Source organism: Cyprinus carpio, chromosome B13 (genome assembly GCF_018340385.1).
Source record: "Cyprinus carpio isolate SPL01 chromosome B13, ASM1834038v1, whole genome shotgun sequence".
Lineage (NCBI taxonomy): Eukaryota > Metazoa > Chordata > Actinopteri > Cypriniformes > Cyprinidae > Cyprinus > Cyprinus carpio.
In genome coordinates this window covers 8286701-8430879 of record NC_056609.1, presented here as the reverse complement: position 1 = coordinate 8430879, position 144179 = coordinate 8286701, and the positions used below count along the sequence as shown (strand labels likewise).

The 144179-nt window shown below is 37.2% G+C and overlaps 2 protein-coding genes across 7 annotated transcripts in view; one reads left to right on the top strand and one right to left on the bottom strand.

Annotated features, from left to right (window-relative positions):
• LOC109100593 (zinc finger protein 135-like) overlaps window positions 1-4288 on the top strand; it is a 4635-nt gene extending 347 nt beyond the window's left edge. Inside the window, exons 1-2 of one of the 3 annotated variants that reach the window (XM_019114032.2) lie at window positions 1-360; window positions 1373-4288. The exon at window positions 1-360 is cut by the window's left edge and continues 89 nt beyond it. In XM_019114032.2, coding sequence (XP_018969577.1) covers window positions 1457-2842 — 1386 coding nt within the window. In that variant the 5' untranslated portion in view covers window positions 1-360; window positions 1373-1456 and the 3' untranslated portion in view covers window positions 2843-4288. Of the gene's footprint in view, window positions 361-411; window positions 549-1372 lie in introns of those variants that run through there. The other 2 variants (XM_019114033.2, XM_019114031.2) reach the window with 2 other exon arrangements.
• An 18742-nt stretch (window positions 4289-23030) lies between these two features.
• On the bottom strand, window positions 23031-121881 carry qkib (QKI, KH domain containing, RNA binding b). 4 transcript variants are annotated; one of them, XM_042736339.1, is made up of 8 exons: window positions 121132-121881; window positions 93590-93732; window positions 73004-73120; window positions 62504-62647; window positions 35103-35190; window positions 34330-34629; window positions 28564-28641; window positions 23031-23144 (listed from the first exon to the last, which is right to left on the bottom strand). In XM_042736339.1, the coding sequence occupies exons 1-8, from the start codon at window positions 121271-121273 to the stop codon at window positions 23128-23130; spliced, it is 1029 nt and encodes a 342-aa protein (XP_042592273.1). In that variant the 5' UTR covers window positions 121274-121881; the 3' UTR covers window positions 23031-23127. The 4 variants fall into 4 exon arrangements, with proteins under 4 accessions (XP_042592273.1, XP_042592276.1, XP_042592272.1 ...); XM_042736342.1 differs by lacking the exon at window positions 23031-23144 and having other exon boundaries at window positions 25042-28641; window positions 34330-34605; XM_042736338.1 differs by lacking the exons at window positions 23031-23144; window positions 28564-28641 and adding an exon at window positions 29777-31033 and having other exon boundaries at window positions 121132-121880.
• Window positions 121882-144179: the final 22298 nt, after the last annotated feature.

The following is a 144179-nucleotide window of genomic DNA, read 5'->3' as shown; positions in this document are numbered from 1 at the left end:
GTGCAGTTTTATGGCGGGTCGATAGAATCCTGTCCATTATAACGTGTGTACAGTAAGGCTCCGCCGAGCGCAGTGCCTTTACAAGCTCTGAGTGCTTTCACAGGTTAGCATTGAGACCTGAAAACCTTCTTGACGTGGATATCTTGAACACGCGATAAACTAAACGTTTTATTAAAGGGCAATGTACAGTTGGACACAATCGGCTGCAGCCCCATTTAATCCTTTCCCATAATGCACCGTGCCTGCACAGTTGTGTTTCCTGTTTACCGCCGTGACGCTTTTGTTTGGCTGTTTTTCCTTTATTGTCGAGGTTTCGAGTAGATTGCTTTGGGTTTCTCTTGCCGCGTTTGATCGGAGAAGGTGAGTTTATGAATAAATAATCCTAACGCAAACACGCGAAGACGCGAGATGGGCGACACTTCGCGGCATCCCGCGGAGGAGGAAATACCCTGGCGCGAGCGTCCGCTTTCATTTCACACTTCGACATATCATCGCGTTCCGACGGCTTTGACAGATTCCGGACGAACTGCAGAACGACTCTTCTGCAGGTCTCTATAAATCAGAGCGATTCTTCTGAACGGTCTCCGAATGTCGGAATGATTCTTCAGAACGTTCTTTAAACGTCAGAATGCGTCCTCAGGGTGTTCTCCAGATATCAGAGGGATTCCTTTAAACGTTTTTAAATGTCAGAATGATTCTTCGGAATGTTCTCTAATGACAGAATGATTCTTCCGAACCTTGTTTGAAATGTCAGAGTGATTCTTCACAGTGAATGGCAGAATGATTCTTCAGAATACGCTGTGCTTAAATGTCAGAAATGTCTGTGCAGAACCTTATCTGAATGCAAGACCGATTCTTCAGAACGTTCTTGTTTGGATCTCATAAATGTCAATCGTGGAAAAGTCTGCTTGATATATGCAGGGTTCATTATGCTGTAGTCAAGCATGCAAGCCTAAAAACCTTAAAAAAAAAAAAAAAAACAAATTCCATGCAAGAGGAAGTAAAATATCTTGCATCACAGATCATAAATCTCCAGCATAAATTGTTATTTTTTTTTTTCAATTGCCTAAGATTAATGCAATGCTGGCGAGCATACGTGTAGTAATATTATCCCATGACCTTAAATATAAATATAATAAATATTTTACTTGATATTTACTCAAAATAAACTACTTTTATTAACAGGGATAGCTAAAAAAAATAAAATAAAATTGTTCGAATTGACACTAGGAGTGGATACACTTAATTTGTCGAGCAGACTAATTATCAGACAATAACCTAAAAAAAAGAAAAGAAAAATGTTTGACAGATGTATGTCATTATTGCTGGTACTGTTTAATCAAACTCAAGGTTTTTTTTTGTTTCCTACTAGGATTTGCTGAGGTGTAAATTAAGCCTGTAATAGTCGCAGCTCCCCAGAGAGAAAACAACAGAAGGGCCGTGAAGATCAGCCCTGATGGAAGAGACAGAAACAGAGCTGACCTGCTCCGAGCAGGACGCTTTAGGAGCAGACTTCATCACGGTGGAACTTGACACCCAGCCCATCGAATATGTGGTCAAGTGGGCCGAGGTGGGCTCGAAATTCACTTTAGCCTGTGTGAAAAAGGATTTGGACGAGGCTGCCTGCTTCACCTCCGATCAGATGGTCAAAGTGGAACCGGACGAGACGTTCTTTGTCCCTTACGAAGCGGTGTACCCAGAATGTGACGATGCAGATCCAGATTGGATTGCGACGCATGAGGAGGAGGTGGGCAGCGAGTCAGACTTCAACGACAACACAGAAGCGGGGAATAGCCAGTTGTGCGAGGAAGTGGACGTTTCGGATGTTTGCTGGGAGAAGGAGGTGTCTCAAGCTCGAGCGTATAACTGCCGCTTCTGTGGCAAGAGCTACAGCCATTCCTCCAGTCTTGCTCGGCATCTGCACGTACACTCGGATGGATCGTCCCTATCCTCCTCTAAAGGTTTCAGCAAGATGTGCGACAGCAAAAAGTCTCTCCAGTGCAATCTATGCGGGGTGCGCTGCAACGGCAAGCGGCTTTTGGCGATACACAAGAAATGCCACAAAACCAAGAGACTGCACACGTGCAACACATGCGGAAAATCGTTCAATCACAGCTCGAGTCTGTCGCGGCATCGCTTGATCCACAAAAAAGGCCTGGATGAGAACGTCAGAGCCTTATACCCGACTCCAACCCCAGCTCCGATCGTAACCCAGAACAGTTTCCCATCCGGCCACGGCACGAGTAAAAGAACGGTCGAGAAGCAGTACCAATGCGCGCAATGCGACAGAGTCTTTAGCCACTCCGCGGGACTCTCCAAGCACCAGGTGGCGCATGTGAGACAGCTGCTCAACTCGTACACACACAGCAAAGACTCCCTCGAAGAGTCCTCGGACCTCAAGATCCGCTTGAAGCTCTGCTCCCGCGACAAGCCCAACTACTACACCCTGTGCAAGAAGAACAAGCACGGTAAAGGGGGCAAGAAGAGGTTGTGGCTGCCCAACGAGGAGCGGCCGTACCCCTGCCGGATTTGCAACAAACGCTTCAGCCACACCGCCAGCCTCACGCGGCACGAGCACACACACGCCAAGTGCTACGCCTGCAACGTCTGCAAGAAGACCTTCATGCGGCTCTCCAACCTCAAGCAGCACCAGCAAACGCACGCTACGGGAAAACTCTACAAGTGCCCACAGTGCGGGAAAACTTTCGTTCACTCCTCCAGCTTCTCGCGCCACAAGAAGGTCCACGCGGCGATGAGCCTGTCTGTGAAACAGGAAGACGTTATGTGCGAAGAGGAACTGGTCATCGATGAGGTGGCCCCGCTGGAATATGAGTCCGAGTGAGAAAGACCGAGGCTCTGGAACTGGCACGGCTTTTATTTTTTGGTTTGTTTTTGTTTAGCCATCATTCTTATTTTGCGATATCGTAATTTGGGTGTGGCATCACTGGCTGTGTGGTTTCAGTTTAATATTATTGTAATAATTATAACCCTTTTCAGCCACTTTTTGGGGATATAGTAGCCTCCTTTGTTGATATAAAAATTGTTCTAGATTTTTTTGGTTGACATTCCCTTTTGTTTTGTTCATTTGGTTTATTTGCAAGCCAAATTGTGTAATTTATGAAAATCAACAGAGAAAAGCGGATGGCATTGGCAATGCAGGTGTTATTTATTTTTCTTTTGTTGTGCTTGCACTGAATCTGTGAAACCAAAATAAAGTACTTATTGGAGTAGAGGGGGTGAAGGGAAAAGGTAATATTAAATTCAAGTTTGTTAGTAGGAAACCAGAGTTTTGTATGCAAGAAGTACATTTAAATGCAATTTACTTGAACGTTGTTTCATTAACTGTGCGGTTTTAATCAGTTATTTCTCATGTAATTATATTTAGTGACCCTTATTTCTTAGACCAACAAGTTCAAGGCTTTTCTCACCTGAAGTCTGGAGACTGTTTTGCTGTTTGGTTTTATGGGATATTAAAAAAAAGAAGTGTATACAGTTCCAGTGTAAACCGTTGGACGAGTGCAAATGGAGGAGCTGTACTCCAGACTAATAAGTGTTTTGATTGTTCTGGATTCGACTAGTTTCCTCAACATGTTGTCTTTGGTACTTACTTCCTCTTTGATGTTCTTTTGTCAAAATATCAAATCCATTGTGTCCATGGAGGGTATTTATAAAAAAAAAAAAAAGATGCTTATTGGACATGGACATGTACAGCTGCACTTAAAATATTGTTCCTATAAATTTGTGTGTGTGTGTGCACTTGAATGAATATGAGAAAAGAATATACCTGCAAAATGTGTGCTTTTTACTTCTGCTGTATATGTGTAAAAAGTTGCAGTTGCAAAAAGAAGTTCTATCTGATTTATTTTTCTGTATCTGCATAAGTTAAGGATTAGCCAAGGGATTTCAAATTTTAACAAGCATTGCACTATTGTATTTATAGACAGAAGCACTACATATTTAGGAAATAAGAACCCGGCTTTGGATCTCCCGGTCAAAACCTCAAACGAATGAGGTGTGGATATATCTTACACGCATTTTGAAGATTTGATCAAGTGCCCTCAGCGACTTTGTGTAAGACCAAAGCTCTTCGATGCAGCACGGAAGACCTGCAGTTCAGCTCATCAAAGGTGTTTAATCAGCCTCATGTTCGATGTTCATATGCGTCGGGACTTTTGCTCACTATTTGCTATCTGAATGGAAATTGAATTGCAAATACGAACCTATTTATGGTGTTTGAAAATGAGATGTTGAGGAGTGTTGGGTTGCTTGTACAAAACACAAGACACTCTTACACACACAAAAATATTATAAAAAAAAAAAAAAAGCTCCTCTTACTACCCACAATATGTTTTTTTGAGTTCCTGGTTGTTTTTAAATATTCCCATTGTTCTTAAAGCATAAGTCATATCCCCCAGTCTTAAGGAAATTTTATTTCCATTGTTTTTAATTCTTTCAAATAATATAAGGTTTATCGCTCTCCTGTCCACACTTCTCTTGTTTTAAATTAAATTTGTCATTTTCTTTTTCAATTGCTGTAGCTATTTCATCTCTCAATGCAGCAGACCTACATCTTACATAAAGATGTATGTTTTTGTATTGTGTTTGCCATTAGATAACAGTTTAAGAGTTGTGTGTTGCATTTTTGTAATAAACAATTGGTTCATGAATCAGTGGTCTATCTGAGTCTGTTTGCTTAAGCTTTATAGTATGAGTACGGTTCAGTAATTTAAATTACAGCCATTTAAATGAAAAAGCCCAGATATAAGACACCAGTCCAGTTGTGACAGATAATCAATTCACAAGTCTCATTTACTGAGAGATAGATAACTAATAATAATAATTCATTGTATTACAGTTTAATTGCATATTATATTTTATCGCCAAGTTATTCCCCTATTAATTGACTCCAGGTCCTACCTGTTAAAGAAGTGCTTGCTGAAAATGCCCCCTGTAGCTGTCGCCTGTAGTTCTGTCATCGGCCAAGAGATGTCAGCAAAAGACAATTTATGGAAGAGTAACGCAAACACTTCAGCAAACATCCTAAGGCTTTGTATTCCTACAGAACAACACAAACCTGCTAAAATAACTAGGCCAGTTATTTTATGTTTTTAAACCTAATATTCTATATCTGACCTTTGCATGATTTGAATTTTTTTTTTGTACTTATTAAAAAAAAAAAAAAAAAAAAAAAATATATATATATATATATATATATATATATATATATATATATATATATATATATATATATATATATATATAAAAGACATAGCATGAAATAACTCATTAGTTACTTTTGGAGAATGATAAACAAACAAACAAAAAAAAAAAAACAATGTTAAACATAAGACCTAAAGGACCATTTACCAATTAATTAATATCTCTATTCAGTAATAGGCCTACTGACATTAGACCAATTCATAAAATCTGAGGAAAGAGAAGTATAATATAATTACTAAATGAACTGGAGGTAATATCTAGCTAAATGTTTCATTAGAATCATAGATAGACTATGAAAAAAAAAACAGTTAATTACCATAATGATTATCTACTAAAAGTTTGGTATTTACTGATCTTTGGCAGCAAACAAAAGCACAAAAACAAAGAAATGTATCTGCTATTTATAATCATAAGCTGCAACTAGATAATGAAGGGAAAATTTGTTGAATACCCCTCAAAATATACTGTGACAGAACCATGGTGATCTTATCAGATGGTAGTGATAATATTAGACTTATGCTAGCATGTTTCTAACATGATTACAAATTACTAACATGTTGCTATCATGGTTAACATGTTACTAGCATGTTGTTAACATGATTCTAGCATGATTAGCATGTTAATAGCATGTTGCTAGCATGATTCTAGCATAATTAGTAAGTCTCTAGCATGTTACTACATGTTACAATGCATTGTTAACATGTTAATACTATGTTACTAGCATGTTAAGCATGTTGCTAGCATGTTTCTAGCATAATTAGCATGTTACTAGCATGTTGTTAGCATGATTAGAAAGTTACTAGCATGTTGCTAGCATGTTTCTAACATGATAAACATGTTACTAGCATGTTTGCTAGCTTGTTTCTAGCATGATTAGCCTTTTACTAGCATGTTGTTATCATGATTAGCAAATTACTAGCATGTTGTTTGCATGTTTCTATGCTAATACAGTTAAAACCATCTAAAACCAGTAGAATTTAGTAAAAAAACAAACAAACAAACAAACAAACAAAAACTTTCTTTCACAAGCAAACTTTATAAATACCTACTAGTATCTATTTAATAGGTAAGGGTATCTAATAAATAAGTACTAGTATCTAATAATAGATACAAGTATCTAAAAATAAGTACTAGTACCTAATGAATAACTACTAGTACAATGATGTACTAGTCACAACTGGAATACATACTAGACAAAACTGAACAGTTGATATCTCATTGACAGATCCCCATAGAAGTCAATGGCAAAAAATTTAAAGAATTGTTACTAGTCACTATTGAAATAAGTACTAGTATCTATTCAATAAATAATAGTATCTACTGAATAAGCACTTGTGTCTAAGTTCCAGTATCTAATGAATAAGTAGTATCTATAAAGTAGTAGTATCTAATGAAAAAGTACTAGTATCTAATAAATAAGTACTAGTGACTATTTAATAGGGACTAGTATCTAATGAATGAGTACTAGTATCTAATAAATAAGATCTAGTATCTAATGAATAAGTACAAGTATCTTTTAAAAAGGTACTAATACCTAAAGAATAAGCACTATAGCTAATGAATAAGTATTAGTACTTAATGGAAAAGTTACTAGTACATAAAAAATAAGTACTAGTAGCATCAGAGGCGTGTCTACGTGGTGGCCAGGGGTGGCACCGGCCCCCCCTGAAATTTGGATGGCCACCCCAGGTGCCCCCCCACCAGATGTCTTGCGATAGACTTGTTTTTCGTAAATTTCTAACTGCATCTGACAGTGGCGGATCCTGGCATGTGTAGCTGCCTAGGCCGCTTTCTTCTCCTCTTTATACTTAATTTTAGGCAGTTTCTATAGCGTGATATTTGACATATCGAGAGCGCATAATGTTACGTGGTCCATGTAATGCGCGAGCACGAATCTCCACTCGCAAGTGGATTTCCTTCACACAAAACTGGATGTTTGCTTTTAAATATACATTGTTCTTTTATGAATTGGCTCTGCTTTTGCTCAGAGATTACGTGTATGCTCAAATGTTCTTGCATCACTGAAGACTAGAAGCGCTTTCTTTCTAATTCAGATGAGGAGTAGGCTTATCATTAAATGGAAGCAAGCTGATTATAGTCAGCCTTCACTAGTTATTTATTTTATTAATAGCCTACTTATTTTAGTTAAGTGCTTAACTTATAAATATGCATTCATTCAATTGATTTATTAAGTGCATTTGTATTTTGTTGTTTTTGTATATAGTTTTGCGATAAAAGCGTATTAACCAGGTTCCAGAAATAATCACTGAGGGTCCTTCTAAAATTAGCGAGGGTGCTCTACCCAACAAACATGAGACGTCTATACGACGTGAAGATCAAGTCTAAATTGCGTCGGTCATCTGGACCATATCTGGACGTCTACTCGACGTGCAAATCCGGTACATATCTGGACGTTAAACTACCATAACGATATGAGGTTCAAAATTTGACCGTTGGGCTAAGGATTTTCTTGGACGTCTCTACAACGTGCAGAACAGGTTCAGGAAATCGACATAACTTTTTAATATATATATACACACATATAAACACAACAAAGCAATCCTTTGATTTCTGATTTAAATATCACATGTACCCTATACTCTTCTGAAACATTTAGGTGTTAAAATGATGTAATATATAAATGTTTAAAAACATTAAACATTTATATATATAATTACATAATGTGACCATATAAAGTCTTACATGGATTTATTTATGGTATGGTATTTTTCACTGGAGCATTGTCAGAAACAGCAGTGTACGTCTGTATTAGATCTATAAATTAAATATAGTTAATTACAGTTATAGTCTTTATGCCCATTTTCACCCCCCCCACCCCCCCGGACACCCTCTTTTAAGCCAGTGCCCCAGACTGGCCACCCCATTTAAAATGCTCTAGACACGCCCCTGAGTAGCATGAAAATAGATACTAGAATGGCTTATAGATTAAATGTTAAAACGGCTTTCCATACCTAGCAGGATACAGCTAATCAAACAGGTTCGCAAAATGATTCTTGATAGATTAAATCGAACCAAACTGTATAAAAACTCAAAATATTTACACTCGAGAAAAATCTTTTTTTCCAATAACTTGAATTTGAACTTTGTGACTATACACCTGTGACTTCCACATTAAATGCCTGAAGAGAAAGACAAAACAGTTTGCTCGATTTAATGTGTTATTAACAGATACAGCAATAACAGCATAGCATATATTCTAGAGTACCTGCACTGAGACATTATCAGGACAAAACATCTTTCTCCAGTAGGCTATTGACCCTGTCAGCTGCTGTTGACGGCACAGCTCAGGTTAGTGAATGTGCTCTTGATGATGTGGCAGAAACATATAAGTTTTCACGTGTGACTGTTTCATGGTAAACATTGTCAAAGACCTACATTTTGCTCTCAAAAGCTATGCCATGTGACATCCTCACAGGAAGAAACATATCATTACTCAAACTGTGCTAAACCAGGGTGTCCAAACCTGCTTCAGGAGGGCCAGTGTCCTGCAGAGTTTAGCTCCATCCATAATTAAACACACCTGAAGCAGCGAATCAAGCTCTTCAGACTCGTTCGGAAACTTCCAGGCAAGTGTGCAGCTAAACTCTGCAGGATATTGGCTCTCCAGAAACAGGTCTGAATAACACCCCTGTATTAAACGCTTTACTGTACATTTTGAATACATTGTGCTTTGCGCAGTTAGATGTTGTTGTTTTTTTTTACTTTTAAGTTAAACTACTGTAAATGTTAAGTGTAGAGCAGAGGTTCAAGTCCAAATTTGAAGATGATATTTCTGTTGTAATAAATACAAATATAATCCCAATTTGATTGTGTTTTTAACATTTTAATTAAGATAATGCTAATATAACAAAAAGTTTTAAGACTTAATTCTTAAACATCTGACGTTTTATATTTCTTTGATCAGTGAGAGGTTGTTTACAGATTAATTTTAAATATAATTCTGCTGTAATTGAAAAAATTTGAGTGTTGGAATATGGCAACCCTGTACTGCAGTAATGCATGCTCTTATTTTTAAATAAATAAACATATTTATTATTGTTATTATTATGATTATTGATAATAATAATGACTATATTTCTAATATTATATCTTTATTATTATTGGCAAAAACATGCAGTTAATGGTAATAATATATATATATATATATATTTTTTTACGCATGTAACAATTAGATTAATTGGCAACAAACTGCAAGCAACACATTAAATTAAACATGAAATTTTGAAGTAGGAATAACATCTTGTATAACATACTCAATAATCTTATTTTTTTACAGTGTAGGTGTAAATGCAACTACATTTTTCTCAGACCTTGTACTCTAAAACCTATTGGTGGCACTCTAACACCAGACGCAGAGCCGCTGTGCACAATGAGAGCGTCTCCTCACTGTCCCTCACTGAAATATGTCAGGGTCGGTCAGGCAGCCATGGGATCTCATCAGATGAAGAGATGAAGAAATAAATGTGTGTGGACACAGAGGCGGGGCGGCGAGAGAAAGAAACATACAGAAAAGAGAAAACAAGTTCCCATTTGGATTCTGGTGCTCCAGCTGGGAGTTCTTGGGACATCGAAGTGAGGCAATCAAGTTTGCCATTGTTGCCAACCTTTGGGGCTCAGGCTTCCTGGTAACCCTAAAGTGAATTAGCTGAGCTTTTCTGCAAGCTTAGAAACAGCTCCTCTGTTCCTCAACAACAAAAAGCCCATTGAGATGAAGGGAGCGCTGGCCTCCCCAGGCTCTTGGAAAGCCAACCCCGGGCCGATGAATGGAAGCTCCAGCTCCCATTAAGACACTGGCCACTGTGGGAAATGCTGGTGATGTCATTATCAATGCATTTCTAACTGTTTTTGTTGCTTTTTCACAGCTTCGGCCCGCAGCCTCCCCCTTATCCGCTAGTGTTCCCTTCCTGTTCCCTTTAGACCCCCATTATGAGATGCCTCCCCATGCAAAACTAAAAAGGGGCGAAAACAGTGCGAAGCTCGGTTGTTATGGAAATGTGGAAACAGAACAGCGAATGGGAGGGGAGGAGGTGTTCCTCTTTGAAATCGGTCAGTGTGAGAGGGAGTGACAGCACAGAGAATGAGAGAGAGAGAGACCCGCAAGGATTACAACACCTCAGAAACAAATCTGCAATTCTTCATGGTCCAGCCGTGCACCCAGACAAAGAGTCTGAGCGTTCAATTGAGTTTTGGGATCTCACAGTGTCCTGCGTCCAGAATCCCCAGACCGCATTGACTGAACTTCATCAGCTGAATGAAGTCAAAGTGAAAAAGAGTAGAGAAGTCATCATTCAAGAGTCATTTCTTTAATTATACTAGTTTTATGTCTATACTATGGACCTCGGTGAAATCTTTAGGGTATTTCAATTCAAAAATCAAAAGAAAATAAGGGTGTTTTGCAAAAAGAAAATGAAACAAAAGTAAATCATCCAGACAGATTACAGTAAAGAGAATGAACCCTTTGCTAAGCCCTGTCTTAAAAAGTTACTAACCATCAACTGCTGCTTTCTGACATATTTTCTAGACAATCTTTACTCTTTTATAATTTATATCAGCGAAAGCCCTGTGTGTTTCAGTGTTGTTACTGGTAACAAAAAACGACTAAAACCTGTTTTAAGTAATGGAAATAAAGCTCAAGAAGGACTAAAACATAACAAAACAAAATAAAAACAAAAAATCCTGGCAAATCAAATGAACAAAAAACAAAACAAGACAACACAAAACAAAACAAAACAAAACAAAACACTAAAACAAAACAAACAAGCAAACAAACAAACAAACAAAACAAAACAATTTAATCCAAACAGAAATTATAAAAAAAAACAAGAACGAATAAGAATTAATAATAACAAAAGCACATAATAAATTAAAACAAAAACTAAAAATATAAAAATAAATAATTCAAAACATTAATAGTGTATTATAGAATAATGTGTGATGAGAATGTTTTTAATAAAATGTTACAAAAACTTTGGTAAATTGTTTACACATACAGACAGGATACACATGGTGTTTGTTGTTGAAATCTTAAAATAAGTCTTTGATAGTGCATATGATTCTCCTTCACCCTTACAGCTTCAAAGAATAGAAGGAAACATGAAAAACAACGCCAAAAAACAGAAGCAGATTACATCTTTTTTTACATCAGGTTTATTTTCCTTCATCACTCGACAATGTGAAAAATGACAATTAAGCTGACTTTGACAAGTAGCGAAAGTACAGAGTGTCTTTAATACATTTAGATTCATGCATTTAGCGTACGCTTTTCAAGGTGACTTGGTGAAAAGACAAGCGATACATCACATGGAGTCCCGCAATCCCATTCAAGAAGGATGCTAAAACTAAAAACAACAGACATGCATGTAAATATTGATTAATTGATACATTTTTGCATGCATGTAAATATTGATTAAATAATCAATTTGGAAAAAACAAAAATTAAACACTTTGAAAGAAGCAGGTCATGTTACGCCAAATATCAATGCAGTGGAATCATAACCTTTTTAAATTTGTCAAAGACTTCTGCCAAGGCTGTTATTTACAAAAGGTTCTTCTGTTGTAATAAGAATAAACACAACAATTATTTCAGTTTATGTTGTACCTCTTTATTTATAGTGTTTAAGCATTTTAATTTAGATTATGTTAATATAACTAATCTTTTTAAGGCTTATTAGCGTATGCCAACATAAATAACTTTAATTGAATAACCAAATTATGAAAATACATTTAGTTATAACATTAATACAAATCTACATTTGGTCCAAGATAAATATTAATAATGTCAATTCAAGTTCATATTGATTCATGTCATTGTAAAGGCATTAGTAAGAGTGAAAGCAGCCCAGTTCAGTATGCTGTAGAGTTTTTTAAACATGCAACTGCATAATTATCACTTTATTTTTTAATAATACAATTGGAAGTGTGTGCAAAGTATAACTGTGTTGACATTCAGTAAAGAGAAAAAATAATAAAAAAGGTTATGGTATTATGGTATGTCAGTTTGGGGCGGTGCTTAATGCTCATGAAAATAATGTCATAATGCAAAATGGTTTATGCTTTATTTATGCAAAATACATTCTTATAGATTTTGGTGAAATGTGACCCAGACATGTTTTGGTGAGATTCGGCCATTAGCAGGGATTGGAGGGAATCAGTTTTGCAAAAATCTCTTTCTTTGGAACAAACTGGTCTCCAGTGAGTGGAAACGTGCTTAAGTCTTTGAGGGGGTAAAAACTATTGTGAGCTCTGAGAAGTTCTCACGATGTTTTGTAAAGACTCTTCTCTCGCTCGTTTGGCTACCTGCCTGGGTCACTTCAGGCTAACTTTCCATGTCACCATGGGGCTTTTCTGTTGGACGCTAAATGGTGAAAATAAGCATTTAGTAGCCGACTCATTCACTGTGTTCTCACAGGGAGAATTAGCATATGAAACAAACATAGGCCTACTCGGAAACATTCTTTCCCGGGAAACGAGCGAGGGAATAAATGTCTTCATTTCGGGTCCCTGCTGCAATCCTACACCCACTGAGGGATTTAGCGGTGTCTCTGCAGCATACAGTGGAAGTGATTTGTAGTGGGAACTATTTGCATAAATCGAACTAAGTGAGGATGCGTTCCGACTCGACGATCCCCGATTTCATCACAATTACATGCGAATCAGAAAGCCTCTATATTATCTTCTGAAAACTAAAAGCGAGTGTGACATCCACTCAAACGTCTCTCATTATTGCTTGACATTGACTTCGGGCAAATAGAGAATTATTATCACATCTAGAATAAAATCTATGGCGTGCCATTCAATGCCAGTCGTCTGTGGATTCATCGCGGCTTTATGGAAACCGAAAGCTTCTTTTATTTGTTGATTTTTATTTATTTATTTTCGTTTTCTTCTCTAATCTCTCCCTCTGGCCTCTTCACATCATGGGGTCTTGTCGATTGGGGAGGGTGCAGAAACATTACACAGATGTTTCAAAACTCGTCAGAAATGGGTATTATGTCAGCAGCTGATAAGACTGGAGTTTAATGGGGGTGAAATTCAACTAGTGCCAAAGGGCAGAATAAGCAGATAAGCAGAAGCTAATTTCTCCACTCTTACAATAGCGTGGAGCTGCTGTTCATTTGGTGATGTTTATAATGCACAAACCTCGCCTCAGGCCCACTAACTGAAACAAGAAGTGCCAACAAATATTGCAGCGGAACGTGTGAAACTTTGCTGTACACCACTGCTGTTTCATGATAACACTGCTCATTATACAAAATATTCATTGTAGGAACATCAGGTGAAAACAATGTGAAGTGCTGTGAGGGCAATGGAAAAACATTAGCGTAACTAAGGATATTTATGTAATTATTATTATTATTAATTTTTTTTGGTATTATTATTTAGAATAACTTGTGACTCATACATAATAACTCCAGGAAATTTAAAGTGATATTCTGGGTTCAGTAGAAGTTAATCTCAGAAGACAGCATTTGTGGCATAATGCTGACAAATAAATTTCAATTTGTGGATTGCTTTCTTTATAAACAACAAAACACTTATGGAAATGATTGGGGACAATTTTTAGAGGTTTTAAAAGAGGAAATGTGAAGCTTATAGCCTACTTGAGAGAATTTTGGTACGCTTTTGAAACCAGTTTTTTGAGTAGATTTATCAGATCACTTGCGTTCACATAGACTCTTGGTTATATTGTAGTTTGTGTTAAGTGTTGTTTTGGTATGTCTGGTATGTTGCATACAGTCTAACAAAACTGATTTGCACATTTTATAACTGTATAAAAAGCACTTGAATCCTTTTGTTAAATCGTATGCATTATTTCAGCTGTAATGTTCTTGTCATTTATCTTGTGAAAAAGATGTGCACTTAATAATACTGAATGTGCATTTATATACTTCAAATCTTAAAAGTATAGATATATTTTTTTACATGTACTTTCAGATTACATATTATTAATAAAATCACTGTTTTAATCATCTTTTGTTGTTTTAAAGATGTTTTGTTGTGTTGACTAACACACTAAAGCACATGTAAAGCACTTGATTGTACTTTTAACTGTAGTGTGTTTTTGATATTACAATTAAATGTTTTACTTGTACTAACTTCATCATAGCAAATAGCCTACTGTATATTTAAATTTTAATAGAACTGATATTAAAGTATATTTTAGTTTATGATAAGTGCATGTCCTTACATAATAAACATATTTCAAGGACAATAAAATTATGAAATGACATATAAAGATGTACTTAAGAACCTACTTAAGGCTACTAACACACTCTAAAGTTCAGCTAATTACATTAAGTATAAATTTAAACTATAATTAATGTTCATTTAATTGCAAAGAACAATTGCAATTAAGTGCAATTAAAATGCAATTATGTGTCTGAAAACATCATAAATACATGCTTAAGTCTACTTCTTTATATGGGTTTGTCATGGCGACAAAGTTAAAAAATTTGAGATACCATTACACAGATTTACAAACATTTAATATTTTTTAATTACTTTTAATCAGCTGGTGTTTTGTTGATTTTCTGTTCTTTTCAAGTGCACACACCCATCCTAGAACAATAATTACAGGTGTAGAGAATCATAATAATAATATGAACATTATCCAGTAAGATCTGACATCTGTTGTCATTTCAATCTTTCTGCCAGATGTTGTGCGTGAAAAGTCTTCTTGTGTTTCTTTAATGTAAATGCCACTCTCATTTTGATACATAATGCAATGGCATTCACACCTATACTTTTCACTGCTGCTGTCCCTCTGCATCCTCACTTTGGATACCTTTCTTGTGAGAAGTATTTTGACCGGCTGGAGTCAGCAGGGCCTGACCGCGTGTCCCGTTCTGCAGTGAAGCATGCCTCGCTGTCACCAGAATGCTGAAGGTCAGCGGTGCTCTCGGCTCAGCTAAGACGATCCTTCCTGCTCCTGTTAAACACCCCCTCAGGGCTCTTTCTCTCACCCAGGACAGCTCGGTTTTCCCTCCTCTGGCCTATCACAATGCTCTTTCAGCTCTCACTGGCACAATTAGTGCCTCATTAGCCTCCCCCCACCACCGCATCACCATCTCCTGGGCTCATTGCGTTGTGTTACACTCCACATTAGGGGGGCGTCCTGGCTCCTAAGTGTATGGAATGAGCTTTGCCGAATCAGTGGGAATGTGATACCACCCTCACATGCTAATGCAGGCAGCAAAGAGACCTGCTCTTTCCTACTCTCTCCTTCTCTCACTCTAATTCACTTGAATTCAGTGTATAATTTGCAGTCTTGTGTAGTTAACATTTAAGCATTATGATTATGCTTGTTGTCTAATGCAGCTTTTTTTGTACATTGTGTCTGCATTTTTATTCTATTAATATAATGTTTATAATTTATTTTTGGATACTTTTTCAGGTTTCTCAAATTTTTGACAAGTTGATGAAGTTGTATGCTTGTATGGATGTGTTTATATAGGCCTCTATGAATGAGTAACAGCTTTGATTAAAACAACCAATATGAGTGCAGTTCTCTCAGCTCTGGTAAATTAAATTGGATGGTTATTTTATTGCATTTACATGCTTTAATATACATAAAATATTAAAATGAGCATTCTCTTCCATGTAGAAGAGACCAAATATTGATGACTGATAATCCTAGACTTCAGATTTTTGCAATTTCATGAGAGTATAAGAATGGTTTCCGTTAATTGAAATAAAGCTGATATAAAATTTAAAAAGTTAAAGATAAACTTAAAAACATAAATGCTTAATAAATAAATAAATAAATAAAGAGAAAATATGAAATGCTGCCTTGGAAACTAACTGGAATAAACTAAGTTTGTGTTAAGAGCTAAAACTACTAAAACTAAAATTACTAAAACTAAAATTAAAGTTATAATTTAGAATATTAATCCTACAATTCATTGCCCACCACTAGAAGGCATGGATATACAGTATTTCTATGCATATTCACAATGCATTTTGTTTAGACTTGTTTTGTCAATGAAAACCAATGTTAATAATAATTTAAATGATGCATGTACTTGACCTCAGGTTGTTCCAGTGGGACTCTCACTGTAATTATACTATAGATTGCTACGAATAAAAGCATCTGCAAAATGATAGCTTGCTGTTTGCTTTTGTAATAAATAGAATTCTGAACATGAATAGGAGATTTGACATTACATGTAATAATTACATATAGACACTAGTAAATATTTGTAAAAAGTAATGATTTTAACTTACATATGTAATTTAGAGTTATGAATATGACTGTAATATATATTATTAAAACATAAAAATGTAATGAGAAGTAGTGCACATAATTAGTTCACATCATAAATTTAAATCTGGGCCTTATGAGAAAAATTGCTTTTTTATTTTATTTTATTTTATTTTATTTTATTTTATTTTATTTTATTTTATTTTTTGTAATTTGTTTTATTTAGTGGATGGTAAAGGGAGGACAGGATGGGGATGATTTCAAACTGATTTTCACACAGTCATACATTTCATTTTAAAAGAGAAAACTGTTTTTTAAAATTGCTTTTACTGTATTTTTGATTTAATAAATACCTTGGTGAACATTAAAGTATAACAGTACGGAAATCACTTCTGAACTATGAAAAAGGATCGTCAAGATGAGGAGCAACGTCAATTTCTAAATGTTTTCTTTAACATTTGATGGCCTTTTTTATTTAAAGTGATCATCCCTGGTTAATATTCATCATAATGGAATTGCTGTTTTTTCAAAAAGTTGAGGAAAGTTTTGTCATGTCTCATGAATCAACTGTTTTTATGGTCTCAATATTAGAACAGCTTCTTTTGTAAACTAATAATGAGAGCAAGCAGTGTTTTAATTATCAGTTGGTGGGTTTATGTTGCATACCGCGGTGTGGAAATGAAAAATCGGCCCCCTCCACCGGCTTCCTTCAATGCAGCATGGATGGTTTAATTACCAGATGAAGTAGCTCGTTCTACTCCTCATCCTCCCATCTCAGCTCTGTGGGATGCAGTGCCGTCTTCGCTGAATATCCTTTCCTTCAACCACATGATAATTGACACCCCCTCTGCCTTCAAGCTGAGAGAGAAACCAGAGAGAGAGAACGAGAGCACAGAAAAAAGTGGGAAAATCTGGAGTGTCCCGCAGCCCAATCGTGGGATCCACGAGCAGAGCATCTTTCTCTCCTCGCACAAACAAACACTTTCATGGTTCAAAACCCGACGGCAACTCAAGATGCGATTTCTACGAGCAGACAGTCAGCGGGGCCCCTGGCGTGTCTTATCAGCTCAGAGCAGAGGGCCGCAGAGGCCCAGGCAATTTGAGTCCCTGATAGACATGGCCCTGGATTGCTCTGAGAAGATGGGGAGGAAGAGAATGAAGGGTGAAGGAGAGGAGCGAGTGGGGGTGTGTTTACTAGTAACCTTACTTGTTTTAAGCAAAGATAGAAATTTATAATGAAAAGGAAACTTTGTGTTGTTTTGCAGCAGGAGTATTTTTGAGGAGCTGATTTCTGAAGTTTTTGTGTTCTGCTTTAAGAGTTATGAAAGAGAGATCCAGATAAAGTCACTAGGCCATCCGTTGTTGTGATTTTACCATGGTTAATGGGAGTTGCTAGGAGAAGGAGTGCTTTAAACCAGTGTTATTTTAGTATTATGTATTATTTTAGCACTTATTACTCCTTTGAATTTACTTTATTTTTACATTTTAAGATTTATTATGAAATTTTCATTTTCATTTTAGTTTAAGCTTGAGTGATTTTTGTATTTTATATATATATATATATATATATATATATATATATATATATAATATATATATATATATATATATCTATATATAATTTATTTTTATTTCAGTCTTAGCTTTTTAACTTTTTAACTAGTCCTTTTTTAGTTGCAAAGTCTTTTTTCATTTACTTTTATCCAAAGCAGCTTACAAAAGATGAACAGAAGTAATGCATCAGTCATTTTAAGTTTCTGTTTTAATTTTTTTTAAATCTAATATTTATATTTTATTTCAGATTTAATTATTTCTTTATTTATTTAATTTTTAATTTAATTTTTTTTTTTTTTAATTTTTGCATTAACCAAATGTGCTGCTTTCTAATAACTGTCAAAAATTAATTCTGATTATTTTATTGTACTGTTTATTTTTTTTAGATTAAGGAAAAAATCTGCATCAAATTTTGATGGACAGATAGAGACAGACAGACAGACAGACAGACAGACAGACAGACAGACAGAGGGGCAGACAGACAAACAGACAGACAGACAGACACAGATAGTGACAGACAGACAGACAGACAGACAGACAGACAGATAGACACAGATAGTGACAGACAGATACAGACAGACAGACAGACAGACAGAGACAGAGACAGAGACAGAAAGACAGACAAACAGACAGACAGACAGACAGAGAGACAGACAGACAGATAGACAGACAGACAGACAGACAGACAGACAAACAGATAGATAGACAGACAGAGACAGAGACAGAGAGACAGACAGACAGACAGACAGACAGACAGACAGACAGATAGACACAGATAGAGACAGACAGACAGACGGACGGACAGAGACAGACAGAGACAGACAGACAGACAGACACAGACAGACAGACAGACAGACAGATAGACAGAGACAAAAAGACAGACAGAGGGACAGACAGACAGAGAGACAGACAGATAGACAGACAGACAGAGACAAAAAGACAGACAGAGGGACAGACAGACAGAGAGACAGACAGATAGATAGATAGATAGATAGATATATTCTTTTCCAGATTATATTTTACCATTTTGCTTTAGAATTATGACAATATAGAAGTCAAACAACAAATTATGTAATTCTCACACAGTATAAATGTGTTTTTATGCATAAACATATACAGCTGCCTTTAGGAATTTTAACAAGGTGATCATTAGATTTGATGAGGCTTTTCATTTAAAAAACCCTGCACAATGTTTACCACAACAATATGATAAAAGACACCATTAATCATTAAATAGTTATATTTATTTTCAGCAATAATCACAATAAACAATTCTTCCACTTTCTGGAAAACTAGATTCTGATTGGCCGGTCACATCAGTGGAGGATTTTGTTATAATGACTTGCAATTTTTTTTATTTATTTTTTTTAATGCAGCTCATCTGCATTTCATTGTTACTTTGACTTTCATCTAATTACAGTTTACAAATGGAATTAAATGCACTAAAAGGTATTACCATAATGTGATTTCTATAGCTATATGTTGCAGTTCCAGCACATTTAATCAGTAAAAGTGCTCATCTGGCAATACTGACCATGGCAAAACCCAATAATGTGGTATTGAGTTGAGGTGCTATTGATGCTGTATTGATTTTCCTGGTGAAGGTCATGAGCAAAGAGAAACATCTCTTCTGAGTACACTTCACTGATTGATTGTCTATTAGGAAAGAGCATTAAATATCCCCTGCATTATGTAGCTCTGAAGCTAATGACAAAGGCAGCTAGCACATGACTTATTAAGGCCAAGATGAAATAGAGCTCCACCAATTGTGAAAGTGCTTTCTTGGCACAGATGCACAGCACACGCGTCTCCAGCCACAGAAACTTCACCAAGGACCTTGTTTAGTCACATCAGCAAATAACCACGATGAAAAATCGCTTCTGGATAATGATATGCAATATTACTTTCTTATGATAAAACACCCTGATGTGCCATTGGCTTCTAATGAGCAAAACGCAAAATTATTCTTATGAAACTGTCAGGAAATACCTCTTTTCATCTATTCAGGATACAGAGACAAGGCATTTAATGTTGTTTATTACATACATATAAAATAAGATAGAAAAATACATTATAAACTTGTAACAATGGCTGTTAAAACAGACATGTCTTCTCATAGGCAATACTTGGGCAGGGAACACACACGTTTGGGGCTAAAAGACGGCATGTCGTACACACATATCCACATGATAAAAGACATTCACATGATCAAACTTGATTCTCAAAGCTGAAGTGTGTAATTTTTTTTGTTCAAATCTTTTTATCCCAGTTTAATGTACAGAAACAACTACTGACTTCTCTCAAAACACGGGTTGATATGTTGTCATTTGGTTTAACTAATGGTGCGAATAGGGGGGCGGGACTTGTTGGACTGACCAATGGCAGGTGGGGAAATGGTTTAGAAGACCTGCTTTTTCACTTTTCTTTTTTGGTGTCAGATACTACACACTGCACCTTTAAACTTAAAAACTCAATCGCAAAACCAGGAAAAATCAAACTAATATATTTTTTCATTTCTATTGAGTGTGAGACATCATGCTTTATCAATTACTGTACTCACCTCTCATATTTAAGTATTTTTTTTTAATTAATCAAATTTCTGTATTCTTACTAATCAAAATCTGCTTTTAATATGTAAAGAATTCACATTTCGTATTTCAAAGCATTTTCAAACACATCACGCATTGATATACCTTCTTTGATATTCTACTGTGATGGCACTGCAGAATTGTAAGTAGAAATGAAAGCAAATGCAGACACAACAGGAAGACATGTTTGATGTCACAGAGACTCCCCTCAAGACTTCAGAGGCCATTCTGTTGCATAGTAAAGAAAGAGTTTGGAGGGGGACGCACATTACAGTGATGCGGTGCAGGCCAGCGCAGACAGTACACACAGCTTATCCACCATCACCGCCTACATACAGTTTCATATCCACAAAATATCACTTTTAATCACAATTTATGTTTTCAAAAATTATTTAAAGTGAGAAGCAAAATCATGTATTAAAATGTCTTGTCAGATAATATATATTTTCTCAAAACCAGATAATTATTTACAGTAGATACACTGTTATAATAATTATATCTATATATAAATAAATAAAAAATAAAAATAATCAATTTAAAATAAATATATTTTAAAATATCAAAAAATACTATAAAACAAAACTTAATTTTCAGTGTCACATGATCCTTCAGAAATCATTCTAATATGCTGATTTGCTGCGATCCTGCTCAAGAAAACATCATTTAATATTTTTAAAGGATAGAAATGCTGCATTTAGAAAACATTTTTTATATTTTTTAGTGGCAGTGCCGCTCGCATCAAATTCAAGGTACATGCTTTTTTACCTTCAAAGTTCAATCTTATGCTTTTGCGCTCTGCAAGTGAACGACGCCTTGTGTTGCCATCCCAAATTTTCAAAACTCTCACGGACTTTTTCCTGGACTGCTCCCAGCTGGTGGATTTGAAATTCGAACAGCTGAGTCTTTACTCATTTTCAAAAAACATCTAAAGACTCATCTTTTTCGCCTGCACTTAACTAACTAATATTAGTACTTATATCATATGCCAAAAAAAAAAAAAAAAAAAAAAAAAAAAAAAAAAAACCCTGGCTACATGTTCTGTACTAGACTAACTAGACTATAGCACTTGTATACCGTTGTTGTTTTCTCGTTGATACTGTTCTCATTTGTAAGTCGCTTTGGATAAAAGCGTCTGCTAAATGATTAAATGTAAATGTAAATATAAGATATATATTAAAATATTTAGATATATTTTACTGTAAAACAAGACAAACATACTGATTTTTTTTTTTGGCATTGAATACTGTATATCCTATATATCATCTGTAATACAATACTGATATTACAATGCACTAAATGTCAACATAAAGTGCAAATTAATTCAAGTACTGTGAGCAAAATAGCCACAATTCTGAAGGATGAGTCAAGACTGAAGGCAACAAATAGAGCTTGACTCCTGGTTTGACAGTAATCATGTGATGTGCAAGGCATTGATTTGATCGCTGTGTAATACTGGGAGCGTTGGAAAGCAGATTTAGGCTGGTGATACGTCACTTATGTGGTTCCTGAAGGGAAAGCTGTGTGTACTGACCTGGACTACATTTCCCAAATCCATCATAAGCCTATGCAGATCTACGTAGACTTATGATGCTTTTGGGAAATGTAGTCCTGGTCTGCTCATTCGCCACTCATGATGACATTCATATTGAACGTGAGAACTACGACAAGGCAAAGGCACTTGAATGATATTTCCCTCTCAACCCCATCGGCTCTATGAAAGGGTTGTTTTGGTCATCCACGTCTACATCCAATTACAGAAAACTGGATTGTTTTCACTTCATAAAGGGTTCGGTATTGTGTTTTTTTTTTTTCTCTCGGTTTTCTTCACAATATTCAACAACATAAAATAGCGAGTTGTAAAAATATACGTTCTCTGGAGGATTATAAAAATGTTGTTCCTGTACATGTTTTCTTTCATCACTCTTTGAACATTTATCTACAAATTTCATACATTTGTACAGCAGATAGGCAAGCATGGCTTATACATCCTCAGAGAGGCTTGTTCACTGAAAAGTGTCGGATTGTTCCGGAAGGGAAATACTCTTCTTTTTAATGTATTTTCAGCTGAAATGCTTCTCAAATGGCCCGTCGTGACACGTGACGAGCCGCGGTCGTAGTTCACCGGGTAGAGATGCATCATCCACACCGTCATGCATTACATTCAGACTCATTACCGTAACATCAGGATTACTCTAGCGACAGGTTGGGGTGCGATGAAGGGCAGTCCGTTTCCTCAACAGTGTCGTCGTTGAGCTGGAGGCTTTTGCACAGCAACCTTGGAGGTCTGGCTTTGATTTAGAGGGTGCGGGGCAAATCATTATTGCTTATTGCTTACAAAGAGTGCAGATCTACAGCGGCAGGAACGTCTGGGCATCTGCCGCCCGCGTCCAATGAGTGAGGTTTAGGGAAGCTGTATATCCACTGCCTGTGACAGCTCTTAGATACTCTTTTTGTCTTTCATTCATTCATTTTAGGGCAGAGGTGTGATCTGCAGGCAGGTAATGGGCAGGTCGTCATTGGATGGAGAGGTCAGAAGGTCAGGGGTTAGTTGCCAGTGGTGGCTGAGTGGGTTAGAGAGACAAACGAATAGAAAAGGGGGAGGGAAACAAGGAAAGGAGGAAAGGAACAAAAGATAAAGGAGATTAGTTTCAGCTAGTGAAAGCAGGATGACAATATGAAAAGTATTTATAAACCGATCACAAGTAGGCTCTTGATTCAGTCGAATCTCCCCACAGCACAACTTTTATATCTTAGCAAAGTTAAGCCACAACTTTGTTTGTAAATGGACTTATCGCACAAATTTTGTCTCAAAAAAGTAACTATATTGTCGATCAGCTATTTATATAAAGTTGGATATGAGTATGTCACATACTAGTATACTCATGTGGGGTGATATATTCTATACAGCAAATCTCAATTGCTTTCTTGCTTGTTGCAAAATGTAAATATTATCGTCCAACTCTAATGTGCTCAATGCGAACATTAAGACATGATATTAAGAGATTCTAAACATTAACATCATGATTTTCTGTAACGCTGCTTTAAAACAAGGTGTATTGTGAAAAGCACTATACAAATAAATTTGCCTTGAATTGAAAGCCTGACTTGAACGTTTTTGAGGGCGGGAGTGTTTGTCTGACCAATTGAAAACAGGGGGAGTGTTCAGAAAGCCAATTTGAAAAAAATCATTTATGTGATTTGTTTTTGTGACGCTATTCATGAAAAAATGACTTCAGCTTTAACTAATTTCTCTTCAAGATTCTCTTCAAACGGTTGTTTTGTCATGACAGTAATAGACTCGAAAGGGAAAGGTAGCCTCTGAGGAATAGTTCACAATAATGTTCACAATGCATACACGTATCAAATCAAGCTTGTGTATTCAAAAGCTTTTGGTTTACGTACTTGCGTAGAGTATGTTTCAGGTCAAAATAATAACTCTCGCTGTGATTCGACTGAATGTGAGAGCCGTGGAAGAACTGTTGGTCTTCATCTTTGTAATATGGTAAAATCATGAGGTAAAAGTATGATTTTACACACAGCATGAGGAACAGCTTATCCTGACAGGTCACGTGTTAAGAAGGAAGAAATCAAGAGAGAAAACACTTAGAAAATACAAAGGAATACAACTGTGGCAAATGTGTCTAATGGTTAGTAGCAGTCAAGTGAATGGACAGACTGAAGGAACGGTCACACTAGGCTTTAAGCATGACAGGATATGATGTCACGCTCTAGGCCAGCAGGATTCAGTTAAAGCATTCAAATAGATTAAATTCAAATGTTGGGTTTGGATCTAATTAGTGATCTCTGCTTCATGATCTTCGCAATTTCCAACACAATCTCATGGTAATTCGTAGCTATTTTATGTTTTGGCAAATTAGTGGCTAATTTGTATGATTTCTTTATGATCGGTATGTTAGGGGCCTTCATTCTTTTTTCTAAAAGTCATAGGTTTCCAGATTCATTCAAAATCGCCACCTCGTAAAACAGTTACATCTTCTAGTGAGCTCAGGTTAAACTCCCACAACATTGCAAATCATGCAGCTGTAGAGTTTGATAAAGTTTCATTTATTTGCATTGAACCGAGAGGTCAATCAGGGGTTTATACTCTCTATTATGCAACCGTCTTTTCGCTTTATGACTTCAGATGGGTTCACCAACTCTAAACTTCATGGTAAAAGAGAGAACTTCCAAGCATATGCTGAGGGTCGCACGTGAATGAATGGGAGCAGCGAGCCTAGTGTGACCGGCCATGAGAGAGGCAGCTGCTAATGAAATGAGAGGAGAGGACGGTCAGTGAAGGTCAAAGCGTTACCTGACTGCTATTAAGCACTAGAGCTCTTAAGAGGTTCCAGCATTAAGCCGAGAGTTATGATGGAAATGGAAGATCAATGTTTTTCATAGTAAGAACCGAGGCATTGAGAGATTTAGTCAGAAATAATTTAGGGCCAGAACAACTGCTGGTGGGTTTTTTTACTCAATAAATTTTTTTATTGCTTTTTGAAATTCTTTTTTCTTCTATTTACAACAACATCAAAATCTTGGCCTTAATGATACAAAGCAACACTACAAGGAATTTTCTAGCATAATAGCCAAGCTGTGGGATTTTTAGCCATTACCCTCAGCATTGCAGACTACTGACAAATCACAGGACACATAATATAAAATGCTTTTGCATATAAACATTGAAAAAGTCCTGTCATTCATATATAAAGCCCTAACATATATCCAAAAATATAGGAAATTTTCTAACATGGTGCTATAAAGCTGCTATGATGCATATTTTCCGTTTCCTACAAATAGCCCTCTATAATACCATTGCTATCTCTTCCAAAATACAAGTAAAATTTGACAATTCATATACATTCCTGCTTTATATATTTTTTAAGATATATATATATATATATATATATATATATATATATTGTTGTGATATATATATATATATATATATATATATATATGTTTATATATATTTTAAAAGCCACAAGTAAATACTATTTTCTTTTCGACAACAAAAATAAAAAGAAGCTTACAGTAAAGCATAAAAAATGTATCAAGTGGAGTTTTTTTTTTTTTCTTAAATGCATTTATACTCTTGACACGATCACATCCACAGAGTGGCGCTGACATTATCGTCCACTCGGCAGTGGTCAACCGTAAGCCTCGACAGATTCGTTTCAGTTTCATGGTCTGAGGTTTGATGTAGGTTTCACTTTTTCAACTCACGAAGAGCAGAGGAGATGAAGGTTTCTGACGTATTCAGTGCAAAATAAAAGGCTTGTGCCACATAGAATCTCTTTATCAAATGAGGCAAATATTGACAGATGGAAATAATAATAATAATAATAAAATAATAAGTAAACAGCTGAAATAAAAAAGTGATTCGTGTGGTCCAGTACAAATGCACAGACTGGAAATCTGGAAGCTCTGTGCAAATGGGTTTTCAAAAGTAGATTTTCTTCAAAGCAGTAGTTCCGTTATATATAAAAACATTTATAGCACAAAAAGGATATGAAAACCAAAACATTAAAAGAGAGGAAGCAATCTCAGTATCTGATCTGCTTGATATCTGTGGTCATTTTGCCAGCTTAAGCAAACATCTGTAACAGTAAGCATATACACACACGCATACACACAAATACACAATGTCTAACCTGCGCAAACTGAATTTATATGCAATAAGATGCATGTGAACAGGGAAATATTAGAGGGGTTTTGATTTTGTAATTGTTTCATAGTGATGAGGTGATTATTACACCATGGATGCTTTGTCAAATCATTACCCATCTTAATGTACTCATTAAAGTAATCATTCATGATTATTGTGATCATTTTAAACATGTGGTGGGGACAAAATTAAAATCATTTTCAAAATCTAATTAAAACCAAGAAATAATTTTGGTTAAACGAAGAACTGTTATGAAAGACTGAAGCTGAAGATGCTTATCTGATCTGGGCTGCATTTCCCAAAAGCTTTGTAAGCCTAAGAAGTTCATAAAAATGATCGTACGACTGATCTTAATATTACGGTCTGCTTCCCAAAAGCGTCGTAACTTAAGTAGTACTTGAAAATCATCGTAGATCTACGAGTGCTCTGGAGTAATCGTGAAGCCCTAAGTGCATCGTAAGAAGACAGATTTATGCAGTCACCTGCAGGACAATCAGCAGATTACACCTTTCACTTTATTCAAGTGCAGTGCAATTATAATATAAGAATTTGATTGTACTATATATATATATATATATATATATATATATATATATATATATATATATATATATAATATAATTAAATAGACAGAAAAAAAAAAAATAGAAATACACATCTAAATTAAATGACTGAATTAAATGACTTGCTGACGACCAGCAACGAATTGGACCCGGAAATAACATCTCTATATAGATATTATATATATATTAAGTATATTATACATTATTATGTAAAATATAATATAATATAATATAATATAATATAATATAATATAATAATAATATAATATAATATAATATAAATAATATAATATAATATAATATTTCAATAAACTAGTGTGTACTACAATTACAAACCATTCTATAAGGTGACATTTCAGCACTTGAAAAACGGATAGCGACTCCTAAGTAGCACTTAAAGCACAGCTACGTGCGACTGTGTTAAGTGCATTTTTGCGAACGTTCATAAAAATGACTCGTAGAAAATGCTCTTAAGTGCTAAGATCAATCGTTATCGAGAAACGCAGCCCTGATCATTTTAAAATCACGCTGGAGAACATGATCAGGTTTTACATAGACTTGCGGAGTTCAATGAACTTGAGCGTTACTGACAAACCAAATATTTTTCAATTTGTTTTCATTTGTCAAGTCAACTTTATATTCCAATTTTTAATCTGAATACATAAGTTGTCTCTTTTTTTTTTTTTTTTATAAATATGGCCTTTTTACTAATGGTCTCCATCCATCAGACCATTCACTTTTTTTTCTTTCTATTTTTTAATGACTAATTCACACTTCAATTAGGTCAGTTGATGGTACAGAACATATCAATACTATTCATACCGCATACTATTCAGATTTTGATAACTGCCAATCACACCTGCATCGATAGATAACATCAATATTTAAATACACCTTAACCAATTAATTAATAAACATTAAAATGGTCTATTTTAAATATTACAATAACTTGTTGATAGTGACACAGATTTATTGAAGGCACAATTTCCATTCTTTAAAGCCAAAGTGTCTAATTTCTAGTGTAATCAAACAGAACTGCATAAAATCATGTATGGTTTTATACTGTCCCGTTACTATTATGTCATTGATCAAGTCAATGTAGCTGTGCTCAAACAAACAAAGTTATTGTCTCTATCATTTCAAGGGAATCAACCCACAAATGGCTTAATAGTAATGACTGCATATATTTCAACACTGACAAAATGATACACTTCAACTTTAAAGATCTCCTAATGGCATTTTTGTTCTGTTTTGAAAAGCCTATAACCTATTGATAGTGAATGTGGATTTTGATTTGTATATCCACACTACATGTAATTATAAACAGTCACTTTAGCTCATTTGGAAAGAACAAATTCACGATTTAAATGACTCCAAGAGTCAAGCCTGTTTAGTGTATGCATAACTAGAGAAAAATAGAAATGCTGAGCGTAATGGGGTGAATTAAGCCCGTGTTCACATGAATAGCTCCATTATTTTTCATCAACATCATGCTGAAATCATAAGGTCATCAAAATAATGGAATGAAGTCAACCACTCCACCTGCGCAGGAACGACCATGTGAGTGTGAGTGTGTGTGTGTGTGTGTGTGAACTGAAGGGTTTAAAACAAACATATCATATTAAACAGCAAGGTGTACTGAATTCAAGCTCTCTTTTAACATGCTCAAACTGCACATGCTTCACAACAGATCAGGACCAACAGTGAGTTGCTACTGGTAATGAGTAGAAGCACATGAACTAAACTAACCTCTGTCTGCGGTCACTACCCTTTGGTAAGGATGGACGCGCATTTCGTGCCTTCGAACTTTAGTTGTCACTGCACCTGCTTGGATTGCAATAACATCACCAGAAAACAGATCAGTCAAACCTCACAGTCTCTAAATCATCCCGAATGTGTTTGACAAACGCAAATCATTTAAATTATACAAGTTAAGGCACAAATAATACTTTTTTTCCCCATATGTAAATATCTCAATACGTGTTTGTACAAAATTCAAACATGGTTTCATTTATCCTCAGTGGATCCGTGGGTTTTTGCGTAGCTTGGATACAGTATGACAGACAGGAGTGCACACTCTCAATGGGAAGCTTTACCAGTCACGTAATCTTGCGCTGGAGTGACAGTGTCTTTAAATATAATACTGATAAAGTCACTCTCTGAGAGAGAACAACATTTAGGCACATCTGCTGGAGTACAAAAAAAGCAGAATAGAAATGCACGGCAATGAATTAAGTGATTAGTAAAGCAGAACAATCGATTTTCGAGGCATAGCAGTCAGCCGCACAGTCCAGGGGAAATATGTGGGAGTATGGAGGCATACGTATGGCATTACAAGTACAGCCGCTGTGGGCGCTGGGAATAGCCAGTGTAAACGAACAGGAGTGTGTCTGACTGACTGCTAGGCCAGATTCATGCTCTGAACAAACATCACTCAAAACCAACAAGGCAGCTGTGAAACGAAAGCGTGTGAATGTTAACACTCAGATCGGATGAGGGGCTCAGTGAGGATCCTGGGAAACGCATTTAGCCTTTCGTAGGGAAAGCCACACCTAAAGAATAAAGGAAGGGAAGGGGAAATTAGTGGCAGGACTGACGGTCCTCGGGGAAACAACAGACACCACAGTCAGACGGAGCACGTTTTAGGACAGTTCGTGAGGCGATGGCACTGAGAGAATCTCAAGAAATCGAGGTCATAAACTACCCTTTTAAAAATTTTAATTTTTTATTTTTTATTTTTTGATGAATAGAGAACAGCATTTATTTGAAACAGAAATCTTTTGTAACATGATAAATGTTTTTGCTGTCACTTTTGTTGCAGTTTAATGCATCCTTGGTGAAAAAAATATAAATTTCTTAAAAAACAAATCATACTGACCCCCAACATTTGAATGGTAGTGTATGTCTGGATCATATTTCAACCAAAAAAAATCAAAAGACAAATATGACAGGATACAATAAAATTAAGATATTTTGCAAAGTGACATAAGACAGTTAAGCATAATTTCCCATAATTGTCATTACATATGGGTGTTTTGATTTAGCTTTTTCCTTTTTTTTTTAATAATTCTCATCATTTTAATTCTAAACACATTTACTAGAGCTGTAATACTGCAGTGCAATACTGTTATAATTGTTTATTTCTTTGCATAACAGTAGTGAGCAATCTTTTTTTTTTTTTTTACGTGTAAGGTTTGATGAAAACTTTCCATTCAGTAAATATGACTGAATTCAGATGTTTTATGCACTACATATCCACACTTTGGGTTTTGGGTTCCATGTAATTGAATTGCCATGTGGATGTATATGCTGATAAAATTTATAATAGTTTATAATCTGTTATTAAACAAAATACCCAATGTAGTATCTAAGAAATCACTTTATTTTTTGTTTTTCATACTATTTTTTGGCAAAGGCTATTTTTGCATTCACGCTTCAATTCAACTTATGCATGCGGTTTGAAAAAGCCCTTACAGAGATGGGAATATGTGCTTGGTTTTCACAATGCAAAAAATCTTAATTTTCTTTACGCCAAACTTAGGGCAGACTAAGACCCAAACATGTTGTTAGAAGGCTTTGATAACTTTGTAAAAAATATTATAAGCCAATATCCTCGCTGTTTTATTATATATTGTGACTATACCATTTTAAGCCAAAATGCCCCACCATAGTGCATTAAACTGTCCTAAAACTGCTCGATGAACAGCCTGGCTTTCAACAGATGCCCCATCTCAAATAGTTTCCCTCCCATTTTGAGCCCCACTGTCCCCTCACCATCCTCATGTTGCCCCTCCTGATGCCCCTCACCCTGATGCGGCACGCTCAGACTGAGGGATGGGGGTCATCCAGAAAGGCTTGTGCAGCAGTTTGGGGCTCAGTGCTTTGTCTCCCTCATCATTGAACACATAAAAAAAAAACTAAAACATCACATTACAGATAAAAACAAAAGTACAAAACCAAAAAAACAGAAAGACAAAAACCATGATTCAAAGAAACTGACAGAATGAAAGAGGCCGGGGAGTCCAGCCAGTCCGATAAGAGGGAGGCGGGGCAGGGGGCGTGTCTGTGGTGTGAGGGAGGGGCTTGTCAGAGGGGCGGGGGAGAGAGGGGGCACTTTAAAAGGGAGGCCGACCGGTTGGCTCTCCGCGCTGGACTGTGATGGGAATGTGACAGGTCTGAAAGCCCAGGTAGAGGGGCAGCTCTTCGGCCTTTGAGGATGCTGTATAGGTCACACAAGAGAGAAGACAGGGTGAAAACCTCCCCTCAGCTCTCCCACCCCCAAAACATCCTATCTGTTACACAAAAGCAGGTTTTTCATCGAGTCTTCTGCTGTTCTGCCTTAATTAACCAAATGAGTTTCTTAACTTTTAATCTAGCAGGTTTTTCATCGAGTCTTCTGCAACTTTCTTAACTTTTAATCTAGGAAGAGTTTTGTGAATCCAGCCCCACACATTTATTTTTGTTAAAATGTAAATGTAATATTATAAACTGGGAAGTTCTTAATGGTTCTGGTGGGTTGTCCATAGCTTTTTTTAAAAAGTTAATCACAAATGCATTATTACAAGTTGTCATTATGAATAAATAATCAAACTTATTTTAAATGCTGTCATTTTCTTAGATGTTTTTTTTAATGCACCAATGTCTCTGCACACTGTCAGACCAAAGTTTGGACAACTGACTAAATTGATATTCTGACAAACAATTTGATTATTTTTGTAAAGGCTCATGCTGAAATGCCTGAAAGTAGTTTTGTAAGCAGCTATACATTTTATTTGTAATTTTATTTAAGTGTATTTTTAATTCGAATTACAAAAAAGAAATACAATCAAATTTTTAAATGTATTTTTCCTACATAAATTAAACTAAATCGTAAAGGAAAAGCAGTCCATCATATTCCTTCAGTACTGTTTATCCTGGGAGAAATCTAATGAAGTTAATAAGTTTTTTTTTTTTACTCTTTTGGTTTCCATACCTGCATTTATGTTATTTAATAGTTTTGATGACTTTTGTTTCATACTAAGTATAGTATATTTACTGACATATCACTCTAGACTTACTGAAATTAAAATTATAACTCAATTTCATTTGGAGTACTACTTGTGCACAATGCACATTTCTTAATATGAAGCTTAAAATGTGTTTTAGTGTCACTATCGATGAGGATTGTATGATCTTTGAATAATATCAGTCTTTAAATGCAAGATATTTGAAGTGTACCTGATGTATACCTGCAACTCTAGCACAATCAGATATACTTCAGTATTTGTCTCAGCACTATTTTTAAAGTTACAATTAAAGTGCATTAAGCACTAAATTAGTTGTTCCAATTTAGCAGTCTTTAAGTATCCCAGTTTAGTATACCAAAAGTACAATTGCAGGACCTTTTTATTAAGCACATAATTATGTAAATGTATTTGTAGTATACTTAGCATGAAGTAAATGTATTTCAAATGCATTTTAGTTGATTTTTCACTAGGGAACTGGTAACATTTAAGTCTCCATCTTGTGCCTCACATCACTTCTCATTTGCATAAAGATGTTGCTGTATCACTGGACACACCCACACCAGTTGGTGTCAATCGTGTCGCTGGAAATCACCAACTGTCACTGTAAATAACTGACTTCTAGTTGCTGCAAACCGCGGTATGTGTGAACGTGTTGTAGCGACCTTCCCTCCACCCCAGAAACATCCACCCACAGACAGTGTAAGGCTGGTACAGTCCTATAATGTCCGTGCTGTGAACCATCCTGCTTGAGACGAGCTCAATAAACATGCTTAGTGGACAGGAGCTAAACCTTACTTCATCTGCTCTAATTGGACACGCTGCTCTTGGCATTGGGATGGGCTATTTGTCGCTGCTCAACTTAACACTGGGCCTTTGGGAGAAGCCAGTGTTAAACTGGCAGAATGCTGTTGGTAACATGATATTCATAATCGGCTTTTCTCAAGTGCTTTAATGAAGCCATACAGCTTGTGTGGAGTGGAGAGGACAGAGCACTCTCATTATTCATATAAAGCCAGTAGAGCACTTAAAAGCCAAATCATTTATGCAAACATTTCTTAAAAGGATTTGTTTTCCTTTTTTTTTGTGATGAGCGAGGACTTTTTATGACACTAAATGGATTAAGTGGAAAATACTTGATGCATTGTTGTTTGCTATTTATATGATTGCCTATTACTTGCTTCAGTGACAGTAGAGGCTGGTGGTGCTGGTGGCCCTAATGGGGGAAACCAGAGGCTTTTCTTGGTGTAGGAGGGCAGGGTTTGTATGTTGGGGACTATTTAAGAGGAATGGCATAGGGTAAGGGTGGGCGGTATGACTCAAATCATACTGCATGAGACTTTTTATATAATGGTAGAGCAATATATCATAGTATACTTTATGAAAATGAAAGGTACTTCATCTTGTTGATGTTTTCTCTTTTTATATGGAACTTCATGTACGCAGACAAAAAAATCTGGGGCCGGATTCACTAAATGTTATTAGGAATAAAATCTGTCTAAAGAATAAAGATAAAAATATGTTGTATTTCCATACCTTAGAATTAGAATTCATGAAAAGAAGGTTCTTAAAAATAATAATAATAATAAAACAACTATTCCTTAAAATAGTTCACCCAAAAATAAAATTACTGAAAATGTATGCATCTTCAGGCTATCCAAGATGTAGACAAGTTTGTTTCTGTATCAGAACAGATTTGGATAATTTTAGCATTACGTCACTTGTTCATTAATGGATCCTCTGCAGTGAATGGGTGCCGTCAGAATAGGTTAGGGTTAGGGTCCAAACAGCTGATAAAAACATCACAATAATCCACAAGTAATCCACACCACACCAGTCCATTAATTGGGAATTGAAAAGCTGTGTGTTTTTGAGAAACAAATCCATCATAAAAGCCTTTTATCTTTAAATCTTCACTTCTGGCCAAAATATCAGTCCAATAATCCATAATATGGTTTCCTCCATTGAAAAATTATTATCCCCTGACACATCAAAATGTGTCATAAGATCCATTTTGGACTGTTTTCATTTGTCTAATGTCAGTGTCTAATCTGTGCATGTTTCTCTTTTGTTTCAGACATGATGACTTTTTCAGCGGAGAAAGCAATATTGTGGATAGAGGACTCAAATTTAACCGGAAGCAACAATTTGAAGTTAAAATCGTCTTAATAATAGATTTGTTTCATGCAGCTTTTCACTTCACAAGATGTTAATTGATGAACTGGAGTGGTTTGGATTGATTGTGGATTATTGTGAGGTTTTTATCAGCTGTTTGGACTCTAATTCTGACGGCACCCATTCAGTGAAGAGGATCCATTGGTGAGCAATTACCCCGTATTTCTTTATAGCATGTTTAAATAAGATAAAACAGATACATTTACAAAATGTCACATGGTATGAATGGTCATACCTCCCAACCCTAGTGTGCAGCCATGTAAGACATTAGAGTCCACAGCCCATGCTGAAGGAGGTTCTGGGACCTGGGGGGTCTGTGTAGTGAGAGTATGCTTACCTAAAATCCCGCTGGAGTCGATGGGATACTCCAGAATGGAAGTGGCGGGGGCCAGTGTGTAGGGGTACTCATAGGGCGTCGCGTAAATCAGGCCTGACTCTGGACCGGGCTGCACTAGGGTGGCGGTTGCAGGGTGGGCCGAGCCGTTGGGCATGACGGTCTGGATCTGGCGGATGAGGGGCATGATGGTGGGCCCTGCGGGTGTAGGCGTGCGCAAGGCTGTGGGCGGCAGGACAGGTGCTGGGCCGGTGATGATCCGTGGTGCCTGCGCGCTTGCTGCAAGAGAGAATGCAAGGGCAGCTGCAGTGAGCAGAAAAATGTGAGGGTAGGGGTGAATGAAGACGGGTGGGGTCGGGACAAAAAACACAAAAACCGTTAGTACCATGCACAGGCAAACACTGGACACAAAGCATGACAGCAATGCTATTTAGCTATTCATTAGTAAACAAGGCAGGGGAGGAGCCAGTGCATTCAAATAACACACTCCTGCAGTTCCACAGCGCTTCAGTATTATTTACTGAAGCAGCAAAGCGAAGAGGAGGATGTCACAACATTCGGTCAATTAAGGAAACGTTGTTTTCACAGATAGCAGTGCATGCTCTCTATTATTTCAGCTCATTAGCTGCTCTTTGGATGTATGTGCTAATTCTGGATCACAATACTGATACGCTTGTCAGAGCGTTTATCAGGGAAACAGGGTTACATGAGAGCTGTGGTTACAAAGGCCTCAAACAATACTGTCTCTGTTTGCTTGAGAGGAGGTGGCGGCTTACGTGATTTGATATTGGCGTCTCTGTAGGTGCCGTTAAGAATGGCCAGTTCCATCAGCTGCATCTTCTTCAGACTGTCCTCGCCTTCAGCCTGTCGGTGTAAAGAAGCACATAAAGATGTCAAAAACACAACACGCTACTGCTACTATTAACACTGCAGTTAGTGTTTTTTTTCTCTCTCACACATAAGTTTGGCTGAAGCATTACAAGCACAGTGTCTGTTGTACATACTTAATGTGTGTTCTTTCTCTAATGTGGCGGTAATAAACCTCAGTACTCAAGGGAGCGATAAAGTGTCCTTCAAATGTATGAGCCATTAAACGTAGTTACTGTACACTCTAAAAAATGCTGGGTTGTTTGTAGTGTACTTCAAATCTTAAAAGCATATTAAAAGAACTATTTACAGATACTGTAATATTAATGAAATATGAACAAATCTAACTGTGCTTCTTATCACACTTGGATACACAAAAAAGTGCATTTAGCAATAATGCCTAATCTAAAAGTTACTTTAAAGTACATTTTAAGTCATTATGTTTTAATAATCTTGTCATGCTTTAATAAGTACACTTTGATTTGTTGATTAACGTACTAAAGCACTTGATTTTAAATTTAACCGTAGTATTATTCAATATTACATTTAGTTATCAATGTTAAATATTACAATTAACTTAAGCAACTTCATCATACAAATGTGCAATTGCAAATATATTTAAATAAATGACTGACGTTTATATACAATTGAGGTTAAAGTATATTTTAGTTTACCATAAATGCTTGGCAGTAAATTACAGTAGTACACTTTAACCGTATTTCAATGACAAGAAGTAGTTATCAGTTAACAATTAATCTTGCACACCTGGAAGTAATAGACAGGTGCGTAGGAAAACAGACCAAACCAAGAACAAATACAAAACATACTCAAAAGTCCCGCACACTGTCAGCACTTGCACATATATACAATTCTTTATTAATAATGATTACAGGTCCTTCTCAAAAAATTAGCATATTGTGAAAAAGTTCATTATTTTCCATAATGTAATGATAAAAATTAAACTTTCATATATTTTAGATTCATTGCACACCAACTGAAATATTTCAGGTCTTTTATTGTTTTAATACTGATTATTTTTGGCATACAGCTCATGAAAACCCAAAATTCCATGATCAAAAAATTAGCATATTTCATCATCCGACCAATAAAAGAAAAGTGTTTTTAATACCAAAAAAAGTCAACCTTCAAATAATTATGTTCAGTTATGCACTCAATACTTGGTCGGGAATCCTTTTGCAGAAATGACTGCTTCAATGCGGCGTGGCATGGAGGCAATCAGCCTGTGCACTGCTGAGGTATTTATGGAGGCCCAGGATGCTTCGATATGGCGGCCCTTAAGCTCATCCAGAGTGTTGGGTCTTGCGTCTCTCAACTTTCTCTTCACAATATCCCACAGATTCTCTATGGGGTTCAGGTAAGGAGAGTCGGCAGGCCAATTGTGCACAGTAATACCATGGTCAGTAAACCATTTACCCAGTGGTTTTGGCACTGTGAGCAGGTGCCAGGTCGTGCTGAAAAACGAAATCTTCATCTCCATAAAGCTTTTCAGCAGATGGAAGCATGAAGTGCTCCAAAATCTCCTGATAGCTAGCTGCATTGACCCTGCCCTTGATAAAACACAGTGGACCAACACCAGCAGCTGACATGGCACCCCAGACCATCACTGACTGTGGGTACTTGACACTGGACTTCAGGCATTTGGCATTTCCTTCTCCCCAGTCTTCCTCCAGACTCTGGCACCTTGATTTCCGAATGACATGCAAAATTTGCTTTCATCCCGAAAAAGTACTTTGGACCACTGAGCAACAGTCCAGTGCTGCTTCTCTGTAGCCCAGGTCAGGCGCTTCTGCCGCTGTTTTCTGGTTCAAAAGCACACGCCTGTGCACAGTGGCTCTGGATGTTTCTACTCCAGACTCAGTGCACTGCTTCCCGCAGGTCCCCCAAGGTCTGGAATCGGTCCTTCTCCACAATCTTCCTCAGGGTCCGGCCACCTCTTCTAGTTGTGCAGCGTTTTTTTGCCACACTTTTTCCTTCCCACACAGACTTCCCACTGAGGTGCCTTGATACAGCACTCTGGGAACAGCCTATTCGTTCAGAAATTTCTTTCTGTGTCTTACCCTCTCGCTTGAGGGTGTCAATGATGGCCTTCTGGACAGCAGTCAGGTCGGCAGTCTTTACCCATGATTGCGGGTTTTGAGTAATGAACCAGGCTGGGAGTTTTTAAAAGCCTCAGGAATCTTTTGCAGGTGTTTAGAGTTAATTAGTTGATTCAGATGATTAGGTTAATAGCTCGTTTAGAGAACCTTTTCATGATATGCTAATTTTTTGAGATAGGAATTTTGGGTTTTCATGAGCTGTATGCCAAAATCATCAGTATTAAAACAATAAAAGACCTGAAAATATTTCAGTTGGTGTGCAATGAATCTAAAATATATGAAAGTTTAATTTTTATCATTACATTATGGAAAATAATGAACTTTTTCACAATATGCTAATTTTTTGAGAAGGACCTGTATGTCCTATGACCTTCATCGGGTATATCTAGAAAATTAATTATGAAATTACATATAAATGTCCTATTTACGTGGGTTAAAAATACTCTAAATTTCAAATAATTGCATTAATATAAATGTTAACTATCACCCATTTTCATTTAATTGCAATTAATATGCAATTAAGCAATTACATTGTTCACAATTATATTCTTTTTAAAGTATGTTGTTTCTGTAATATACTGTATATGTATATATACATTTTCTAAGTATGCTAAAAGACGCTAATTCTATTATTCACACTGCAGCTTTTTTTCCTGTTCAAATCTAACAAAATCTCTCATACAAAGTCCCACAAAAGTTTATCTCATTTTGGGCACTGGGGACTAAGGCCAGAAATATACTCTATACAAGTATAGCAAGATAAATGGTCTGTTGTACTTGTACATACTTAATGTGTGTTCTTGCTCTACCGTGGCGGTAATAAACCTCAGTACTCAAGGGAGGGATAGAGTTTCCTTCAAATGTCTGTGCCATTAAAACAGATGTGTTATTAGCTAGCTAGCTACGAACATGTTGATCATTTAGCTAACTGTGCTCAGCAAGATTTTCTCCAAACTACTTATCTGCCCATGGCAAAAGACAACCGAAAGAGAAAACTAATCGCAGAAGACGACTTCTATTAATGCCTGAGTGCTGCTTAATGAATTGCATTCAGACATGTTTTATAGCGTAAATGCGTGAAATCGAGGTTGCATAACTAGCATATAAATTCACAAACAATGCACAGTTTATGTTTCAGACAACTGATTACAAGTAGTGAAGATGAACTATTGTGCTTTTTCTAGAAGTGCTCCACTGTTTTCAAAATAATTTCCACTCATCACTCCATAGCATTTCCAGAATTCCCTGCATAGTATTTAATGTCATCTGTTCAGCTAAATGATTTTTCAAAAAGCTAACTTGACTACAATTAACCAACTCCACCTTTTAATGCTGAAATGAAACAAAAATTGCAGTTGTGTGTTTTTTTTTTTTTTTTTTTTTTTGATGTATATCTTTGTGAAACGGCTTCTCGAATGAAAAAAGTGACTTGATTTAGTCCATTATGAATTGCATGGATTAATCATTTATAATAACTGCAACATTCCATTAAACAATTGTCAATTCTCAAGTTATTTTGCCTAGACTATGGCCTAGACTCACTGATTGCTCTGAATAGTAACAAAAACAATTTTTTTACACTTAATTTAATTTAAATATGTCAGCAGTAAATTTGCAAAAAATGTATGGTCAGGAAAAAAAGAAGAAGAAAAACAATAAAAAAATACAAAACATAAAATAAAATAAACTATAAAATGAAACAACACTAGAAGAAAGGGACAATGCATGCCATGTCCCTCACATCATGTCTGAGCTCAGAGAGATCACTCCCTCAGTCTCAGTCTCTGTCCCGTGTGGAGATGAGTTACAGTAAGAGAGATGTATGTACTGTCCTGCAGCGCTGCTCCTCTAAGGGGCCGGTCCCCTGCGCCCTGCCGTCTCCACTGAAATGCTGCCTGCTCCCTGTGTATCTAAATATCAATACTTTATTAAGTCAAGAGCCTGCTGATGAATAGAGCGAGACAGAGCTGTTATAAATCACTCTCTGTCTTTATTTAATCAGCCTAATGTGCTCTGTCCTTGAGAAGCAGGCGCTGTGCTGCACATTCACTTATCAGAACCTGAGAACGACTGAGAAAGTTTGGCGGAAAAACTCTTTTCGGAGATGGCCTACATAGAAGAACTGATGAAAGTTATGTTATGAAGTTATGAAATATATATGTTATTTCTTACTGTGTTGTTGTTTTGATCTACAGTACTTCGTCCTAGTAAGCAGACATGCTTTATTAGCGATGACAGATGATGGGACTGCAGGAGGCTACAGTATATCTCTTGTTTTGAAAGCTCCAGGAGGGTGAAGTGAGCTTGGTCTCATGGATAAAAGAGAGTATTTAATGGCTAGGTACAGCGTCGAATTAGAGCGTTTGATTCTGCAGGACAGCTGAATAAATTAATAAGGTTTTTGTCAATTGTGTGTTAAAGCTATTGGTTCGAACTTTTGTAAGACTGATCAAATAATGTGAGAAGATTGAATAAAAAGTTAATGAGTTTCTTTCCTCTGTTGAGGAAAATGGTTGCTGATCCCCACTGACTTTCATAGTTTGAAAAAATACTATTGAAATCAACAGGGACCAGAAACTGTGAACACATTTTTCATAGTATCTTCTTTGGTGTTCAGCAGAAGACTGAAATGCATACAGGTTTAGGTCAACTTGAGGGTAAAATGATGACCGAATTGTCATTATTGGGTGAACTATCGTGCTTTCATCACATTGGAAATGGAAGGATGATTCAACTGAATTACATTGTGGGATTTGATATTTCATTAAGTGTGCTGTACACCACACATTTGACAAATACAGTACTGCAATAGGTCATGCATACAGTAAATCTGTGTACTGCACATGGTATACTGTACATACTGCATTCTGCAGAAATAGTGGGAGTAATATGATAGGGATGCTTTTTTGAATATACAGTATTTGGATTAGCAAACTACTATACTATTTGTACTATTTCATCAGTGTGCAGTATGTATATTGTGCACAGTATGGGAGCTTTGCCTATCCACTACCATTAAAAATTTTGGGGTTGGTAAGATTTTTCTTAATTTTTTTACATTTCTAGAACAAGTCTCTTATGTTCACCAAGGCTGCATTTATTTAAAAAAAAAAAACAAACAGAAATATTGTTCTGCAATACTGTAATACAGTTTAATGCATCCTTGCTGAATATAAGTATTACAAAATAAACACTTTTGAATGGTAGTGGCCAAAAATGCAGCAATAAAACAAGAGCACGCTGCAAGGAATACTGTATCCCACAATGCAATACACTCAACTTACTGAACTTCTGTTTTATAATGTGATGAATGAACCACATTATCCAATATCCAGTATTTTTTTCATGACTCATTTGATTGGCAAGACAAAATATGAGAGATTTTTACACAAAATTACAGTTAAGACATATTCTGTCATTGATATTTATCTTGTTTCGAATAAGACTTCTAAATAGACAGCAGTAAGCAGTACACAGTGTATTATACTGTACTGTATGCAGTAGGCAACGTTCCAATTCCATTCGGAACATAAGCAACGTTCCAAGCTTGCAGTATCAGGTCTGTGCCAGTGAGAGGTGCTGCGATGTCATCAAAGCGGGGATCTGTAGGGATGCTAACCTTCTCAGGCAGTAATTTAAAAACCAGTCCGTATCATTACCCACACAAGCTAGTCCTGTTCCGCAGCAGATATACAGTGAGCTGCATTTATTGTGAATATTTCAATCTGTCATGCTTTGTTCGCCCATCTGTTTTTGACCTACAAATCAAAAAATTGTTTTCCGGCTTCTCGGGGTTCTATATTGATGACCTCACTTGTTTTTTCACACTTGCCAGTAATGTATTTCAGCACATCTGACAGTCTTTCTCTTTTTCTGCTCCAAGCCACAATCGTTTCTATGACACTCTGCGTTTTCCTGGCCTCTTCCTCTCTGCTGTCCTTCTTTAATCCACACGTCTCTGCCTTCATCTCTGCCCTGGGCCCTTCCTGCTCACATCGTGCACCACGCTGCACGCTGACAGAACAAAGGGCCTCTCTCAGCACCAGAGCGGCCGTGTTAATGCGCGGGTATCTGCGTGCAGATGCTCCAAGCAAACGCCGATGGTCCTGATATCAGTGTAATATACAGAGGGCCCCGGGAGGGCAAACTGCTAAATCAAATTCTCACCATTTGGCCAACGGGTTCTGAATAATTTTCCTACTGAGTTTTGCAATTTCTCCCATTCATATTTTTATGTGGCTGGTAAACTTTAAACCGTTGTTTTTGCACAGTGATTTTACGTAGTGTTATATCATATGAGCTTGACTACTTACAAATGTGGTTTGAGTGATCTGATCAAAATCTTTTACACCTACATTGTTGTTGAAATGTTTGGGGTCATACAGATTTTTAAAAGTTTATAAAAGAACCATTAATTTGATAATACAGAAATATACAGGGGAAAAAAATGTAATATTGTGAAACAATAACTTGTTATGGAAGATGGTTTCAGCCATGGAATAAAAAATAAATAAAAAAGGTAAGTGTGACTTTTTAATCTCACAATTCAGACTTTTTTTCTCGCAATTCTGAGTTTATTTCTCACAGGTCTGTTTTTTTTTTTTACCCTCACAATTTTTAGAACCTATAAACTTAGATTTGTGAGATATAAACAATTTTAAGCAGAAAAGTCATAACTGTGAGATATAAACACGCAATAGCAGGAAAAAACAGAATTGTGAGAGAATGAAGTCACAATTATCTTTTACATTTTTTACCTATGTATGTATGCATTTAATTATTTATCGATATAAAAACTTCACAATTATATTTTTTTACTTTTTTTTGTGTGCAAAATGCAATATGTAATTAATTACTTCTTTGGCAAAGCAGAATTTTAAGCATCATTACTCCAGTCTAAGTTGTTACAAGAAATCATTGTAATATGCTGATTTGCTGCTCAAGAAACATTTTTTTTATTTTATTTTTTATTATTATTATTATCAATGCTGAAAGCAGTTGTGCTGCCTAATGATTATTATTTTTTTTGTATTTCTGTATTTTCTGATTAATTTAATTTATTATTGTTGAATTAAGGTATTGGTAACACTTTAGTATAGGGACCACTTCTCACAGTTAACTAGTTGCTTATTAGCATGCTGATAATTAACACACTGGGTGTTTACCAGTACTTATAAAGCACATATTCTACATGACCATATTCTACATCTCTATACCCAATACCTAAACTTAACAACTACCTTACTAACATTAATAAGCAGCAAATTAGGAGTTTATTGAGGCAAAAGTCATAGTTAATGGGTTGTCAATGGTGAGAATTGGACCTTAAAATAAAGTGTGACCTAAATATTAATTTCTTTAAAAAATATTTACTGACTGTATGTGCTCAGGTCAGGCAGCACAATATGCTTTTAAAGTTTGCTTGCATAAAGAGGAATCACTCTGGAGTTATTCAGACTGGGATCACAATGACCTTTAGAACACAATGCCTGCCAGCCTACAACTTTCCATCACGGCCTGTCAGGTCTGCCCCTTCATCTTCTCTCCTTGCCCTCTCAAGCTCCGCTCCAAACCTAGTGAGCTGCCCTGCTTTCTGCAGACTACAGGTTGCTGTCTCCTAAAGGGCCAGTCACGCTGATAGCCGTTAAACCGCTGGAGGTCACAGAGTGTCTGTGCTCTTGGTTGCTACTCAACTGTATCACTATATTAAATGTTTTGCAGTTCATTTGCATGAAGTTGAACTCAACTTTGTTTAACTTTGTTGCATCGCCAGCGGTCGTTGTCGCTCATCTCGCTGGAAATCCTGAACTCTCATTAAAAATGAATGAATGCAGGTTGCTTTGTCTTTGTGCAAACCACTGGCGGTGTGAACGTCCCTTTAGGCAGCATCCTAACTGAAATGGATCTTTATAGATTTGAAGTGCTCTACATAGGCAACAACAAACAGTGCACCTCCAATGCAATGACACTCACTGGAGACTCAACCAGGAATTCATTCCAACAGAATTGGATATTAATTTAATGTCAAGCTGCCAACAATGTGATACTCTAAGCATACAAATACAGAGCACTCACAAATATTGACTAAAAGTTTGAGGTTGATATGATTTTAAAATATTTCTGAATATAAAAACAGTCTCTTATGCTAATAAGGCTGAATTAATTTGATAAAAAATACAGTAAATATTAAAACAGTAATATTATAACATAACAATATAAGTTAAAATAACATTTCCAATTCTAATATATTTAAAAAATGTATTTATTCCTGTAATGCAAAGCTGAATTTCCCTAATACCCTAATCATAATTAGATGCTTTTACATCTCTAAAAAGAAATAGTCATGTATTCACATATTTATATCAAGCACTTACAACCACACATAATACCTAAACAAATAATTTGAATAATATAATTTAAGTAATACGTAAACATTTTTATACAGCATCAAAAGGAAAAAAATACTACTAATTTGAGTAATGGTAAATAAATAAATTAATAAATTAATTCAAATGGTGGGAAATCACTTAGAAATCATTCTAATATGCTGATTTGGTGCTCATTAAACATTCCTTATTGATATCAGTGTTGAAAATGCTTAATATCTTGTGGAAACCATTACATATATATATATATATATATATATATATATATATATATATATATATTTCAGGATTCTTTGATGAATAGAAAGTTTAAAAGACCAGCCTATAGTTGAAATAGGATTTACATATAGCCTATAAACATATATAAAGCAATTCATGTCTTTACCGTCACTTTTGATCAGATTAATGTGCCCTTGTTGAATGATAAAATTCATTTACAAAAAGCATTCTGGGATTGAACTCACCATGAAGCATGCAATAATGCCTCTGAATCATATTGCTTCCTACCTTCTAAAAAGAGTCTTTGTACATTGAATTCACATATGACACCTTAACATGTTGCCAAGATATTCAGCTATGGCTTTGGACTATAGTTTTTATCTCTTTTTATTCCCCCACATGTTTCTTTCTGTAGCCGTTTTTCTTTCTGAACATAGATTGATGGATTTGTTGTGTGCGTGTTGAGTTGAGTAGCTCTAGTCTGAAGGACCTTCAGCCTTTTACTTTCTTTTCTTTTAGATGTCATTTTCTGTTTTTTGTTGCACTGTGGACACGCATCTAACTTCCCGCTCTCTCTCAAACCACTCAAAGTGATTGCTTTCTTTCTAACAACACAAAGTATGATCCAATTTGATACTTTCAAGTGCTTTTATTCTGTCACACACTTTATCTTATTAGTAGCATTTCTCAAGGGCAAGGACATAAACGAACCTGTCAAACACAGTTCAGACCATCATTGGTTGAACGGGAAGACAGAAGGACAGAGGAGTGATATAATTGTCTGTAAGGAGGATGGGAGGACTTGGCAAGTGGAAACCGGACGCTAGCGCTCCAAGAATGCGCCCCACTCACGGCGCACACAGCTGCTCTCTTACAACACACAAACACGGACGTTTGGCTTCCAGCCACGCCTCATCCCCTCGACAGGCCTTCCTGTCCCTCCATGTCGCAGCGGAACCCGCTGATTAATCTCACCCCATCCCTCAACACCACAACTACAGGCCCTCTTCCTCACAGACTCCTTCCAGAGATAAACTTCACAAAAACTGATTTTTACATGTACAACAAACTTGATAACTATGAAAAGTCAGTCATTTTTAAGCATTTACAGTACTTACAAATCAATATACCAATAGCACAAGTAAACAAATCATAAGACATCATAAGTATTTTTTGAACACACTAATAAGCTGACAGATTTTATGAACGTTCCCCCTGCCTTCCATTGGTCATTTAAACAGATAGCCCCACCCCAATCTCATGCTATCGGTTTGAGTCCATGTTGCTGGGTCAGGCTGGTCAGGATGGTTTGACCTTAAGTGCAATAACGCTGCCTGGATTTCTGACGTCAAGAACAAACTAAAAATCAGCTGTGAGTCTGATTGCTGCACAGCTGCACATACGATAGATCCTCCCCACAGAGACATAAAGACAAGCATAACTCAACACATATTTCCTGCTTGCTTTCACACGCTTACACACATTCACAAGTACAGTCATTGTGAAGATTAAAACTGCTTTATGAAAATAATTACAGCTTAATATAATATTTATGTTCAGCCTCCTTGCCATACCTCTTGTAACTGGCTTGCTGATGTGATGAGCACTTGCTAATTGAGAAGGAAATTAATTAAGAACATCCTACACTGACACAAACTATATTAATAAACAATTGTATTTATATTGGACTCCAAGCAACCCACAGAATTACCATGGAACATGTCTAAACAAATCTATGGTACTTCCTAGGAACAAAAAGTGCCACTGTAATACCAAGGTTTTTTGGATAATGGTACTTCCACAGTATATTGAGCATGTTAATGTCATGGTCTATTTTAAAGGACCAGAGTATTAGCATGTAATACCATCACTACAGTAAACACAGTGGGAAACACAATGCATTACCATCCAGCTTTACTGCATTTTCTATCAAATAAATCTAGCCTTAGTGAGTATAAGAGACTCAAAAACAATGCCAAATCTTTCAGACGGCAAACCTTTGAACAGTAGTGTACTATTTATGTACCATGGTATTTACATAGTATTACAAAGTACTTTCAAGAACATCATGGTACATAAGATAGACTTTCAGAAGTCTACCTAAACAAGTACCATGGATAATATAATATAAATCGAATTAAATTAAATTAAAATAAAAACATTTGGACATTTACCATGGTATTTCCGTAAGTATTATATATACACCATATGCTATACATCAATATGCTATACCATGGTGTGACGAGTTCAAGTTCTTTTTCTCAACAACAAAAAAAAAAAAAAAACAACAACAAAAAAACAACAACAACACAGTTCTACCATAGTACATGTCCAAAAAACATTGGTTATAATACTATTGTAGTCTTTTTAGTGCCAAATCCCACTGAGAATACATCAGCTATGCCTTATTGACAATTTCAGCCTCCACTAAAACTTCAGGGTAAATTTAGGCACATAAATAAGTGCAAAGATCATGAGCTCCATTCTTTGTCTGAACACCCATAGGTTAAAATTAGACTGCAGGTTATTTCGGTAAGAGGCAGGGAAGTAGCCTTTCCTGGATGTGAGGGAAAATACTCAGGGTCACAATGCCCCGAGAGGGAGTGAGCGAGAGAAATAGATAGACTTGTGTATGTACACTTGTGCGTTTGGAGAGACAGTATGTGAACATGCATGAATTCAGCTGCAAACCTGTATAGTCTTAGATAGTTTCGTGCACATGAGGTTTCATGTTAATTGGCTTTGAGAGAAGGAAGTAGTGCAAGTGTCCCTGGTGCCAGAACTCTGCGTATGTGTCTGCGTCTGTGTGCATACAAATGCAGGCTCTGTCGAATAAAATCCTCATCTGTTCTGTGGCCCATAAACAACAGTAACACACTAAGCAGACAAGATGTATTAGGAGTATTAAACAACAGAGTTCACACAAAGATGTGCAGTCTGGTTCGAGACTAAATGAAGACAAACCCGTATGTTAATTCACTCCAATCCTGTTCGCATGATTTGGAAGTGTAATAAAGGTATGAGATGACAGATAACGTAATACGCTTCTCAATCAAGTGCAATAATAGCCCATATATTTAAAACTTTTATTCATAATTTGTCATTTTAATCAATCTGCCTTGCTTGGAAAAACATTTCTGACATTTACTGGACTGTGAAGGACAGTGAAAAGGAAATTAAAAGAAGACTATCTAGAAGAAGGGGATTTTCTTTTAAAACAAAGTAGAATAAAAGAGTATGCAAACACACTGCAATGTTAATTACACAAAACGGTCTCCTAATTCCATTATACCATTTACTGAAACTAAGCTTTAAAAATAAGTTGTTCAGTATTGATGCCTCAAAGCACACTAATGAGTCCATGTTCACAAAACATCTACATCTAAATGTCGAGCAGCTTAGAAATGCCTACTAGCATCTAGTGGTATAATGACTTTACAGTATTACAAACGGTCTGAAGATCAATGAGAGGGTGGAACCTGTTATGTAGAACTAAATTAAATAACCTTGACTAACATAAGTAGACTTCAGGGAAAAAAAAATGCTAGAATATGGCCCTTTTTGGCCATCCAAAAAGTTGAGGGTAGCCAGGACATCCATAGTATTTATTTATTTTGACATATTATGGAAGTCAAAGGCTACCATTGACTATTTGGTTACCGGCATTCTACAAAACATTTTCTTTTGTGTTCAACAGAAGAAGGAAACTTGCACAGGTTTGGAACAAGTTGATGGTAAATGACAACAGATTTTTTTTTGTTTTGTGACTATCCCTTTAAAGTCAATTTGAAATGCTATTTGCTACTCCTTTTACTTGGTAAAATAGTAATGAAACAGTATTTTGTTTAGTATTTATTTTAAAGTACCAGAGTATTACCATGTGAGACCATCACAGTAAGCACAATGGCAAACTCAATGCATTACCATGGTAAAACAACATACTCAAATACACTACCATTCAAAATTGTTATTCAAAGTTAAAATAATATTTATAAAGTATAATATTTTCAAGTAATAATATTCTACAAAATAACAGTTTTACACAATATTACTACAGTATTTTACTGTTTTTATGAAACAAATGCAGACTTCTTTCAAAAACAGTGTAAAAACTTTATGACTGCAAACCTTGAATGGTAGTGTACAGTGGAACTAAACAATTGCTATATTTAAGTACCATGGTATGCATGAATATATAACATAGTAAACAAGTACTATGGATACTATGTTACTATGTACTACTACTATATCATTTCATTTTATTTATTTACTTTTTGGACATTTACCATGGTATCCATACACTAACCTTAATTTAATGACAGTATTTGTAATAAACCTGTGGTTATGGAGGTAATCAATATGACAGAAATACAGTATGGTTACTACACATTTACTATAATAAAAACGTGGTTAATTTTCATAAGGGATATAAATCGCAGTATGCAAATGCTATTTGCTACTAATTTTACTTAATCTGATTATTTCCGGGTAAAACAGGACATTTAAAGCAATTTATCAGAAATTATTTGGATTGCGAAAAGTGGATGCATAAATACCACAGTGGAGACAAATGGTCAGAGGGAAGGGATTAAAAAAGAAGAGAAATTTGTCACATGAGCCGAAGAATGAAAGTTTTGATACATGATTCTGAAGATGAATGTTTAAATTAGGAATGGCATGTACCAATGATTTGGAATTTCCATAAAATAAATAAATAGGGTCAATTTAGATTTCATATTGCATTAACATCCTTGGCATAGTCCAGATAATTTGATCTTGGAAAAATCTGATGAGAAATATTTCAGATCATATTGAAATCTTTTTATTGCATACTTATCAGAGAAAACAAACCACTTAAGTAGCCTTAATGGCAAGTCAGATATTACCTGAGTACATTAGAACAGATGCCTGAAATGTTACGGTGCTCTGCCAGCTGTTCTGTCTGCCAGTTTAGCACAGCAAGAGACTCTGAAATTCTACTGCAAACAATGCAAGGCAGTGCACACGCAATGTCAAGGACACACACAGTTGAAACAGAAAACAAACTAAATAAAAAACAAAACCACACACACACACACACACACACACACACACACACACACACACACAGTTGAAACAGACATGAAGTTTCCAGACAAGTACACCCAACTGCCGAGTAAAGCGGGCCGTGTCAGTGATTAGCTGTCAGAGCGTAGGCATCCTCCTCATTGGAATTAAAGAGGTGCAATTAGGAGGAGGAGGAAGTCTCATACATCAAACTGGCTTTGAACTGAGGAGACGGCACACAGAGACTGAGAAAGAGAGAGAGAGAGAGCTCACCAAGACTCACTTTATCGTTGTGAAACTTTGATTGTTTAGCAGAAGCACACACACTTTCTTTCCTTCTCCAAAACACACATTCTTACCCGGTAACCCTGCAACTAGCCATCTCTCCATAACAATAAAGCCCTCTTATCTCTGTTCATATAAAAGGAAGCTTTGATCCCTCACAACATGCAAAAAAATGAGGACTGCAACAAAAAGGCTGGTCACAAAGTCAAAAACATGACGGGGGAATTAAAAAAAGTGCGAGAAAGAGAGAGAGCGAGTGAAAGTGCTCCTCAACATCACACAGAATTTTCTTATCCTCCAGCAGAGCAGCTCCCACAGAGCATCCACGTCTGTCCCAGACTGTCTGAAAAACAGATTTGAGTAATTTTGCCCTTTAAAAATGCATGCGTTCCTGTATTATTCATCTTCATGCTGCATGCGAATTCTAAACATCGGCATGAGAAGGACTATTTTCCTGTCTGAATGAAGAGCATTGCTAAGCCCAATCTGAACCATCGGCTAATGATGACATTCTACCAGAGTAATGAACCAACTTGAACCAAATGAGGAGGGACATGAAGTGACAACCCACAGGAAAGAAAAATCGCAAATGAGATCCCTTTAATATATCGTATTTGGTTCTCCTAGAAGGAGTTTGAATGCAATTGCTACAAGTATCCAGCTTATACCCCAGTCTCATTCCTTAGGAGAAATAAAAAGATATCTGTTGAAAATGAGGCATCTGTTGACAGTACAGAGCTATAAAATGAATGTGGCCAGCATAACAGATAATTTGGGCTATGGGTGAATCTGAGCAGTGTCTTGAGCAGTTTAAGGTATTGTTGAGATATCTTAAGTACCCAAACTTAAGGTACCCAAACTCGGACCTGGAGGACCACTGTCATGTAGAGTTTAGCTGGCTGGATGTTTCTAGTATGACTAGATTAACTGTATGACCCTGATTAGCTGGTTCATGTGTGTTTAATTGGGGTTAGAGCTGAACTCTGCAGGACAGTGGTCCTCCAGGAGAAGGACTGGACACCCCTGTATTAAGAAACTTTAGAGCTGGGGATTTCAGCTCTGGCCCTCAAGATCCACTTTCCTGCAGAGTTTAGATCCAACCCTAATCAAACACACCTGAAGAAGCTATTCAAAGTCTTTAGGATCAGTGGGAAGTTACAGGCAGGTGAGTTTGATCAAGGTTGGAGCTAAACTCTGCAGGAAAGTGGACCTTGAGGGCCAGAGTTGAGAATCCCTGCTTTAGAGAAGAGGCAACTAAAATTATATTAAAAGAGGGGTGCCCAATCCTGTTCCTGGAGCTCTACCTTCCTGCAAGGTTCAGCTCCAAACCCGATCAAACACAAATGAAGCATCTCATTCTCATTCAATCTCGACTCTGCAGGTAGGTAGTGATGCAAAGTCCGATTCATTTCTGTGAACCGGTTCTTTTCAGACAGATCGACTCATTGAACTGGTTCAAAAAGCTGATTCATCGGTTCCTGACATCACCAAGCAATAACATCTCTACGTATTTATTTTCTAAAAATTCAAATAAGTCATTTGTGTCAACACATATTGAAAAGCATATTGCTGATTATTACTATATAATTCACTTAAGTTAACGGTGTTTTTGGTCACAGTTTTATTCGCGGATCTTTTATGTCAGATACGACTGACCGATATTGACTAGCCAACTTGGATAAGATTACTAAAAGTCACACTTACAGCACACATTACAGATATTGATGCACAAACACGTATATGCTCTACATGTCTACAGTATAAAGAATGAATAAACCAGTCTTATAAAAGCTTCACAGAAGCACAGAAGAGAGAGCAAAACAAAACACCAGTCACAAATTAGAAGTACTAAATGAGTATTTGTACAGAAAAATGTCAGAGGATTTTGATATAAGCCAAGAGGAGAAAAACAAAGGGTGTTTTTTTTCTTTGCTGTAAACATAACTTCTCTCTTGCAAGATTAGCATATTCTCACCGGAGCTTACGCTATGCCTACGTCATCTTCCGTATTGCCACTCTCTAGTAAATGTGCATACGACAGTTAGCGGAGGCTAGAGATTACAGTTTATAAAGTTTTAAATATGGATATTTTCTTCCATAAATGTATCGCTTCATTTTAAAAGGCCTTTATTAACTCTCGGGAGCCGTGTGGAGTATTTTTATGATGGATGAAAGCTCTTTCTTAGGCTTCAAAATCTCGATCCCCATTCACCGCCATTATAAAGCTTGGAAGAGCCAGGACATTTTTTTTTTTTTTAATTTAACTCCAATTGTATTTAACCTGAAAGAAGAAAGGCATATACATCTAGGATGGCTTGAGGGTGAATAAATCATGGGGTAATTTTAATTTTTGGGTGAACTATCCATTTAATATGTCCTAAAAACATTCAACATAATATTCAGTCTTCAGTTTGTCTTCATTTGAATAATTTTTCCTTTAGTCTCTGTTGGCATTGGCCTGACAGAAATTCCAAAAATCAACCCATAAAATTATAAAGGGCAATCTTTCACATACCCTTTCACAATCAACAATCAAAGTGTATCATATTCATTCTTTACCCTTGCAGCACTGTAGGGAAGTCAGAGACTAAAAAGAAAAGGTTGCAGAGATGACAACACGCAAGTGATTTCAGTGTTTCCTCAGAAGAAAAGTCAAGCAGTGCATTAAAGACTAAGTGCAGCATTGGGGAAAGTGCCGTTTACTGACAGAAGGTACATGCTTGGAACGGGAGCCTTTATTTCGCTCGTGACATTTTGTTTCCGTGGTGCCCGAGGGAGGAAGCTGTTCTATTGGAGCTCGGCAGAGCAGAAAAGCTGGATAGATTCTGCTGGATAGAACGGCCATGGATTCTGCATCTTTACACTATCCCTCTATTTACACAGGGATTACTCCCTCATTCCTGAAAAGGGATAGAGAGAGGTAGCAGAGAGAAGGACAAGGTGATTTGAGTGTAAATAAGTAGGTCCACAAAGAATCTGGGACCCCAGAACGCTGAAGAGAATTTGCTGCAGAATTTACAGAGACATCTGTCATTTATAAAATGGTACTAATCTCTGTTCCTCTCTGTTAAGGTAAAGTGTGTAATTTCAGGGCCACCAGGGTCACCAAACAGGTTCATACACTTCTCCTATCTGCCAATAGTTGGACAAACAGAACCCCAGTTCATGAGTCCCAAACACATGGCATTGGTTGTGTCAGTGTAAACAACATTTAAACCCATTTAAATCCATTCGGTAGAATTCCACATACTTTCCATCAATGGAGTCAATGTAGAAGCTGCGAAAAAATCTGCAGATTGCATCTGGTCCTATGAACGAGTGAGCTTGTTTTTTAAAGTAGCTGAAAATCTGAAAGCAGTGGTGGTGGGTGGATGATTTAAGCCCCTCTGTAATACAGTCACATGACCCGGTGCTCTCCTTTGAGGACGGGGCCTCTCAAACAGTTGCCACAGTAATGCACTCTCTGCCCTGTGAACCCCAACTAGCCTTTATTCCCTGTGCAACTGAACTGTACCAACACTAGCTCCAAAACAAAGCGTTACTCAATAACATCATGAGAGACTGAGGGAGGGACACACAGAGAGATAACAGAACAGAATGAGAGGGAGAGAAAAGATGCTGGACTCTCTCAGAGGAGGGGAAGGGGAATGAGCCCCACTGGGAGCATTATCCAACCCTGTAGGGCCAAAGAGCCCGCTCAGGATTTCCACACTCCAGTTGTAAACAAAGAGCCTTTTGATGCTCTCCCAGCCTCAAAGACATGGATGACTACTCAATCATGTGACCACAGAGCAGCCCTGCTGTTCACACGTACACCATAGCCACACACAGAGTTACACCCGTCGATATGTACAAAGTCACATTACTGATGGAAAGGAGACCTTTGGACAAAAGGAGGTAGCATGTGCACCTGCAGAAAGGGACAAAGCAAAAATGTGCAGTCATTTTTCGAGATCCGAAAGTGCGTACACACAAATGAACACAACATGTCTTATTTAGAGACACACACACACACACACACACACACACACACACACACACACACACACACACACACACACACACATTTCTGCAAGAGAGGCATGGGCTCTATTCAACCTCTCTTTTTTGCTAGTGCTGAGCACTCTGAGAAACAGCGAGAGGCAGAAAAACATGTCATGCAAGAGGGAGCCTATTGTGCCATGAAGGGAACAGATGGAACCTCCCACAAACCACTGGGCCCTTCATTCTCCTGCCTCCCTAAAAAAAAAACAGAGTCACAAACAGCAACATTGGCTCTGCTCACCCATAATGCACCTTTGCTTCTACATCCACTCAGGCATTCTTACAAAGATGTGAGGGTGTCCATGTGCAATCTTGCAGGCAGAGATTCAGTTATGTGTGACTAACACTCGCTGTGCACTTCACGGGAATTCCCAAACACAACTTGTGCATACCCCGCCTAGGTATTGCCTCTTAAACGCTTCTCCCAGCAGTCGCTCACAATCTGCAGGGCTCAAAATCCCATCGTGAGCACGTGTGCCAGTGGGAGAATTAGGCAAAAAGAGTTTGAGAATCTCAAAAAATGCGAATTAGAAAGAAATTAAGAAAAAAAGATCCAAAAAGTCCAATTGTTACATTTTCTGATAACATGAAAAAATTATACAAGGGTATTGTGGCTGGCTTTCAGAGTTTGAGGTAGTTGCTTACAGGCCAAGTCCGCCATGAAGTCCCTGAATATTCTGTTTCTTAAGCCCAAAGTATACTTTAGTTTTTACACAATGCGTGTGACGTGACTTTCATGATCACAATATTACACACGTACTATACGCCCACCCCCTGGTTTTTGTAACTGTGCATACTTTGTATGTGCAGGTCGCACATGCACATTGAATATGTTTTGCACTAATCAGTTGTTCCACAAGGTGGCAACACTGGCCCAGGCCGCTGATTCACAGCAGAAAATTAAACTAAAAAGATGGAGCAATAACAGCAACAAAACAGCGGAGACTGCAATAACAATAGACACCTGGATTGACAAGCACTTGTGGGACAGTTTTACGAAATTGCTGCAAATTTATTTTAAAAGAGTACATTACAGAAGACTTTTTTATTAGTCATAACTTAGACACTGGAATAAGATGAAGCTTTCTAGAGCGCATGTGTCAACTGCCTGAGTTCACGCACACTATCAAATCAAGTAAACTTTGGGCTTTAGATGTACAGTAGATTGGGTCCTTCCTTCAATGTTAATCCACGCATTTTATCTAAAAAAACTAATATCTTTTATCATTTATTTCCATAGTTTGGGATGGGTAACAGTGGGTTAAGAAAGTTAGGGATAGGGATTTGGGACAGATATGTTACCCTTAACCATGGGTGTTCCTGGAGGGCCTCTGTCCTGTAGAGTTTAACTCTGATTAAACACAACTGTAGCAGATAATCAAGGTCTGCAAGATTACTAGAAGCTTCCGTGTAGGTGTGCTGAAGCAGGCTGAAGATAAACTCTGCAGGACAGTAGCCATCCAAGAGCTGGATTGGACATCCCTGAACAATGAGCAACACTAATAGTGATGCTTCTGTTAGCAGCCACCATGAATCGCACAAAACTCACACACACATAAAAGCTCAGATCCTACAAATTATGATTTTCATGGATAAGCTGGAAGTATCTCATCCCAAGAAGGAAGTGTTGAGTGATAGGATGCACTAATCTAGGCCATGCTGGGTAGAGGGGAGCTTGGGTACTTCGGCCCTTGCTGTTTACTTAACTTCCCCTCTTCTTCAACACCACTGCTGGCGCAGCTGGACAACCACATGGGTCAAAAAGGGGAGGTGTGTGTGTGTGTGTATGTGCATTGTGTGGTAGTAGTGCTTCCACACCCAATTTAAAATTTCACTTTATCTCCAGCCCTGACAATTAGAGCTGCCTCTATCTGTCATGGCTTCAGGCTGGGAGCCATGGAGGGGCGGCTGACAGACAGGACTTTAATTAAAGTAGTCCCTTCAGCAATGACCATTTAGGCCTAGCTACAACTAACACAGGGTGGGGAAACAGAGTGAGAGAACATTGAGAGCTAACAGATAGCGGTAAGTGCTTCACCTCACCACAGGTTTAGATACTACCTACTGGCTTATGTTCTAAATAAAGGCCTTAAACGCTTTCTGAAATTAGCTTTCTCCGGGGTGTGCATGTAATTTGGTGCTGAAGTTGTGTCATAGTTCAGCTTAGCATAGCTGAAAATACACACAGCGAAGTGACACGAGGTGTCTGTTTTTTTTTTTTCAGGAATATGAATCATCTGTGACATGTAGGAGGTTAAGAGCTTTAGTTTGAGTAGAACATGGAACATTAGCATTAAAGATTGTCCCCCTCTCATGGACATAGGATTTCCTTCCTGGATATAAAAGTCACTATAACCTGGCCATTTACAACAGACAGGTCCATGTCAAGCAAGATGATATTAAGTTCTCTGTTCAAGGACATAATGATAACCAACAGCTAACTCAGTGTCACTCCCCTGGACCTTGGAAACAAGTACTTAATGCTTTGGCTATGAGCTCATATCCTATGCTTCTGGGTTTCTACAGCATGCAAAGTGTGAAGTTGTTTGAAACTTAAACTATCTATGAAGATAAATATTTTTATCCTTTCGCATTTCAGAGCATTAGGATAACACAGAATTTCCATGGTTTAAGAAAATATAAAGAAATAATTTACCTGAAATAAAACTGTCATTTTCTTACACTTATTTCATTCCAATACCTTATGTTTTTTTGGGCCTTTTTTTTAGAGACAGGAAAATAGAAGAGAGATGGGGGAATAAGACAGGGATGTAACCCAAATCAGAGTCCCCATGAGCCGACAGCTTTAAGATGTTCAGAGCATATGCACAGTCCACGATTTCACAACTCTGATGCGTCATTATGCAAAAAGCACACAACAATGGAAGTTTAGTAGAATTTTGAAGCTTGTCCTCTTCGATACAATGAAAGTGAATAGTCACAAAGGGCTGTCAAGCACCAAAAAAAATTCAAAAAGCATCCATGCATCTTTATTGTTATATTCCAAGTCTTCTGAAGTCAAATGATAACTATGTGTGAAAAAAAACAACAACATTAAAGGCACAATATGTAAGATTTTTTGATTAAAATATCCAAAAACCACTAGAACAGTGTTATATAGTTTCCTGACTTGTGTACTTACGTTATCCCAAATATTTCGAAGAATGTTTAAATCCAGAGAAATAAGCAGTTTTAACTAGTGACATGGACTGGGTCTATAGTGTCATTGTGTCACCTGCCAATGACGTCATAACCCCTTGATCTCTGGTTTTGTTTTGTAGAAAACATGGAAACACCATAGATACTTTAATATGTTGTGCATTTTAATAGACCAGTGACGACCGCACAGAGTAGCATTACAACAGATCTTTCAAATGTATCTGGTATGATAAAACAGCGCTGTTTTTTCCCCCACATATGCAAGATCGGAAGGAGCGAAAGCGGTCGACTGTGGCATAATAAAAGCTCTGCTGCTTTCGAGCCGAGTGTCACGCTCGTTCAGCAGCCTCGTTTCACTTCGCCGGCTTTAAGCCTCACTCTGCTTCATACTACGATGTTAATAAATCATTAGCTCATCCATGAACATGATTTCTGCCCGAGTCCCTTCAGATTGCATCGGCTGTGGGGATGAAGAGGACAACTCTCATGATTCACGGCGTCATCAAACTACACATTTGTTTCTTTTGAATATGCGCCCTCTAGCGGTGAAAAATTATATATTGTGCCTTTAAATGACAAGTCCACCATCTCACATATAGGATATTTAAATATGGCGCATAGTGACATTTAAAATGTGACTTTTCCCTTACATAAAGTTATCATATGACTTCAGAAGACTTAAGTGCATATAGAATAAAGTGAAAATAAAGTGCATGTTATATAGGTTATATGGCCTACAGTTATAGTACTTTCATGTTCTTTTTTTTTTTTTTACCTTGACAGCCTCTAGTCACCATTCACTTTTATTGTATGGAAAAGATCAGCATGTTGCCACTGGTATGTAAATGAGCTTTCCTTCCTGCATATCAGAGACAGAGAAGCTCAGGGGAGTCTGGTGAGACCTTGCCTCAGTCAGCACATCAGATGCAATTGTGAAGCAAAGGCTTTTATATATTTGTCACAAAGCCATTGATGATAATTGCTTTTGACTGTGTTAGCAGTATCCTGCTGGTCACTGGCTTCCTGCATGCACCACACCAACTGCTGCCACTCCTGCCAGTGCTGCTGATTATGATGATGAGAGGAACGGTGGTGATGTAGATAATGATGATGATTTAAAATAGATGACGCCAAGCTGACGACTCCTGGCGTGCTGCTATAAAGTGCCTTGGTTGCTAGTTTTCCCTGGAAGGTAGACTGCCAATCCAGCAAGTGACCCCCCCCCCCCCCCCTACATAATTTGCGTTATAATGCATCTTAGTTCACTCTAGGAATGGTCTGATATATATTTTGTTGACATTTTCCACAAACACCAATGGTGCACTGCTAGCTCAAATGCCACAAGATGCAATCAATCAGTATGCAAATTTCAGCAGGGATTATAAAGATCTTTACAGAAGTTGGAGCAGAACACTAGTGGCCATTATCTTATCACAAACAGAAAGGAAAAAATTCCTCCCTCCATCTATTTGACAGAGAAAAGTCCCTGTAGGCAAACACAGAGGTGTTAATGGATTTTACACTGGGATGTGGGAGGGTACTGTCGGACATCATACGGTTTGATAAGAAAGGGGCGGCCTCTCTGTGGGCCATCTGGGAGTTAGCTGCCAGACAAGGGAATTGCTCTTAGATGAAGGATCAAGTTAAATGTTATGCTGTTGTCGCAGTAGTAGCTGTAGATTGTGTCCAAAGGGTAGACTGAGACCCAAAGTGTGGGTCCACTGATTGGGGAGGTGTGACTGTTCACACTGAGCTTATTGAAGGTGTTTGCAGTTGCCATGACAGCCAACTGAAGCAATAATATTTCATCTTTCCTCCTGTGGCCACACAATGTACTGGTCTTTCTAAAACTTGACATGAAAGTCTTTAACTTGCACTGTCAGTGGTCACATTTTTAAGGATTTGTTCATCCAAAAATGAAAACTCGGTCACTAATTACTCACCCTCATTTCATTCTAAACCTATAAGACCTTTGCTCATCTTCAGAACACAAATTAAGATGTTTTTGATGAAATTCCAGAGCTTTCTGACCCTGCATAGACAACAACGCAACTAGCATGGTCAAGACCCAGAAAAGTAGTGACATCAGTAGTTCAACCGTAATGTTATGAAGCTACGAGAATACTTTTTGTGCGCCTCTTCCAGGTCAGTCTGCCGCCATTCATGAGAGTAACACAACAAGTTCTTATTTTTGTTTTCTTTGCACACAAAATTATTCTCGTAGCATTTATTCTCATTTGCATATATGTGCCTTTCAGCTCCAGTTCCACTCCAACCCAAATCAAATATACCAAAACCAGCTAATCAGCTAATCATGGCGTTTAAGGTAACTTGTAAGCTACAAGAAGGTATATTGGAGCAGGGTTGTAAGGTTGGAGACCTCTGACCCAGGGTGTGAGCCAGTAGCTCTTGTATGTTAGAGGTGGCTAACTTCATACAGAGTTTTGCTCCAACCCTAATCAAACACACCTGAACAAGCTAATCAAGGCAGGTGGGTTTTTTTTCAAGAGGGCCTTTTGCACCACAGGAACCTTTTCATAGTACCAGAACTAATTGTGGAACTACCCACTTTTGGGCATTTTCGCACCGGAGTAACTGGGTGTGATTTTAGTACTGGACTGCCTTTTTCGAGAACTTATTTCGCAAGTATGAAGAACAGCGATAAATATATGGACACTGAAGTGCAGGCACTTGTAGCAAATGTAGCACTGCCAGTTGTCGTTGGAGATTCTTAGTCCTCCTTTCTGTTTTTTCAATCGCTTTACGTATACGTCGACATTCCATGTCCATTATTGTGAAACACGCGAGACGCAACAAAAACACATCTCTGATCACAGCGTCCTCCATCCTCCTGTTGTTAAAGTTGTTCTTCTTTGTTAACGTTGTTGAAAGCCGCACACAAATGACATCACTTTTGACTGGCTTACGTCACGTCCTAGTACACACTCTCGGTGTGAATGCAACCCTTTAAATGGTACTGAGAAACAGTTTGCGCAACATCGTCCCAGTACTTTATTACTGTACATTTAGTTCTGGAACTAAAGTGGTGCGAAAAGGCCCTAAGGTTGGAGCTAAACTCTATAGGACTGTAGCACTCCAGGTAGTATATGTGCTAATGACATTGTAATGTCATTAGCACATATACAGTACTACCCCACTATTCTCAACTAATTCTCAACCCTTGCCCTGAAGTACCCCCAACTCTGCACATTTTGTGTTTCCCTAATCAAACTCACCTGAATCTACTCATCAGCTCATTAACAAAGACACAAAGAAATGAAATGACAGATAAAAGAGACATCCAAATTGAGTACTGTTAAGGGTACTCCAGAACCAGGGTTGAGAACCATTGCACTACACCACAATTCTGACCAAAATATAACAATTTGTACAGTTATAGGCGCCATAATGTTAACACTGCAAGGAAGCCACATCATAAGCACAATTTATACCACAAAAATGTGTAATGTGGCATACACGTATATACACAGACTGCACAAGAGCAAAAACAATCAGTAATATGCTTGAAAGTTGACAGGACAGCAGGGCAAAAGAAAGGAAAACTTTAGGCTAGACTGACCAAAATAACAGTTTCTGTAAGCCCCAATTTTTATTCCTGTTGTAAACTTTCATGCAAGGCCAGTCTCATGGATTGTGCAGAAGTACTCCACTCATAACTACAGCATTTTTTTCAGAAACTGTGTACATTTTGCAACAATGCAGCACGAACAGAGTAAGCAGCATCTGTAAGCATCTGAATTCTCAGCACTTCATGAATGCCCAACGGCTAATGAAATAATTTAGGCAGGACTCACTGGTCATGCAGTAGTCATTAGTAGACTCTCGGAGCTCTGGAATCTGTCTACAACAGTTCGTACTGTATAAACTAAAGACTGTGACCTTAATGCACTTACTTCCTCATCACATGATTTGACTTTTAAGGTCCTGTGACCTCATAAATCTTAAACCACTAGTGTTAGAGAATAATAGAATGTTGACCCTGGAATCTAAAAGCTCAACATTTGCTGTGTATTATTATCTATCCATGTCAGGTACATTAACACAGTATACTGTTAATATATGCAGATACATAAGACAGCATAATTTATGTTTATTCATACACATCACTCACATACTTATCCAACACACATAAAAAATGGATTCCATTATCATTAGCATATTGCCATTAGCATAAGCTAATGATTCAGAAGACTAATGATAACAAAAATAGTTCAAATTAATTAGACCAACACTCCTTTTAAGCACTGAATGCAATACATTATTTACAATCAAAATTTCGCTTGACTTTCATGCTTTAGCTGCATACTGTTTGGAACAGTTTTTGATTGGAAGTACTTCTATGATGCTTTAAAACGCTGCTTAGCCAAACAGAGCTACAGTAGTGAGTATGCTTGCATACTCCAACTGCCTCACTGACATTTCGAGCATTTAAAATACTTTAATTTACGACCATACAGGCTGACTTGACCCTGTTCTTCCAACCCGCTCATACAGAGTTAAATGACAGTGATGCAAGGGTTAGCTTAGAGAATGTTTCGAGTGACTGATTACTCAACCACACCAGCCCTGCACAGCACTTCCCATTTGTCAGGAGAGCGTTTGGAGAATGTTTCACTTCCCACTCATCAAGTGACACGAAAAGGAAAGGAAACGAAAGAGGAAAATGTTTTAAGGGCCACATGCAATCACAGATACACACGTTCTAATGTGCTGTGACTGTAACTGATATAAGAGCATTACTAATAAACAAATGTTACTAATACTACAACTAATATAAGAATACATTATCAAACAAGATTCAGTATCTCTTTCACCATGGCACATGCTGCATCTTTATGAAATCATATATCAATAAAAATCAAGCAAATGTAAAAAAAAATAACTTCGATCAAAATACTGCAAAGTCTCTGAGAACCTGACACCTGCAGTTCTGGAAAAATGGTGGCGCTGGAGTCTAAATGGTTCCTGATGGTTTTACACCTAATTCTTCACATTGATTCTTAAATCTTTTGCAGTTAACATGTGTCTTTTCTTCTCCACCTGTTTTTTTCTGACCTTGTTGACCCAGCGAACATTTTGCTGTCCAATGTCTTAACTTTGCAATTTCTGTATTACGGTATTTTCTTACCATATTTTATTTTGTATTATGGCCTAATAGTTCTGCACACCTAAATATAAATAAATATTAACTACCAACAATCAATGACAATTAAAAATCACAAAAAAATCAATTAAAAAAAAAATCAAAATAACGAATTAAGATTGATGTGGTTTGTCATTGGTAAAATGTGCTTGGGAAAAAAAAATATCATCAGTACCTAATAATTATGCATGTGGTGTATTTCTTTACTAAACCATACGCATCACTTTGTAATAACTAAAAGCCACAAAGATTACTGTGCTATATAATGCTTAGTCACTAAAAAAAGCTTGTCTGATGGACCCGGAACCATGCGTACTTGTTGCATGATGTCATAATAAATTGTCCTGTTACAAAAATGAATTATGTTGAATGAAACAGCTGAATTTGTGGGACCAATTTAAAAACCAATGCAAAATCTCCATGGGAAGTCTTTCAAAGCTTCAAGGCTTTATTTGCTGAGAGAAGCTGTCTGGAATGTTTCTGTTTAGATGTCCAGTAAATTGCCACAAAGCAATCAGTGATAATCAGTTTTAAAGGGCAAGTGCTGATGATTATATTATATTTGCACTTGGAGAGTTGGATATAATAGTGTGCATAAAAACTCCAAATTATGGGAATAGTTAAACATCACAGTGAGACAGATCATAAAATCACTCACACACACACACACATAGCTTGTGAACAGAACCTGTACTGATGCTTGCAGGGGCCAATTTATTGTGTGAGCAAAGCCCATGGCATATACTGTAACTTCAAAAGCCCACTTCCTGTCATTTTGACACATATAACGTCAGATAGGCAAAATAAGCATGATGTGTTATATTCAAGAGTCTTTTGCAACTACAATGACGAGAAAGGAAGTGTGTAACAAGGAAAGCAGTGGTACTCACCGCAGGCACGAGTAGCTTGTTAACCTCCTCCACTGCACGCTTAAGCTTGATCTCAGCCCGGTTCTGGGCATCCTCCACCGTGATGAGCACATGGAGGTCCTCATTCAGATGCTCCCAGTTGGGTTTGCCTCGGTTTTGTTCCTCCTCCACAGAGAGAAGGAGAGAAAAAAGTTTTAGATGCATTGCTGCTGTACAAAATGTTGACTGCTACAATCAAGGAGGTCTATAAGAAAGCAAAGAAAAGGTCCAAACAATAGACACTTCATGCACTCAGGTGTTGCATCTTTTCTTGTGTACCAAACGAGGAGGGACTTCAATAGATGGTAGAGAGTGCATTGTGTGGAGTATAAGTGCATGGTGTATACTGTGTCATTTGGGACACAAACCTTAACCCTTAGGCTGCAATGTACATGTTTTAACAAAGTTGACCAGAAATATGATATGTGTTTGATATGATGATGTTCAAGAAAATGTTGGGACTTGTCTCAGCTCCCACTCTTGCTGTGGAGTTTGATACCTTGATAACACCAAAGTGCAACTGCAAATCTAATAAAAACAGACTACAACAGAGAGGATGTGAAAGTAAAAATAAAACGGAGAAGCTGCTTCTTTGATCTGCTGTGTGCTACAAAGCAGAAGTCAGGATAGCATGTATATGTCATCCTGCGAGACAGAGCTCTATAAAAGAGACCTCGTAAAATTCATACAGTCTCAAGACAGGCAGTGACAAAAGCTTCACAGATAGCAGAGAAAAGCAACAATAGCATGAGCAACAAATCAAAACTAGATCACTGCTAAAGTGAGTCAGAGCCCAGCAGCGCTCAAAGCTGATGTACATTTATTCAGTTAATATGCTTTTAACTCAGCTTAATATACAGAGACAACTATAAGTAAGCCATTTGTATGTTAAAAAATATTAACACTGTCAGGCGCTTTCAAAACATAGCTCTATTTGTTTAAGAATCTAGACAAGAAGCACACAGCAACAGCAGCTCAACCTATGGAGTGAGTTTGGGGCGTGGCTATCTGTTCTGTCAGACCAATGGCAGACGGGGAGCAGTAACAGTGTGAAACCTGTTTGGAAACATTAGTGGGGCCAGTATGAGATCAGAAAGTGAACACCCCAGCAACCGCATAGCAACTGCATAATAACCAAAGTTTGCACAGGCAATATTTATATATTTATTATTTCACAGAAAATATTAAAATCAAGTTATTTTTGCAGTTTTGTTTGGTGCAGCTAGTGGAACGGAAATATAGGGGCTTTAAAAACTAAATGATATGACAGGAAACCATAAAAACTTTGGATTAAAAAGCTCTGAAGATTGCTGAGGGCAAACAGCTTAATTGATAGAAACCCAAAGCACATTAAGTTGAAGGGGCTCGTTACACTTCGCCTACACCACCGCTTTCGTTTGTCTGCATTTGGCTTGTTTTGCTGTTTTTCTTGTTTTCCTGAAGGATTTCCAAATGAAAAATCAAGATCTGATTTATGCAATAATCAGATATGCAAACACAGTTTGCACGTTTTTTTCTCCTTGTGACTGCAAATGGGAAATTGATGGCAATCAGAGTCGGCGTCTGTGTTCCCGCGTTCTGCCCGCTGATTTTCATTAAGAATCCATTGTTGCCCCATTCGATGTGAAGCGAGGAAGGGTGGAAACAGGGTTGCGTATCGCTAAACACACTCAATATGATTTACAATTCAGGATGGTGGGTGCTCGGGTGTTATGAGGTCACTTCCTTTTTGTCTCTATTCACCTCTTTGGTTTCGTTTGGCTGATTTACTTGGCTTTTTTAGGCTGTGACAAGTGCTAAAAATTGATCTTTGAGGCTGATTGTCACAGTGCAGCAACCCGCCCACAGCCACACTGTCAATAACACTTGAAGAAAGCCAGCCAGGAGGGACCAGAGTAGAGTTGGTGTGTACGTGCGTGTATGTGTTAGTCTTTCTGAGGGTAAGATACAGCTAAGACACTTGTTTTTCCCGTGGTCCAGGCAGGTTGTCTTGCATAAGGCTGCGGCTGTTCCTTCTGCGGTGACAGGCTGGTAGTCAAGGCGACGCGCCTTCACTGTTCAACGCAGGAAATATGTCAGACTGTGGGGCCATCTACTAGGCCTTTGTTTACACCTCTTTCCCCTCGCGCACTGTCTTTGAGCTGCCTGCGCCGTAGCCGACGCAGTAGTGCAATCAATGTCCATAAATCCATTGTCCTGCTCTTTTGTAATCCTTACCGAGGCAGTAATGGCACTCTGAAGGAGCGCCGACCCCTCGGTGGAAAGCTCTGGGAACTAATATCATGACTCGGCTGGGAGAGGAGGAAGGTACACGCAGTGGGAAGTGTAATGAGACACAAGCTTGTTCTTCAACATACTCACCAATATATTTCACCACAGTGACCATGTTTACATACACATTATTGTTGGATTAAGGTCTATATTCTGGTTCAGCCTTTAAAGGGATAGTTGAGACAAAAATTAAAATTAAGATTTTATAATGCTCCATTGCCTTCTTTACTTTTTAGTCCACATAAGGAGAAATTTAAAGGAATGTCCTCCTCGCGCTTAAAGGCTGTGAATAGCAGCAAGCATTAAGATGTTAAAAAAAGACACAAAATAGCACAGAATCATATTCTCCAAGTGTTCTGGGGATATACGACAGGGTTTGGTGAAAAACAAACTGGAATTTAATGTATTATTAAACCAAATTTCTAACCTTGGCCGTTGGTTTCTGTGCACAGTAGTGCACTCATGAGACTCTATTAGTGCATCAGTTTACTCTGACTCGCCCAGAAAAAGCACATAAGTTGCAGGAAATCAAAATGATTAAAAGTATAACTTGAAAGAAGGTAAAACGGCATCAGAACAACATCAGAGTGAGTAAATGATGACTTAATTCTTTGGGTAAACTAGGGCTATCCTTTTAAGGTGAGGTCAAATTAACAAAATTTTGTGGACAAAAAAAAACTGTCCATTGGCAAAGGTTTGGTGATGTATGAAGCACAGCTCAAACAGAAGTCTTTGAAACCAAGCAGCTTTATGTTGTGAATTTGTGTGACCAATTTAAAAACCAATGCAAAATCACCATGGGATGTCTATCAAACTTACAAGACAATACCAATCTTGTTAAACTGAAATCCTATGACTGGATTTTACCCAAGAAATTGACAGTATATAACACTATAAATGACTATACATTTTTTCCGAAAGAGCTGTTTAGGTGGTGGATTCATGTATGCATGCGATCAGCCTTACAAACATAATCAGCATGCATAGAGCAGGACATGTATGTTCTTTCCAGCTATTTGCTTGCTCTTGTGACAGTGTTAGTAGTACAGTGATTTACATCACTGTAGTTCACAGTAATTTAGTCAACTCATTAATTCTCATTCATGTCTTTGAGAACAGCATACAAAAATGCAATGAGTTGTAAAATGTAGGTCATAAGACTTGCAGTGCTTTCAGCTGTCTGTATGTTGATTTATATTCCTTTCTTTAAAGGCTGAAATTTTAATGGTAAAACAAAATGTTAGAACATCCTCATATTCCAGCTTAATGTGTAGCGACAGCTATAAGTAAACCATTTGCAGTTTGATTTCCATAAAAAGTCTAACACTGTGACTCATTATAACATTGCTTTGTTTAGTCTAACATACTGTAGCAATGCTGGCTCAACCAGTAGTGTGAGTTATCTATTTGTCTGACTAATTGCAGATGGGGCAGGGAAATCAAACCTTTTTCTCTTTCAATTTGTTAAAACTAAAATAACAGAATTTAGCTTTAATGTTTGTACAAAGCACAAAAAATATTTCTTCTATAACTTATTCACAAACACTGTAGCATTAAGCATTACTTTAGTGTTCAAATAACAAAGAATTCAGATTAATAATACTACTACATGACAGCTGTCTTGTTCAGATTTCTAGAAACCAGAATATTGGCATAATTGGTTAATGAAAACCAGTTTAACACTTAACGTTAACATAACAGCAATATGAACAAATTATGATATTTAATGTGCATGTAAACATGGTCAGAGAGGAGAAAAATGGCATGGTTCAGAACAGGTTCATGTTTTAATGATTCAGTGATTCAGGTCAACCATGTTGCTGATTAGAAACTATGAAAAATCTTATTGCTGCAGGACTAACACGTGATTTCATTTTCTTGTTTGTACAATGTATACATTTCTCAGGAAAAAACGCTGAGAGAATACAAAACACCAGTTTGGCTGTCTCTCTCGGGATAGATTTAGGAGAACGACAGAGAGCTTTGCCCTCAAATCCAGACGATTTGGTGGTTGTGTAAAAGCAAGATACATCAATGCATCTTGTTAGAGGATTTTAAAGAACAAAGGAAAATAGGTTCACATCCTTTGTTAGAGATCTTTCATCAGGTTTTCTGCCAGACAAACCTAAAGTATTCACTTGCGTTTGTTTATCTGTGAATCCTAATTTCTGAGAAGTCCATAAAGCCTTGCTTATCACATGTCTGACATGAACTCTTTTGCTACAACAAATCAAGTAAAAGTGATCGCTAATAATATGACCGCTTTATATTAGACATAAATCCACTGGTAACTCAAAACACTGAATTTAACAGTGATATTTACACAGTGAAAATGTGTTTAAAATGCGAAAAGGAGACCCACAAATAAAATACTGTCACACACACACACGCGGGTCTGTTTAGTGATGCTGCGAGAGGATGAATCTGAAGTGATTGTGACGGCTCTAATAACAGTAATTGCCAGCGGGCCCAGCACTGCAGCTGAGTCTCTCTGACAGGCCCAGTCAGAACAAAGATGATGGCAACTACATCAGCAAGACAACACGCTCCATATTAACTTTGTATATCAGCGTCAAGAGTCCCACATGCCCTGGGCTGATCTACAATTTATTTAGTGCACGCTACTTTTTCTTAGAATCCCATGGCTTAGTTTTGAAGGATGAAATTAGACTTCTTAAATTAATCAGTATTGATTGGAATGGGATATAATTCTGTTAATATTGGATATTTGATGCTTATTTCCTTTATTTTTACATTTAAATGACATTTGTTGTCATCATAGTTAATTTAAAAAAATATATTTTTTTTGATGTTTTTTAGTTTTTTTTTTTTTTTTACACAAAATAAAATTTTGCATTTATCAGTTATTGACTATAAAATGAATATCCATTTTTCATTTTGTTCATTATAATGTTGTAAATGCCTAAATTAATTTACTTTAATATCAAGCATTTAAAATCAATATAGTCTTGTGCTATACAATAAAATACCTTTTAAAAATGTACAAGGAACTGCTAAGAAACACTTTGTAACCAGTAACCCCATCTGGAAACTATTGTGTGTTTACACATCTGACACAGCGATGAATGTTCGATATGGATACAGTACATCAGTAAATGAGTGCTGGATAGATGCTCACAGCACTAAAACACTTGCCCTGAGTGGCGAAAAAAAAATTGTTGCCTTGTCTCTTTCCTTTACATCAAATTTGTGCTTAAGGCAAAGGTGAGACAGAAAAAGACTAACTAAATTATATTTAAAGGCCATCCACAATATGACAAACATTTTAACTGCGAAAATGCTCATGGTATCTTATGAGATTATGCTAGCCTGGGTGCCAGCCCGAACCCCGCCCACAACATTTTTTGGACGGGAAGTTCGGTCTGGACTCGATCCATTGAGGAGTAATTATGCTCGGCTCCAGAAGGCCGAGCCAATCAAATTGCCAGGGCGGGCTTTAATCGATGATGGACAGGCTATCTGCGGTTACTAAGATGGGCGTCTTGAAGGCTCACAATCTCTTTTTCTCTGAAGCCTCAGATGAAAACAAGCAAGTCGCGTTGCAACCGTGTAATAAAGTTGAGACAGGGCCGACAAATGCGATAAGATTTATTTTTCATTATTGTCGAGATCTAATCCTAAACAGAGAACTGTGTTCGTATATACATGCAACCTTTTGTGTTTCTCTCAAAAATGTTATTCGTGCTTATAAGTACAAATTCTTTAATTCTTTTTAAACAGTGCAAAGATGACACTACTTTCCTACTTCTTCCAGTCCAGGGCGTGCAGGTTGAACTCTGCAGAGCGAAACATACGTCACTTACTGCGTTGCTCTGACAATATCCAATTGATGCAGAGTTTTTTGCTTGAGGACTGGTGCGGTTAGACACGGCCTATAATACAAGTATGAATAAACAAGCAAAAAACACACTGCTGAAAGCTGCTGTTGCAACAACAACTATAAGTGCATGAACTACGAAATCTGCTGTTGCAACAACAACTATAAGTGCATGAACTACGGGAGCAGGCAGAGAGAAAATCACCTCCTCACCAATAATAATGACACTAATAGACATTAACTGCTTGTGGAATTGCTGTTCAAACACCTCTACTATACCTGGAGAAAATATTAAATGGCAAAAATGTCAGAAGAATGCATACAGTCGCAAACCCTTCACTAGAAACTGAGCTTTGACATGAAACATAAATGTTCACACTCTTACGAGCTCTCCAAAAGGAATTGGTCACTGGTAATACATGAACTATAATTGAATGAAATACTTGCAATTCATATATTGCTTGGATAGAAATGTTTAATTAGAATGAATGGCTTTAGAATCTCAACAGAGTCACTCAAGAGAGATTCTTTTGCTTTTAGAAATCCCTCTCCTTAACCAGCTGCATTATTGAGGTATCACATCTGTAACAAAAAATAATGAGCCATATTGCATGCTGCAGTTTAACACTTCAAGGATTTGCAGATTTTCATGAATGGCATTCGTTCTGCTCCTGAGGATCCATATTCCATGAGGAGCTACTTATTGGCTTATTCTACCTCTATGCAATTGATTAGATTATTCCTGTCTCAGGCAAACATCCTTGTCCTTCGTGTCATGTTTCATTTACATGCCACTCTACATTCACACTCATATAAACACAGCTTAAGTGAAACTAACAACAGCTAAAATTAGTTTTTATTTTGATAGACAATATATTTATCAGCTAGGCTGATTAATTTAGATTTTCTGATCAATAACATTCAATTTAATCTATTTATAGATATAATAATGTTTGTTTGTTTTTTAATTTCTACAAAAAAGTATTCTTTTAGGACTAGGGTGAGTCTGTAGGTCCAGTGCTTTGACATGCATTAGGTATCATAAACTAACAATAAACACCAATATTTTATAACATTTAAGAAAGTTAATTTATACAACCTGAAATATTGTATAAAATGTATTAGTATACACCACCATTTAAAAGTCTGAGGTAAATAAGATTTTTAAATATTTTAATAAAGTTTCTCATGCTCAACAAGGCTGCATTTACTCGATAAGCAATCAAATAAAGAATATTATTACAATTTTAAATATTTGTCTATTTGAATATATTTTAAAATGTAATTCATTCATTCAATCGTTTGTTCTCTGAATGACTAATTTGCTGTTCAAAACTCCTCATATGAGTGTCTGCATGTATAATTAACTTTAGATAGTTTGCAAAAATGTTTTGAGTCAGTGGTATGAAAACCATTGCTGCGGGATGCTGGTGGAGTGAATGAGGCTTGGGAGAGGGTGCAGGCACAGCCTCCACCGTGTTGCCAGTTCCAGCTACTATAAGCATATTTTCACTTGCTTTTGTCTGCTTAATTTGACGCTTTAGAAAGTTAATAAAGTAAGAAGTTACAGTTTAGGGCTAGTGATATCTTTGTCTTATCTTATTTACTAATTATCTGAACTAATTAAAAGTTTATTTTTTTATTTTTTGTTTTTTATTTGTTTTCATAGCAATATATGGCAACACTGCATCACCGGGACTAAAACTGACAGAAATCAAAAAAGCCCATGGACAGGATTCCACATTCGGTATGGCGAACACAAAAAACATCATGATATTATCTGTTAATAATCTAATCAATGCTATCTAGCATTTAACACAAGTACACAGATCTGTAGAACAAGTAGGTCACAGAATGAATGAAATATGCAAACACTAGCCACGAAGAAGTCTATGCTCTTTCATTCAGTATAGTAGTTACATTTTCACAAAATCATGCTACAAAAAACCATAAGTGCACAAGACAAACCAATCATCTATAAAGAAATCATTAATAATAATAAAAACTAGCACAGTAACTAATATGTGCCCCTGGAGCACAAAATCAGTCAAATGCAGCACAGGTATATTTGTAGCAATAGCCAAAAATATATTGTATGGGTCAAAATTATAATTTTCTCCTTTATGCCAAAAATCATTAGGATATTAAGTAAAGTTCATTTTTCATGAAGATATTTTGTAAATTTCCTACCATAAATATATCAAAACGTAATTTTTGATTAGTAATATGCTTTTTTTCTCAGTATTATTTAACAATGTTCATCCCTCCAAAACAGAGAAAACATCTTTCACAAACATCTACATGTCCGTCTGTTTTAAAGTTTTTAGTGTTTACAATGAGTTGTATTTGTAGGGGCTATTACAGCACAGTTCCTAACCCCACCCCAGACCTCACTAATTTTCAAAGCCTGGCTACGGCCATGCATCAGACGTCCATGGCATGTTAGATATATAATCATAGTGAATGACAGATGCAACTTATGAGGTGAAGAGATCATGAGAAACAAAGGACATTGGCATGAGCTTTTCCACTATCTGCCGAAGCAGCTTGAGACAGCAGAACCTTTAAACACACATGTTAATGTTTGCACAAGAGCTTCAATTGACCCTGTCAGTTACAAACTTCTCACAAAATCGCATTTGTGCCATAGACCCAGTTCTCACGCAGCTGAGATCTGATCCGCAGACGACCAGCTGCGCTCTGACAGGATGCAGAGCCGATCCAGATGTGCATGAAACGCTGGAGATGACAACAGTGCTTTTCACAAAGCACTTATTTTATTTTCCTCTGGATCCTCCTCACGGTCACCCGGGATGTGCTCGGATAACTATCCGCTTCCAGCACTTGTCCAAATATGAGTCCTGCCCAACTTATGGAAACACATATGCGCCTCCAGATCAGATACATATGTGATCGCGTGTGTGTGATCATGCACATCTGCGTAGTAGTGCAGGCGTACTGTGCTCTGCTCCCAAAAATACCAATTATCCCAATGATAATAAACTGCGTGTTTGTGTTCATGTGAACATGTGTGTTTGCTCAAGTGTTAATGATGGACAGTGCATGTGACCCCGTGCTTCCAGACCATCCCGTGACCCCCACCGCCCCGGCGTCGCTGGCCCAGCGTGTCATACGTTGACTGGGGTTCGACTGGGAGAGGAGCCCTGGCAGGGCCACAGGATCCAGCCCCCACTCATCTGGGGCCAAGGACAATGTTTGAACACCTGCCCATGGCTCTCAGGAGTGAGGGGAGGGCTTGTTATTCCCTGCAAAGGATCCCTGTTGGGCAGTGCAGACTGGAGCGGTCTAGTTTACTCTCGAACAAACTGTACGCATGTAACTCTGTCCGATCGCGAGCGCCGGTGCGTCTTTCATCCGAACAAACGTCGAGTTAATTTTGAGTGCATGTTCAAAATAAGCAATATGTTTAAGCATATGGATGTGTGAAGACGAAACCATCCAATCAGATTCCTCCATCTGGTGTGATCGTGAGTTTGTCATGATTGTTCATGCATGTGTTATGTGTGTCTCCAAAATGAACACTCATCAATTAACATGATGCTCTGGAACTGCAGTGCTATATGGTTTAAATTGTAAACAGATAGCCTGACCATCGTAAACGTAAAAGAAGTCAAAAAAAAAAAAAAAGTGGAAAATGTCATATATATAATATCCATTCCACAAAAGAAACAACAACATGTTATTGTCTCTGCTGAGAAATAAAGACTGTGATTCTGTAAGTGACACAATCTCACAACGAAATTAAAACAGGTAAACAACTGTTAATAACAACTGTTATTCATATATATATATATGAACTGGTTCTATTTAGGATTAGGAATAGGGTTAAGGGATCTGAATATATATATGGTTCATGAAAACATGAAAAAGTTATTAAGTAATAGCATACATTGCTACACATTTATGATTAATGTTTTTAAAAATATTTTTGGGAAACTTGCTATGATTTAATTGAACAAATATCAAGTAAAGGTTAGAAACACTTCATTAATTTAATAGCAATTTAGTTTTTCGTGACCTAATCTAAAGTGAATTTTGAATATTTTCTCCTAATAACCATAAACAATGACTTTACTACTGAAGAATCAGTATTTGTATATATTAAGGTATTACCAAGAGACTACAGATTTGAATGAACTTTAAACTAATAGTTTGCAAATGATTTAGGGGTTAATTCAGGATAATTGGGACCTTGTACCTGAAATGAACCTATAAGTGCTTTGTTACCCTATACTTATTATAAAATGTACACACATGCCACTCTCTGTCTCTATGTACATGTGTGTTTATTATAAGTGTATAAGTATGTGTTAGTGAATGTTTGTACATGTGTGTATGTTTGTAGCTCTTACCTTCTTTTTGTCCCTCATGGAGCCTTTCCCTCTCACCATGATCTTACATCCTGTCTCTGCCTCCAGCTGTTTGGCTGTGAGCCCCCGCGGGCCCAAGATCCGGCCCACAAAATTAAACTGCAACACACAAACACACACATCTCACTCACTGCATCTGCGTCCAGGTGGAGCGATAAAGGATTTGACACGTGACAAGTCCCAGTTTGCATCAACAACACTATAAAATGTACATTTCATGTTACTTTTGAATTTCTTCTCTATAGTGAAACATTATTATGCAGGGGGCAATACACATAATATTCTTAAATTTGAAGTCAATTTAATGTAATTCCTAATTCCTTACACACACACACACACACACAGGCTCCTACCTGGTTGCTTATCACACTCAGTACAATAATTATAATTACCATTTTTAAGCCTGCACCACAATATTTAGCTGATCTGATTCATCCTCATTCTCCTGCTTTCTACTCTTAGGCCTTCTGGAGACAGTTTGTGGTACAAAAGCTGTTAATGGGGTGGTGACCTTTCAAAAGGCACTAAAATGTACAATTTAGGTACTAATATGCATAATTTAGGTAGTGATATGTACCTTTAAGGTACTAATATGCACCGATTAGGGGTAAATACGGTTTTGTTACAACCCCAGTGACAGCTTTTGTACCTTTTCTCAGAGAGTGAACAGTTCTTCATTGGATGGACGGTCTTTCAGTGTCTTGACCCCTATAGTACAAACTGGAAATCCTTCCCCCAGCATCTCAGCGAAACTGTATCTCATCCACATTCAAAACGCAATTGAAAACGCATCTGTTTACGCATGTGTGTGTGTGTGTGTGTGTGTGTGTGTGTGTTTAAGCTTATTTTAATGTTTCTTCAAAAACCATTTAAACTTATTACACATAAAACATTACTTGCTTCTTAGACTATGAATACAGATACTGCAACAGGCCGATACTTTTTGCCCCCATATTAACATTGTGGCATTTTGGCACATTCCTTGAACCGTGGTTAATTTCTGACCCTGGCTAAGTTCAAAAGTGATCACAGACATGTGAGATGGTTTAAAGGGGGTGAATGAAATTCCCTGGGAGATACTTTATTGGAGCAGGCTGCCTAAATGCTATGGTGGAGCTCATCAGCTGGGACTCAGACAATGTGCAGAGAGCAGCAGCCGATAGCCTCCCATATCGCCTCCTCTGGGCCTTCACTGACAAGATAAGAGCTGGCAATTGTTCACCTAATCGATCAGGTATATCAGCACTGACCTGAAGGCTGTCGGTCAAAGGCTCTGGCCTGATCTGTAGCCGGTCATGCTGGAGAACTGGCTGGCAAGTGTAGGTTCGTTTGTGTTACAGTTACAATATCAGACCAACTCTGAATGTGTGTCAGTGTGTCTCATACTCACCAAGGCTGCATTAATATATATATACATACATAAATGTATAAACAAATAAATGCCAAAAATACAGCAAAAAGCTGTAATAATGTTAAATAACCATTCTCTGTTTGAATACATTTTAAAATATAATTTATCCCAGTGATGCAAAGCTCATTTTCAGCATAACCACTCCAGTCTTCAGTGTCAGATTACCCTTCAGAAATCATTCTTATATGTTGATTTGCTGCTCAAGAAACATTTCTGATTATTATCAATGTTGAAAACAGTTGTGCTGCTTAATATTTTTGTGGAAACCATAATTTTTTTTCCCAGGAATCTTTAATGAATAGAAAGTTCAAAAGAACAGCATTTATTGGAAACCGAAATGTCCTGTAACATTATAAATGTCTAATGGATTCAATGCATAATTGCTGAATAAAAGTATTAATTTCTTTAAAATATATATATACTGATTGACTTCTCAAAGTAATGCATTACATATGTTAGTACAGTAAGTAAGTACATTAAAAATATTAAGTAATTAATATTAAGTAATTAAGTAATTAGTATTAAGTAATATTTCACAATATTACTGTTTTTACTGTATTTTGGATCAAATAAATGCAGGCTTGGTGAGCAGAAGAGACTTATTAAAACAACAACAACAAAAAATTAAAAATCTTATTGTCCCAAAACTTTTGACTGGTAATGTAGTTAAAAAAAATAAATAAAAAATAAATACAATATTTGACCTGTTACTTCAGATTATTCAACATGCAACTCAATAACCCCAGAACCGCACAGCCCATAACTATTTCTGCATAATCTTGTGCATTTTGTGAAACTGTACAGTCATGTGATCACTATTTGTATCTTTATTTTTTTCAGGAAGTTTGCATGCTGCATTTCTTTCTCTCATTCAGGGAACTCCATTCTAATACAGTCAGTGTGACATGCAGCAGCGGTTTGTTTTGCAGCCTTGCATTCTGTAAAATCCCATTTTACACTACAGGCCTCCTGCTCTAATCAATAAGCCTTCGGGGTCTGCTTTATCAATGTGTTTGGTATTCCGAAGCTACGCTCTTTTCACATGACTGACTCCATGCATAATCGACTACTGGTAAAACACAGTCACTGAGTATGTGTTTGTGCAGCTTTTATTTTTTCATTTTGGCACCCTTCATCCCTGTCCAAGAGCCTTGTGGATATGAATGAAAAGAAGCAATTAAATTTTTCCTTGGAGGCACAAAGCACAAGGGCGTGCATTACATTTGTATGCGTGTGCATTCACCCTTCAAATAAAAGTTGTGTGTGTTTATTTCTGCATGTACATATACTGTAAAAGGTGACTGTCATTCCACCTTTTTATTATTAATAAATCTATTATAATATACATATGGCACATTTTACATGCTAATAAATCATTTTTAAATGAAAGTGTCCAATGTCTAAGAGCATCACACAGTCAAGATTAACTCCACTGTTCATTCATGTTTGCATATATTCACTTACTGTATGAACATAATTAAAATGATCATGAATAATCACTTGACTTATTAATGTGCATGCAATGCAATTAGTGTATAAAATATAATATTTTTCTTTCATGCACAGTCAAACCCAGGTTTTGATCATTGCGCAAGTACCAGAGGAAGCTGACAGGATCCTCTGATTAGTAAAATAACCATTTAGAATCGCTATTCACATGATGAAATATAATTTATTTCCATCCAAAATGCTTGTACAACAGGGAGAATAAATTAAATTTGCACAATATTTACAAAAAAAAAACAAACAAAAACAACCTATAATTATCAGAAGTAAACCAGTATCAGTATCACTAGTGTATTATTAAGCCTGCTTGTGGTTTATGCAACAGGCGAAGAGAAACTTTAGTTAAAATATCAGTTAAAAAAAAAAAAAACTGAATAAACGGGCCATATGCCATAACAAGGATGTATTTCACTTAAAAAAAAAAAAAAAATATTACACTCCTTACAGAATACTTGATATTTATATACATATGAGCCTGTCTGGAAAATACCCTCATGAACCACCAATGGAAATAACAAGCCCTTTCGGAAGCCAAGCCATCTCAAAGGTCATGTATGTTCAGAGCCACTATCGCTACGTGATGGAAAACTGCTCGGTATATCAAATCAAAGTCTTTTCTTCATGCCTGCACAGGCGAATTTCCAAGGTGCCCTTGGAGATTGAGTAATCAGTGCAAGAGACTCCAGAAGGAATGGCTTCACTCCGAAAGCAGCAGGCGCAAATTATACATTGGCGGTCTCCCTGCTGTATTCACACATCTGCCGGGATTACACACACAGCTCTCCGTAGCGGCTCACAGACGGTCGGATGACCTCCGCTCTCCGTCTGGATTATGTGACGCTGGTGAGAGCACTTGAACACAGGCACATACGGACAGATCAGAAAAAAACTCGCCTTTACTCTGCTTTTGGGTTTCAGAGATGCTGGCGAGTATCCCCTGATGGGAAAAATCTGCTGCAGTGTCCTTCACATATAGTGATTTGAGCTTGAAGTAAATATGAAACTATAAAATCTCCTAAAACACGTCCTCATCTTTTAAACATTTAAATAATGAATTCAATGGGTTCATTAGTGGATAACCGTTAAAGTCAATCTAATTCTGAAGCTATTCGTAAAGATGGCATTAAACAGTATTCACAATAGAAGTTAAACTCTTTATTCTTTCAATTTGAGTTAAACATAAAATGGTTTAGCCTTTTAGCTTTAAAACACTGTAATTCTTAAACATTTATATATATATATATATAAAAAAGAACCTTCTTTGGTTAACAAATAGAAATAGTCTGCAAAATATCTGAATAACAAAAAAGATTAAGAAAAGTTAAACAATACATTTCAGTTTGGCAAGATGTTCAGGAAAAGCCCAACTAGTAAAATATGTACAGATTTATGTAAAAAATAACGTTAACTACTGTAGGTAAGAATAAATTACAGAAATGATCTCATCCACTGAATAAAGCCTTCTGAGGTAAATTCCGATACTACAAGCTTTCAGATACGGAAAAGACTGTACCTCGCTTTAGTTTCATATGGGCTACATAATCAGAGAATAATCATTTTCTATTTGAATTTGTTCATTTAAAAGTAGAAAGCTTTCTATAGACATATTTTATGATGTCTCCATGTTAAGTATTCGCTGAGTTTCAGTTCATATTTGTGATACGTAGAAAGTTGCTCACGGAGATTGAGACGGCAGAAAGTGCACCCTTGTTTTGTTTATTTTACAAAAGCACAATGTTTTGTTGTTATTGTCAGTGTACACACATAACAGTAGGCCCTTTTTAGATTCAACTGATTTTAGTCTTATCTTTATCTGAGTATTTAAGGTTTCTCTGTGCATCAGGAAAATCTGAAAGTGAATGCGCCACGACTGTTAATTTAGATTTCAAATTCAATATTGATTTTAGAACTGTTGAAATTATTTAAATTATGTAACGCAATTACTTTATAAGTAACTGTAATTCAATCATGACAACTCTCTGAAGATTTTAGCATGGTGATGGAAATGACAGTGTTAATGTATTTGGTCTTGGCGGAATACTGTAGATCTGCTACACTGCTGCTGAATTGCTGCTGCTGTTGGTTATTGCTGTAATTGTAGATTATTGCTGCTGCTGGCAACAGGCAAGTACAGGAACTTGCTACCTCCAGTGCATATGGCAATATGGTACCGTGAGTATTTAAGACATACTGCTGCTGCATAAACAGCATATAAAATAACCCGTAACAGATCTATAAAGGTGGAGCTGGGGAAGGTGGAGTGTTTCAGAGAAACTCTGAAAGCGCACTGCAGGAATCTCAAGTAAATTCTAGCCAGCCATAAAAAAATTCAGCTTTGCATCAGAATAAATTACATTTTAACACATATTCAAATAGAAAACAGTTATATTTCATTGAAATAATATTTCACAATATATAATTATTTTTTGTATCAAATAAATGCAGCCTTGGTGAGCAAAAGAGACTTTTTCCAAAAACCAATTAACATTATTTAAAATATAAAATGTAAACATAAATTAGGTTTATATGTTATCAATTCAAGAAGATGAATGGGTTTTTGCCTGGAACCCTTTCTTGTGATTTATATTCAGTGAGAAAAAAAAAAATATAATGAATGATGGACCTGAAATTTCTTCAGCCGGATTTGAATGGATTGAGGGTGAAGAGGTTGTTAATTTTAATTATGTTATTTGCTCAAAAAAAAAAGAAAAGAAAAAAAAAAGTTTTTTTTTCAGGGGCAAAATAAAATGGATGAATACTAATGAATCATCCTGAATAAGATCAGGGACATTTATTAAGAAAGTAAATGGTGTCAATTTGGATTTCATGTTGACTGTAGGACAAAAATAATTTAAGAATACAAAAACATTTGATTCTGAAAGCTTAAACTCCCATTTCACAAACATTGCTGGCATATATCCCATTAGTCTGTCTCCCAAAAAAGACAAAAAACAGGAAGTGAAGCCGCCACACACAGACTCCACGTATTCTCCCACACACCAAACACCAAAAGCATAAGTGACAGCATCGTCTCGCCTACCTGAATGGATGCAACACTTCCCCACCTCTCAACTCACCGGCTGTCACCCGAAGCTCTCCTATCAAACACACACAATCTCGCTCTCTTGTACCTGCGCCTTTTGTGTGGGCCTACTCCTGCTGTGCATCTCACAAAGCACCTTTGATGCTTTGATGAATGTCTGCATGCAAGTGTGTGAAGAGGGCTGTGCGAGTGTCTAGGTGTGTTCTTGTAGAGAGTGACGAGAAGAAAAGATGAATTAAATTTTCATCTTCCTCGCTGTCAGTTGATGTCAGGGCAATGGATGGAGGCCGATGCGTGGAACATATTTGCTTACGTGAATAGGTTAGTGTGGGATGTGTCTGTTTGTGTGGGAGGTGCTGTCGGTGTGATGCTGTGCAGAAGTGAAAATGCATGGGCCACTGTGAACTAACTCAAGTTTATCAGTGTGCACTTAAAAATAAAGGTTCTTTATTGACATCAGCAGTTCCACAAAGAACCTTTAAAATCCATGGAGCCATACATCGCACTAAAGGTTCTTTGTAATGAAAAAAGGGCTCTTTATATTATTAAAATGTTCTTCACGTGAATAAAAAATGTCTCTTTTAAAGGGGTCCTATTATGCTTTTTCAACTTTAGTTGGTCTGTAATGTTGCTGTTTGAGCATAAAAAAAGATCTGCAAAGTGACAAAGCTCAAAGCTCAAAGTCCACTTCAAAAGGAGATATTTTATTTAACAGAAATCACTTTCCAAAAACTACAATGAACGACTCGTTTGGACTACAACTCATATTTTCTGGGATTTGTGACATCACAAATACCGACAAATGGGACGAGACATGGTTGAGCTTCACTAGAGAGTGCAACGAGTGTTATCATCAGTGTTGGGTAAGTTACTTAAAAAAAGTAATCCACTACAAATTACTAATTACTTCTTTAAAATTGTAATTTGATTACTTTACTGATTACTGCATTCAGAATACTAATTACTTTACTTTCAAGTTACTTTCAAGTTTACTTTACTTTTCAAGATATCAAACCTTAAAATTTCACTACAAAGAGAAACTCATAGTTCTTTCATTAATTTAATATTGACAGAAAAAAATACATAAGTTTTATTTTTATAGCCTACACTCCCAATTTTTTTTTTTTTTTTGTAAAATAAAGAAAACAAATTGGGTGCGCTTTCTGCATTCTCAGTCTCCGCGAATATCTTCCTGATACCAGTCACTAAAATGAACGAAAATGACATGAGAAATACAGTAAGCTATATCTAAAGAAAGCTTTAAGTGTTTATTATTAAATGAAGTCATGTCGAAAACAAATATTCTCTGATAAAATAATCCGTATGAAACCAAACACGAGATACAGTTTCTCCCATCTGAGCTCACCTATATCACACCCACGCACATCGCGCGCTATAAGATCATCATCCATGCGAAACCAGGCTTATGACACGCGAACATGTACATTTCCACATCACCTCCGTATACAAAGAAAGATTCAAGTTCACCTCAGCTACTTTTCATTTTTTGAAGCAACTGTGATGCCGACATGGCTTAATGCAGCAGATGATCTCATTCTGATGAATAATTTATTTTTACTTATTAGTGTTACTGTGACATAAACTTATACACATTCACTTGTTGAACTTTTCCAAAACTGTAATGCCAAACTAAAATATGTCGAATGCAACATTTTGAAATATGACTCATATGAATTGAAATACGACCTTTCATTGCATCTAAATGTTGTAGGACTCGTCTGCATTTTAGCTCACATTGTCCAGTGATTTATTAAAGGGCATACCCGCAAAACATGATTTTTTAGTCCATCATTTTTAACACTGCATTTGTTACTTAAAAGTAACGTAATTTTATTGACATAAGTAACTGTAATCAAATTACATAAATTTAAAATGTAACGCATTACTTTACTGCTTTTCCAGGAAAAGTAATTAGATTACAATAACACATTTCTGTGAAACGTGTCATACCTAACTCTGCTAATCCCTATGTCAGAGACACGCTAGCTTTCCCAAGGCAGATGAACTTAGAGTGGTTACAATCATTCAGGTTTAAATGATTTGATTTTGATGCAATATTTTCACCGAAGCTCGCAGCAGGTGGCTATTGTAAGGGGCATGACATTTCCGGACCAGGCGACCAGACACAACCTAGTATGAGAGCCTGTTGTAGTACACCCACAAAACAAAACCAAGACCTTGTAAAAGAGCATAATAGGACCTCTTTAAGATTTGTTCACTGAAGGTTCTTTGAGCAACCCATAAAGGTTCAAAAAGTAGGTTTTTCGCAGTGATGCCATTGAAGAACAATTTTTGTTCCTCAAAGAACCTTTCAGTGTGAACAGATCTTAAAAGAACCATTATTTTCCTAGTGTGAAGAACATTTTATTAATCAAAAGAACCTTTTATAACTATAAAGAATATAGTGCATTGAATATAGTGCAGATAGAACACTATAAGGAATTTGTCCAATGGAAAGATTTTAGAGATGTTAAATTATATTGTCATCTTTTAAGATTGTTCTATGGTATCACTGTGAAAACCCCCTTCTGGAGCATTTATCTTCAAAATATTAATATACACTCTTTAAAATCAAGGTTCTTTTTTTGACACTGATGGTTTTTGGAACCATGGAACTTTTTATTGCACAAATGGTATGTTTTAATGAAGAAAAAAAAAATCCCTTAGATCATTTAAATGGCACTTTTAAGAACAGTTCACTGAAAGATTCTCTTGAGAGCCCAAAATGTTTCTTCATTGACATCACTGTGAAAACCCCCTTCTGGAGGCTTAATCTTTAATAGTGTGTGTAGTGTCCATTAAACCATTTCTGTGGGTCTGTTGAGTGATCAGGGTGTCAGCTGCACCCTCAGTTGGGTTACGGTCAACATTCTCTTCCTTTTTAAATCCCACATAACCCTTCTCAGCACATGCTGGACCACAGGACCGAAGACAGTTTGTTTAGTGACCATCTTTGGCAATGCAAAATGCAGTACACTTATGACAGGGACAGTCTGTCTTGGGTTAAGTGGATAAGTGTACACAACTGGCATTCATTCTTGTATGACTTGTGACAATCACAATAATTTTTTAGAGAATAACTGCTTAAATTTTGGTCTGTTCCTCAAACAAATCATGACGTCAGAAGCCTTACAATATAGCTCAAAAGTCATATGGGATAATTTTATGAAACTTCCATACTGCTTCTTTTCTTCTTTCTGATGTTTCAGAGAACTCTCCCTTCTAGAACACAATAGTGATATTTTATAAAATGTCCCATATGGAGTTTGAATATATAACATTTCCATTAGTAGTCCTTCATGAAAGATCTTTAATATCTCACTTTGTTTCAAAGAAGTCAGTGAGACGAAATCTAGAGCAGAATCTGATTCTTTATTTCTTGTAAAAACAACAACACCATTATTCTCCTAGATGTCTTCTGAAGCGATCTCAACAGTCTCTCAAACTCTGCACAAATTTGCTGCAATTAAGTCAGAGATTTCATTATGAACTCCAACATTTCTCATCCAAATCGGCACCATTCATTTGATGGCTCTATATTCTGTCAATAGTTTCATTCATTTTATGTCTACTAAAAGGAAACAGTAACATCTGTGACAAAGTTGACACTTGAAACTGAGAACTCCATGAAGTCTCTTGAGAAAGAGCAATAAAAACCTCCTCTAGGTTGAGTTACAGCCCAAACCTCTACAACAGACCAGAGTCCACGCCATTTCTAAACTTAAAACGTTATAAACTGACTGATCATTTCATGCATTCATAAACGTAAACTTGACTGGTAGGTGTAATCATATCACTGGGCTTTGGCCATTATAAAGTTTCCACTATCAGGAAGTGTGTAAAAAAGCAACGGATAAAGACAGCTTGACTTATCTGCCTCATCGGCGTACACCTTACCTCAGCTCTTTAGAGCTCCAGCACCCGAAACAAAAGCCACATAAACAAGCACTGGGCTTTAATGGAATCTCTAATATCTGCTGTTCATGGCTGGGGTCTATTTACTCATTCTGCACAGTGGAGATTAAGTGTGTTTTCCATCAACTACAATAAAATAGGCAGCGGGGACGTAATTAGGGCCGTTTAAGACAGAGCGCATGCGAGTCTGCCAGAGACTGGGAGTGATGGCATTATCTTATGAAGATAAACGAGTCGGCTCTGGTAATAGGCAAATTAATTATTGCATGGCTTCTAATAGCACTGCGCTCTGATTCCCTGCTGCAGGATGTCTTTTGTTTTCATTATTGTGCAGGACAAGGGAAGGGGAAGGAGGGCGCATCTCTCCTCCGAGAGGTGGGGGACTCGCAGAGAGGAAGAGAGACGTCTAAACGTGTGTATGCCTCCATATCTACAACACTTGATCTCAAATGTTTTATCACAGCTTCCTGTGCTGACGATCCGTGAGTGGTATTGACTGGCCGATTCCCTTGTGGTTGTCTAATTTCACTCCATTATGTGTGTGCGCTGGGTTTATGGAAGCACAGTCCAAATAACTTAGACGTTGCATTGCTACCAGCATTAAAGGAATTCTGAATGCCGACGCTTTTATCCAAAAATTCTCTGGGAATTGAACCTATGACTTTGGCATCGCTTATGCCATGCTCAACTGTTTGAGCCACAGGAAGGCCTGATAAGTTACACACCAGCTAGTAGTTACTAGGAATCAAGTGTTTATGTTCAAACTTTATGTTCCAATTTAAGCAAAAAACTTACGAACGGCTGATGCAACTCAACCCCGCAGTGTTGAAATAATACAGTAATCTTTACCGTGTTTTACTCACTAATAATCATTCATGCTGTGAGTAACTGCTGAAACAGTCCTCTGATGGTTGTCTTTGTAGATTATTGTACATTTGTTAAACGCTCCACCTGGGTTTCATTTATGAATAAATTTGCCGTTAGATCTTTCTCTGGGAAAGTTTCTAAACGCTTGGCCCAGAACTGTCAAAACATAAGAAAGACAAACAAGCTCAGTTGTCTTATTAAAGCAACTTGATGAGACTGTTTTTCATAATTTTTTTTGGACTCATATAGTAATGTATAGTGAGAATATGGAGCTTAAACTCAAAGGAAGAAACACCTCAGTTTTATTAAGAGGCCCAAACTTTGGTACAATTGATGATATTCATATATCCAAAAAGTAAGATGAAATTCTGGTAGCTTGTAATTTAATGAGATCTTTATAACAGTGTAGCAGACTACTTACTTAAAATCCATGTCCAGTTTAATAAATGTTATTTAGTATAATCTGAGTTAAACGGAATATATTTGTGGTTTGCTGGGAAACACTGACCCAGTACTGTATGTCACACTGTATATTAATATATTGATGAAATACAGTATCATAATTGCAGTGGTTCAGGAGTCCATCAGGAGTGACAGCCGGAGAGGAAGAAATGAGGCGGACGGCAGGCGTAAAGCAGAGAGCTGTGGTGGTGTTGCGAGCGCTCATCATGTCCTAATGATCCCTAATTAACCTTCATTAGCCGCGAGGTGATCCGGAACGCCGCTGCACCTCTCCCCTGTGTGCGTGTTATTGTTTATTATCACCAGAGTAATGAGAAGACTCACACACCAACCGCTGCGCCTGACCTCTCCTCACCATGGGCAGAGCCGTCAGTGTGTATGAGTGCTTTTAGGTGGAGGACAGCAGAAAAGATTATAGTCTGATTTAAAGGGTTATGTAGGCACTGGATCTATAACCTTAAACCACTTTCAGCAGACACCCAAATTCAGAACAAATACACAGTAGGGGATAAATATTTACTATTAAAGGGATTCAGTTTGATCTGATATTTGCCAAAAATATGTTTGATTCTATAGGATTAATAATTGTTTTCAAACATACATGCTGAGGACAACTGAGAGTAGGTGAATTTATTTTCATTTGGATTAGAAATAATTTATTGGAGTATTATGATAATTAAGTCATTATAACTGTAAAAAAAAAAAAGAAAAAAAGGGAAATTGAGAATAAATAAATAAATATATTTATTTAGTCTGATTCGATAATGAATCATTTGACTTATTTATGAAGCATTCTGGCCATTTTTTTTTTTTTTTTTGAGAAGTACCAATGCAAAAGGTCCAAATTATTTTCCAAATAAAAGCACTTTTAACCAATTAAATATTGTGCATATTAAGTTTATAATTCAAAGGTTTCATTTATACTTTTGGACACATTCAAGTAATCAAAAATGACACTAAAGAAGTTAATAATGTTACAAAAATATTCTATTTTGAATCATTGCTGTTCTTTTGATCTTTCTGTTTATCAAAAAAATCCTGAAAAATGTACAACAGTTTCCACAAAAATACTGATAATAATAACAAATAATTATTGAGTAGCAAATCAACATATTATAATAATTTCTGAAGGATCATGTGACACTGAAGACTGGAGTATTGATGCTGAAGTATTCAGCTTTGCATCACACTAATAAATTACATTTTAAAATATATTCAAACAGAAAACATTTATTTTAAATTGCAATAATATTTCACAATATTTCATATTTTTACTGTATTTTTGATTAAATAAATGCAGCCTTAGAGAGCATAAGAGATTTATTTCAAAAGATTAAAAAATAAATAAATAAATAAAATTAAAAAAACTCTTCCCAAATCCAAACTTTTGATCAATAGTTTAAGTAGATTTTTTTTTTTTTTATATTTACTATGCAAGTTGTACCAATTAAAGTGAATTTTAAGTACCAGAATCAAGACTCTTTTATAATTCTTAAGAATTTATTCATTTCCCAATCTTAGATAACACAACCTTAATATTACTTGATATTTCTAGGTTTTCAAACCCTGTATTAAAACCTCATAATCATTAAAGCATTTTACTTCTGTAATTCACAAAACTACAAAACTGCAAAGTAAGGTCAGTCACACACACACACACACACACACACACACACACACACACACACATGGAGATGAAGGCATATTAACCAGCACCAGCTGCTGCAGGTACAGCAGCCAATACTCCAGTTAACATCCAGTAGTTTTGCTTTCATTAAGCCCTCATTCAGTTCTGAGTTATGGGTCCATCCTATTAGACCCATTTAATTAAAACAATGAGACCTGGAGAGAGGAAGGGCAGGCGGCCAGATCTCCTGCCTAACAGCACAAATTACAAACACACACATGTGCTGAACACGCTGCCCTTTAGATCCGTATATACATGCAGCTGCAAGAGCACACTCATAAAAACTCACTCACACTGTTTGAATGCAACAACCCGAAAAAGCAGCATCTCAGAGTGGCACAGGGCTGGTCGAGGAAAGTGAGACTATAATGTATTGTTAAACACCCAGAGGACATGTAGAGGCAGACAGACTTCAAAATATGAGGGGAAAACAGCAAAAACTGCCATGAAAGTAAATTCATAGACGATATCTTGGGATTTTAGCCATAACAGGAAAGAAAAATGGCAAATGACATCACTTGAACATCTCAGTTGTTTCTCCAAGACAGTGATTAGGATTAATGAACAGCAAATGAAGAAAAGTCCCTCAAATCCACAAAACAACCCCAGTAATTTCACACATGCTCTCTAGAGTTTCAAATGAGATCTTAATGTCTCAAACTACACTCAGATCTGCAATCAAAAGAGATTTCATAAGTTAGATTTCAAAAATTAGATTTTAAAATGAACAAACAGTTCCAATTAGATTAGTCAACATTAATTTTATAGCTCTAAATGTCAACAATTTTCTCATTTGTGCCTGTTTTTAATGTACTTTTAAATTGATTTTTTTTTAAAGAAGAAAAAAAAACACTCATTCAAACACCATGTACATATTTAATGACTTTAAAAAATACTGGACACTTACAGTAAGTCACGATTATATAAAATGTAACATTAACTTTATATAAATATTAAACACTGGCATTTAGTTTTAGAAAAATATACACTAACATTCAATTTTTTTTAAGTAATACTTTTATTCAGCGAGGATGCAATTAATTAATGAAAAGTGGCAGTAAAGACATTTTTAATGTCATAAAAGATTTCCATTTCAAATGAAAGCTGCTCTTTTGAACTTTCTATTCATCAAAAATCCTGAGAACATCTACTAAAAAAAAAAAAAAAAAAAAAAGAAGAAAAAACAATCTACAAAAATATTAATCAGCACAACTGATTCCAACATTTATAATAATAGGAAATCACCAAATCGGCATATTAAAAATTTTTTCTGAATGATCATGTGACACTGAAGACTGTAGTAATGATGCTGAAAATTCAGCTTTGCATCACAGGAACAAATTACATATTACAAAATATAAAACAAACAAACCAAAATACCAAAAAAACAAAAAAAAAGTTGTTTTAAATTACAATAAAGTTTCGTATTATTACTGTATTTCTGCTAAATGCACCCAAACCTACATATAGACTATAATAGATATAAATAGATATCCTGTTCAAAATGAATATTAAAGTAAAGTATTGTGACATACACTTGTGGTTACTTGACACGTGTGTGAATATTAGGAGCACTGACTTCATAAATCCACTAAAAAATCACCAAAACCCCAGTTGATAAAAAGTAATCCACTGTTCACACTTTGCTAAAGGAAGGTGAATCAATCTTGCAGCTCATGTTGATAATGATTAATGGCCTCTGATAGTTGCTCATCCTGACAGTAGACGAGTTTGACCCAGAAAAGGACACACTGGGAGAAATGACAGATAACAGCAGCGGTTCACGCTCTCGTTCGCTCCACGCTCAGCAATTAAAAGACCCTGAGCAGAGTATTTATATAGGTCCAATGTCTTTTCCCTAACATTATCTTCCTCACACACACACACACACACACACACACACACACACACACACACACACACACACACACACACACACACACACACACACACACACACACACACACACACAACAATAACTGTAGATTTGTACCTCCGAATGAAAGGCAACAATCATCTCAAGCAGCAGCGCTCTTCTAGGACGGCTGTCTTTCCCAGCCTAATAACATTGTTCAGCAAATCGGAACGGGTGCGTGCTGCTGGGAGAGGGGCGACACAGCACGAGTTTGAAGGAGCAAATTAATTTCTGTGCCGCTGCGTGCCTGTCTGGGAGACGAGTGTGTGTGGGGCTGTTCGCTCTCTTTTATCAGGCGGGGCAGGCCGCTGTTCCTCTGCCCCGATTCCCCGACCTCATCATAGCCTCACATTCATCACCGCCGCACGTCCCAGGCTGCTTATCTTCTTCACTCTTTCTTTCACACTCTTCCCTTCATACTATACCTCATCTATAAATCTATCATGTCATCCTGCCCCTGACCTGAAAATATCAGCGACCGCCTGCGACGAGATAATTAGAGATTTTTAAGCCTGCTGGGGTAGACGGTGTGGATGCTCGTGCGCACATTGGGTCTCATTCATGAAACGGGAGCAGAACAGATACCTGTGTAAATCATGCTGCATTTTTGCTAATAAGCTAAAATTAATGTATTTATATTTTTCAGTGTTTTTTATTTTTATTTTATTTTTTTTATATACACTGCCATTCAAATAAGAATATGCTTGAAATAATCTCTTATGTTCCCCAAGGCTGCATTTATTTGATCAGTAAAAGCAGTGATATTGTGCAATATTGTTTAAATTTTAAATAACTGTTTTCCATTGGAATTTGTTTTTAAAATGCAATTTATTTCTGTGATGCAAAGCTGAATTTTCAGCATCATTACTCCAGGCTTCAGTGTCACATGATCCTTCAAAAATCATTTTACCATGCTGATTTGCTATTCAATAATTATTTCTGATCAATAATTTTGAAAACAGTTAATATTTTTTCAGGCTTATTGAATTAATAGAAATAGACATCTAAACAATATAAATGACTTTACTATTACTTTTGATCAATTTAATATTTCCTTGATGAATAGTATTAGTAAAGTATTAATTCTTAAAAAAAAAACATACTGACCCCAAACTTTTGAACAGTAGTATATCTAGATATTCATGTATTTCTTCCCCAATTAAAGGAATCCATCATTTTAAAGAAACAGATTTGATAATTAAGTAGATTTAAAACATTTAATTTAAAAACTAAAATAATTATTCATTTATGCACAGCAAGTTAACAGTACATGCTAAATATTTTAGCATTTTAAAAATGCCACAAAGAGGCTTAATAAGGTGATGCTTTTTGATGATGTAAATTTAATCAGAATTTTAACTTTAATCACTGATATGGAGAGTTTGAAATAAATCATGAAAATGAATCAAACTTACTCTGATGTCATTTTTGCTACTGAAAACCCCCTGAATGCTCTCATAATGTGTGAGTTGGGACATTAGAGTACATGGTTCAGAAAACCTAATTAGCTAAATCACAATGTTGCATAATTTTAAATTATCAGCAAAATCATTGTGGATCTATTGAGAATTCAATGCAAAAATGTAAGAATGGCTTCACAATTAATGTAGTCATTCATTTAGCTTCCGTTAGGCCCAGATAAACGTCAAGTGTTACCTGCATGCACACATACACACACTCGCACAGTAACCTTTTGAGGGTGATAATTGACATCTTTTGAAGACAAGCTGTGATATTTAATGACTAATGGTTTAAAGTTAATGATTGTCCAGAGGGGGTCTCCAGCAATTAACATGATTCCCCTCTCTATCAGACATCTGCTGAGAGAGATCCAGGCTGTTCTGACCCCAGCAGAGGAAATATAGAGATTACTGGCTCCCCAGAGATGCTCTACAATAAGCGTAAAGGTGAAATATTTTTTGTTGATTCACCTGAAAAGTTTTAACACTATTATCAAATCAACCAACCTGACACAGCAACACTGACTTAACCAATGGTTTGGAGGCGGGACTATTTAGATTGTCTGACCAATACACTCTTAGAAATAAAAGTTCCAAAATAATATTTTTGCAATAGCTGCTTTCAAACCACAGGAACATTTTCATAGTTCCTAGACCTATTGGTGGAAGTTCCCGCTTTTTGGCATGTGTGCACTACAGGAACTAGGAACGTATTTAGTTCTAGAAACTCTGTTTGGGGGAACTAAATAAGTTCCTACTTCAGAGTGTCACACTTGCCTACTGTGAAGGAATGAGGAGCGAAGAAGCGAGAAGACGTAGGAGTTTTCACCTGGAACAATCTTTAATCACAGGAAGGAAGGAGCACACATAGCACAGGCAAAACCAGACACACATTCGAAAAACAAAAACAATAAACACTAATCACTTCAAAGCCCTGCGTTCCATTCGGAAGGGCACATCCCTATGCCCTAATCCCTTCAAAGGGTTTACCCTCCGAAGTGGGAGCTTCGAATGGTTAAAGGGTGTAGGGGACCAAACAACTGTTTCTTGAAGTGCCCTTCCGCGTCATAATCACGTGCCCACATGGAGGCACCGTCATCATGCAAAGAATCTGCGCAAAGGATCACGGGAACGTGAATTGTGCATCAGTTGTAGCCTTCGAAATCCTTCATTCCGAAGGGCCCTTTGAAGTGGCCAGTTTTGAGCACTTCGGTTTGGAACAAACCCCCCTTTAATATGGCGGCCATGATTGTTTTCACTCCGAAGTGCCCTTCGGAGGGCGATATATCCCGTTTGGAACCCACCGTAGGTCAGGGCGAGCACAAGGAGAGGAAAAACACTCAAACACAGTCCAGGGGAGTGAAACAGAGCAGGGTCTAAAACAGTGTACGCTGATTGGCCAAACACATATGAAACACCGGCTACCTGGCATTTTTAAAAAGCCGTGTAAAAATATTTATTCCATGAACATGAAAAACAGCGATAATAATGGCATTTAGCTACCTATTGTCTGCAGCATTATGTTCTTTTCTCAGCCTCGATGATTTGTATCACTGCAAGCTGTCATAGGAGATTTAGTAAATTTTTATGTTTTCAATCACGTAAATTGTGCATTTACATTCCATCTTCGTTATCACAAAACTCACGACACACAACAAAAACGGCTCCAATCACAGCGTCCTCCATTCCCCAGTTGTCAATGTTTATAAATATCATGAAAAAAGATGCTGCTGTCGGTGAATGCAACCAGGAAAACAGCCAGAGAGGGAAACTGGTTCTCTAGGAATGACTCTGCTGCTCTGCGGTGCAAAAGCGCATAAAGATGATACCTTAGAAGAACAATTTTGGTCTCCCCACAAAATGTTTTACTTCTTCTAAGAAACGGGTTTTTCATTTGAATAATCTGAAGAAACTTATTTCACTTTTAAGAAGTTTTGTAGTGAAAATGTTCCATGAAGGTTAAAGATTCCTCATGGAACCATTGATGCCAAATAAAGAACCTTTTCTTAATTTTTTTTTTTTTTTTTTTTTTTTTTGCAATTTTGTTTAGTGACACTAATGGTGCAGAAATTACACTTTACATCAACAACAACAACAAAAAAATCCTATTAAGATAATTTAAAATAGGCTATTTTATCTTTTTTTGTACTATAATATGAGTTCTAGTCTCTATGGATATGGAGGACTCCACTGACACTGAGGGCTATTTAAGGACATCTCTTTTATTGCTCATCCTCCACCTCCTAATGAACCCAAACTCACTAATAATGATCCTGGGTGTCCTTCAGACTAGGAAGGGCGGCCAGAACCACACACGCACACACACTCACGATAGCCTTTACTGCAGTGCTGGCTAACTTTCAGACTTTTAAGAGCAGGAGCTAAATTACCCACAATGCTTCAACTGCAGACAGAAAGCATCATACCCTTGAAAACTGGAGTTGTAATTGAATATAAAATGAAATTAGCTTTTTATAAAGTTCCAGTATTATGCGCAAGAAACAATAAAATATTAATATAATTAATGCCAAGCATGCCGGAGGTGCAGCCTCGATGACTTTCAAATATTCTCTTATCCGCTCTCATTGTGTGAATTTTATGGATCAAACAAGCCACGTTAACAACGCAAGAATTAGTCAAAAAACATGCAAGCGCCAGTGCATCAGCATTGTTTAACATCGCAGCCCTCTCCCGTGGGAAATACAGGTGCATAAACAGCCCCACAAACCAGAAAACTTCAGCAAAATTGAGGGCTCTAGTCCCAAACAAGATTTACACCCCTGCTGGAGAGACTCAATTAGTGCTGGCCGTGCAGGAATCAAGCTGGGATGGAATAAGTTAATTGGGATCAATCAGTTCGGAACTCGACTGGTTCCCCGGGGCGGGGTGCCTTAGGCAAGCAGGATCTGACGGCGATTGCTTGAAAAATTTGTTAACCACCGACCGGGTTGTTGGTGATGCGGTTGAGCGGCTCTGACTCAACACAAACTGGAAGAGCGAGGGAGAATTCAATGTCACCCTGTTACTAGAGATGCGCAGAGACTCAGGGGTAGGATACCACTTTCAGAAAAATACATGCAGGGGCACTGCTGGATTTAATGGAATAATTCAAAATAATCAAATCAAATGATATTCTATTAAAACCTGTATGTCATATATTTAAATACATTTGTAATTACACAATTGTAATGATGAAGTTGCAGTTTCAAATATTTAACTTTAAATTTAATATGAATAACACAATACAGTTAAAATTATAATCAGGTACTTATGTGCTTTAGCATGTTGGTAATGTCAAAATAAGACATGAAAATAAGTGCACTTCTTAAAGCACAACAAAAGATTATTAAAATGCACCAAATGTATTGATTATAAAAAAAAATAATAATTAAAATGTACTTTAAAGTAAAACTTAAATTTTTACTTTATGTTAGTGTGTTAGGAAACAGTGTACTCTCTTTTAGTGGTCTTTTATTTCATTAATTCTGTATTATCTGCAAGTAAAGATTTCAAATATAGTATTCTTATAAGATTTTAAGTACACTACAAGTGCACATTCAGTACAATTAATCACACTTCTTTTTCACAAAATATATTTTTTAATGGGACAAGGAAAGATCATACAAGTTCGGAGCGACATGAGGGTGAGTAAATGAGTGAATTTGAACTTTTGGGTGAACTATCCCATAATAATAAATTAAGTTTTAAATGAAAAATGTAATCTTGATGGTGACACTTGCTCAAACGCACAGAGAATTTATACTGCTCAGATGCTCAGCCTCAGTCGACCACAAACCATCAGCTTAGTAACACAATAAATTAAATGGACTCATAAAATGGACTCAAACACTTTGTGCAACCTCACTCCTTCAGTATGTCTTAATGAAATCAATATACTGGACGTGGGCCCATGTCCTAATGCAAGGAAAACTAGATTACATTGACTTGTATGTCTCTGTAATTAAATAAGGGCCATACTGAGCAGCTGCACACAGTTATTTACTATTCCATTTACTCACTGAGCTTCAGTAAAGAGCTTGTGTTTGTATGCAGGCATTTACTTGAAATCCTTTTTAACTGACCTTCAACTGCTGCCCGAGACTAGATCATGTGACTGAAAGGTTCTCGGGATGCATTTTTAATCATTTGTCATTGAATTTTTAATTTAATGAAACAAACAAACCCACGTGTGCTCGCAAAAATGGCATTAATTATTTAAAACACTGTGATGGAGCTCTAAGTGTATTTGCAGAGTGAATGGGTTTTAGGTTTGAGACTCACGTCAGGATATTCTTTAACAGGCACATAGAGTTTCTCTTGGAGCTGAACGATGGGACCGACGGCGTCTGGGAGCTCGGAGCTTCTCTTCTCCGTGCTGCCATTTAACGTGTCATTGTACATGTCCTTTCGTACCCTGCTGATCTCTGAAATAAAGAGAAACACACGCACTATGAGTTAACTACATCAATCAGGGTGCAGACTGGGCAAGAACAGGATTACAGATATAGTGACAGGCTGTATGATACATTTTCTTTACCAATGGATTATATGCGCTTTAATATGGCAGTAGAAGAGTGCAAATGCTCCTTAAACTGCTCTTAAAACTAATGAACCATTCAGTATGTTACAGCATCTATAGTCACACAACGTGGTTTAATAGAGTACATCATGATGCTAGATTAACAATTTTGTTGTTTGACAATATGGCAATCAAACAATTTAGGGTTGCACAGTTACATGATTGAGACCATGATTATTGATCATTAAATATACTCAGTGTGTGCCTCATGATTCAATGTTTTCAGCAGTCGCAGATGTTTTTTTTTTTATTATTATTATTAATTATTATTATTTTCTTTTTACAAAGTGCATGCTGAATACAGAACACTTCAGGTTCACAGTATTTTCACATTACAAATGTTTTTGGCAGCTGCTGCAAATGTTACCGTATAAAACAAAACTAATGAAACACAGTAAAAAAGATCCCATAGAAGGCCCCTTTGTCAAAATAAAAAGTTTAACAAGAAAATGTAAGAATACCATATGAAAGTAAAGTTGTTATGACAAGAAATATGCTACTATTGTATAAAGAAAATTATTTTAGAATTAAAAAAAAAAAATTTAAGGCTGCATTTATTGGATAAAAAAATGCAGTAAAAATTTTAATGTTATGAAATATTATAATATATAACATATATAACAACTTTATATATTTATATAAATATTTAATTTATTTATATATTTATTTAATATTTATTGTATTAATTGTATATTTTATATATAGTTCAAGTTGCAATTTATTTCTGTGATGTAAAGCTGAATTTTCAGCATCATTACTCCAGTCTTCAGTTTCACATGATCCTTCAGAAATCATTCTAATATTGCATCCCAATGATTATTTTTTATCAACGTTTCCTACAGGGCTCCTTGATTAATAGAACGTTTTAAAGAATTCTGTTATATGCAAATACTTATTATACTTTTTCTCTTTTTTTTACTGTCACTTTTGAACTATTTAATATGCCTTTGCCCCCAAAAAAAGTGTTTTATCTTACTGAGTCCAACTTTCAAATTATTCATTTATTTATTTATTTTGTTTATTTGTTTGTTTTGTGTACCATTACAATAATTATATGAAAATATGATTATATTAATAAAAGCTTTTAATATAACTGGTTCTTTTAAAAATAACCCAAGTATGAATACTTTTAAAGAATAGCTAATTGTTTCTATGAGCAGCAGAGCATAAGCAGAACACGATTTAACATGGAGACAAGTGACATGCTAGTTTGTCGTTTTCACACACCAAGTTGAACATGAGAGCTACTGCTTTAACCATCATATTTAAGCAGTAGCAATACTTAAGATTTAAACACTTCAAATCACAATATCTGATCAAAACGTGCGGCCTTAAATCAGACGTTAGCTTTAGACCACCCACATAAGAACCACAGTATAAAGAGACTCCAGACTCCAGGCTGACATCAGTTTGGCCAGCATTAGTTTCTGCTCAGGATGGAGAAGTTAGTACATTTAAACAAGACAAGCAAAGAACACCTCTGCAAGAACAGAGAAAAAAGAAAGTGACGAGACGTGGGCTAAAAGAGCTTCTCTGTCTTTGAACAGCTGTAAAACCACAAAAGATCTTTCTAAGAGGATATGACTACCCTCTGAATAACCTCAGGAGACATATATATCCATTTTGCCAGGAGGCCCTGGTGAGAACTGCCTCTCAACGGCAACCAGCTTTGCTCTTTTTCCAATATACCATATAGAGACGCATTGAGTCTTTCCAAAGATAACAGCTCTTTCTGCTATTGCTGATTAATAATAAAGGAAGTTCCGGCGACAGGTGACACGTCGGACCACAGACGTCAACCTGCTGTATACGAAGCAGGTCATCTCTGCACATTAAATTACAATGAAAGAAGGTATTTCAGAAGAAAAAAATACACATTGCAGGAGAACGAGGGAAGATGGAGAACAGGTAATCACTGTTATTACATGTGATCCTTCCATCACTTAATAAAGTAAGTAATAACTGTCCTTTTCTGAAACCGTCCTCTATTATTTCTGAGGAAAAACACAAGAACGAGGAGCGAGAGAGAGAGGCAGTGAGTCAGAGAGGAAGTAAGGGCTCTAATATGGTGGGAAAGACAATTAAAACAACCAAGTCTGTTAATATTTCATATAAGACATTAAATATCCCAGTCCCAAGCTGCAGCCACTGTTGTGTAATTCTATTACTGGATGAAGAATCCCCTGGTGCAATTCTCCGAGGCAAATTGAAGAGGTCGGTTTGAGGGAGAGATGTAATTACAATGAGATCGCACACTCTGCACACTCACAACAAGGACGCACTATTGTGTCCTTTCTCTATTGCAGTATGGTGTAAATTTGACACTTCTTGTGAGGTCATGGGGGATTTGTCTTGAAATTGTAATTACACCTAATCTGAACAATTAGAAAAACCCTCACGTGACACGGCAGATGTGCTTTTGGGTCCTCATTAAGAAAACATGCTGTTTCAATAGCCCGTAATGTTTTCTGTCATTGTTTTAATTTTAAATCTGAAAGCTTTATTTGTTTGTGGGCAACATTATTCATGAATATTTTTGGTGTGTTTTCTCGAAGCGGTACATGCATATGTCTGCTAAAACATTAGTTTTGCCAACTTTTAACCCTATAAAACCTGGCACATGAAATATTAGTCTGAAAAATCTATTTTCTTTTTAGGGAATAGTTGATTGAATCTTTAGATCAAATATATCAGGGAACATCTACAAATAAAATGTTGCCTTTTATGGCTCATATAGTAAGATAAAGGATAATATGGAGCTGTCACTTGAGGAGGAAAAACACCTTGATTTTATTCAGAGGTCCAAACTGAGCAAAAATATTAAATGTGGTGCAGCTGCTGATATTTATAGGGCCACAACATGAAATTCTGTAATGTAAATCAATGAGATCTTTATAACATCATAGGAGACTATTTTAAATGCATGTAAATATCAGCATATCTCCAAGATGCAAGATGACATTTAAATGTTTAATGTAGTTTTTATTGTGGGGCAAAACATAATTCAATGCAATACAATGATGATCAACAAAAATGCATTGCATTTGATACATTTTAATACAATTAATACGAGTACGACAGGCTTTTCAGCAAAGTTTTGATCATGTTGATCATTTAGTGGCTGTGTATCAAATAGGATACAGAAGGCTAAGAATATATTACATGACCTCAAAGCTTATACATGTGAACCGAAAGCCACAAAACTCCCATTTTGATTTAATGTGGTCTAAGCAATCTAGAAAATATTCAGACAGCTTTCCATAAAAATAGCCTGTGGACCGAGGTTGCCATGGACAGACATTTATCTGTTAAACGTCTGTTTAATGGTGGTCTGCGCTCATTTTAATAAATCACAGCTTAAAAGAGCCCTGTTGATGGCTATAAGTGAGGTAGAGGCTCCGGGCTTTATGGCAATGTTGTTATCAAAAGTGATTTAAGCTTTTCGCATTGACATCGAAGGCCACTGCCAAGAAAGACAGTGGCATTGAGAGAGTTTCCTCTGAGGAAAGAGTGATGGCTACAGCATCTAAACACTGGAGCTGATGTGGAAGTGTGTGCAGCGATGGCCATGGATCTGTGGAAATGGATGTAATTAATGAGTATGAGTAGATCGGTTCCTTTCCATTAACTTAGGAGGGAAAGCAATTTATGTACATGAATAGAAACTAGCATCCATAAAACACGGTAAGAAAAGGTGAAAATACACTGCTGACATACTTTGTTGTAGGTGATGAACTGTATAGAGTTACTACTATTAATCTAGAACTTATCCAGTGCTATTTATCCAAATGAGTCAAAACAATAACAACTTTAGAATACCTTTCTCTCATGAATATTACAAAAGAATTCTAGTAATTACACTTAACTAATAACAAGAAACTGATTTAAAAATAATTAAAGAGGATAAAATTGTTTTTATTTGTTATAAAAAAAAATAACAAAGGATGTAGTAACACTAGACTCATTACTTAAAAAATATGTTCATCATAATTTCTTGTTAATAGTAGAAACTAGAATGTTAGGTAACACTTTATTTTAGGGTCTCTTAACTAGTTGCTTATTAGCGTGCATATTATTAGAATATTAGCCATTTATTAGTACTAAATAAGCACATATTAATGCCTTATTCTATACATGACTTTATTCTATATCCCTAATCCTACCCAATACCTAATTGTACAGTAACAACTACATTACTAACTATTAATAATTGATTGAAAAGTCGTAGTTAATAGTGAATAAGTGTTCCTTAATCTAAAGTGTTACCAAATGTTAATATTGTTACTCATTTGTTTCTGTATTTTATTCATTAATGATGGAACAGTATTTTGAAGTGTTACCAAAGAACAAACAAACAAACCAAAATGAAAAGTGCAATGAGACTAGTGAGTTAAGTGAGTTAAATTAATCAGATTCATAGAAAAATAATAATACACTTTACAAGAATCTCAGGTGTTTTGGTGTAAATTAAAAATCTGTACATCAAGTGAATTACATACTTTACAAAAAAAGGCACTTATTTTCATCTGATGATTTTTTTATTTTTTTTTGCAACATTACTGATGCAAATCAAAAGACAAAACTATTCATAACAAATGAATAAATAAATCGAGCTCAGTGCAAAAAAAAACAACTGCTTTACATTATATTTCACTTAAAACAAGCCTCAAAACAGTAATACTTTGTAAATCTGACTGATGGGCATTTGAAGGTGTTTTATATAATCAGAAACACACCTGTGACTGAGCATCATTTTAATTCTGCATTAATGCACAACATAAATTGCTCCCATTGTATTCGACAATGCCATCTACACTGGAAGTGAGAGGACTACAGTTTTCTGCTTGCTGTCAGACTTTTGTAGAACGTCTACCAGTTGACTCATTTCTATTGTTGCATTGTATATACAGTACAGTCATCCCACTAGGCTTATTGTATCACATTATTCATAACACTGGAGAGTGTCGCAAATTAAATGACACACACACACACATGCATACACACTATACCGTATGTGTAGACAAGGCTCTGATTGTGATTTCAATGACAAATTGGCCTTGGCAACAAGTATCCTGTAATGATAATGATAAACACCAGCCAGCCCATCCAGATTCCCACATTAGCATCACAAATATACCCCGAGGCCGTTAAGTCCCTGCCACTCAGTCTGTATATCACAGCAGAGATGCAGAGGATTAGCCTCTTCCACTCTGGAGCAGTAAACGCACATCCTCCGCTGGCTCTAACAACTGTGAATTAAACTCCATTCTCCTTCGGCTTTCAAAGGCTGCAGAGTTTCTCATACCGCTAACAGCTGTAAAAATCCTGGAAATGCACACAGGTCAAACAATAGGACCAGTCAAACTCATTTACCAATGCCAGCAAGAGCATGCTGAGTGATTTAATTATACTGTCTGATCATGTTGGACCACAAGGAGATGTTTATAGATGCTCCCATCCAAATTCATAGGATCTGAAGGCATAAGCAGAGGAAAATGCATGATGTGCTCAGGGCTGTTTTCTTCGTTGGCTGATTAGGGAGGGCTGTCCGGTGGTCAGATCAGGCCCCAGATCCGAGGATGATTAAACTGTCAGCGGTGATTTATGGACAGCGTTATTACAGCGTTTTAAAAGTGTTTTTTAGTGATTTGTCAGCTTTCTTGCCCTTAGAATTCAATCATTTTCCTGCGCTGGCCTCCAGGGCTGGACTTCTCGCACTACTGAGCACGCAACAGCCACCTGCGCACATACTGATACACATTCTGGCACACATTACGTGCACAGACCTACGCAATCGGCCCATGGTGTGATAGATCCCCTCTGCCTGCCTCCAAAACAGATGTGGAGTATGGACAGAACTTAATTACAGAAAACTGCTGAAGATACCAGCTGAAACCAGCATAGATTTGCAAGCTGCTGTGGCTATTTTATGCTAGTTAGTGCTGGTTTAATGCTGTTTACCTGCAAAGCTGTTCAACGTAGGTAAAATAGTTCACCCAAAAATTTTAATCAGCATTTTTTTTCCCTAGCCTGCTGAATTTACAACCACATGTTTAAAAAGTTGCATTTGTTTGCTGTCTGAATTGAATAATGCGAAATAAATAATACATGTCTTTCTACTCAATTGTCCTTGTAGGCTGCATGCAATAACACAAGGTGACCAATATAGGCATATTTATAAACAAATGAACTGGTTCTTTTAGTTAAATCAAAATCGTACTAAAAAACCAGTTAAGCAAATCAGTCAAAATCCTTCACTGACTGAACTAACTAAATCCCTCATATTTTAATCAGAGGTAGGTAGTAACAAAGTTACATTTACTTGAGTAAATTTTTTGGAAATTTTAGTAGATTTAAAGGTGGGTACTTGAGTAAAGTTCTAATGGGGAAAAAAATACTGTATCATTTATATATACTTTTATATATCGCCATATAACTTTTTAGTCTTATTCAAGTAACTCTTAAGATTATTACCTTTACTAGTAATTATTTATATGAGTACTTTTACTTGAGAACAGTTTTTGGATACCCACCTCTGATTTTCATGTATTACAGGATGAATGAATATATATTTTAATTTAAATAAATTTTACTCAACAAGGATGCTTGAAATTGACCAAGTAAAGAGTAAAGAAGTAAAGTACAGTAAAGAGATTTATAATGTTGCACAATAGTTCCATTTTAAATAAATACTGTTCTTTTGAACTTTATAGTCATAAAAAAAATACACTTGAAAACAGATTATAACAATTTCTGAAGGATCATGTGACACTGAAGACTGGAGTAATGATGCTGAAAATTCAGCTTTGCCATCACAGGGTAAACTTACATTTGAATATATATTAAAATCATTTAAATTGTAATATTTTTTCACAACATTTTGCTGTTAAATGATAAAGAATGTAATCAAATTAGTATACTCGTGAATTAGAACTTAACTGAATTGGGAAAAACATATCCATAAACACCTTACCGTAATTTTCAAAGATTAACCATTTACATTTTGTTCTCATGCAGTCCAAGGGACCCTGTAGCATTCAAAACTAATATAAAACATATGATGATGTCAAGTCCTGTGAGTCTTTTCAGCAGACCTGCAAAACAGTTCTTGATTCAGAGTCTAGAAAGGAAAGGACACTCATATGCATCCCTGCGATGCCCAGTCAATACACCCGATCCATCCTCTCTACAACATTACAACAAAATCTACCACAAAGACACACCACAATTACACCCACACAGAAAACTACAAACCCAAACCACTGGCCCAGGCCCAGAGCGAATGACCCTCAACAACCGCTCAAGTCTATCTCGGCAGCCATCTCCAATCGTAATCACAGCTCCGCTCAATCAGAGAATTTCACACCGCAAACACCGGCAGCTGCAGCCGTGTGCCTCCGCTGGCCTCGTCAACATCACTGCTGACAGATCGCCGACACCCGGGCTTTCTTAATATTAATCAAACAGCTGGTAAATTACAGGGTCCGACCAGATGACAGTTTCAGCTCAAATGATAGCCGCGTAGTGACATCACAAAGCGCTATAGGTGGCAGTGCCTGTGGCAAGGCCTTCATCTGAACAGATGGATGCAGTACGACATCACAGACTCTCGCTGCATGGAGAGACACATGTGGTGAATGGAAAGAAAGAGAGAGAGAAACAGAAGAGACATTAGAAGAGGGACATATCCACACAAATATAAGCTGAAAGGCAAGTTAAACTGAGAGCAAATGGAGACATTGCATAAAAGTGAAGTGTGTCATTTATGCAGTTTGTAACATAAAATATGTGTGTTTTGAAACAGGTTTCCTAAACACTGTCTCTGTTTACCATTAAAACCAGATATTCACTGTTACTGTTAAGTAAAACTAAAACTTTTACAAATCATTTTCTTTATTAAACTGAAATAAAATATAAATATTACATTCTAAATATTACCTTGGCAACTAACTGAAATAAAATAAGTTTAAGCACTAAAATTACTCAAATTAAAACTGAAATAATAATAAATTAGAGCTGAATAGAAATATTTACTTCTACTATTGCTACTAAAACTTGAAAAATGAAAAACAAAAATTTGAATGAATACTTTAAATATAAAAATAAAAGCTAATTCAAAATGGAATGGTCTAAAAATAATACTAATATAACACTGCAGACACACAACCCAAACATACGCTACTGGTTCAGCCAGTAGTTGTCTCTCTATATATATTAAGATGGCACAGAAGAAATTATTTTTAACATTTCAACATTTTAACACTTTTCACCTTTAAAAGAAAAGTAGTAGTTACATAAAATGTATTTCTTTATTCATTTTCTAGTTTTATATTTTTATTGTGCACAAAATTAAACAATAATTTAAAAAAATGGATTAAATACGAAACATTTTATTAAAAAAAAAAAAAAAAAAAAAAAAAAACTAGTCTCATTTGTGTCAAATTGGGAAATGATCAGGACACCTGTTGCAAAACTATCATAATTTTTTCAGAAATTCCACACTTAAATGAAGCTTAAATGTGAACTCAATTAAGTATCCAGAGCAAAGAATGACACAAATACAAAAGGAAACTACTGATACTCTGCTGGGGCAAAGACGCACACTCAGCAGTAAGAGTAATGGGCTGTTGTTAAAGGTGGTCTTAGAGGTGGCTCTGGGTATCACGTAACAGCAAAGACAAAGTGAGCAGCATGACAGCACAGAAAGATAGTGATATTACAGAGAAGACACTGAGAATAAAAGCTACACCTGACCCAGCCACAGACATGAGCAAAGCAGGCTTTTTCTGACATACTTTCCAGAGCATAAAGAAAGGAGAGAATGAAAAGACAGAGCGATGAGAACATCCTGAAAGACAGAGAGAGCCGGGGTAGATGACATCCTTCTGTGTTTGTAATTACGCGGCTCTGTCAGAGGCGACTGCATCGCGAGCAAAAGTGGCAGCGAGGAGGGAGAGAGAGGGCGCGCTCTCAAACTGAGATGCCATCTGGGCCTGCGCTCTCCTCGGAATGATAATACTGCCCGGCCCCTCCAAAAAACACACACACACACATACACACCAGTGCTCGGATTAATAGAGAACACATGCCCGCTGGTGTGGATGAGATGCAAACAGTAAGACAAGTTGAACAGAATCTTCCGGATTCCTCCAGAGAATGAGACAGCTGAGCTGGATCGCTAAGATAAGACATAAGAGACATGCTAGCAACTGAAAGTGGATAAATGCAACCAACTTGCATGCTGGATTCGTAGTACCTGTGACTACAGCCAATCAAAAGGCTTGAATGAGGGGAGGAGGGAGTATGAAATCATATAAACAGAGAAAATCTTTGCTAATTAAGAGTTCTGCAAAGCACTTTTAAAAGAAACATCTAATTCATGATTGAAAGAGCAAGCTTTGAAAAATAAAAAATACCAAACACCTTTCTCAGATTGTAAACACTACCACTGACAACACAAGCTCATTGTAAATATGTGACTCTGGCTACATTTCTGAAAAACTACAAAAATGTACCTATACATACAATTCACTGGTGTTTCGAGCTGAAATGAGCACTAGTTTAAGTAAAACACTGACAACTTTATTCCTTATCACACAAATTCTAATTACGTTGATGCTTGCAACACATAATTATCAACTCTTCTGAAGTAAACTTGCTTGTTTGCTCACCCGGTACATCATTGCACTTGTGATGCTGACTGCTCATGAACGAGTCCTGTAACTCAAAAAAGCTCAAAGACTTGTATAAGCAAGCTAAAATGGCATGGTTAGCACTATTGGTTAGGTTTAGGATAGGGTGTAGCGCAGGTAGTATGCTATGTTATTTCCAAACATGATAAAGCATTAACCTTTTAGCACCACTCACTGGAATTCCCATCATATATGCATTAAAGGGATAGTTCACCCAAAAATTAAAATTCTGTCATCATTTACTCTCCCCCATGTCGTTCCAAACCTGTATGAGTTGGTTTCTTATGTTGAACATAAAAAAAGATATTTTGAAGATTGCTGGTAATCAAACAGTTGGTGGTTTCCATTGACTTCCATAGTAGGAAAAAAAAATACTATGAAAGTCAATGGCAACCACCAACTTCAAAATATCTTCTTTTATGTTCAACATAAGAAAGCAACTCATACAGGTTCGGAATGGCATGAGGGTGACTAAATGATGACAGAATTTTCATTTTTGGGTTAACTATCCCTTTAACCAACATAATAAAAGGTTGCCACAATCATATGTAACTGTTTCTAAGAATATTTAACATGCTATTTAATGGCACTCACTGGACATCCCACTTTAAAACTGCCATGAAACGTGATACAACCAACACAATATAATTTTTCCATGACATTGGGCTGCATCTGCTTATATTGCCTCTTGTGGACATGTCACCAGGCCAGAGTTATCATGTATTTCCAATAAGTCTAGTTTAACCATTGACGTCTGAATTCACAAGCTAAAAGAACTTCTGAGTCTCTTTTCCTGAATCTTACCATGATGCCGTAAATAAAGAGTGAGTCAGCAAGTTAACAGTTGGAGAACTGCTAACTCAGTCCCACGCAACAACACATTCTGGCAAATACAGATTGTCGCCAATCAGGGTTAGATGGCATGCTGGATGTCAGGAGGAAGGTTGTGGGCTTCCTCTCTTACCAACACGCACACTTTTGTGGTTAAGTGTGTGAGAGACTGGAAGCGCACTGACGCAACACTTTGTGTCCTCCCGCACCACCGCATCGATGGACAGCGACAGTGACCACCTGTGCCTGGAGGGAAAAAATCCCCCAGAATGCAATGGGGATGCTTCAGTGGCGCAAAGCCCCGCCATGAAAAGGAAGGAGGGGGATACGGTCTGTGCATCACCGGCTCTGGCACAGACCCACTTCAATTAGCTCAGTGTGCTGTGGAAGGAGAAGAAACCAGTGCATCAGAGTGTCTGAACACACACCAGCTCTCCTGTGCAGAGAACACACTCACTGCAAAGACACACACAAGCACTACTTCACATGCAAAGGCAAACAGGTCATTTCTGTTAAGTGGTATATTCTGAGCTCTGTAACTAACTAAAGAATATGATTGTGTTGTAGTTTGAGGAAGTATTACTATAATTTTTTTTTTCAAAATATGAAATATTTTATTAATTATAACCACTAATAATGTTTTACAATATATATATATATATATATATATATATATATATATATATATATATATATATATATATATATATATATATATATATAATGTTAAACTGTACACTGATGATGGCTTGTTTTGCACACTATAAAACAGCATTCACACAAAATTTTTTCATTCAGATTTCAGCACCAAGACACATGAAAACATTGGTTCAAATCAAAGAACAAATTTAAATTATTTAAATTTAATTATATGTTCACTTAAGGTATTGTGATAAAATAAACTAATGTGATTTCCATTTTTTAAATATTGAATTAAATATGTTATCCAGTATATTAAGACTCCATACTGTACTGCATAAGAAGAAAGACTCAAACCTACTAAAATCCAGCATCTCGTTCCAGGACCTCGCAGTGAGTGAATACTCCATAATGAATTTGCATGTTCATATATTTCTGTGCTTTTGTCCCTTGTGTAAATGCCCTTGTGTGTTAAAAAACCTAGATCTGTCTACTCGCTCTGTTGTATGTAATGATTTCTGCCCTATTTAAAAGTGCAAGGCTGCACCTTCCTTTTCAGAACGCCACTGGTGCCATTTAAATAAACGTAGGGGGAAGGGGTTTATCCCATCAGCCAGAAAAGGCAGCCCAAGGCCTCGGGGCAACTCCGGTGTGTATGTGTGTGTGTGCTGTTTAGGCACATTTATAAAGGAGACAGTATTTGTGTGTATCTGTGTGCTGCCTCAGGAGGTGCTGACACAGAGGAAATGATGGTTCTTAGCGGTGAGTGCTACTAAGCTAATATGCAGCAGGATCGAGATTCTGCTGGGCTTCATACTGAGGCCAGCATATGGGCTACTCTGTCACACAAACGCACGCCACATGCCTCCAGGCTCTTTCTCAGAACAACCAAATCCTAACAACTCACAGCAAAAATTATGCTGTACAACTAACCAAGCCTTTAAATTATCCCTCAAAATCCCGCTGCAAAACTTACTCAACTGTTCAACAACACATCAAAACTTTTGTAAATAACAATCCCTTTCAACACTACACAAACGGAGCCCTACAAAAGTTCAATAACCCCTCAAAACTACACTACACAACTAACTCAACCCTTCGATAACCCCTCAAAACTCCACTACAAACTAATTAAACCCTTCAATAGCCCCTCAAAACTCTGCTACACAACTAACTCAAAACTCCACTACACAACTAACTCAACCCTTCGATAGCCCCTCAAAACTTCGCTACACAACTAACTCAATCTTTCGATAACCGCTTAAGACTCCACTACAAAACTAACTAAACCCTTCGATAGTCCCTCAAAACTCCACTACACAACTAACTCAAAAACTCAACTACACAACTAACTCATTCCTTCGATAACCCCTTAAGACACAGCTACACAACTAACCTCAACCCTTCAAGAAACCCTCAAAACTCCACTACACAACTAACTCAACCCTTCAAGAAACCCTCAAAACTACACTACACAACTAACTCAACCCTTCAAGAAACCCTCAAAACTCCACTACACAACTAACTCAACCCTTCAAGAAAACCCTCAAAAACTACACTACACAACTAACTCAACCCTTCAAGAAACCCTCAAAACTCCACTACACAACTAACTCAACCCTTCAAGAAACCCTCAAAACTCCACTACACAACTAACTCAACCCTTCAAGAAACCCTCAAAACTACACTACACAACTAACTCAACCCTTCAAGAAACCCTCAAAACTACACTACACAACTAACTCAACCCTTCAAGAAACCCTCAAAACTACACTACACAACTAACTCAACCCTTCAAGAAACCCTCAAAACTCCACTACACAACTAACTCAACCCTTCATGAAACCCTCAAAACTCCACTACACAACTAACTCAACTCTTCAAGAAACCCTCAAAAACTCCACTACACAACTAACTCAACCCTTCAAGAAACCCTCAAAACTACACTACACAACTAACTCAACCCTTCAAGAAACCCTCACAACTCCACTACAATTTCTTTTCACCCCTCAAAACCACCTCAAAACTCTGCTACACAACTAACTCAAAACTCCACTACACAACTAACTCAACCCTTCGATAGCCCCTCAAAACTTCGCTACACAACTAACTCAATCTTTCGATAACCCCTTAAGACTCCACTACAAAACTAACTAAACCCTTCGATAGTCCCTCAAAACTCCACTACACAACTAACTCAAAACTCAACTACACAACTAACTCATTCCTTCGATAACCCCTTAAGACACAGCTACACAACTAACTAAACCCTTCAAGAAACCCTCAAAACTCCACTACACAACTAACTCAACCCTTCAAGAAACCCTCAAAACTACACTACACAACTAACTCAACCCTTCAAGAAACCCTCAAAACTCCACTACACAACTAACTCATTCCTTCGATAACCCCTTAAGACACAGCTACACAACTAACTAAACCCTTCGATAGTCCCTCAAAACTCCACTACACAACTAACTCAACTCTTCAAGAAACCCTCAAAACTACACTACACAACTAACTCAACCCTTCAAGAAACCCTCAAAACTCCACTACACAACTAACTCAACTCTTCAAGAAACCCTCAAAACTACACTACACAACTAACTCAACCCTTCAAGAAACCCTCAAAACTACACTACACAACTAACTCAACCCTTCAAGAAACCCTCAAAACTACACTACACAACTAACTCAACCCTTCATGAAACCCTCAAAACTCCACTACACAACTAACTCAACTCTTCAAGAAACCCTCAAAACTACGCTACACAACTAACTCAACTCTTCAAGAAACCCTCAAAACTACGCTACACAACTAACTAAACCCTTCAAGAAACCCTCAAAACTCCCCTACACAACTAACTCAACTCTTCAAGAAACCCTCAAAACTACGCTACACAACTAACTAAACCCTTCAATAGCCCCTCAAAACTCCGCTACACAACTAACTCAAAACTCCACTACACAACAAACTCAAAACTCCACTACACAACTAACTTTACCCTTCGATAGCCCCTCAAAACTCTGCTACACAATTAACTCAACCCTTCGATAGCCTCTCTAAACTCCACTACACAACTAACTTAACCCTTCAGAATTCCCTTATCTTAAGCATGCAGAATAACATAAGTGGACTTTGAACGATAAATTGCCGCTTTGAATGATTACTTAATTGTGATTAGAAATTCGATTTATTGTGCAACCCTACTCAACTACACAACTAACTCAACCCTAACACCTCAAAACTCAACTACACAACTAACTTAAACCTAACACCTCAGTACCCCACTACACAACTTACTCAACTCTTCAACAACCCCTCAAAACTCCTCTACACAACTAACCCAACCCTTCAAACTAACTCAACTCTTCAATAACTCCTCAAAAGTCCTCTACACAACTAACCCAACCCTTCGATAACCCCTAAAAACTCTGTAACACAACTACTTCAACCCTTCATTAGCACATCAAAGCTCTACTAAACAACTAATTTAAAACTCCATTACACAACTAACTTAACAGTTTGATGAAGCCTAAAAACTTCTCTAAAAAATTAACTAAACTCACAACAAGGATTACAGTATAAAGGCATCACTAAACTAATATCTAGCCATTGCTTAAAAGGACTGTGAAAAACTGAAGAAGCGTGAGTCTAGTTGTCAAAAAAACACAGAATCATTCTGTGCAACTGAGACATTCAATTTGTGTAAAGAACTCAAAACACTCAGGCACTGAGATGAGCACAAGGCTGGTGACTGCGGCTGTCTTTTCAGAGACAGACAAGGTACTCCATACAGCACAGGGACATCAGATGACAGGTACACACAGTCTCAGCGTTGTTCATATATCAGCTAGCAAATGAAGTGAAGCACAGAACCATGCAAATCCCCTCTCTGCTCTGGCCTTACTGATTGGCTGTCGCCTAATTGTGTTGCACTGTCACGGGACGAGACGGTAAGGAGTTAATAGGTTAATTTAAGAGAATGAACAGCCACACACATCACATGCTCTTGGAACGGAAGGTCACATTTATGCTGAAAACATGACTTTTTAGTGTCAACATCTTACCCTTTACTAAAAGTCTGATCCATATTGTGTTTTCAGTGTGAAACACGATTAAAGTCCAACAGAAGTATAACAAAACTCATTACCTTGAAACTGTAAATCTACGGTTTACACGAGCAAGCCCAGATCTAACAAATCAAGAGCGGTTATGGCTTTATTGTGAAGATGATATTAACAGGGAAATTTTTGGCTGCGTACTGACATTATATAAAAACCTGCGAGAGCCATTAGCCTTTAACAAAGAATTAAAATGTACATTTGGTGTGCAAAGGGTATGAGATAAATCACGCTAAGTAGGGAAGGGAATCGATCATTTCTCAGATGGCCTGAATTGCTCTTTATCTATATTAAACAGAAGAGTCTAATGGATGGCACTTTAGATGATCCCTTCGTGTCCTTTAAAAGGCATCTGCTTGGGCCCTAGCCCAGAACATTTGAAAATCATTCAGAAAAGGCTAGATTCAATTAAATATCTTTCCCGTACCTTGAACTTTGTGCTGCTGACGAAAGGTAAACACATCAATCTCCTTTTGCTACCTGAGCAGCAACAATCCTCAAATCTGATCAAGCGTTAACTTCGAATCTGGAGAAGAGGTCTGAGCAAGACTAACATGCTGTCATGGTGCTCAGGTGGAAAAAGAGATAACTGGATACTTTTACCAGATAACCTCAGCATTGTTTAAGACATGAGATATTTAGAACAATATCAACTGCTGGTCGACCAATATGGGCTTTCAATAATTTCAATATGATAATGGTGATATTGAGAGTATTTACACTTGTGTACTGTTCTTAAGCAACATGAAAAAATGTAAAAACTAATCATGAATCCAATTGATATTTGAGCTATTGAGCTAGATAGCACTTTAGTACGGTGGTCGAGTAGTGCAAAACAGATTACAAGTCTGAAAACCAAATATCAAATTACAAACGCAAATGCAAATCTAAAAAACAAAATAACAATTCAGAAAAGATTATAACAAGTCAGAAAACACAATGAGAAATCAGACAAACCGGAAGAGGTAGGTATAGTTTGAGACAGCACCATTGGTTTGGGATTACTCACCGCTGACTGGATGAGACATCTGTCAATCAACATATACAGAAAGAACCAGCTGAAGAACAGAGTTGTGAAAGTTTGGCTCAGTTTAAATGTATTGTATGCAGTAACTCCATTCTCCAACGTGTGTCAACACTTTAATAGCAGCTGTGATTAATCAGCTCCAGTGGCGCAGATGGTTAGGCGTGTACCCTTGGCTTTTTGATGCGATCGGCCTGGGTTCAATCCCAATTTATGCCAAACTTTTTTTCCTCCCTTTTCAAAACTTGTATCACATCGTAAAGGCAATTCTTTTTATTAAAAATTAAGGAAATAATCAAAAAGGTGAAAATAAAGTAAAGGGTAGGGTTAGGGTTAGGGTAGGTATAGCTTTATTGTACCAATAAGGTTGCATCTATTTAATAATTTGAATTAAAATTATATTTTACACTCAATACGTTATTATTGCATACTGTTTTATAATGAACTACCTGTACAATACTGAAGTGCAGATAATTACCACTATTTGCAACAAGTAGTATACATAGCAGACAATCCTGCTATTTTAACAGTGTAAATAGGTATTTGCACTTAGTGTGAATAGTATATTGTTAAAAATACAGCTTTTTTCACTTAGTGTAAATAGAATCGATTGCTAATACGAGATTTGAAAAGTGAGAAAAAAAGTTTGGCAAAAGGCGGGATCGAACCCGGGTCAAAAAGCCAGGGCCACACACTTAACCATCTGCGCCACTGGATCTGATTAACCCCAGCCATGCGTTGGAGAGTGGAGTTACTGCCAATAAGGCAGGTTATTTGCACAAAGTGTAAATAGACACTTCGTATGTTTTATTACATAGTAAGCTCAATTCATACAATACATTTAAACTGAGCCAACCTTTCTACCACAACTCTGTTCTTCAGTTGGTTCTTTCTGTATATGTTGATTGACAGATGTCTCATCCAGTCATTGGTGAGTAATCCCAAACCAATGGTGCTGTCTCAAACTATACCTACCTCTTCCGGTTTGTCTGATTTGTCGTTGTGTTTTCTGACTTGTTATTTTTTTTTGGATTTATCGTTGTGTTTTCTGACTTTTTATTTTGTTTTCGGATTTGTCGTTGTGTTTTCTGTCTTGTTATTTTGTTTTCGAATTTGTCATTGTGTTTTCTAACTTGTAATAATGTTTTCTGAATTGTTGTGTTTTTTTTTAATTGTTATTTTGTTTTTTAGATTTGCATTTGCATTTGTAATTTGTTATTTTGTTTTCAGAATTGTAATCTGTTTTGCACTTCTCGGCCACTGTACTTTACAGCACACTTAATGAACAAAACGTTTCACAAAACGGAAGTTTGCTTGGTTTTAAATGATAAAACAATCAGTATCCTGATCAACATGTAGATAAAAAGTACTGTGACACTTGGTTGTCAGATACCATTGGATCATGTTCATGGTTAGTTTGAACTATACCCAAGGTTACTCTTACAGGACAACCTGTGAATTTGAGGAGAGCTGATTAAAAGTAAATGTAAAAAAGCTCAGAAAAAAAAGTTTAAACGTTAATTCGAAGAAATGTGTGCAGCTGGGTTATAGCAGTTAACACTTTAAACTGAACCCATAAAAAATGTTGTTACTTGGAGAAAAATAAAGGCTTACTGAAACCTTAAACTTATTCATATGTCAACATTTCTCATCTTAATTTAGTCTACAGTAACTTGGTGTACTAAAATAGATCCTAAATTATATACATATATATTAAAAAAGAAATGGCAAAAACAAACAACTAAACTACTAAAACTTTAAAATTATACTTTAATAAACTACAATAGTATCTTAATGATACTACCATTTCACTGGTGTGCAGATGCCCCTTGGTTTAATATTTTATGATATGTGTTTAAACGACAAAGAGTGTACTTTCATGTTTTTGGAAAATTTTGTGCACAGATGCCAATAGTGTCAAAAAATTCCCAGTTTAATGAATTCCTGAGAACAACTAAAAATGCTGTATAATGCATGCCAAGCCAGTGGTTGCCGAATTCACTTTCTAAAGAAATGCTACATACCTGCGCACATTTGCATTACTCACGTAAGTACTTGCGCATACCTATAGACAGAACATGTAATATACATGCGTACGACGCCATGTTTTCACAAATTCATATTTTTGCAGTTAACACAGAGACAATAACATTATTGGTTTCAAAAACCTGCACTTTGAAACCCATTTTCAAAAGTTTGCATTGGCAAGGCCCCAAAATGCTGTTGTTGTGTAAATGAACATCCAAAACACATAAAAAGTTTTTAATTTTTAGTTGAAAATGGTGTTGTGTAAACACCCCCTCAGACTGAATCAACTGAATGGCACATAAACAGCCATCTATAAGATGATAATGCAGTCCACATATACAGCAACCCCTAATAGTGACAAACACTGCATTTAAACGCAGGTATAAGTTAAATAACCAGAAAAAATACTTTTTGATTAACATGTTAGATCTCGCTGGAATATGAATTATTTCAGGTTATAGGATTTCGCTCTCAGAGGCAACGGGCAAGGATAAGGAACGACAGGAGACCAAAATCTATTGACATAAACGAGCTCAGATGTTGCCTTTTCATTCACCCTCTTACTTTGAAATCAATACGACTCTGTCCGTGTAGGTAGATTCTATTCACATTCTCCTCTCACCCAGTCTCCTGGCGAGCCCGTGGCGGGCTGGAGACTTAGTCAGCAGTCTGTGAGAAACAGTTTCAATTACACAGAGTGCTTTTAAAATGAGGGATGTGAATGCATTATAAAGCTCAACGCTGATGTATTCACTAATAATGACGGCATCACAGGAAGCTGGCCATAATAATCCCCAATGATGTATAGAGTAACTGATCGAAGCAGAAATGGAAGGGGGTTGTCATGTGATTGATTTCTCCTTGAAATGAACCAGCACTGCTTTTGAGCGAGGAGAACTGGGGCACATGACTTTGTGACACAATGACCCCATGACCCCTGCGCTCTGGAACATCAAGTACTGTCAGATGACAGTCTCTCTGTGTGTGTTCTTAACTTCTGCTCTAATGACCCTTCAAAGTCGTCTTGTGACAGGAAATGATGTTCAGAAGATTTAAGGAAGGCATGCTTACCTGAAATAGCACGACCTACGCTCTGATGCCAACCTTATTAATCTGTTGTGTCTGTTGAATGCACAATCACCACCTCCTGATTTCGGAGCATCTCAAAATATCACTGCGCACATCAATGCAAAGAGCTAAACTTAAGCTAAACTTAGTGTCGCTGGCACACAGCGGGTCTCAGAATGTAAGATGAAGTGAAACTCACCTCAGGAATCTGCCTGTGACTGGCTGCAAATTTGCAACTTAGTAATCAAACTCTAAATAGTCACAATGTAGACGTAGAGGCTATCAGAGTGACACTGAAAGCCTCAAAATGACAACTGTTAAGACACGCAGAATCAAAATTGAGATCTCATGAGTGACTGAATTAAAATGCTCTATATGCCACACAAATATAGTACACCACACAGAAGACTCAACAATTGGTTAACATGTTGCTAAACTCTCACAAGGCAATACTCTAACAACCATAAAACACTTATCATGCAAATACTGAGTTCATTTAAAAAAAAAATATATATATATATATATAACCTTTTAGTACTAAAATTCTTAAGAATAAATATTTCTTAGCTAATATTTTAATATTTTATGAATATTAAGCATTTTTTTGTCTTAAAAATACTCTTGAAAAAAACAACAACCTTGTCTTAAATCTAAAAAGGCAAGTTATGCTTAGGAATGTTCTATAAGCATTTGAGAATCTGGGCCCAGATCAGTCTTATTTGTGAATGAATGGTTAAGTGTGATTTATGATCACACTCAAACTAATTGTTTCATCTGTTTTACTGACTCATATGGTCAAGCTGAATTATATGGTCACTAGAGGAGAAGATTTTCAGTGAAAAATGGAGGTTACTATGCGCTGTCATTGTATGGAAATTTTTTCCAAATTTCCATTGAAGTATACATTATGAAATACATTAAAATTAAAGTCCCTGCATTGCTCGAGATGCTTCTGGTGTCGTAAGTCACCTGTATCTCTCTCCGTCTCTAGCTCCTAATGAGTGCACAGCTCATTTCCTACTCCTCGAATGCCACAAAGTGAGAGGGATTGTAAAGTATCCCAGAAAGGACAACTACTTTACAACTAAAGACAGAGTCCTAAAGAAGATAATTCTGGGTAAATTGACTTTGACCCCAGTAAAACTCCTCAGGATTAATTAATTGCTCCAATTAGGTGATGAATGTGACCACTTAGACTAATTGTCAGTGGGGCATGCGCTTCTCCTGTCCTCATGGGATCTTTAGGGAGCATGAAAGTAAAGCGCCTTGTATTGAAGTTTTAGAAGGCAAAGTCATTAAAATGGGTCCTCGGAGTGTGATTATCAGCACATCAGATTTTCTCTGTGAGTTTGAGTGAAAAATTAATGACTGCACTTAGTGTGCTTGTCCTGTTTAGGTAGCGATAAACCCGCAGTTTTGTATGAGTCCTGTTTGCCTGGTTAACTACATGTGTGATAAGATTGTTGTATTTGTCAATGAGGCTTCTTAGTAGTGTTCAACAGGCTAAACAAGCTCCTGATAATTGGGAAAACTGGAACCATCTTGTTAATTTATTGACAACCAAATATTTTTTTTCTTTTAACCCAAAGCTTACCCAACAGTTAGGCATCCCATCGTCTTTTGACTATCTGTATAAAGACAGTTTACAGCCACTTAGGAAAGATCGTTCTGACTGACATGAAAAGTGACCAATCACAGTCAATTTTTGTGTTGACATGCCATTTAGAGGCTAAAAACAACAAGAACAGTCAGCTTGGTCACCAAAGAAATGATCAGAAATGTGAAAGACTTTGTATAAAAAACTTTCTGACTATCCAAAACTATAAAGTGTAATATTACTGAAATTAATGTTTAAAAGTTTGGGGTAAGATGTTTTAATGGTTTTGAAGGAAGTCTTTCATGCTTACCACGGCTAGACTTATTTGATAAAAATACTGTAAAAAAAAAAATAAAATAAAAAAAAATGTAATATTGTGAAATATTATTACAATTTTAAATAACCTTTTTCTATTTGAATATATTTGAAAATGTAATTTATTCTTGTAACGCCAAGTTGAATTTTCAGCTTTAGTGTCATGTGATTCTTTAGAAATTATTCTAATATGATGATTTGCTGCTCAAGTTATTATCAATGTGAGAATTTGTATTATTTTTTGGGGAATTGTGATCATTTCACAATTCACGATCAATATAAAGTTCAAAAGAATAACATTTATTTTAAATGGAAATCTTTTATAATATTATAAATGTCTTTCCTGTCACTTTTGATCAATTTAAAACATGTTTGCAGAATAAAAGTATTATATGCCCCCCCCCCCCAAAAAAAAATAAAAAAGTTAAAAATACAGATCCTAAACTTTTAAAAATATCTGCTTGTAGACATTTAGTACTGTATATTTGCTACTAAGAGCCTCCAACAAAACTCAAAAAATTAATAAATAAATGAGCCACTAAACTGGAAATTTTTGGCAAATTAGGTAATTAGTTGTACCTCAGAAGCCCTCCATACCTTGTAAACAGGACTTCTTTTCCAGGCAGACTGGTGCACCCAGACTCCTGGAAGTTGCACAGCACCAGCCAATCAGATTTCAGCCAGCTCTTGCCATTTTTGTGTGCAATATGCATCAGACTGTCAGTGTCTGTGGGTGGTCCATTGCCATGCCGTCTGAGGCTCAACATCCTACAACTAAGAATATCTTGAATTTAATTCAGAATGTTTGAACATTGTGCTCGAGTGCCTTGAATACAAAATATTATGTACTTCTAGTCACTATTTAGAAACCTTTTACGACACCATAAAAGAACAATTTGGTGTACAAACCATGAATGACCATTGAGCATTACCATGCCTTACGGGCTCACATACATCTCTGTTTCTATTACCGTCTCTATTCAAACAGTAACTAACTCCATTCTCTATGGATGTCAGCAGCACAACTTTGCCTTATGGGCCTTGTACTGATGGCAGCGGCTGCTCCCCTGATTAAATTCATCATCTTTATTACAGCGCCGAGTGCATGGCCTAGCATGGCTGACTGCTCCTGTTGCCCATTGAGAGCATTCATCTGCACTAACGGGGGCAGGGGTTTACGCTTGGTCTGTGCATCAGCCTGTGAGCATCACGTCTGCTTCACGCAAATGCATCGCTCACAGGTGACATGCCAGGGCCAGTCGCACGTCTCATATCTAAAGGCCACAGTACCCTTCAGAGCGAGAAGAAACGGCTCTCTACAACACTGACTATGGCAAGGGGCTTCAAATAATGTGTATGATATACACTTGCGTTTGTTAAAGAATGAATTGTCCACGGAATCAATGGATCCAATTTACATACTGTAACGTTGTAATTCTAGCACTTGTTTTTTTTTTTTTGGTTACACTTTATTTTGATTGTCCACTTTAGACATTCTACTAACTATAAGTAACTTTGAAACTACATGTCAACTAATTCTCATTAATTTACTTAAAAGGTACTGTACCTGTACATGTCCGCTAACTCTCAGAGTAGACTGCTAAGTTAGGTTTAGGGTTAGTAGAATAAGTTGACAAATGCTTGTAAAGTTTTCTTACTCAGTATGTTGTATGTTGTGGACCATAGTACTATAATGACTGCTAGTCGACATGTAGTTGCAAAGTTACTTACTGTTAGTAGAATGCACTCACTGTTCTGGGAACTGCAGAAATGAGGGTCCGTTAGAAATGCATTTATATAATTTTAGGTTTGTAACTAGTAAAATGACAGAAAACAGCCTTTATATATATATATATATATATATATATATATATATATATATATATATATATATATATATATATATATATATACTGTATATATATATATATATATATATGCATGGCAAATCAATGAACTATACACTGACTAGAAATATATCGCTCAAAATGTTTAGTACACAACTTCACATTTACATTTGCTTATTTGCTTCTGCACAAGCTCTAAATCCCCCTTGGATTACTTAATTAATACCAAAAAGTAATGTTTAATACAAAACAGTAAGCAGAAATAGAGGCAAAATTGATGTGGTGGACGGCTGATTTATTTTATTTTTTGTTATTTAAAAACACAATTAATCAGGTCCCCTGACCTAAATGCAATTCTGTATTTTAAGGGATTTTCCTATCACTAAAGCAATTCAAGCTTAGTCAGTTGGAGGATTTTCTCAGCAATTCAGTCAAATAATTTAATAGATAAGCAGCCCTAGTTTTAAATGTTATCTGCCATTCAAAAAGTTTTTTTTTTTTTTTTTTTTATCCAAAGTGTCAAACAGTAGTATACTAGCTAAAGGATAGTCCTCATGGAGCAACCCAGGGTAAAGTGAAGTGCTATAGGGCACAATAACAATAAAGGATCCCAGACACTCCATCAGCATACGGTGCCCTCTGATTAAATGTGAACTTGTGACCTTTGGATACCGATAATATAATCAGCCTGGCTCTACACCTACTAAATGAGCACCATCCCAAATGTTCAAGAGGATAAAAAAAAGAAAACAATAATGATATTATAGTAATTTATGAGAGAATATAACAGTTTGTCTATATTTCTAGTTTCAGTAGATTACAGTAATCTAGAGTAATTTACAAAAATTAACAGCGCTCTCATAGTGATAATGACAGCAGTTGCCTAAAATCCAAAGCACTCCCAAGCTACCGCTTGCATCCGATTATGTGATATTACAAACGAGAGTGTAAAATGAATGCACATTATGAGATGGATGCAAGCCGACACAAACACACACATTCACACACTCTCATCCAAACAGAGCCAGATTTGTTGGATATTACAACACCCCACGGGGAATATCACACATGCGATCTCACACAGCTACTGAGCGCTTCTGAGCGATCGCTTGCCTCGATTATTGAAGATGCCACAGATTTTCAACACTTTCAATTAATTTCTCCATTTTCATTCTCACAGAGCCGTGCAGAAAAGAGTTTCATGTATTATCAATGTAGCGGTCCAGCATGAGCGGTAGACCATAATTTACGCTCTCCGCATCGTTCTAGGACAGAATAGAGCTGAGCTCGGCAAAAGCTGATGATTAAGAGTTGCTTTGGTGATGGTTCCACTGTAGCAACAAAGCTTCTGAGATTACAAAGGAATATATATACTGTATACAGATGTTGAAGCACGCAGTCTGTGAGTTGCAGTGCTGTAGCACGACAACAGGACATTAATTTCTCAGTGAATCCAGAGAAGCACATTTTCAGATCTCATAACAACCAAAGATCATGACCAATTGCAATTAGTTTTCTAAAAGGCTCATGATCAGAGGCATGCATGCACACGCTCCTAACATGCAGATGTCCTGTTTATCGGAGGTCAGGGCTCAGTTCTGCAATGGTTCAGTAGTGGAAGTGAAACCGACTGCTCAGTTCACTCTCCTGAGCACAAGATTAACTCACTGTCTCAGTCTGACTGAGTGTGTGCTCCCTTGACAGCGTTATTAATTTAGATTGGCACAAGCTAGACTGTGACAAACCTATAATGTGTGGTGGAGGAAACGACTCTAACTGGCATATTACTCAAAAAGATTGCATTAAACAGCATGACACATATCTACGCCAGATTCTCACCAACTCTCTGTATAAAAATCTGTGAAAACTCACGACGTGAGTCATACTTCGCAAGTGAAATGCAGAATATTCTTCATGTTGGCAGGTAAGATCAGCCGCATCGTTCTGATTACATGGCTAATGTTACAGGCGAACATCACCGGCTTTATCCAGAGAGGAAAGCTAGTTTCGACCAGAGGGAAAGGCTGTAAATGTGAGTGACAAGAAATAAACAAGAAAGCGACTGTGAAACTACTGCAATTCACAAAGCACAGTGTAAAGCCAGGCCGCAGGCCCTCCCGGGGGGAGTATGATGATGTCCAAAATGCAAGTTTAACAGGATAGCGTGTAAAAGACACGTTTTGATGGATTTCTAAACTGACAAATAAGAAATTATTTGATTAGAAGTCTAAAAATGAAACTGACATTTTAAAATGACATCACAGAGGAGTTATTAGGCTTACGTCACTCTGCTGTGATTTGCAGATGAATACGATCCTGGTGTATTTAACTGTGGATGCCAAGGGACTGGAATGGCATGCTGGGCGCAGATGAGTTATTTGGGACTGTGTGTCAGCAATTATAAACCTACCAACCTTCCTGACTTGAGCGAGGGAGGGTGGCAGCGCTCAAAGATGTCAAAAATATAACGACACCCTCTCCCTCATACTGTAATGAGAAAGTAATGATGAGTAATGAGTCGGTAATGTAGAGTAATGTGTGTAATGATGGAGTTTTATAAACGTAATTTAAAATGTAGGTTTGCTCAAGAGGTTCTAAATTATTACAAGCACATCATGATCTGAAATTACGTTTGCTTTGTTTGACAACAGTTTATTTTTTTTAACTGATTTTCAATTTTCAGGGAAATTCCGTAAAGCAAAAGAAATGAAAATGCATGTGTTAAATAGGCAAGAATATTACAAAACAAAAGAACAATGAAAATCAGTCTACAATGACAGAATGGCCTCTGCATTCAGGAATAAAAGGAACTTATTAAGAAGGTGGTTAGAGAGGGCCCTCTCTATGACAGGGGTCATTTAAATAGATAGATAGATAGATAGATAGATAGATAGATAGATAGATAGATAGATAGATAGATAGATAGATAGATAGATAGATAGATAGATTTAATTCGCAACAAAGGCCCAAGGATCTCTATAAAACACTTTTAAAACAGTCTGAACGAGAAAAAGAGCACAGTTTGGGGAAATATATAAACCTTATTAAGAACTTTATAAAGTTGACAGCAGGAGATGGGTACGAGGTTTCTAACAAGAATTAGTCAGGAGCCCCCTGGTGCCACAGTACACACAATTCTCACCCTAAACCACAAATTACTGAGTGGTCAACTGCTCTAGGACAACAGTTAAACCATGTCATGGTGCACATACTGTATAAAAAGACTAATTCGACAAACTAAGTTTTGAGAATATTGGTGTTATACTTAGATACAGCAAAAAAAAACGGTTTGAGGCTATTGTTGTGTGTGCTGTTTTACATACAAATGTTGGGCTGTTTTTTATAGTCTATACTTAACTACTGGCTTACACATACTGGGCCATTTTTGTTGGGTTATTTTGGTAAACAACACGTCTGGCGCCCACTATTTAAATACCAGCGTCCAGAAGAGGATCTGTAGGTGTGACAGTAGGTTTATCTTTCTTGTGTAGGCTCACTCATTACATTTTTTGTTGTTATCACGTAGACATCAGTCCAATACAATTTACACAACTCGTAAGTGATGGTCAACCTGAGCTACATCAGTTCAACATAGACTCCTGTTGTAAATCTCTCGATATCTGCCTGTGTAAACTGCTTAATTTAGAGTTTAAATGAGAGAAATTTTACTTAGACTACGAGTTTTATTTTTTGTCTCAGAGTTAACAACTTACTCTCAAATATTAAGGTGAAATTGTAAAATGAACCTATTGCATTAAGGTCTTATTCACATAAACATCATACTTGTTTTTTTCTAACGAGGCATACATTAATAACCAACAGAACTGCTGTAAAATCATTTCGCAAGCCACAGGTATCCCCCTGCAACGGAGAAGTAGCGACTACAGAATGGGAGTGTTAACTTAAGCAGCTTTTAAAGCAGAACTAAAAGGCTGTGTAAGTGGTGTGTTTGGCAAAACAGGGATGCCACCAAAAATGCAACTGACGCTATAAATTGTTACTGTTAACCGCTTTGCCTTAAGCGCGAACGACCGCGCTCCGTTTCCAGCACCGTTCCGTGGGATCTGACGGGCATTACCTTCGTCGAGAAGCCGTTCAAGGTGGTTGAAGATCCCGCAGAAGTTGGGCAGACTGCTCATCAGTTTCTTATCGTTCATGAGCTGCATCAGATAATCTGGGGTCGGCTTCGGCTTCTCTTTCGTTTCCATTTCCCCCACCATATTCCACAGAAATCACCACCGACGCCCCAAAATAGACGGAAAAAGTCCCAAAATAAATAAAGGCTTGAATATAAATAATAAATAGAGTACAAAAACGCAAGTGAAGAAGGCAAGTGCCTGACTCGTCCGCGGAAAAGGCTGCTGTCTCTGTCTTTACGCGCAATCCGCTGCTGCAATAGGCTACGGCAGTTCGGGAGATGACAGTGGTTAAGCGCAGCTGATGAAATGAAATTAAATGAACAAAATGAAATATAAACGTGTGGAGAGGGAAGCCAGGTCTCCTTTCAGAAACAATTCCCGATAAATCCCACAAGTTACTCGCAAAGGCGACTCCCGCGTGCCCACTGCCCCTTTTAAGATTTATTTTAGCGAGAGATTTGTCCTTAACTTCCTCTTGAGGCGGAGAAAATGCACCCTTTCCCCGAGCTCCCCAGAGCTTCCTGTGTCTTGTCTGTCTGTGTATGTGTGCAGCACTAGAAACGTCTGTCCCGCCTGTCTCTTACGCGCAATAAAGGCGCTTTCTCAATGAGATTGGCATTCGGTCCTCCGTTACCGACCAGCTCCTCTTGCGCTCGCGATCCGTCACATGATCACACTGAGTCCCGGCAGCAGAAATCAGACTGTGGCAGGAGAGAGAGAGAGAGAGAGAGAGAGAGAGTCTGTGCATTTGAAAAACAATTAGCCCATTTCAAACGCGACTCGTTTCTGAAGCATGTCTGTGAGATATGCATCTTGCGTATTGCAATGAATGACTTCACATGAACTATTCCATAGAGATGCTATTTTCCCCCTTGTGCGTGCAAACTACAAGTGAACGTCAATGTCTATGCATTCTCCAAAACGCCTTTTCTCTACACTTACCAGTTATCACAATTTCTGTTTTCAACGTGTTTTCATTTACTCCCCATCATGTCCTTCTGAAAATATATGGTTTGTTTTCATTTAAACATAAAATGAGACAATTTTGAGCTGCACTTTCATAAAAATATGGCCATATGTTTCTATGAGGAACAGACTAAAGTTAAGTTGCTGGATTCGTTTTGTTACACTTTTTTATTGTGTGTAAAGAGCAGCCCTGGCAGTCTACCAAATATCTCCTTTAGGGTTTCATGAAAGAAAAGTATGCTAGTTTGAAACAACATGAAGGTAAGTAGGCCTAATCATTAAAAAAAGAGCAAAATTAAGTTGAGTCTTTCTTTAAATTGTACCTCTGCAAGCTCTATCCCCATTGTTTTTAGGTGTTTGTGAGACTGAGTGTGAATTGGTCACATGGGTCTAATATTAAAAGACTCATTTGTTCTCTTTTGGCAAGCTGGATGGGAATAGTGAAGTAGAAGAAGTGCGATTGACTAAACGCCGGCGCCCATCAGATCGTACCACAATGGTAAAGAAGAAAACAAGGCATTTATCTCAATAGGAGGACTTCCTCTGCAGAAAGAAAAAAAAAATCATTACACAATGCGGATGGAGGCTAATGCTTTGTCAATATGTGCCAATACTCAACGAAAGCTAAGGCTATGGGAACAGCCTCTCCCTCTGGATTAGAGCACTTTTTAATTTACATAATTAACATTTTTTTGTCCCCGTTGGAGCAGCATAAGAAAAGCACAAGCAGACAGCTATTACAGAGATTTGGAGTTTGATGTGCTACATTTTCATTCCAAGCATTCATTCTTTACGTTAATGAAATGCATTCGATTTTGCTAAATAAACGCTATGCCCTAGCACCACATTTTGAAATAGCAAACGTGCAATTTCAGAGAGAACTGAAGTTATTTTCCCACACAGTAAGCATAATTTATGACTGCTTGTATCCCTTCATTACTATGTTTATATAAATACTCTAATTGGCCTAATGGTTTTGTCACTTCTTTTGTTATGCAAAGCAGTTCTCATGCATGGTGCTGTTTGGCTTTTTGACATAGCCATGAAAGCAATTGTTCCAGTCGCCGTTTGACGTTACATTGGTCCATCACTCCTATTCACGTGAATGAAAAAAAAAAATAAGAAGAAGCACGTATAAGAAATAGCCGGAAAACAAAACGAGGGAGAAGGCTGAGGAGATGAGGGTAGAGAGGGCTGGCGGCCCAGTATCTGACAGCATGGAAACAAACGACCCACCAGAACAGGAAGGGATTGTCCAGGTCCTGCCCAGCACCTTTTCATCCTTTTGTCATGCCCGGGGCTTTCACATGCAGATCGCCTTGGACGAAGAGGCCTATGCTAGGGCGCCTTGCCCTCCTGACTACAGAGAAAGGGGTGTATTTACCCCTCACCCCTTCTTCAGCGAGCACTGCCCCTCCACCCCGCGGCTCCCAGCTCCCTCGCTTGCTCTCCAAATGACGGAAGCCTTGTTTGAGAGCAGAGGAATTACATTAATGAATGCATTCCTTCACACATGCACCCTGAAACCAGGCAAGCTTGTCTCTGTTTGGTTGAACCAGGGAACAAGTGCACTGTCGCTCTCAAACCTTTGCTTTTCATCTCGCTCTGGCCCCCTCTTTTTCACTTGTTCGCTCTCCTTCAGATAGTCCAGATCCCCTCATAAAAGTACATGTCACCAGTATGTGGGTTTGAGCAGAACATGAAAACAGCCTGTAAACCGATGAATCCAGATGCAGTCAAGGAAAAGAGGAGCCTTCCCTGTGGAATGCATGCTTTTGAACATATATATGAAGAGTAATTAGCCAAAATAATCTCATTACTGCTCAAAAGTACACTGATCTTATAATATAAACATGCAGAAAATTTTAGAGACATACAAATGGTAAAAATCCTTAATTTGATCATATTTATGAGAAATGAAACTCATTAACTCATCATACCGCAGTTAACACATTTCCGTAATAGTAGCAGCAGAAGCTTATTTAAACATAATATTGCTTGGATTAACTTAATGATTAACATTTTATAGAAAATATTTTTGGAAATCAATGTGCTGATGTGTCTTCTATAAATGTGAAGAATCTGTGCAATTATAGTTTTTTGAAGCCAGAGTGCATTACATTTAATTCAGTCATGAATGATTGAATGCATTACTGAAACAACCATGAAACATCAATAATAATTTCCATAACTGAGCTCCAAGGCTCATTTCCAGTGCGAAATGTCTTATCGAACACATTACTAAATTTGATCATGTTCCACAAAATAAATCGGTCATTAGTTCCCATGGCAGCCCTGTGGCTCAGTGCACACTGAACATCCATGAGCAGATCCCTAGCTGAAAGAACGGGCCACAAAAAGCCCGATCAGGTTGTCTCCAAGTTTTTTTGCTGGCTGAGTCTTTTGTAACATGAATCTGCTGTGTGCTAATTTGACATGCTGCAGAGATAAAGGGGGGGACTCATGTTAGTTTCAGCATCAGAGGATCGGAATGTGGGCCATTTAATGCAGGAGTCAGACAATTCCTCTCGGACAGACCCACATGGTTAAATGAATAGAGAGGTAATTAACAGAAAGCCTTGACTCACTGGATAAAACAATATTCAAATCAGAGAGACTGAGATGGAATGATAAAGGAGGCTGGATGGAAAAAGTGTGTGTTATGGAACAGCAAACTATGAAGAGGAGAGGATAAAGCAATAAACAACTACTAACAGGAAAACATTATGAACAGAACAGAACAGAGATCAAAGTTTCAGTTCAAGAGGCTGATTTCATTCATAACTCAGTTTTGAAAAATGTGCAGTTATTGAGTTTTGTTGTTGAATTAAATCTTACAAGTATTAAGTCAAAATTAAGTCAAACTCATACTTATAAAGACAGTGAGCACAATTTATTTAAAGTACGTTCTGCAGGTTTTTACATTTATTTTCAAATAATATTTGTGTAAAATCTAAAGAAAGTGAATCTTTATGATGCGTATTTGAAAGCTCAATTAGAATTTGGCTGAAGACGGTTATTGGGAGTTAATGCGCAGTCCATTAGCGAAATTTAGGCAAAATTTTGTGAGTAAAAAATGGTATATTGTCAATAGTGCAGCGAAGCATGAAGTACTGCTTACACAAAACTCATTTTCAAACCAAGGACCTTTCTGTTGGCCAACGAGGCAAATTTGCATAACCAACTAAAACACAAAATCTGCACATAGAATGTTTTTACCCTCTTGCGGAACTTCATATGATGTGTATTTCTATTGAAATGACTGCATTTTGCCTGCTAAATTTTGCAGAGCAACAATAAATGTAGTCCCAGTCTCAGAAGTCACACCCACCGACTGTTGGCTGAACGTCTGGTGCATATCGCACACAAAATTGGAAATACTGCAGGAGTTTAGAAGTTGCCATTGGATTGGATGGATTCTATAGGATTTCCGTTAGACGTGTGTCGCGTTCTTTAACATCCAGCTTGGAAACAAAAAACAAGGTCTCTAATGGAAGAAGAAAGCCGTCGTGTTTACAACTGTGACGATGAGCACTTAAACACTGGGTTTTCAAAAGTATGTTAAGTTTGCGGCATAGAGTTTTACACACCAGTCTGTTTTTGTGGCGACATTTCCACGCCCCTAAACATGACGCAGCACAAAACAAAATGTGATTGGTTGCTTTACCTGTCAGTCATATGGCCTTTTGGGCAGTCATTGGCCATTCAATGTAGCCATGGTTCCCAGATCTTCTGCCGTCAGTCTGAAGGTCTGGCTACACAAGACTAAATGTGACCACATCTTATAATATCCACATCTTATACTCATTATAGTATTATTATGGATAGGTTGATTAGCATTGAAATATAAATAAATATTATCCATATGAAAATACCTGAGATGGCTTAAAGAACACAGATAAACCATGTACTGTTATAATTGTGTGCTGATTCTCATCATGTTTCATCATACAAAACATTTATTTCTGCATTTCATTACAGTGACAGCTGGATGCCTTTGTCCATATATGGGATTTCCTGGAAGGTCAGTTGTTTTATTACTCCTATGAGTCTCACTTGTGGACTCTCTGTGTGAGTGAACAAATCACACGTGAGAGTTTAATGTTCCATAATGGTGCTGGTTCTGGGTTATTATGTCATATTATCGTATGTATTCTATTTATTTTTGAATATCGCCAGTTCTGGTATATTGAGTCACCCCTAATTAATACAATAACTGGTATATCAACACACCCCTACTTGGAATATAGTCCACCACTGTTATGACACACTTAGGGTGTATCCATCTTTTATAACTTAAAACACATTAAAAGACAAGTGTCAGAAATGTAAAAATAGTTACCATAAATAATTACATACAAGTTTGGAATGGCATGAGGGTGAATAAATGATGATAGAATTTTCATTGGAAAACTGGGTGAACTATTCCTATAAATCAGTGTTATGCATCCAAAAGTACATTTTAGTTCTCTTACGTGTCAGAACCGATCAAAAGATCACAAAACCGCATCTGAGCATACAAAACAATCATTCCACTTCAGCTCTTTCACTATTGTCTACAACATGGTGTGACGGGACGAGCCAACGACAGACACAGTGGGCGTGGCGTCAGGCCTCGGAGAGGTTTTTATTTAACAGAAAAACCAAAAAAAGGGGGAATAAAGTGTCCAAAAGGGGAACAGTGTCCAAAACAACAGGGAATCTGGTGTCCTTCGTCGTGCTGCGGGGTTCGTGGGGGTCTGGCAGTGTTCATGGAGGAAGGGTCCAGGTAAGGGGCGGAGTCCGGCGGCCGCACGCGCGCTCCCCTCTTCGGTCCGGGGCGCGAGGGGCGGTGGCTTCTTCTAGCGGCTTCATCCTCCTCGCTGGCCGCGGCGCTTGCAGGGGATGGACGGCCCGGCATCCTGGCCCGACGGCCGTGTAGACGGGTGCGGTTCTCGACCGGACCGCGGGTCCGGCAGCTCACGTCTCTGGTGGCGCGGGAGTCCCTCAACGCACCCTTCCTGGACCCCACGAGGACACCAGTGTGCATGCACGGGGAAAGAGACCGGTCTCTCGAGGAGAGGCGCGTTGGGGCTTTTAAACAGCGGCGGTGATGAGGCTCCATTTCCTTCAGGTGTGCCCCATCACACGCCGCCAGCCCTGACTCGTCCAGCGCCCCTCCTCTCTCCCACACCCCACTCCTATCGGGAGCCTGGTGAAGGGCGGCGATTTAGGACGGGGTGCCGGTGATTATCAGGGAGGAGGCAGCTGACTCGTCACAATGGACAATATATTGAGTCAACAGGGGATCTCTGGGAGATAGTACCTTCATGTGAAATGAGTTGCCAGGCATATCTCTTTCTCCTCATGAGTCTATTCCTGCTTGATTTGATACCGCATCCTTTGAGGCTCAATGCCATTTTTTTTTATTTAAACCCTGTTCCAGAACGAACCCAGTTGTGTTGATCAAAATATACATATTTATTAAAATTCAGAAAATCTAGTGCTTTTTTTAGCATCTTTAGTATCTATTCAGACAAATATGCCTACATATTCTGCTATAAAGTTAAATACGAAGCAGATTGAATTTGTGATATAAATAGATCTAAGGCGTGAACAAAACTGACTTGAGTGCATACTTGAGTGTATCAGTGACATCAGATTTGATTTGCCATATATGAGTAATGTTTCCCACATGCAAAAGCTCAGTCTTTAAACACAAAGAGCTAAACTGTTTTCCCTCCACTAAGAGAGGACTTGCCCGGGCTCTTCCCATGACAGAATATGAATGATGAGATAATCTAATGGCGTCAATATGATGCTATTATAGGCTGCCAGTATCCCAGTCTGAATGTGATTTACATTACAATAACACTTTCTTCTTCCTAGGCCTTATCACATATAAACCAATTTCTCCTGCCCTAATGTATTCATGATTATTGATGTCTATAGTTATTGGTTTATTTATCATCATTTATAATCAAAGACACTGTAATATATTCTGTGGGCTTCAGTAGTTCTTGTAAATTTGCCAGGCTTGTGTTGCTTTTATATATTATCTGGCATTTTCAGTTAAAAAAAAAAAAAAAAAAAAAAATCATTATATATATATATATATGAAAAAATATGAACTTTGTAGCATGTTATGCACAAGCAAGCACTACCACTTTCTTCATGTAGAAAAAAATACTTCTTGACTTGGTTATTAATCAAAGTGGTTCGGTGTTTGACAAAATGACACACCTGCACACAAGGTTGTTCTTATTTTTGTTTCATTCCATTCTTACCAGCATCACATATGCATTTTTTTGGAATGTGTGTTCTTGTCGGGGCAGATCCGTGTGTGTAAGAGTAATGATGTGCATATGCACAGTCAGAGTGGACAGTGACTCTGCGAATCCAGTGCAGACAGACAGTGATTGTCTTCCACTGGGAACACTGTGATCTATTCTAACCTGCCGGGACCAGGGAGCAGGGAACCAGGACACAAAGACAATTAGTGTACTTCCAGCTCAGAGACATCACCACCCTGGCCTCTCTCAAACAGCCATACACAGATAATAAGGGCTCCTCCCCTGTACCACAACAGAGAAAAATCTGCCACACCATTGATGACCCCAAAGTCATTCAACCGCAGGCACGGGGCCAGTGTGCTGGTGCTCTGTGCTGGATGGGCCGAGAGGGAGAAAAATTTGAGATATATTGATCTCAGAGAAACCCTTTAAGCTATGGTCTCATGAATAATCGTAGATATTTGTATGTATAAAGTGTGGGACAATTTTGGTACTTTTACATAGACACTAAAATGAACATATTCCCAGCATCTAAAACGTAAGCATTAAACAATTTAACTTTATAGAATATTGAATCCATAGAATCAGTTGGTTGATGTATTGTATTTCATCAATGAGAATAATTAAATAAATGCTATGATTTTTAAATATATTTACCTAATCTGACATTGTAAGAGTGTTGTTCTGTTCTGTGTGATTTCTGCTGCTGTATGCAATTCGTTTTAAAGGAAACCATTTCTTTACTTAAGTATATTCGGTCATCAGGATTTACTGGCTGGCTGAGAAACTGCTATCATCTTTTACAAACAATTAGAAAAATGGCAAATAACATTGAATTAAAGATGAAAATTTAAAGCAGATATACTTAAATAGTATTTTATTTTAAAACTTACTCCAATAATCTGTTTTGCAGTGTATAAAATGATCATAAAACTAAACATTCTATTTGAGTGTAATATTCCAAGTCTTTAGAAGCCATATGATAACTCTGTGTGAGGGAAAGACTGTAATTTAACTCTTTTCGCACAGATAATTGTCCCCATCTGCTATCATACTCCAAGCTTTCATGAAATATTCATAAATTGGAGTCTTAAGCATTATGACACAAGTTTAATGTCAATGCCAAACTTTATATTATTTTTTCTGAATCAGACATGACTACATACTTGTGCGATTTAGATGTTACAGTGTTTTTCAATTGCTAACAAGCGTTTACCAATACTTAAAGCACTTTTTCTAAACTCTTAAAACACAACACACCTACATCACACAATTAGCCAAATAGTTAATTTTCTGGCCAAAACCACATTTAGTAAAAAAAAAAAAAAAAATACAAACTCTACATTTCAAAAAGCTGAATACCTTTTTCTACATAGACTAAATCTATCAAAACACAGCAAACCCAATTCAAAATCGAGTCATTCAGACAAAACATTAGCACTACCTTTCTATCCAATAGGAACATACAGTCAATCGTAGCACAGTGACTGTCAAAATACTAACAGCTGATGACTTTACAAAAACTGCATTACTTTCTTGTACATGTTTGACATACATGTTTCAGTTCTACCTGCATATAGACAATATAAAAATCCGTTGTTTTTTGTAATTTAGTTACCTTCAACTGAAACCCATTTTACATTTTTAAGTGTTGAATGTGTTCATTCTTGGCAACACACTGTCTAAAACTGATTGAGTCATTACTTTATTGAATGTACAATAGAAAAAATAGGGCCCTCTATGCAGAAATACAATTGGAACCTTGATTGAAATTGCTCTCCAGCGGCTGGGGGTTGGATGTCGATGGTAGCTCATGCCAGTGATCAACAAAAATTACAACATACATGGTCTTTGGTTACTATGCAAGCCTGTTTCCGTCACAGGATAAAAAAGTAAAAACGGTAATTTTGAACTTTTTATCTCACAATTCGGACTTCTACTCTTGGAATTGCGAGTTTACCTCTTGCAATTCAGACTTTATCAGAATTGTGAGATAAATTCACAATTGCAAGAAATAAAAGTCAGAACTGTGAGATGAAACAAAGTCACAATTACCCTTTACCCTTTATATTCCACGGCAGAAATAAGCTTTCATAGGATCCACATGTGTAAGAGGGAAAAACAAACAAACAAACAAACAAACATAAAAATGCACAGTCCAGCACACATTCTTAACCCTTACCTCTTCTTCTCCCTTTTTCGGATCTAACTATTCCTCTCCCTCTCCCAGGCATTATATTTTTCTCTATCTCTGATTCTTTGTGATGTTCTGCATCCACAAAACCAATTCAAAGAGGTCTTTTTTACTCTATGTTGATGTAATGGAAAGAGCATCAACACCTGACTATTCCTCCAACTGAGACTGGAATCTGTTACTTAAAAATGCTTATCAGTTGTTACAATATTTTATATAGAGATAATTTTTTCTATACTTTTGAGTTGCTGTTGTTGCAGAAGTAGAGGCTTTACATTATTTTAAGCTTGGAACATTAGGTCTTCATTTCTGTCATGCTGTGCTTCTGTCAAGCATTTGTAAAAAAGATGAGAATGATTTATTGGTATGGGGTAAGCTTATGTAAAAAGAAAATGTAAGCATTTTTGAAACGTGTTAATTTACTGAACATTGTGTGAAAACAACATGAATTGTGTTAAAGATATGGTCACAACAGACTGATGTTGTGCTAATTGTATGTAGTGTTTTGAAAATGTGACTACAGATTGGATAAAAGGATGTTAGCAATTGAAAAAATAAAATTTGTAATACATACATATTGCATGTTTCAGTGCACATCCAAACACACAAAAATATACGTTACTTGTATGTGTATGTTACCAATCACAAACCTAAAGTGTTTCTTGTAACTGGCCCCTGGTTTTATAGCAGTATACCTATCTATAGTATTTATAGTATATGTATGTCTATCTTTTCTGATATATGTCAGCTTTCTTATTAGACACTGTATGACAAGCATCAATTCATCCATCCAGTAAAGCCTAGCAACAAGCATAGAGCACCCAATATAATATAATGTCCTAGCAACTACCCACAGCACCCTAACAAAGATAAAAAGCTTCAAACATTAAGCTTTATATATATATATATATATATATATATATATACTCTATATTCGCATTAGTAAAAAAAAAAAAAAAAAAAAAAAAAAAAATTAAAAACAAATCCTTCTGAGGTTTCTTCTTTTGTATAGATGGTAATAAAATTACAAAACAAACCCCTATGTTCAGCTTCATCTTTAAAATATAGTGTTTTTTTTTTTATTTTATTTTTTTTTGTGAGTGTTTTTGAGTGTTTTGTATGATGGTCTTGAATGTAAGTTTATCCATTTTAAAAAGTTTACATTTACAAATTGGCCTTTAGTTACGTAGTGTTTTGGTGGTAGTTGTTCTTGAGTGAGAAAATAGTGTAATTTGAAAAATCGTTGAATGGATTCTGTGCCAATGCATTGAAAAATGATCCAAAGTTTAGCCCCCCAGACTGCTGTTGTGCTTATGGTGTGAAGAGTTTTGAAAAAGTTGCTCATGTGTTGTTACAAACTTAGCGATTGTAAAAATAACTGTAAAACTACAAATAATTTAAAATCTTCAACATTCAAGCAACATTCAGCATTCAAACTACTTCAAACTCTTAACTAGGCTTTCACAAACTAATATAAAGTTTGTTTTGACAAACCTTTTTATTTTATTTTATTTTATTTTTATCTAGTTGATTGTTATTCAAATCTCTAGCTCTAACTATGAGCAATAGTATAGAGCTAAAGATTTTCTATAGGCTTTCCCCATCTTTAGAGCTGTACACTGATCTCCGATCTGCTCCTCCTGTACGTACATCCTCAGTACTGGGCCAGATTTGAGAAGAGAGGGATGAAGCAGCCCCCTTTTGTCTACACTGCAGCAGAGTCTCTATTCATGTCTTTCAGAGCAAACGTCCGCTGTTAGTAAAACAGACAATACTGTGTGTCTGCAGAGTGCCCTGACTGCCTGAGAGAGGAGCTACTACTGGAATAACCCGAAGCATTTATGAAATAGTGTGCAAAAACTGCTTCAGGACTTTATATGTGGAACTGAGTAAACAGCCATAATTCTTCTTGATGTCTTAAATGCACAATATATCAGGGACAATTATGCCGCAAGGTGTTGTCGGCCATATAAGGGCACACAGGACCTGGCTTCATAATAAAATTACCTACAAGGAAACAAACATAACAGTAAATGTAAAATAACTTTTTTAACACGTCCCACCATTTTTCATTATGCGTTTTTTCATTTTTCATTATATATATTAAATTGTTAGTAAATTTCATAAATAATTGCAAAGAAACATGAATTTTTAAATTAGAATTCGGTCCCACTTTATATTAGGTGCCCTTAACTACTATGTATTTACATTGAAATTAATCATTTGAAACACTGCACTTATTGTGTACATGCATGTTTTTACATTGTACTTATATTTTAAAAATACCTGCTTGTAATTATCCTTAATTCATTTCTTATAATTACACTGTTGACCTATCCCTTATACTTTAACTCATGCTTAAACCTACCCATACCACCAAACCGGTCCCTAACCTCACCCGTGTCCCACCAAAGTAGCAAGAGTGTTTTGCGATACAATATATTAGCAGATTGTACTTATTTTTTTGATGTAAGTACATAGCAGTTAAGGCACCTAATGTAAAGTGGGACCAAGAATTTAAATGTGAAATTTCAGACTAGAAATAAAGAAATGATGAATTCATTTTAAAATCTCTGACTTATGATTGCAGACTTTGATATCTTGGTAAATCTGAGCATGTTTTTAACATTGATTTATGTGTGCTTAAGTTAATTTCCCTCATCGTCCTTCTGCCCTGTTGCTGTGCTTTCAGACTCAGAGTTAGAGCGACTGCACAGGTGCAGCGGAGCAGAGAGAATGGGCTCTTTTCCGCTCTCCTCGCATTCCCATCCTAATCCCAGTAATGTGGTATTCCCTCTACCATGCTCCCTGTCCATCCCATGCTGCAAGATGGGGGTTAGTCAGGACCACGAGGAACGGAAAACATTATGTCTCCAATCTCCAGCCACGGGGCAAGATGACTCAGAGAAGACATAATTCTTTTTTAAGTAGACAATAGTCATCCATCTATATCATGCTTGTAAGTTTTTCCGAACACAAAGAGTGCAAGAAATGTAGGCCGCTGGGTGGGTTTAAAAACAGAAGTTTCTATCAGCTGTGTTTAGTCAAGTATCATCTTACAGGTCTTGGGTCTTGTGCATCATTAGCTGAGCCAGAAATAACCAGATTTTTTTATTATTATTATTTATTTTATTTTTTTTAATTTGTCAATGATTTAACCTATTTTCGTTAACTAGAGATATAATTATGCAACATACAAAAAGTAGTCAAAACACATCTAATAGAACATATTTTATTTTTTAGATATTAAAGTGCTTATTTTTAATTACATTTAATTTAAATTATTTTAAAAACAAAATGTCTTTATAATGGAAGATACTGTACAACACTGTATAATCTTAAAGATATAGTTCAATCATATTTATAACCATATGGTAGAAGTATATGGTGATCATCTTAAATTAATCTTTATTTTACTTTATTTTACTATTGGCAGCAGCTATATACTTAGCAATACTTAGTCTTTTAAAAATATTTTTTTATTCAGCTTTCAGATGATTTATAAATCTCAATTTCACAAAATTGACCCTTATGACTGGTTTTGTGGTACAGGGTCACATACATGCTTTTTACACTATATTCAAATAATGATAGATTCTATGTATACTATGTAAAAAAGATCAGTATATTCTTCGCAATAAGTGTAAATAGCAGTTAGATGCTCTTTATTCTTAGTGCAAATAGTGAAGGATATCTGCCCCTCATTATTGTAGTACATTATAAAACAGTATGCAATAATAACATAATCAGTTTAAATTACTTAAATTATGAAGTGGATGCCACATTATTGGTACAATAAAGCCCTCCCTACATCTACTCCTAACCCTACCTGATAAACTCTTCGTTAATAAATACCAGAGGCACTTAATTTACACTTTTCAAATATTTATTTTATTTTTATTGAAACTAAACACCTTTCCCATCTGATATGATATGTGATGGGAAAAGGGAGAAGAATGAGTTTGGCAAAAGAAGGATTCAGACTCGGGTACCACCACGTGTCTTAAATCTTCTGCCACAATTTCTATTGTATATTGTGTGTCTACTGTAATTTGTCTATTCCAACCAGATACTGATTTGCATTTAGTGTAAATAGACACTCTGTTAATATTAGCATTTCTGACTGCTTAAATAATCAGCCCTTGGGGGCCCTTAAAAATCCAGGGCCCCAGGCAACTGCCTGCCTTGCCATGCCGTATCACACATCTCTGTCCGTTAGCTTTTGGATTACTGCAGAAAATGACCAACAACTTATATTTCATGAATGTTGAAGCCTAAATTCAATCACTAGAAATAAAAAGCTAAATGCAGGCTTATCAGCAAACTACACCACAGTCACACAACTTCAACATCACCACCAGCTCTTTAACCTGTCTTTAAAATCCACAAGAAAATGTGAGTTGCGAGTGTACACACAGACTAATGAATGGATGAGTTTCCAGTTTGTACACAACCGCCTCTTGCAAGATATAGAAAATCTTCGAAATCTCACTCAAACATGACCTCATCTTGAGCATGTATTAACCACAGACCCTATTTCAGACATTTAACTGAAAACATATTTAAAATTGATTTCAGATCGAAGGAACAGATGAGCAAAACCTAATTTCTGGGTTTTAGGACTCATTCCTGCAGGAGTCTGTTCCTGTTTGTAATATACTGACTAATGGTACATAATATGTAATTATGTCAGAAAAGCCTGTGAGGACACTATTGGGCAATACCAGACTGTTTTGTGAGGTCTGTCTGGCCGCATTTCGGACAAATACCATTATCTTCCCACTAACAAGGAGCATGTCCTCCCATCATTAGACTGAGGTTGTGTAGCTGTGGAGGAATCAGACCTAAAGCAAATAGTTGCTTTGCGGAGCTTATGTGTTGTGTCTTTATCCCACACCAACATCTGCACAGAATGTTCTGGCTGAAGGAGGAGGAAGACACTGGCTGGGTGGGACAGTGCAGCTGCTCAAAGGCTCTGGCAGGGACTGATACTGCCTATAGAGCCCAAAGGATTGAGCAGAATGCTGGGGCGTGGGCTTCAGCAAAAGCTTTGTTCGGTGTAATTGGTCTGGGTGTGATTACGTAGCTGTCATGCTGCCGAGAGGGCTGTGGTCTGGGCCTGGATGTCAAAAGGAGAATGGGTCAGCTCTGCAGCATTGGGAGCTTGAGACCAACTGGAATGCACATCTTGAGTCAGAGCTGGAAATCTGGACTATACAGTGCTAATCCTAAAATCCCACGCAGGGTTTCCGTGAATATCAAATAGTACTAGATTATCAGGAAATATTCAGCTCTTTGGTTTATTTTCTGTTTGAAAATAAATGTATTTTATATTGTTCTTTTGTGTACATTTCCACATTTTAATGCAAGATGAAGTCTAACATAATAGTACATTCAAAAATGAAACTTCTGTCATCATTACGATTTTTTCAGTCATACTTTAGTTTACACTCTTAAAAATAAACTAACTATGACTTTTGCCTCAGTAAACGTCTAATTTTGTGCTTATTAATAGTTAGTAAGGTAGTTGTTAAGTTTAGGTATGGGTGGATTAAGGTATCTAAAATATGGTCAAAATAAGGCATTAAAATTTAAAAATGTTCACATACACACACACACACACACACACACACACACACACATGCAAGGTACTAGAAATATGTTTAAATAAAAGTTGCAGAGTGTGAGGTCATATTACAAGCACGGCAGTGTCCATAGAAATTTCACATTCTCAAAATGTAGTGTGATTTAAGCCAGCTGAATTAACTTATTGAATCGTTAGTAGACTACTGCATGACCCAAGATGGATTTGTCCAATAAGGGAGACATCCAAAATGTGCAGTACTGCGAAGGCTCCAGGAACGGTTTGAAAACCCCTGATCTAATGCTGCCTTCATGTGTTATCGCAATTATAGTAAATACGAGTTTCCTAGTTGGAAATTGGACATAAACAGCCTCTCAAATCTTATTTACAACTGGGAAACGCAAAGATAATTTTGTTACACAAGTTTTTGAATTGTGCGGACCATACATTTTTTAAAATGCGAAGAAGAGAACTATTGGCGTAGTGAATGTTTAAGTTTTAGTCATTTTTCAATATTCATGCATAAAAATAACAATTTGATGCATGTTGCATATACATTACACAGCAAAATCCGTTGGATATTGACTAAATATCTTCTATTTGGATTCATAACTTTTCTTTATCTTATAAGAATGAACCTGCTGTTCTCCGTGATTCCTTACTTTTCTGGCAGGAAAGCACTTTAACTTGCCAAACCCATAATGACAACTTAAGAAGTGAGTTTTGAATATGCATAAACTCATATGTTTTTGAGCAGAGAGGAGATTTTCAATGAGTTGTTTTATTTAGCCATCACTTTTGTTCCATTCTGGTATGTAACTCTACTTTTATGATCAACCCAATTTCTGATGGATTTATGGAAGTAAAATGGATTGCAAATGGCATGATCTCAGCACCATGAGTGAGGAAATGATGACAGAATTTTCACTTCTGAGTGAACTTCTCTGATGGACGGCGGTGCTAAAGCAGGATTTGAACTAGCAATCTTGTTTTTTTTTGATGATGACCCTCTCTGACAATGCTGTCTCTGCTGATTTACACAGGGCTTTATGTGTTAGCAAGGACTGTGAGAAAAAGACTCACATTGTTCTAACCCTCAAATCCTTTTGAAAAGATATGTTATTGCTACAGTATTTGCAACATGTTAAATGGTTATTTATGTCTGTGAAAACCACTCCACACAAGACAGTAAATGTATAATGTCACTCACTTGATGGGCCATTGTTCCTCAAGGTTGAGACATTGTTGGGCTGATACTGCGGATGACCTTTCTTGGTTCATGAATCCATGGGTGGGTGAAATATTGGGAGTGAAGTGGCTATTTGTGGCCTGCTGTCCATGGGTGCATACTGTCAGGTGTGCCCTTGTCAAGGCAAGCCAGGTGTGAATAGCCCGAGTAAACTGATGGCCCTGTTGGGGACTATTGGCCGCATTTACACTGCAGTCCTTGATATCCAATTCTGATTTGTTGACTACATTTTTTTTTGCCTGTTCACCAGCTTACATCTTTTAAAAGTGAATATCTGATAATTGCATTTACACTGTACACTTGGCGAAACAACCCATCCAGCACAACTGCTCTTCAAAACTACATATTAAACAGTTTTCCCCTTCTCTGAAATTAGTTGTGTGGGTTTGGGGGGTGGGTCACTTTAACCCATGGACTAAAAAACAACCTGGCAACATCGTTAAAGCATCTACCTGAGTCTGAGTCAGTCGCTACTATCACTTTTTCAATGATGTTCGAATCACATTGACAGGGAATATCCGATCTGTCCGCTTATGGCAGAATCAAATGCACGTATCTGATTCATATCTGATTTATTTCCACATATGAAAGAGGCCTTAAACAGATATGAGAATATCAGAATCCATGTGCTTACACATGCTTACTTATTCCCATTCTATTTCAGGCTGATCAGGCTGGGTTTTGTCTTAGCATGTGCTTAGCATGTTCAAAACAGTATAACCCCCAGTCAATGGAAATTTTGTAGGCTGATGCTGAGGGTCATCTGACGCAGTTTATATCTGAACAGTAGACCTAAAAGTGAATGACAAAAAAAAAAAAAAAAAAAAAGTCAAAATTACTTCCTGTGAATAATGTTGAGGTCAAGCTTAGTCATTTTAAGTAAAAATCAGAACAAAAATGATTTATTAAGAATTAGATGACGTTGCTCTTTGAGGAGTACAAAACACACAAAAACCATTCGGAATAAGCGTTGCTATGAGTCAAATCAGCTTTATTCATGTGCTCTGAATCACCGTAGGAATTATACTGTCACAAACCTGCGAGCTATTATGATGCAGATATACACAGACTCTGAGGGATGGCTTCCAATAACAGAGCATTGTTTGGCTCTGAACAGACTACCGGCTCTGCCCATCGAAGCTAATTAGCACAGCGATACCACATGCTAGCCTAGCGACACGCTATGGAGATGATATTTAAATACCTGGAGGTGAGTGTATAGATGTTCATTTACAAAAGGGTGATAAAATCATGACCCGTGGATGAATCAGAACCAGTTTTGATGTTTTCCCCTCGTTGTTGGAGTGGAGCATGCCAATTTGCAGTGTTGACGGCATCAGGCTCCTCTTAATGGCTAATGGAGGTGCCTGACAACCATTTACTGAACAACAGCTTTGCGTGCTGCATGTTTCGCAGTAGCCCTAATTACAGTGAGAACATGTTAGGAATGCTCATTTCAGACAAAAGAACAGGTGTCAGTGGATCATAGATTATAGAATAAGACCAGAAATATACATAATGAAAGTGCCTATGCAAAGAGCAAAGTCTTGGCTTGCGAGAATGTCTACTCTACAACAATAAAAAATCACTTCAAAAATCATGATGGTATTGATTCTTTTTCACAAAAAGTTTCAATTTATTGAGTAAAAAATGTAATTGAATTTAATGATGTAACCACATATTACCATACTTTCCTAACACCTTAGTTCACATCTTTATTATTATTTAAGAATAAGAATAATAATATGAATAATTCATTTCTATAAAAAAGTTGTATTTTCTAGATGCTTTATATAGTCATATTTTTCAAAAATGTAAGATATATATATATATATATATATATATATATATATATATATATATATATATATATATATATATATATATATATATATACATACTACCGTTCAAAAGTTTGGGAGCAGTAAGATTTTTTATATTTTTTTACTGAAGTTTCTTATGCTCATCAAGGCTGTATTTATTTGATAAAAAATACAGAAAAAAATTATTTTGTGAAAAATTATTGCAGTTTAAAATAACAGTTTCTATTTTAATGCACTTTAAAATATAATTTATTCCTGTGATGCAAAGCTGAATTTTCAGCATCATTACTCCAGACTTCAGTGTCACATGATCCTTCAGAAATCGTTCTAATATGCTGATTTATTATTAATGTTGGAAACAGTTGTGCTGCTTCTTGTTTTTTGGAACCTGTGATACTTTTTTCATGATCCTTTTATGAAAAAAAAAAAAAAAAAAAAATAGCATTTATTCAAAATGGAAATCTTGTGTTATAATATACACTACGGTTCAAAAGTTTGGAGTCAGTAGTTTTTTTCTTTCTTTTTTTGAATGTAATGAATACTTTTATTCAGCAAGGATGTGTTAAATGGATAAAAAGTGATAGTAAAGACTCATATTATTAGAAAATATTAAAATTTTACATAAATGTTGTTCTTTTTACCTTTTCATTCATAAACAAATCCAGCAAAAAAGCACCAGTTTCCAAAAAAAAAAAAAAAAAAAAAAAAAAAAAAAAACATGAAGCAGCACAACTGTTTCCAGCACTGATATCACTGAATCAGCATATTAGAATGTTTTCTGAAGGATCATGTGTGACACCGAAGACTGGAGTAATGATGCTGAAAATTCAGCTTTGATCACAGGAATCAATTATATTTTAAAGTATATTAAAACATAAATCCAATATTAGAAATGTAAATAATATCTCAAAATATTGTTTTTTCTGTATTTTTGATCAAATAAATACAGCCTTGATGAGCACAAGAGAACATTTTTTTAATGTAGTTTTAAAAATATGACTATATAAAGCATCTGAAAAATACAATGAAATATACATAATTGTTCTTTATTTTATTAAATATATTTTACTTCACTGATTATTTATATTTATTCCAACCAATGAGCCAACCAAAATTACAAAAATAAAAATAGAAATAGAAATTAAATATCACAGTAGTTTTGAAAATGTTTCATACATTTTCAAAAAAAGTTTCATTTTATTGACTAAAAATATTATGTGATGTAAGCAAGTAATTACATATTTTACTCATACCTTGGTATTATTTAATAATAATAATAATAATAATAATCTATGTAAAAGTTTTATTTTTTAGATGATTTAAATAGTCATAATTAATAAACAAACAATCAAACTGTGAAGTTAAATTCATACATATATATATATACATACAAGTTCCCTTTCAGTTGGTCACTCTCGACGCCATGTCGGTGACCGGCAAAAATGGGATATCGCGTCGATAGACCAATCTACTTAGAGTGTAAACTAAACGAGCCAATGCACATTGGCATGCAATTATTGCATCCAGCTGCCGCTGATCACAGCGTTAGTATTATAAGGCAGCAGGTGCAATGCATACCAGCTTTTCGCTTCGGAGCCGAGCGTTAGTTTCGTTCTGCTCAACTGTGTCTGCTGTGAACTACGAGTTCAGCATGCTCTCGGAAGCTTTGTGTGTTGGCGAGACGGCGCTTCAGCGGTGGTCGTTCCAGCGTCGAGTGGATTGCACACTTCAGGCTGCACTACCCCCTGTTGTGTTGCAAGCGGCCAATTCCCCTGTGCACCTCAGCACTAAAAGAGCATTTCCTAAAGAGCAAATTTCTCTAAAAGAGCTTCATGGGTGCGTCTTTGTAAAGATGACGGATCGTCCTTATAAGGATGCTGTTTCACTCGTGCGTTTCTGGGTGCGGTCGTTACCTGGCAACAGGTGATGGTCACGATTGCTGCCTCACGTGTCTGGGCAAACACACTGAGGTAGCTTTCGTGGATGAGTCATGTTCCCACTGTGGGAAGATGACCATCTCGGAGCTGCGAACCAGGCTCCGCTACCTTCAAAAAAGGGGTCGGAGTCGTGTTGCCGCGATCTGGGGCTCATTCTGGCGGCCGACAGATGAGAACCACTTCCAGCAGTAGCACGGGCGGTTTGAGGATTACAGTGGTGGCAAACCCCACAGGGAACCAACCCTCTGGGGACCATCACTCCTCTTGCATCTCCGATCCAGTTGAGTAACCCACGGAACGTGCTGGGCCCTCTTTAAAGAGCATACCAGCGGTATCCAGTGGGCCTCCCCCCAACCAGATGTTGATCTCAGCATTAGAGGGAGAGCTGTCAGATGAAGATTCAGCTGTGCTGCCGCCCTCTGGGATGGTGGCAAAGCCTGAATTGGATCCAGAGATGACAGCTATGCTTTCCCAGACCGCCGAGAGGGTAGGGCTTGAGTGGAAATCTTCACCGTGTCCCAAGCCCTCGAGGCAGGATAATTGGTTTCTCAAGGTGGCTCGTGCTGGTTCTCAGCGCCCCACCCCGGTGCCTTTCTTCCTGGAAGTGCATGACGAGCTCACCAGTTCATGGATGGCACCTTTTACTGCCAGAAACCGGCCGGTGGGCTCCTCCTCCCTCACCACCCTCGATGGCAGTGCAGCGAAGGGGTATTCGGTGATTCCCCCTGTGGAGCGGGCGGTAGCGATGCAATTGTGTCCTAAGTCTGCCTCCTGCTGGCAGGGAGACCCGGTGCTTCCTTCCCGGGCCTATAGGCATTCGTCTGGTCTAACCAGCGGTGCCTATATGGCTTGCAGGGAAGCTGCTTCTGCCTTACACGCTGTGGCGTTACTGCAGGTGCACCAGGCCAAGGCACTGAAGGATCTGCACGAGGGTGGTCACGATCCAGAAGTTTTGAAAGGACTCAGAACCGCCACTGGCCTTGCGCTCCGAGCAGCAAAGGTCACTGCGCATTCTCTGGGTCATGCGATGAGGCAAGCACGTGCTGGTCCAAATGGACAACACAGCGACCGATGCGTACATCAGCCGACAAGGTGGTCTGTGCTCCCGTCGCATGTCACAACTCGCCCGCCACCTCCTCCTTTGGAGTCGGAAGGTTCTGAGGTCACTTCGTGCCGTTCACATTCCGGGCCTGCTCAACCGTACCGCCGACGAGCTGTCTCGAGCAATGCTCCCGGGAAAATGGCGACTTCATCCCCTGATGGTCCAGCTGATCTGGAGACGGTTCGGAGCCACTCAGGTAGACCTGTTTGCTTCTCCAGAGACCGCTCACTGCCAGTTGTTCTACTCCCTGACCGAGGGAACTCTCGGCACGGACGCACTGGCACACGCAAATATGTGTTTCCCCCAGTGAGCCTTCTCGCACAGACACTGTGCAAAGTCCGGGAGGATGAGGAGCGAGTCTTGCTAGTGGCGCCATATTGGCCCACTCGGACCTGGTTCCCCGAACTAGTGCTCCTCGCGACAGCCTCTCCTTTGCCGATTCCTCTGAGGAAGGATCTACTGACTCAGAGACAGGGCACCATTTGGCACCCGCGTCCAGACCTTTGGAAACTCCATGTCTGGTCCCTGGATGGGACGCGGAGGTTCTAGGTGACCTACCTCAAGAGGTAGTGAACACCATCACTTCGGCAAGAGCACTGTCTACAAGACACGCTTATGCCTTGAAGTGGAACCTGTTCGTCGAGTGTGCCCGAAGATGCCCGATTGTGGTGGTGCTTTCCTTTCTGCAGCAAGGGCTGGAGCAAAGGCTGTCTCCCTCCACCATCAAAGTCCAGGTTGCCGCTATTGCTGCGTACCATGACCCCGTGAATGGGAAGTCTTTAGGTAAGCATGACCTCATCATCAGGTTCCTTAGAGGGGCCAGGAGGTTAAATCCTTCCTGGCCCCCCTCTATACCCTCTTGGGACCTGACTCTAGAGCTAAAATCACTACAGCGGGGCCCATCCGAGCCTTTACATTCAGCTGAGCTAAAGTTTCTTTCATTGAAAACTCTGCTCCTGCTTGCACTGGCCTCCATCAAGAGGGTAGGGGACCTGCACGCATTTTCGGTCGACGATTCATCCCTAGAGATTGGGCCGGCTGACTCCCAGGTAATCCTGAGGCCCCGACCTGGCTATGTGCCCAAGGTTCCCACTACACCCTTCAAAGACCAAGTGGTGAACCTGCAAGCGCTGCCCCTGGAGGAGGCAGACCCAGCCCTGGCTTTGCTCTGTCCCGTCCGAGCATTGAAATGCTATGTAGACCGGACACAAAGCTTCAGGACCTCAGATCAGCTCTTTGTCTGTTACGGAGGCCGGCAGAAGGGGAATGCTGTCTCTAAGCAGAGGATGGCCAACTGGATTGTGGATGCCATAGCCCTGGCTTATCAGGAACAGGGTGTGCCCTGCCCGTTCAGGTTGCGAGCTCACTCAACTAGAAGTGTTGCATCCTCCTGGGCGCTGGTTTGTGGTGCCTCGCTGACAGATATTTGTAGAGCTGTGGGCTGGGCAACCCCTAACATGTTTGCTGTGTTCTATAGCCTTCGTGTAGAGCTGGTATCCTCCTGTGTTCTCACCTCAAACGGGTAGTGGCACAGAGAGGCCCCGGTTAGTGTCGGCTTGCTAAAACGGCTCCAGAGTGTCCATACTGTAGACCCTGTTGAGACCCTCCATCACCCTAGGCAGCTGGACGCGGCGGAATGTCCGGCGCCAGGCCTTCATGATGAATCCGTGAGAACCATGGAAGGCTGAGTTCCATATTGAGACCTAAGCGGTACTTGCATGTGTATAGTCCACGGTATAGCCTTAGAGCCCATGTTTCCCCGGCAGACTTCTGCCTTTCCAAGAGGGTTTGAATCACCTCAAATTTCTCCATATACACCTAAATGGATGCTATATGTGTATTTGCTCCCGAGACCTCCTT

Excerpts from the sequence above, each read along its gene's own strand:
- qkib (XM_042736338.1), bottom strand. The coding sequence starts at position 121,273 with ATGGTGGGGGAAATGGAAACGAAAGAGAAGCCGAAGCCGACCCCAGAT. Across the intron at positions 62,648-73,003 it reads CCATGAGGGACAAAAAGAAG|GAGGAACAAAACCGAGGCAA; the intron begins GTAAGAGCTACA and ends CTCTCTGTGGAG. Across the intron at positions 34,630-35,102 it reads AGACGCCAATATCAAATCAC|CTGCCCTTGCATTCTCTCTT; the intron begins GTAAGCCGCCAC and ends TGCTCACTGCAG.